Below are 144179 nucleotides of genomic sequence, written 5' to 3'. Positions count from 1 at the left end.
TAGCAAAATTATCTTTTTTACCATAGTCCTGGCTGTCAGTCTGACACAGCTGATTATGAAGTGTACCGATGAATTTATAATGAAAACGTTTCTGCACTGTGGAGTTTGTTGTGCCCGAGCTTTTATTTTGAAGGTAAACTAGCTAAACCAGAAGACGTCTACTCCAGCACAAAAAGTTATAAACTGCGCATGCGCCCCATATCGGAATGTGACGTGCAGCGAACTAAACGCACCTTTATCCAGCTTTGAGGAGAGAGAAGACATCATAGGAGGATCCCGTTTAATGGTCCCATGGACTGTAGACCTATAAAAGGAGGTCCATATGGACTGTAGACCTATAAAAGGAGGTCCATACGGCACAAGCTCGCTTGGTCGAACCTCATCCGACAGTGAAATTTGAGAATAATTAACCGTGACAGGTTTCTCACACCGCCCGCCGAGCCGGGCTGTCGGGACACGGAATCGAACGTACCTCTTTGCTCTCAGCGGTCCCACTCCCTGATTGGCTGAGGGGTTAATCCAACAGGAGCGCTCTGTGATGCCTTCAGGTGTTTGTGGTATTAACTGCATAAACTGGAAAAAGTGATTTTAGCACTCTCACAGTAGCTACAACAAAACATATTTAGGCAAGTTACAAGCAGCCGAGAGTCTGAAATGACGACGGCCTGTCTTTTAAACCTCACATTGAACTAGGATAGCCTACTAAATTAATATTTTTACTTTTTCTATTTTTATTCAAGTATTGAACATGATTTTAAATAGTTAGAAACTGTCGAGTGATTCACAGTGAGAATAAGAGTAGGCTACTTTACAACTGTTAGTTTAACTTTTGAGTGTCTATATGGGATCAAATAATCATGATCTCATAGGCATCCAGGATTTGCACGAATTGAGCAAGGAGGGCACCCTTTTCCAAGTTTTGTCAGAGGGGAGGCCCACAGTCTCAGACTTTGAAAACCCCCGGCTTTAAGACAAAAAATAAAGACCGGTCATCATTTTAAACTGATGTCCAAGTTGCATCCAGTGGTTTCTGGGTTAAGCTTTGGTTATGTTTTGTATTGTTGGAATATTGTTAGCATAGGCCAGTGATAGATTTCATTTCAAGTTGTAATACATGTGGTTTGTAAGCCTTTTTGTTTACCAATTGACACCTTATTGACTCCTATTATGATATGACTGCTAAAATGAAAGATTGGGACACTTTTCTTTTTAAACGCTGCTACATGTATTTTAAAGGGATAGTTCACATTTTTCAAAGTCCTATTTGCTACTTAGCAATGATGATGTTGATTGGTAGATCTTTCTCAGCACAATCCATGTTGTTCCTCATAGAAACTCTGGAAAGTTTGTAGAAAAACAAATGCAACATCAATGTGGTCACGCTCCTGTATGAAGCAGCTGACTGAGGCACTGAAATGTACTTTGTGTGACTGGATGACATTTTAGTGAACCTCAGTCAACTTGTACCTACAGGAGCGTGACGCCATTGACCTTGTAGTCTTTTCCCCCCAAACTTCCAGAGCTACTAAGAGGAACAGCATGGATGGTGCTGAGAAAGAACTCTACCAATCATCATCATTGGTAAGTATATACCTTTAACCATCAGTCTGTCACTGCTCATCCATGTTAAACCCTCTAGTGCAAATCTCCATACAAACATTTCACCCTAACCCCAAGCTCAATGATGACACCTGGTGACCAAACCAGGAAATGGCTCCTACACTACCAGTTAGCAGATTTCTATTCTCTGGACTAAAGAGCTCTTACCCACGGGGGGGAATAAAAACAAACAAATGTCCATCAAATTCCATACATTTCTCTTTATTAATATGATCATAGATATTATTCAAAATTATGGTTTTAATAAGATAAAATAAAGCAATTACAAACGCACAACACATGTAGACGTCATTCACCATCCGTTTATAAAAGACAACAGGTATTAACATGAATGATCAGAGGCACACTTTCGTCACTGAAATGAATAAAGTGCAGCAATCGGCAAATGTTCTGCGTCATGTACACCGTGGGGGCGGGGCATGATACACCGTGGGGGCGGGGCATGAGGGTTAAGGAGTGTCACAAGCTCTTGGATTCTTTTTTCTCATGAGGTTTGTCACTTTGGGTGAAAGTTGTTCCAACGCTTTCATATCAACTCCTCAATCCTCATACCCCCCCCCCCCCACCCCGCAACCCAACAACACGACTCCATTCAGATATCAGCATTGTTTAACTGCATAAGTGATTTCTCTGCTTTTTCTGTTTTAGCAATCGTAGTTGGCTAAAATAAACTAGCCATAGTGGAAATCGTATCAATATATTTAGATATATATTTATATTCATTTTTATACATCGCAAGAAGAGCAATACAAAAAAAGCGTTTCCAAAAAGACTTGCTTCTAAAGCAGAGTTCAGTAACAGCTCTGTACTACACCAGGCCTCTGCGCACAGCCGGTACAGAGTTCGGCCACTGGAGGCCAAGTTGGCACCGCCACAAAGTAACTGATGATTCTGTTTGCTGCCTTCAGGTGACATGGGAAAGTCAGGAGATACAAGCTTCCTACTAGAAAACACCGTTCACTTCAGCTCTCAAGACGGTAAAATACTCATACAATCTCACAAAGTTTTCATGACTTTGAAATGCAGATGACATGTTCCGAATACAGTCAGTAACACACAACATTTTGAACTGGACACGCTATTTTCATGTGTTCATTACACAAAAACGTTAGCCAGCGATGACGTTTAGGCAAGAAAACAGCTGAGGTTCAGTTCTGCTCATGTTTCAATAAGAAATAAATAAAAACATGTTGGTCTGGTGTCCTCTTAAGTGTGACATCATTTTCAGCCCAAATAAGGGATTATAAGCCCCGCCCACTTTCAGTCTAAAGTGGAAAAGAACAGGTGTGTACAACAATTAGCTTTAACTGCGTCCAATGACAACATTGCTAATTTGTTTGCATTGAAGGATTCCTCAAATATGGTTTTCTTCATTATCTAAGGTGGATTTTGAAGCTGCAATGAGCAAAAAGAAAATGACTAGCCGGACTTAGCATTCCAGAATTTTGTGGTTTTGTGAAACGAAGACAACAACACAATGTCCCCAGCATGACCACGCGATTAAAAAAATATTATTCAGTAACGTTAAAATAGGTAAACAACCTTGCCATGTGTCATTTCTACTGACCATTTCAGCCATTTTATAGAACCGAATGATTGACAAACTGGATCCAAATATCCCATTGGTTTTCACTGAGAGACAGTTATCTATGTTGCCATGTTGCTAAAGAAAGATGTCAAAAGTGTCGAGCGATGAAGCAAACATTGGGCTTCATACAGGTGGTTTCTTTAACTGGACCACACCAAGGAGCTGCTGACGACCACTCAACTGAACATGTGGAAGATGACCCAAAGCTGCTCTCTGCTGCGGCTGCGGCACGAGATCCGCAAGTCTCGCAACGAGCCGACGGTCACCAACCTCACCTACAAGAAGGTCACCTATATCGATCAGGTACTCGGCTTGATCGAGGTGGCCAATCAGAACCGTTCCACAGCTCAGACCAAACAAAACAACTGCTCCTCTCGCTCTCACTCGGTCTTCCAGCTTGAAATAGAGGGAGGCGCATCACCTGCAAGTCGACTCTGTGCCTGGTGGACCTGGCCGGGCAGTGAGCGGCGTGACAAGAGCCAAGACAGAGGAACGTCTGACGGAGATGAACGCCATCAACACCTCCCTCTCCCACCTGGGCAACGTCATCAGCGCCCTGGCCAACAAGAAGCGCTACATTCCCTATAGGAACACCAAGCTCACCTACCTCCTGCAGATGTGCTTGGGAGGAAACAGCAAGACGTTGATGTTTGTCAACATTGACAGCCTTGGGGAAACCCTGAATTCGCTGAGATTCACTGTGATTGGCCGGGCGCAGGCCAACCGCAAGTAGGGATGTCGAAAATGGCGCCACAATGGTGGAATGAACTCCCCCTCTCGGTCAGATTGGCCGCATCACTTCCTATTTTTCGTCGTAGACTAAAGACTCACCTGTTCGAGCTACACCTCGACCCTTCTGGAACTGTCTGTTTCTTAAAAACTAAAACAAAAACAAAAAACGACTAATGTACTTGCTACTTTTATACCTACTAACTAATGTTACATATTATTTGTTCTGCCCCCGATTACCTTTTACAATTGCTATTCTATGCTATTTTATTCTTGATGTCTGACCGTTATTAATTGTGTTTCATGCCGTTTCTGTGCTCTTGATGAGATGTGATATTGCTGTGATTTATGCCGATATGACACTGTAAGTCGCTTTGGAGAAAGGCATGACATAATGTAATGTCTGTAGCTCCGTTAGGCCTGGAGGAGAGCAGCCTACAGCCGTAAGACAAAAGCATGACGCGGCCGAGTCGACAGCTCACTGCATCGTCAACGTTCCAGATAGAACATTAATATCGGGAGTCTGGAAAGCTGGCGTTTCTGATGGCGCTTCTCGAGAGGCTCAAACAGAAAGTCTCGTCTTTACTCGATACAGGAAAGGTTGTTGACATCGAGCGCGTCCTCGTGCGGGCGTGTGTGTGTGTGGGCGTGTGTGTGTGTGTGCGTGTGTGTGTGTGTGCGTCCTGGGCAACAGAGGCTTCAAAATAATGAGACTGACGGGTAGGAGTTGGAATCACCTTAACGGCAGCAAACAGAGTTGTGATCTAATTGCTCCAGCTGGAACCCGGCCAGAGATGCTCAAACCGAGTGTGTATCTCATGGGCCAGACTGAAAACTAGCCTAGGTAAACCCAGCCACCACGTGACCTGCTCTCTCAGTTCCCAGTCACTAGCGCATAGTGACTGAGAACAGGTCTGAGAGCAGGTCACGTGGGGGATGGGTTTACCCAGGCTAACTGAAAACATGAGACATCTACAGCCTGATCACCTGTGGAATGGTGGAGGAGAAGATCTACAGACGGCAACTTTGTAAAGACTGGCTGATGTTTTTGGCTGAGCACCACGTGGTCAGTGGAGGATTCACTGTGTTGATGTTTTGTCTGTCTGAAAACCTGAGAATCATGACAGCATGAAATGTATTCATAGAAATCCTTGTTAAAGTTCACAGCTAGTTATTCATTTATTTAAAACAGATATTTACAATGACAGAAATATGGTATATATGGCATAAAACAAAACCCAGAAGAACCCAGAAGAGATTATAAAGACATGAGAAAACATATGAATACTTAATATTTACAAGATAAGATACAATTAAAGGGATTTCATCACCTCAATTTAAAATTCAACATTTTTAAAACTTATAGAAATATGGTATATATGGTATAAAACAAAACCCAGAACAACCCAGAGGAGATTATAAAGACATAAGAAAACATATATATGAATACTTTATACTTAATATTGACAAGATATGATACAATTAAAGGGATTTCATTACCTCGATTTAAAATTAAATTTGTTCAAAACTTATTTCATCAATTTAAAAATCAGTTCAGTCCACAGGGAACAACTTCCGATAGTTCCGTCTTATTTGGATGAATATCTCACTTTGTTAGAGTTCTAAGTGTTTTTCGGCAGGAGACTGTGTGCTGCAGGTGGCTGTACAGGTCTCTCTGGCTGCACTCGCCGGCACAAAACGTCCTCCGGTCCTCCTTGGAAGTCCTTGTGATGCGGTTCCCAGGAACTGCAGTAGAAGGGGACGCTCCAAGAAGGGCTTGCTGGGTGCTCGCTTCCTTTCCAGCTGCCCATTTACTCGGGTTAGAAACAGAACCGTGGCTGTGTGGGTTCTCCTTAATGTGGTGCTCTGATCCGGGAGCAGGTTTCGCGGAGGGATCGGGGGCCGTCCTGGACGTTCTCGGTCGCTCTGCTCGTCAGCGTCGTCAGCGTGGGGCCGATTTCCGTGGCTGCTCCTCACTCAGCAGCTCGTACTGCCACTGTAAAGCCACCTGGAGGTCACCGACGGCCACCTGGCCTCCCCGATGAGCTGAGAAGGTTCCTGAGGGTCGTGCACCGTTGGGAGAGCTGCTTGTCCGGCCTGCTGAGCCTGCGGACGTCTGGGATGTGACATTAGAGAGATGAGTCAGATGAACCAGCTCCTCCACAGCTGGGGAGGAGGGGTTCCTTTGCTGGAAAAGGCAGACAGTCTGTGCCTCCACATGGGGGAGTGTGGGCCGCTGCCTGGCGGCCACGTCTCCGCTGACACCTGACAGTAGCTGCTGGAGGATGTTCTCACACAGGAGCAGATTGTACCACAGCTGTTGGCCTTGTTGTAGTAGTGATAGTAGCTTGAAACAGCTCTGAGGGTTTGTTTTGAGTTAACTTGACAGCCGAGTGGAGCTTCTCCTTCAGCCTGTCCAGATCCAGGACCCAACTCTCTCTGGTCTGACAGAGCACCAAACGGCACAATCTCCACCAGCGTGTGGATCACGTCATCAGCACAGCGGACCCAGTGCCAGAGCTGGGGGGTAAATGGATGCATCAAATTCTGATGCCAGCGTTCCAGCCTTCGCAGCATCCTTGGCCAATCTCCATCCTGTAAGACTGGAACTTTTCTTTTAGAAGAGAGTTTCAATCTGTTCTGTGATCTGCAGCGCGTCCTCACGCAGCTGGAAGACCTGCAGCTGGACAAGGGCCTTAAGAGAAGGCCTGCTGCCACAGCAGCTCCACCTTCTCCACAGCTGCAGTTATCCTGCTGTAGTTGTGCGGCATGTCGAAGGCGGTGCGTGTGTGTGTGTGAAGAGGGCGGTGCCGGCCATGGTACTGGTAGCACGGCTCCAGCTCTGGTCGCCGGAGCTTCCCTAACCACACACTCACAGTGCCTCAGCAGCTCGTCCAGGCCTAAGCTCCAATCCTGAGCTGCTGGAACTTGGCTTGGTTGGTGGAGCAGAAGATGTGGAGCTCGGAGCGGGAGGCGGGGAGCGGATGACTCGGATTCAGATCCAGACTGCAGAGAAGAAGGAGACAGATTCAAAATGCTGAAACTACTGATGGGTTCAAACCACAATAAAAAAAGTAGTTAACACATTGAGTGCCAGCCATGTTTTCATTCCTGTAGGTAAGTTGTGCCAGGGGTGTTTTTGACGATTCTGGCTCATTTTAGAACAGCCGAGGATTCTTTTCTGTTAAGAATTCATGAACACCAATCATCTAAAAATAACTAATAGAATGTGTGCTTTCTCTGTCTAAAAGAGTTAGTTTGCAGAGTTAGTAGTTATGTAGATATTAGCCGTTGAGTACAGCATGGTTTCAGCGTCTGGAAATTTATTCAGAGATAAATGGCTTTTTGTGAAACAGTCACTTTAACCATTCATTTTTGGCATCAGTAAGACCGTCAGACATTCTAAACAATAGTTTTGAACAGTAATTTCCTCCATAACAACAGGAAACACCCCTCTCATTCAAACTCCTCCCTCCGTGTGTCTTCTCCTCCTTCCTCCTGGCTCTAACAGCGGGCGTGTCAGAAGCGCGTTGCTGCTGCCTGCCTGCCTGTCTGCGTGCCTGCCTGCCTGCTTGCCTGCGTGCGGGGACGAGTCTGAAATGGATTACTGTAAAATCGCCTCGCCATTTCCTTGAATGGCTTGCTCCCGCGGTGTGTGTGTGTGTGTGTGTGTGTGTGTGTGTGTGTGTGTGTGTGTGTGTGTTCGCGCGTTGCTCCGCGGCTCTGGGGGGAGGGGATCTCTGTCCGTTCTGTGTGTGTGTCTCCGGGCTTCTGACTGTAAAATCGCCAAGCCATTTCCGCGGGAGGCGGCTGCTTTTGGTCCACGGGTCCCGTGGCTGTGGCTTCTCTCTGTCTCTGTCGCCACTTAGTGGTCGGTAAAATAGATTACACACATGCTCTTGCTCCAATAGTTATCTCGAAGATGTAAAAGGGGTTGATTGATGTCCCACCGTCAAAAAAACATGTAAGACGAATTATTTCGGCTATGGCACTTAAGGTGTTAAAAGCAGACAACTGGTCCTTCAACTAAATGATCCAGCAAGCCAGCAATATCAGTATAAACTTGTCCCCTCCCCCAACCCTAGACCCTACCTCTACCCTGGCTCTCCCTCCCCTGCACCCTCCCACCTCTCCTTCTCTGTTCTCTCCTCCTCCACATTTCCCATTTTCTCCCCACCTCCTCCCTCTCCTCCGCCACATCCCCCCGCTCTCCTTCCCTCCTCCACTCTCCTGCTTTCTCCTCCTCCCGGTGTTTCTGTTTGCAAGATGTGTGTCTATATTTCTCTATCATATAATTGCTAGATATGTTATTATTACTATTGTAAATTGTTAATGTTGTGTCAGTTAGCCCTCCCTTCCCTGTTCTCTCCTTATAGTCTCCCTTACTCCTCTATACTTTCATACTCTTCCATACGCTCTCTCCTCCCCCACATTTCCCTTTCTCTCCCCACCTCCTCCCTCCCCCTGCTCTCTTCTCCCCCCCTCCCCCCCCCCCTTTCCCCTCTCCTGCTCTCTCCTCTTGCTCCTTCCCCACCTCCTATACCCTCCAACATCTCCCATTCCCTCCCCACCCCATCACTCTCTCACATTCCCCCTGCTCTTCTCCCTTCTCCTGCTCTCGCCTCTGCTCTCTCTTCATTTCTATATTTTCAATATTATCAATTGTTCAAATGTTATCTTTATTCTGTATATTCTTGCTACTGTTGTGTTAGCTAGAATCAGCTAGACATACTTTCTGTGAAGCCCTCTGAGACATGCTTGTGAATTAGGGCTATATAAATAAACTTGACTTGACTTGACTTGATCAACATCTTTACAGACTGGTTGCTCTATAATATAATAGCAACCAGTCTGTAAAGATTGTAGAAAATGCTGACTTTGTCTTGGCATCAAAACCTAAAGGTCCTGATACAACATGAGCGCTCTGACAGGGGAACAGAGCTCTCTTCCTGTTACACAGCTGTGGCTTGACCATCCCAGCGTTGTTGCTGTGTTCTACTCACACAGCTTGGGCTCCTTCAGCATGATGACCTTGCAGACGGAGACGTTGTGCAGAGGGCAGATGGACTGACAGGCCTCCTCAATGTGTTTGCCAACAGTGTCTGGAATCCTGGAGCACAAGAGACATTTCACAACACGTTAGTACACAGCAGCACGCCATTCACCATTTGCCTTTGTGAGACACAACGCTGTTTAGTCTTCTGAGACTGGAGTCTTATGCTGGGATCAGATGACACAAATCACACGCGAGCCTGATGAAAAGACTGGCATGCTGCCAAGTCTTTTTTCATCACGGCTGAATTATTTTCTCATGTAGTTTGATAAACTATTAGGACGAGTTCCTTTTGACTTCAGCTTGAAGTGTGTCCCCTCCCCGTAACCATAGCAACTCACACACTCTGTAACCATAGCAACTCACACACTCTGTAACCATAGCAACTCACACACTCTGCCTGCCTGATGAGAGAGGAGAGAGAGAGAGCCGCAGCAGCATGCTGTGAGCTACACAACCGATGATATTGTAGCTACAAATATAGCAGGCTAAAAACAAAACAAAAAAAACACTCTATTCCTTCAAAAGTTGTAGCTGTCATAGATTGTGTTGCATAGTTGATTTCTATATTGCTGACAAAAATGCATTATTGTAACTTGCTTTGGATAAGAGCGTCTGCCAAATGATGTAATGTAATGTAATGTAATGTAATGTAATGTAATGCTAGATTTAGTAACCGATAGGCTATTTCTGGCTTTCTGCTGTGGTGCTGTGCTGTCTGTCTTGCCTGCCCGTGTGCTGTCAGTCATGTTTTCACTCCGTGAGGTTATCAGTTTGATTTTGTTTTTCTCCACGTGAGAAAATGGACTTGTGACGTGCGGGTTGTTGTCGATGTTCTGCATCAGAGTTGGCGGTCCTGGTCAGGATCAGACTTGTAGTGTTGATCCACTCTCACGACTTCTGACATGGTGACATCATGCCTCGTCTGACATGGTGACATCATGCCTCGTCTGACATGGTGACATCATGCCTCTTCTGACATGGTGACATCATGCCTCTTCTGACATGGTGACATCATGCCTCTTCTGACATGGTGACATCATGCCTCTTCTGACATGGTGACATCATGCCTCTTCTGACATGGTGACATCATGCCTCTTCTGACATGGTGACATCATGCCTCTTCTGACATGGTGACATCATGCCTCGTCTGACATGGTGACATCATGCCTCGTCTGACATGGTGACATCATGCCTCGTCTGACATGGTGACATCATGCCTCTTCTGACATGGTGACATCATGCCTCGTCTGACATGGTGACATCATGCCTCTTCTGACATGGTGACATCATGCCTCTTCTGACATGGTGACATGGTGACATCATGCCTCTTCTGACATGGTGACATCATGCCTCTTCTGACATGGTGACATCATGCCTCTTCTGACATGGTGACATCATGTCTCGTCTGACATGGTGACATCATGCCTCTTCTGACATGGTGACATCATGCCTCTTCTGACATGGTGACATCATGCCTCGTCTGACATGGTGACATCATGCCTCTTCTGACATGGTGACATCATGCCTCCTCTGACATGGTGACATCATGCCTCTTCTGACATGGTGACATCATGCCTCTTCTGACATGGTGACATCATGCCTCGTCTGACATGGTGACATCATGCCTCGTCTGACATGGTGACATCATGCCTCTTCTGACATGGTGACATCATGCCTCCTCTGACATGGTGACATCATGCCTCGTCTGACATGGTGACATCATGCCTCGTCTGACATGGTGACATCATGCCTCTTCTGACATGGTGACATCATGCCTCGTCTGACATGGTGACATCATGCCTCGTCTGACATGGTGACATCATGCCTCTTCTGACATGGTGACATCATGCCTCCTCTGACATGGTGACATCATGCCTCCTCTGACATGGTGACATCATGCCTCCTCTGACATGGTGACATCATGCCTCTTCTGACATGGTGACATCATGCCTCGTCTGACATGGTGACATCATGCCTCCTCTGACATGGTGACATCATGCCTCTTCTGACATGGTGACATCATGCCTCCTCTGACATGGTGACATCATGCCTCTTCTGACATGGTGACATCATGCCTCGTCTGACATGGTGACATCATGCCTCTTCTGACATGGTGACATCATGCCTCCTCTGACATGGTGACATCATGCCTCTTCTGACATGGTGACATCATGCCTCGTCTGACATGGTGACATCATGCCTCGTCTGACATGGTGACATCGTGAAAGACAAAAAATATTGTGTGGTCTGATCCCGGCATTAAACAGAAAGCCAAATTCACAGCAGACAGATGATGTAAATACAGACATCACTTTAAAACGCTATGTTTTAATACATCAAGGATTTATAAAGGTCATTAAAAGAACAGAGGCTGGTTAGTGGTTATTGTTATAGGGCGATAATATGAATAAAAGCCTCCTTGTGTGGCTTTGTTATTGTGTTGTCAGGGCCAGCCTGCCCTATATGCGAACTAAGCGGCTGCCTAGAGCCCCGGGAGTTGCCAGAGGCCCCCTCAATTTTTTTTTTTTTTTTTTAATAAACATAGGCTATAATATTATAGGCTGTGTGTGGTAGTTAAAACATAGGTTGACGTTTATTTATGTTTGTAGTTTAAACAAAAACATAAATACTGTAGGCTACATACAGTACAACACAAAAGGCTGTTATTTACCTTTTGTCGCCACCTGGTGAGTAAATATATATGTAAATAAAACCATTAAAATTGACAACCGGTCCTGCATGTATCTACCGGTCCTTGGCACAAAAAAGGTTGGGAACCCCTGGTTTAACTGACCTGGCAACCCCTATGGCTGATGGGTTCTAACGCTTGCTTGACAGTAGTCGTGTTTCCATTACCCTCAGAAATGCGCAAAATCTAAATATCGCAATAGAAAGTGGGTAATGGAAACACGTAAATTTCGAAAAACCTCCCAAATATCGCAAAAAGTTTTTGCGCTCTCATGAGGTGGTTTTTCAGACGTGTCGATATAGCAGTTTATCGCAAAAGTGTAATGGAAACACATTTTTCGCATTTGCATGTCATGTGACCCATCTTCTCCTTTGGAAAAGGAGGGAGAAAGGGTTCGATAAACGTGGCAAAACCTCCGCAGCAAGTGGAAAACTTTTAAGCAACGCTACGTAGCAGAAAGACGAGTGTTGTGCAAAAGCGGAGCTGGGGAAAATAGATCATGTTTAATGACAGAAATCGGTCCATGGTGACAGGCTGCCTGTCTGTGTGCGCGCAGTTGTAGGCTACCTTTTTTCCTCTGCCTCTCGCGCTCACTGCATTCACCGCAGCCAGCAACATGTTGACACTCATTTTCTTTTGAATTGATAATCAGGCTCGTTTATATGCGTTGTAACTTCATGTTGTGATTTGCATTGACCATTGGTTGGATTTGAGCATGCAGGGGACGGGATATGGGGCAGATCCCCATGCGTAATCACTGTGGCAGCTGCTGCAACGGGGAATTGCGTTCAGGTGTGTGCGCCGTCACTCAAACTCAACTTCAATGGAAACGCCTACAAGTCGCAATTGTACATTGTCGAAGTTGTAGAAATATCGCAATTATTTTGCGAAAAACTGTAATGGAAACACAGCTACTGATAGGGCTACAAACGAGCGTCATCATCGTCACGTTTTTTTTTTTTTTTTTAATAAATATTCCTCTAAATATGGCTAAAAGTCCAAAAAATGTCAAATTTTCGTCGCCGCTGCTCTTGCGGGCAGCACCGAGAGTCCCCTCCTTACAGCACCCCCTACTTAAAACTACTTCCAGCGCGGATGCCCCCAAACCCCCGCCCCTGGGAGGGGGCCCCTAATCTATATCCTGCTTAGGGCCCCCAGATGGATAGGGCCGGCCCTGTGTGTTGTCATTGTGAAGTGCTTTGTAAAACATTTGAGAAAAGTGATGTATGAAAAAAGCATTTTTTTCACCCTTTTTTAATCTTGCACAGACCCTCAGGTCAGACTCAGCAGTGCACCCTGCAGGTCAGACTCAGCAGTGCACCCTGCAGGTCAGACTCAGCAGTGCACCCTGCAGGTCAGACTCAGCAGTGCACCCTGCAGGTCAGACTCAGCAGTGCACCCTGGTAAGAAAAGGTTTCTGTCTGATTTAGGAGATATTCCATCGGGGCAGCAGCTTAGTATCAATGCCTACGTAACTGTGTAGTCACAGCAAGAACATCTCACTACTTACAGCTTGTTGACAACATCCTTCAGGTCATTGGTCTGAACCTCACGAGACATGATCTCCTTCATCTTCTGTTGGACCTGCTGCTTCTGGGCACAGGAGGTCTTTCCCATCAGGTTCATGCGCTTCTTTGTGAAACCCACACAGATCAGTCGGAGCCGGTAGCCGTCGGAGGTCTTTACAAGGACACGCGCCTCCATCGGGGTCTGAACAGAGGGAATATCATCACATTAGGGATGCACCGATATGAACATTTTGGCCGATGCCGATAACCGATATTAACATTGCCGTTTTGGCCGATAACCGATATTTACCGATGTCGATATGATCTGTATAAAAACACATTTCTATGATAATAAAATTTTGTACATACTGAAAAACACATTGAACACACTGAATTTGAAAAAGTAATGCATTTCTTTATTTCAAAAACATTTGTAAAAGCCCATAAATCATAGATTTACTGCATTATTTCATCTTAATGTGAAGAATTTGGTTGATACCGATAACCGATATTAACATTGCAACATCGGACCGATACCGATATGTTAAAAATTGACTAACATCGGCCGATACCGATATGATTGCCGATATATCGTGCATCCCTACATCACATCTTGGTTAGCATCCGTATTTGACACGGGGAGGTGAGGACATTTAAAAAGGGAAATGCCACCCTTTCATAGTACTCAGTGTTTCCCCCATATGCAGCATGGCCACCACTGCTATAGCTTTTTTCTTTACAAACAAAGCTTATATTACAGATGCTTTATATCCAGTCAATTCACACACCTGTGAGCAGTAAAGCATATAACATAATATATATAATATAATATAATATAATATATATATATATATATAACATAACATATATAATATAACAGTCAACAAGAAGCTTTGTGCTTCATGGCTTACCTGATCATGTCAGCACAACACAAAGGTGTAGGAAACATGTGGGGGGGGGGGGTATATATATATATATCTGGTTTAAATGTACCCCTCTAATAAAAATTCAACACTAAAGTCTGTTAATTACCGCCACATTGAAAAACTAACCACTGGACTGTTATTTTGAAAAGCCGTTATTTTGAAAAGGCTGTTTTTTTGGATGGGCCTAGGTTTGTTTAATTAAAATGGGGGAATACTGTGAAATGCCCTGATGTTTTTGGTAGATACTGTTTGTAACATACTGTGACATTTTTATACCATTACATCCCGATGGCTTAATACAATTTGGCTGTTCTACTAGACAGGACAGGACTAGACAGGCTGTCCTACTAGACAGGACAGGACTAGACAGGCTGTCCTACTAGACAGGACAGGACTAGACAGGCTGTCCTACTAGACAGGACAGGACTAGACAGGCTGTCCTACTAGACAGGACAGGACTAGACAGGCTGTCCTACTAGACAGGACAGGACTAGACAGGCTGTCCTACTAGACAGGACAGGACTAGACAGGCTGTTCTACTAGACAGGACAGGACTAGACAGGCTGTCCTACTAGACAGGACAGGACTAGACAGGCTGTCCTACTAGACAGGACAGGACTAGACAGGCTGTCCTACTAGACAGGACAGGACTAGACAGGCTGTCCTACTAGACAGGACAGGACTAGACAGGCTGTTCTACTAGACAGGACAGGACTAGACAGGCTGTCCTACTAGACAGGACAGGACTAGACAGGCTGTCCTACTAGACAGGACAGGACTAGACAGGCTGTTCTACTAGACAGGACAGGACTAGGCAGGCTGTCCTACTAGACAGGACAGGACTAGACAGGGAAATAAAGAAAATTGTGCTTCACCACCACTGCTACAACTCCATTCTAGAGGAAACACTGGTACTCTTACACTTAGATTTGTTTTGTTCGATGCATTTGAGTTACATTCTGATGAAGTCACAATATAACTCTTTACAGTAAGTATAGTAAAGGGATTCCAGTTTGTTTCAGAGCCATGTTAAGAGAGTTTGTAAGCATATTTTGACGATTCTCGCAATAATATCGTTAATCGTGATGATTTGGGACAAGATAATGGTAACATGAAATTGTCATATCATCCCACCTCTATCTGGGAGCCCTTGGTGCTGTTCTCCTGGGAGGCCTTGATGGACTGCACGGCCATCTCTGACGGCAGCTCTGACGTTTGCTCAATGTTCTCAAGGTTCCCCTTGGTCCTCAGCTGGTTATGGGAGGGAGGAGAGAGAAATGGACAATGTGTTACAAACAGTCACTACCACCTGACATTTTCATCTGAAAAGAACAGACTAATAAGCCACAACTTGAATGAAAATTCACAACAACAAACTAGTGGGCCTGTGCAACATACAAGTAGCATCACTTCTCATGTCTCAAAATGATAAAGTCGCTCATTTCAAAAAGCAGGAATCAAGCAAAGAAGTTGCATTTAGAAATCCATTCTCAAATGAGATATGCACCTTTTGAAAAGCTCGATACCTATGATTATAAAATAGTTACACTAATGATGGCAGAAGCCACTTTAAGATCAGGAATATCTCAGGAAAATCATTGGGCATTGTTGCTTTCACACATGTGGAACACCTCTGGTGTAGAGTAGAGAGGGGGCGGGGCCTGAGTGTGTAGTTAGGACTGACCTTCAATGACTTTAGTGAGTGAGTGTGTAGTTAGGACTGAACCTTCAATGACTTTAGTGAGTGAGTGTGTAGTTAGGACTGAACCTTCAATGACTTTAGTGAGTGAGTGTGTAGTTAGGACGTAACCTTCAATGACTTTAGTGAGTGAGTGTGTAGTTAGGACTGAACCTTCAATGACTTTAGTGAGTGAGTGTGTAGTTAGGACGTAACCTTCAATGACTTTAGTGAGTGAGTGTGTAGTTAGGACTGACCTTCAATGACTTTAGTGAGTGAGTGTATAGTTAGGACTGACCTTCAATCACTTTAGTGAGTGAGTGTGTAGTTAGGACTGACCTTCCAGGGACTTTCTGGGCATTGCTCCAGGGAGATACGCCTTCTCTTATAATCACTCCCTGGAGTCTCGTCCGGCCTGGGCCTCTTCGCTGGGCGACGGGCTGTTGGTCTGGGCATGATGATATGGCAGGCTGATGACGAGGAAGAAGGGGGGGGGGGGGGAGTGCAATTCAAATTAATGACCTAATTTACATTTTAGGCCTTCAGCTGACACCCTTATGCAAAGTGACTAACAATTCAAATGAGATAAATATGTGACTAATGCAGGCAGCATGTAACATGAAGCCTAATGTTTCGAGGTCTGTTAAAGACTTGGGATGACAAGTGGGATTGACTCTAAATCAAGGAGCAACCTGTTCCTTCCCTGCTTTTGACCACTGACCAACTGTAGCCTATTATAACAACGAATGCTCGCTTAAGCTTAAGGTGAGCAGATTTCTGAAATGAAAATCGGGGACATTTCCAGTTCGGCAGAGTCAATACATCATTAAAATATCCAATGTTATTATCTATGAAATAAAAAGGGGGACAATTCCAGTTTCATGTATTTTGACCACAACTGATCTGCAACAGATCATAAAACTCACAGATTGGATCATTTTTCGGATCAGCATTTTTTTTTTATTATTATTTTAAAAGGTGCTATTTTGATTAAAGAAAAAAAACATTCAAATAGGCTATACAAACATTGCAGATGTTCTCATCATAGTGGTATACATATAAACAAGAATATGAATTTAAATAAAGAAATAAATGTAGTAATTATTTATTCTAAAAAATCGAGATAAATAAACTACTCATTAACATTAATAATACAATTATTTGCTAGGGTCATTTTAAATCCCCCCCCCCCCCTGCCTGATAGAATAATATAAAGGCATTTTAATTACACCAACTCTCACAGTGTGCCTTGGATTCTGTTTGAAGTCATACATTTGACCAAGATACCACTCATGCAAGGATTGTGTTGACAAAATGAAATAAGCACAGCAGCACAACACCCGACATATCCAAAGAGCACCTGTAAGTGATCACTCACTACAAGGACCCAGCAGCGCTTCCACTCTATTTTCTGCACAATTATTTGCTACTTTGACTCTGATGCAGAAGCCTCTCCTGTCTGTCTCTGTAGTCTTGCTCAGTGTCCCGCCCTCAACACCCTCAGACCCGCCGAGTATGAGAGGGAGCTGAGCCCCTGTGGGGTACCCGTAGTCCCGTACCATTAGGTTGAGAACCACTGACTTGACCAGTATTCAAACGGAAACAGCGGTGCTTTGAATCGTGGAGGTAATAACTTGGCAACCATAGCAAAAGGTGCACACCGTTTTGCAGTTTGAACACACCCTGGCAGCAGGTGCTCACAGCGAGTGGAGCTTTCTCTCTGTCGGTGTTTTTCGAGGGAAAGGCAGACAAGCTGCAGGCAGCATTTTGCCTCGTAAGTTTCCCAGTTACACCAGTGAAAATGCCCGAACTTCACAGCCTATTATCGTCTCGTTCTACTGCAACTAATTGTCACACTTTCAAAAAGCAATAGCGGCAGGCAGTTCAACTGTATTTCACTTCATTTCACTTAAATTAGCAAAATGCTGAACTGTGGGGGGTAATCCGTACTGTAAGTATCTTCACTACAACTTTAAAAAATGAGCCTATCGAGCCTCTGAAAGACGGTAATCGCGGCCGCGGATGAGAGGTAGATTTTCGGGAGGCCTCGGAGCCTGAGGTCACCAAACACGGGGACTGTCGCCGACATCATTGCACAGCCATCATGTCATTTTCATCAAGTAAGGAAAACCCAGATATTATCTTAGCAACGCCAACTTTTAACATGCAGTTTGAAACCAGTAACGTTAGCGCAGCATAGTGCTAATATGAGGCAGACGAGATCAGCTAGTTACCTTGACGCTCCTCATCACATTAACATTTAATGTTAGCTCAAATGTTAGCAACAAACAGGTGGGCTTAAAACCCGTTAAAATCGGCACTGCCAGCTGTCGTCCATTAACGTACTAACGTTACTTTGAATGTCAATTTAGCGTCGGGTAAACAGAACTACATTACTACCGTCATGTGTTGGAAGTTAGCAAGGCACTTTAGCTAACGTTAGCGCTGACATACTAGTTAGCTAAAGTGTCTTGCTGTCCTCTGTTAACCGGCTACTCTGAATGCCAATTTACCGTTAGCTAAACAAAACGACTTTACTGCAAGACAGCGTTAGCATAGACGTAATTACGCTAGCGTTAGCTCACAAGTTAATAATACTTACAGTGTAGATTTACTGATGGTGGAATGACAAAGTTGTTCAAAGTTGGTTCTTGATGCGATTCCTCCGTTCTTGATCTCTCCTCTCATCTGCAGCTGATTGTCACGTTAGCCACGCCCACACGCAGGTGACGCAGCTGCCGGAAGTTGCGGTGACTTGGCGGCAAATTTGAAACCATCATGTTTGTAAACAGAGATGATGTATTTGTGGGCGGAGCCGAAGTGCATTTATTCAATAAATGCATGTATTTAGCCTACATTATGTAGGATATAGACACACACTTATGTATACACACACACACACACACACACACACACACACACACACACACACACACACACTGTGTGTGTGTATATGTGTGTGTGAGTGTGTGTATATATCTATTTATAAAATGGCTCTCTCAAATCAAGCAATCTGATTGGTTCACAGCCATTGTATAAATCCAATAACCCACTCCAATAACCCATGGCATGGGTTATTGGTTGCCACGGCAACTCTCTTACTAAAAGCCTTTGGTTACCTCAAAAAAAACAAATGGCGGAGACAGCTGTCAGATCCTTGTGAATCGATCTTCGCTTATAACTTTACTAATACTTCGCAGAAAATGATGTTTTGTACAAGAATAAATGCGGGCTAATGTCTTCTTTGCAAAAAAAAGGCTGTTAACCCCGCATTTAACCCCGTAACGTTAGTTGGTGTCGGGCTTTGCAGAAAGCACTCAGCTTCTCAGCAAGCGCTGAGAATGCAGCGCTGCGCTCGAGCTGCCTGTCGGCTTTCCAGAAAGCTCTCAGCTTCTCAGCAAGCGCCAGGATTGGCCAATGTCAACTTAAGTCTCCAGAACGATCCAATCAAATCACCCGCACGTTCTTGCGGTCCCGCCTTACAGTAGTGTTTCAACTGACTCTATCAGAATAAAATGCCAGTCGGACTTATAGTATTATTATTATTATATTATTATACTTGGAAACCGTTTTATAAAAGCAATATAGCACTCGAGCTGCGTGGTGTTGTGGCATATATCCCGCTGATAAGCTGTTGCGGCCTCGTGGGATAACAGCTTATCAGCGGGATATATGCCACAACACCACGCAGCTCGAGTGCTATATTGCTCAAGTATACACACACACACACACACTATGCGTGTATATATATACACACACATACACATACACACACATGTATATATACCGTATGTATTATTATTATTCACACTTTCATACACAAAGGTATAAACATACACAATGAAACAAGATAAAAAGAGACAATAACCAACCAGCAAAACTTGTATTTTACATGTTACAATGTATATATCTCCCCAACATAAATGGAAGCTCGGGCTCTGTGTGTCTGTCCCACTGTGACATCATCCGTGATGTCATAAATCCCACTGTGACATCATTAGTGATGTCATAAATCCCATTGTGACATCATCCGTGATGTCATAAATCCCACTGATGTCATCAGTGATGTCCCACTGATGACTGATGTCATAAATTCCAGCCAGTGTCATCACTGAAGAGGATCATTAGCTCCTGAAGGGCTATGACTACTGCTGAGAAAAAGCGAGCTCCATGGGCCAGAGAAGGTCCTCCAGTTCCTCCAGCCAAGTGATTCCTGTTAGAAATATCAAAGTCTATCCAAACTCTAAGCCGTGGATATCAAAGTCCCTTAAATCACTTCTTCATAGGAAGAACAAAGCTTTTAGAGAGGGGAACATTTTAGAAATGCGTAGTTTACAAAAAGAAATTAAGAGGGAAATAAGGGCTGGTAAAATGAAGTATAAGGAAAAAATAGAGGCTCAACTCCGAGCTAACAACCTAGGCTCTGCCTGGGATGGCATGAAAACCATCACAGGGCTGAAAGAGAGCAGCAGGAAGAAGGTAACTCTAGCCAACTACAACTGCGACCATCAACTGGCTCAGAGCCTCAATGATTTCTATGTTAGATTTGACGCTCATGATTTCAGTGAGAATCACTCTGAGATCAGAAATAGACTTCTGTCTGCCCCCCCCTCAAGTCCTTTTTTCGATGAACAGGATGTCATCAAGTGTTTTAAAAGGTGTAAACCTAGAAAAAGTGCGGGTCCAGACCATATTGGCGGTCGCATAATAAAGACCTGTGCGGAGCAATTGGGTCCCATTTTTAATTACATATTTAATTCGTCTCTCACCCAGCAGAGGGTGCCGTCCATGTGGAAGCAGTCCACTGTTGTGCCTGTTGCCAAGAGCAACAACCCAAAATCACTTAACGATTTTAGACCCGTCGCTCTGACCTCTCTGATCATGAAACAGTTCGAGAAACTAGTCAAGTCAGAACTCGTGGCTAAAACTGAGAGCCTGCTAGACCCTCTTCAATTTGCGTACAGGGCTGGTAGGAGCGTTCAAGACGCAACTGCCACTCTACTCAACCTGCTTTATAAGCATCTAGAAGGAAGTAAAAATCATGCTAGGTTGCTTTTTGTCGATTTCTCGTCGGCGTTCAATACCATTCAGCCCCATGTCCTGGTAGAGAAATTAGTTGGCGCCTTCGGTCTAGATCCATGTCTGGCAGGCTGGATCCTCGACTTCTTAACGAACAGATCTCAACGTGTAAGGGTTAACGAGATACTGTCCAGCCTTCTGTCAACTTCCACTGGTTCACCTCAGGGCTGTGTTCTATCTGCTTTCCTGTACATTCTTTACACCAATGACTGTCGTAGCCGCCATGACAACAGATTCATCGTCAAGTATGCTGACGACTCTGTCATCGTCAGCCTGCTTGGCGATGATGAGGTTGGCCACGGTCAGGTTATGGATGACTTTCTGTCCTGGTGCAACGACGCCTTCCTAGAACTTAACATCTCGAAAACGAAAGAGATCTGTATCGATTTCAGACGTCCCCCCCGTACTACCCAGAATAGTGTCGTCTATGGTCAGTCAGTGGACATTGTAACCAACTACAAATACCTGGGCACGATTATTGATGACAAACTGAAATTTGACTTAAACACCGATATGCTGTGCAAGAAGGGCCAGCAACGCCTTTACTGCTTGAGGAAACTAGCCAAGTTCCAAGTAGACAAGAGCCTGATGACACTGTTTTATAGTGCTTATATTGAATCTGTGATCTGCTTTTCCTTTATCTGTTGGTACGGTAACCTCTGTATCAAGGATAAAAACTCCCTCTGGAGAATTGTGAGAACAGCTTCTAAAGTAGCCGGCATCCAACTGGAGAGCCTTGACCTTAGCTACAACAGACAGATGCTCAAAAAAGCTCTGTCCATCCGCTCAGACAGTGCTCACCCGCTCAGTTCAGATTATAGGCTACTGCCATCCGGCCTTCGCTTGTGTGTCCCACGGACCACCAAAAACAGGTACAAGTATTCCTTTGTCCCTTCCTCCATCCGCGCAGTGAATGCCGCTGGAGGAAGGAAAAGATGACTCAGGAATTAACGTTTCATCAATCTGCTATACCAGCAGTCGGCTCTTTTATGTTCTTAGCTCTTCTTATGTTTTTTAATTAGTTTTTTAATTTGTTTTTAACTTGTTTTTTAATTTGTTTTTATACTGTCTTATCGGCCGTATCAGCCGCTGGCTCATCCCCTTCTTAAGTTATTAGTGTTGTGTTATTTTATTTATCAGCCGCACCAGACGTATGCTCTTTTATATTGGCTCATCGTATGTCTAAATGTTGTTACATCCCGATTATTTATGACATCGTATGTATGGTTTGCACTTTATGTTTTTACGTTTCAAGCCTCTACGCCTTGCTGTAATCCAATTTGCCCTTTGGGACATTAATAAACTACTTGAACTTGAACTTGAACTTGAAACCCACGACTGATGAGGCTAAGCGAAAGCAGGCCCGTGAGTGAAAGCAGGCCTACAGGGCGAAACTCAAGACTGATGATGAGCGAAGGCAGCAGCGACTTGCCCAAGATCGTCAGCAACATGCTGAATGTCAGACAGTTGAGACTGACAAACAAAGGTAGCAGCGACTTGCCCAAGATCGTCAGCAACATGCTGAATGTCAGACAGTTGAGACTGACAAACAAAGGCAGCAGCGACTTGCCCAAGATTGTCAGCGACATGCTGAATGTCAGACAGTTGAGACTGACAAAAAAAAGGCAGCAGCGACTTGCCCAAGATTGTCAGCGACATGCAGGATATCTGGCTGTTGAGAGTGACGAACAAACCCAATAAAGGCTACAAGAACGTCGCATCAGACGGGTCACCACTGATCAAATTGCCACCAAGACTTCAGATATACTCAATGGTAATCTCCATGTGACCGACCTGTCAGAAACTGCTGATAGTATCCCACATATAAATGAGAGCTCAGGCTCTGTTTCTCTGTCCCACTGTGATTGTCCCTGTCCCACTGTGATGTCATAAATCCTACTGTGATATCATCCATCCATGATGTCATAAATCCCACTGTGACATCATCAGTGATGTCATACATCAGACTGGCAGAGCCATCTGAAACACAACAGCCTGGCAGAGCCATCTGAAACTGCACTGGGAGATCGGACGCTGCAAATCCTGCAAAATATGTTGGCTGATGTTTTTGGCTGAGCACCACGTGGTCAGTGGAGGATTCACTGTGTTGATGTTTTGTCTTTTTTTCACTGCTCAACAGGGGCTGAGTGACAGGATCAGACACATACACTCTCACAGACTCTCTCTATCTCTCTCTCTCTCTCTCTCTCTCTCTCACACACACACACACACACACACACACAGTACAGCACAACAGTATTGTGTAAAATATGACTGCCATGTTGGCTCCTGATGGACACACAATTTCCTACTGCTGATGTCACATCATGGAGGTGGGGTTAAAGGTCAAACCCCGGCCGCGTTGTTCTTTTCTCTCCTTCCAGGAAGAAAGATGGCGGCCGCATCCTGCAGACCGAGCCAGACCTTCAGAAACAGTCTGACTTCCTCGCAGATCGGGAGTCCGCTGGTTTGGGCGTTTACTGTGCAGCGGAGGACAACCAGAGGCAGAGCGGCAGGCGGGTTTCCACAACAGGTCCAACAAAGTCCTGACCAAGGTCCAACCAGGTCTAACCAAGTCCTGACCTGGTCTAACCAAGGTCTAACCAGGTCCCTGACCATGGCTAACCAAGGTCTAACCAGGTCCTGACCTGGTCTAACCAAGATTTTGGTCCAACCAAAATCTCAAAATGTTCACAGCCCACATCCGACGGAGGCCAAATAAGGCGCTCAGAGCACTTTTGAGTTTAACGATATAAAGGAGACAAAATGACCACACAGGGGGAGGTAGGCTACAGTGATATTTTATATTTTCAATCGTAATGACAGATCGGGAATGGTTGGACGTAATTAGTTATCAGAAGATTATTACTCTGCAAATATCACAAGCAAAAATATCTTTTTTTACCATAGTCCTGGCTGTCAGTCTGACACAGCTGATTATGAAGTGTACAGATGAATTTATATTGAAAACGTTTCTGCACTGTGGAGTTTGTTGTGCCCGAGCTTTTATTTTGAAAGTAAACTAGCTAAACCAGAAGACGTCTACTCCAGCACAAAAAGTTATAAACTGCGCATGCGCCCCATATCGGAATGTGACGTGCAGCGAACTAAACGCACCTTTATCCAGCTTTGAGGAGAGAGAAGACATCATAGGAGGATCCCGTTTAATGGTCCCATGGACTGTAGACCTATAAAAGGAGGTCCATATGGACTGTAGACCTATAAAAGGAGGTCCATATGGACTGTAGACCTATAAAAGGAGGTCCATATTTATTTATTATTTATTTATTTATTTATTTCAGGGACAGTGCAACATTAATGAAGATTTGCATGTAAATGTGCCGGATTATAGCCTTAGCTAATTTCCATCCGTAGTCCCTCGACAGGTGGGATACAAAAAAGTTTAAAAGGAGAAATAGAAAAATTAGTGCATACATAGCAGGGCATACATACACATACAGCAATGTAAGTGACACATACATACACATAGGGTAAAAAGGAGAGGAGACATACATATACACGAAGGAGGCATTCAACTTTGCAATTCAAGTGGGCACATACAGACCTTCAATTCCAGTATGCAACACAAATGAAACAAAAACAGGAAACATTAGGGACATTGACCAAGGTGGACATAGGACTTTCAAGGACATACAAAAACAACACATGAAACAAAAGGGTTTAGATGTGGTCACAGATTTGATTTGATCTGAGCCATGACTTTAACAGCCCCTTAAAGGTGTGAAAACTGCTACTCTCTCTGACTGACATTGGTAGGCTATTCCATAGTTTGCTACCCCTATAGGACAAAACATTTTGTCCGATAGAGGACCGTCTCAGAGAGGTAGTTCACAGTCGCCTCTCGACGAGCTTCGCGTGATGTTCTGGGTAGCTCTCCGTTTGATAAAGCATTCTAAAGGAGGTGGTGCTAGCCCATGAATGATTTTATAAATCATACAAGCAATTTTAATTTTTTTATAATTGGCACAAGCTCGCTTGGTCGAACCTCATCCGACAGTGAAATTGCAGAGTAATTAACCTTGACAGGTTTCTCACACCGCCCGCCGAGCCGGGCTGTCGGGACACGGAATCGAACGTACCTCTTTGCTCTCAGCGGTCCCACTCCCTGATTGGCTGAGGGGTTAATCCAACAGGAGCGCTCTGTGATGCCTTCAGGTGTTTGTGGTATTAACTGCATAAACTGGAAAAAGTGATTTTAGCACTCTCACAGTAGCTACAACAAAACATATTTAGGCAAGTTACAAGCAGCCGAGAGTCTGAAATGATGACGGCCTGTCTTTTAAACCTCACATTGAACTAGGATAGTGTTGGAGAAAAATATAAGTTAACATGACATCTGACACATTAATCAATAAGCTATAGGCCTAATTATGCTATAAGTTCCATGCCATTTGACACATAGACTCACACTGACATTTCACCCATATAGAATAGCAGGGACTGCTCCAGTTGCTGAAACCTTGGACAGTGCATCAAGTCCCATAACAAACTGATACAGACAGGCAGCCCTGTAGGCTCCAAGTCAAGTCATCACCCCCTCCTCTCTGCCTTTTCCTCCTCCTCTTCCTTTACAGTATAAAGCATATGTTGACTGTCGGCCATGGGCTGAATATTTGACTCTGTATGACATATCAGAATGTGTACATTGAGATTCATGCCCTCTGTCAATATACATGTATTGCAGAGAATGTATGGTATTAAATATACTTTTATGTTAAATCTTCCAAGACTCATGGCTTCAATTAATTTGGTAGATAAGCTGTTATAAATAATCACATTTAGCGGATGTATAGAATTTATTCTCTATCAGATAGCCTACTAAATTAATATTTTTACTTTTTCTATTTTTATTCAAGTATTGAACATGATTTTAAATTGTTAGAAACTGTTGAGTGATTCACAGTGAGAATAAGAGTAGGCTACTTTACAACTGTTAGTTTAACTTTTGAGTGTCTATATGGGATCAAATAATCATGATCTCATAGGCATCCAGGATTTGCGCGAATTGAGCAAGGAGGGCACCCTTTTCCAAGTTTTGCCAGAGGGGAGGCCCACAGTCTCAGACTTTGAAAAACCCGGCTTTAAGACAAAAAATAAAGACCGGTCATCATTTTAAACTGATGTCCAAGTTGCATCCAGTGGGTTCTGGGTTAAGCTTTGGTTATGTTTTGTATTGTTGGAATATTGTTAGCATAGGCCAGTGATAGATTTCATTTCAAGTTGTAATACATGTGGTTTGTAAGCCTTTTTGTTTACCAATTGACACCTTATTGACTCCTATTATGATATGACTGCTAAAATGAAAGATTGGGACACTTTTTTTTTAAACGCTGCTACATGTATTTTAAAGGGATAGTTCACATTTTTCAAAGTCCTATTTGCTACTTACCAATGATGATGTTGATTGGTAGATCTTTCTCAGCAGAATCCATGTTGTTCCTCATAGAAACTCTGGAAAGTTTGTAGAAAAACAAATGCAACATCAATGTGGTCATGCTCCTGTATGAACCAGCTGACTGAGGCACTGAAATGTACTTTGTGTGACTGGACGACATTTTAGTGAACCTCAGTCAACTTGTACCTACAGGAGCGTGACGCCATTGACCTTGTAGTCTTTTCCCCCCAAACTTCCAGAGCTACTAAGAGGAACAGCATGGATGGTGCTGAGAAATAACTCTACCAATCATCATCATTGGTAAGTATACAGCAAATAGGGCTAGACTTTAAAAAATGTGAACTATACCTTTAACCATCAGTCTGTCACTGCTCATCCATATTAAAACCTCTAGTGCAAATGTCCATACAAACATTTCACCCTAACCCCAAGCTCAATGAGGACACCTGGTGACCAAACCAGGAAATGGCTCCTACACTACCAGTTAGCAGATTTCTATTCTCTGGACTAAAGAGCTCTTACCCACGGGGGGGAATAAAAACAAACAAATGTCCATCAAATTCCATACATTTCTCTTTATTAATATGATCATAGATATTATTCAAAATTATGGTTTTAATAAGATAAAATAAAGCAATTACAAACGCACAACACATGTAGACGTCATTCACCATCCGTTTATAAAAGACAACAGGTATTAACATGAATGATCAGAGGCACACTTTCGTCACTGAAATGAATAAAGTGCAGCAATCGGCAAATGTTCTGCGTCATGTACACCGTGGGGGCGGGGCATGATACACCGTGGGGGCGGGGCATGAGGGTTAAGGAGTGTCACAAGCTCTTGGATTCTTTTTTCTCATGAGGTTTGTCACTTTGGGTGAAAGTTGTTCCAACGCTTTCATATCAACTCCTCAATCCTCATATCCCCCCCCCCCCCCCCCCAACCCAACAACACGACTCCATTCAGATATCAGCATTGTTTAACTGCATAAGTGATTTCTCTGCTTTTTCTGTTTTAGCAATCGTAGTTGGCTAAAATAAACTAGCCATAGTGGAAATTGTATCAATATATTTAGATATATATTTATATTCATTTTTATACATCGCAAGAAGAGCAATACAAAAAAAGCGTTTCCAAAAAGACTTGCTTCTAAAGCAGAGTTCAGTAACAGCTCTGTACTACACCAGGCCTCTGCGCACAGCCGGTACAGAGTTCGGCCACTGGAGGCCAAGTTGGCACCGCCACAAAGTAACTGATGATTCTGTTTGCTGCCTTCAGGTGACATGGGAAAGTCAGGAGATACAAGCTTCCTACTAGAAAACACCGTTCACTTCAGCTCTCAAGACGGTAAAATACTCATACAATCTCACAAAGTTTTCATGACTTTGAAATGCAGATGACATGTTCCGAATACAGTCAGTAACACATAACATTTTGAACTGGACAAGCTATTTTCATGTGTTCATTACACAAAAACGTTAGCCAGCGATGACGTTTAGGCAAGAAAACAGCTGAGGTTCAGTTCTGCTCATGTTTCAATAAGAAAAAAAGAAAAAAAACGTGAAAATAAAAACATGTTGGTCTGGTGTCCTCTTAAGTGTGACATCATTTTCAGCCCAAATAAGGGATTATAAGCCCCGCCCACTTTCAGTCTAAAGTGGAAAAGAACAGGTGTGTACAACAATTAGCTTTAACTGCCGTCCAATGACAACATTGCTAATTTGTTTGCATTGAAGGATTCCTCAAATATGGTTTTCTTCATTATCTAAGGTGGATTCTGGCGGTTTTGAAGCTGCAATGAGAAAAAAGAAAATTACTAGCCAGACTTAGCATTCCAGAATTTTGTGGTTTTGTGAAACGAAGACAACAACACAATGTCCCCAGCATGACCACGCGATTAAAAAAATATTATTCAGTAACGTTAAAATATGTAACAACCTTGCCATGTGTCATTTCTACTGACCATTTCAGCCATTTTATAGAACCGAATGATTGACAAACTGGATCCAAATATCCCATTGGTTTTCACTGAGAGACAGTTATCTATGTTGCCATGTTGCTAAAGAAAGATGTCAAAAGTGTCGAGCGACGAAGCATACATTGGGCTTCATACAGGTGCTTTCTTTAACTGGACCACACCAAGGAGCTGCTGACGACCACTCAACTGAACATGTGGAAGATGACCCAAGGCTGCTCTCTGCTGCGGCTGCGGCACGAGATCCGCAAGTCTCGCAACGAGCCGACGGTCACCAACCTCACCTACAAGAAGGTCACCTATATCGATCAGGTACTCGGCTTGATCGAGGTGGCCAATCAGAATGGTTCCACAGCTCAGACCAAACAAAACTGCTCCTCTCGCTCTCACTCGGTCTTCCAGCTTGAAATAGAGGGAGTGAACCCCGGCAGGCGCATCACCTGCAAGTCGACTCTGTGCCTGGTGGACCTGGCCGGGCAGTGAGCGGCGTGACAAGAGCCAAGACAGAGGAACGTCTGACGGAGATGAACGACATCAACACCTCCCTCTCCCACCTGGGCAATGTCATCAGCGCCCTGGCCAACAAGAAGCGCTACATTCCCTATAGGAACACCAAGCTCACCTACCTCCTGCAGATGTGCTTGGGAGGAAACAGCAAGACGTTGATGTTTGTCAACATTGACAGCCTTGGGGAAACCCTGAATTCGCTGAGATTCGCCTCCAATGTGAACGACACTGTGATTGGCCGGGCGCAGGCCAACCGCAAGTAGGGATGATTGCCTCCCTGGCGCCACAATGGTGGAATGAACTCCCCCTCTCGGTCAGATTGGCCACATCACTACCTATTTTTCGTCGTAGACTAAAGACTCACCTGTTCGAGCTGCACCTCGACCCTTCTGGAACCGTCTCAGTTTCTTAAAAACTAAAACTAAAACAAAAAACGACTAATGTACTTGCTAATTTTATACCTACTAACTAATGTTACGTATTATTTGTTCTGCCCCCGATTACCTTTTACAATTGCTATTCTATGCTATTTTATTCTTGATGTCTGACCGTTATTAATTGTGTGTCTCATGCCGTTTCTCTGTGCTCTTGATGAGATGTGATATTGCTGTGATTTATGCCGATATGACACTGTAAGTCGCTTTGGAGAAAGGCATGACATAATGTAATGTCTGTAGCTCCGTTAGGCCTGGAGGAGAGCAGCCTACAGCCGTAAGACAAAAGCATGACGCGGCCGAGTCGACGGCTCACTGCATCGTCAACGTTCCAGATAGAACATTAATATCGGGAGTCTGGAAAGCTGGCGTTTCTGATGGCGCTTCTCGAGAGGCTCAAACAGGAAGTCTGGTCTTTACTCAATACAGGGAAGGTTGTTGACATCTAGCGCGTCCTCGTGCGGGCGTGTGTGTGTGTGTGTGTGTGTGTGTGTGTGTGTGTGTGCGGGTGTGTGTGTGTGTGTGTGGGGGGGGGTGTGTGTGTGTGTGTGTGTGTGTGTGCGTCCCGGGCAACAGAGGCTTCAAAATAATGAGACTGACGGGTAGGAGTTGGAATCACCTTAACGGCAGCAAACAGAGTTGTGATCTAATTGCTCCAGCTGGAACCCGGCCAGAGATGCTCAAACCGAGTGTGTATCTCATGGGCCAGACTGAAAACATGAGACATCTACAGCCTGATCACCTGTGGAATGATGGAGGAGAAGATCTACAGACGGCAACTTTGTAAAGATTCCCTCATCACACAGACCCACCGGAGACGAGCAGAATCCATTCGGCTCTTCTTCACGCTGAAGGAGATGTGGTCTTCTTCCCAGGACAAGGAAGCACACCAGGGGAGGGGGTCCAGAAGACTCGGGAGCTGATGAAGGCTGAGTCAAGAGTTGCAGATGCAGCTGGCGGAGATCATGGTATCAAGCACAGAGCAGGCCTGGCTGGCTCCGACAACCGGTTCAACACAACAGGGAGCGGTCAGAAACCAAGAAATGCAAGACCCAGTCCCTCCTCCCCACAAACCCATGACTGCTCCAAAAGAAGAAGACCTGACCTGGAAGGTGAAGCTATAGGATAAAAGTACCCCATTATCTCCAGAGTAGAAATGATGCCTCAACCACAGCTTGCCAATCTTTGCGAATGTGTCTGTCTTGTGATAAAATGCTCCACTAAACTGGATGAAAATGTAATAAAACCTGTTAATGCAATAAATTAAATTATTAATCATGAGCAACTTTGACTAATAAAGTAGAACCAGTAAGAGTCAACATTACACAAGTTAAAACGCTAAAGTGCAATCATTGCATATTAATGTTAGGTTAATACATTACCCAATAATTTATCACATGAACAGGTTTTCTTACATGAAAGAAGATAATATAAGAGGGCTACGACGCTCTGGATCAAAGTTGAAAACTTAAAAAAGAAGGTGCTCTTTGGAACTCAAAAGGGGAAAGTCCATATAAAAATTGAAAAAAGTCCAAGGCAACTCTTCTTATGAATAAAAAGCCTTTATTCTATCTTGGCTAGTTCAAACACTGCACTTTTTGAACTAGCCAAGATAGAATAAAGGCTTTTTAATCATAAGAAGAGTTGCCTTGGACTTTTTTCAATTTTTATAAGGTTTTCTTACATGTTTGACTCATCTAGTCGGAAATTGTTGGGTGAAGATGTGCTACCAAGATTGTATCGCTGATTTCACTGTCGGCCATGTTGGCTACACAGTCCTGCTCTGTGGCTGTTGCTATAGTAACTGATGATGATGTCACAGAGGACGGCTGACATCTTCCACCCTGTCCCCTTCCAACCGCCCATATTTAAACTACCTCGATCCAAACCAGTATCCAACAAAAGTGAAACCTGCTAAACTCTCTGCACCAGCAGCTCTGGTTCAAATGGGGGGGATTTGGAATGTCTTGGTTTAACCCTTGACCTCTCTCTTCAGAGTCCAACATGCAGGTCCCGCTCACTCCCATTCAAAACATCAGTGAAACGAAAAAGGCAAAAAGACGACAAAGTGAAAGGAAGAAACCAAAAGGAAGAACGCACGTTGCTTCAACACACCTGCTCAAGGTTCAAACTGTCACTTCTATAGCTGTGGTCTTAAAATGCTACCTATACAGCTAAGAGGAGAAGAACAGAGGTTGCAATGATTGCACAGACCGTTGGGGCCTGAACTATTATGTGAAGAACCTACTTCAGCAAACTCTGAGCGCTTGATTTGTCCTACCTGCTGTGGCGGGCAGTGGGAGGAGCACTTTTAGGATACAGTTGGATCCATGTGTGCCAGGCAAGATCAAATCCTGCTCAAAGTCATCAAGTTACCATAAAGCTATGAACAGACCTGAGTCAGGCCAGCAAAATGTAGCTGAACACACTTTTCAAGTATTTGGAGAGAGAGCTTGATATATCTGATCCTGCAGACGATGTGGGGCTGTCTGATATAGCTTATCCTGCTGCAGACGATGTGGGGCTGTTTGAGAAAACTGGCTAGGTAAATCAAGCGCACCTAAAAGCACTTCAAACAGCTCAACCTACTTCCTAAGTATATTCCTGTCTGGGAGCGGGCTTCTCCACCTCGATATGAAACAAGCATTCCAGATGAGAAAAACAACCGCCCGGGAGGAGCGGGCGATGATGATGTCACCGCCGGGGAGAGAGCTGAGTGGGAGGAGTCAGAGAGGGAGGAGCAGGCGATGATGATGTCACCGCCGGGGAGAGGCTGATCTCCCAGGCAAAACAGAGTGGGAGGTGACTGTCTGTGAAAGGGTAGTCCCAATCATAGTGCGACCCCGCCCTCGCCACCGGTCACGTTACGGAGGGGGGGAGTGTTTGATATGTGCACCTCTGCAGACCTCAGGGGTGGAGTCAGGAGGTACCGGCCGAGAGGGAAGGGGGAGCGACTCCGCTGCGTTTAGGCTGAAATCAGACTGGAGAGAGGAATCGCTTCAGAGGCTAACTGTCGCTACGCTAAGATAGAAACTAAGAGTGGTGCGCTGTGCGTTACGGTTTGGCTGAACTCTACTCCAGACGGCGCATGTGTGACATCTTCTGCTCGTTTTTCTCAAACTCAGGACAACGGCAGGGAAACGAACCCAGTTGCCTCATGGGGGAAAATTCAAGTTTCATCCAATTCAATATCTTTAACACACCAAATAAAATGTTGCTATGGCTGGCACTCGGGATGCATGATGATATCGGCACGTCGCCAGTATCGGACGATAAAGGCTTTCGAAAATCCAACGTCGCCATCGGCCCGATATGACAGGCCGATAAAATGAGGCTAACCCTAACCAGCATCATCCTTCCAAGCCTGTTTCAGTAGGATGAATCTTAAGTTTTGTTTGAAAGAAAACGTTACGTAAATAAAAATGGCATGTTTTACATAACCTAAGTTGAAGTAGTCTTATTTTACCCAGTGAATGTGTACATTTTGAAAAGCGTTGTATTTCTGTCTGCATCTGCCAGCGGGCCGTCACCATAAGAGTCTGCATAATAATGTGTTAATTCCACTACAGGAGAGACTTGATGTTGTTTGAAATTAGGCGCGGGGTGGGGGGGGTGCACGCATACAGTACATCGGTATCGGCAATCAGCCAAAAGTTGGAAAATGGTGCATCCCTACTAGCCAGTACATTTATCTACTTTGGTTACCAAACTTCATTCAGACTCTCAAACATCTAATTGGCTGGTAGGAAAGATTTCCCTGCCACTGAGCCAGTACTGCAATACTTTAAAAAAAGGATCCAAAACGTCCTTCACATTAAAACAAAGTTAATTCCGCTTAGGCCAATGTGATCGCCGTCTAAAACCCCTTATCTGAACAGTCTGGATTCAAAGAAATCAAAAGCTGAATGTGTCGGTTGATCCTGAAGGGGCGGGACTAGCAAAGGGGGTGGGCACTGTGATTGACCCCGGCGGCTGTCAGTCACATGCTGCTGTCCTGCAGGAGTGGCTCGATGTCCTCCGTGTCGCTGGTGGGCATGGCCAGGGGGCTGGCGCTCTGAGCGTGTGCAGCGGAGGCGCTGCTGGACTTGCGGGCGGAGCAGGTCTTGATGTCCACCAGGCGGCGCTGGTCCGGGATGAAAAAGGCGACGAGTAGAGCAAACAGCACAGCGAACGCTCCAAACAGGAAGGGAGGGCCGGGAATCAGCAACTTCTACAGGGGAGAGAGAGAGCGAGAGAGAGAGAGAGAGACAGAGAGAGAGAGAGAGAGAGAGAGAGAGAGAGAGAGAGTATTAAAAAACTCATTTATAGATAGAACGAGATACAGAAAGAGAGAATAAAAATTATATAACATAATGAGAGACAGCGAGAACCCAAAACTAAACTCTTCACTGGAACGCTGGAGACACAGATGACAACTAACAATAAAACTAGAGCGACCGCACCGCGGATATATGCCTCCGCCAAACAAGTGAGCAGTTGACATGCATGTCTGTCCAGCCTTTGATGTTTGAGCCAAATGTGAAGACATTTGGTCAAGGTGTGACTGAGATATGGCGTTACGAGCTTGAAAATGGCGTTCATGAGGTCACAGTGACCTTGACCTTTGAGCAGCAAAATGTAATCAGTTCATCCTTGAGTCCAAGTCGACATTTGAGCCAAATTGGAAGAAATTCCGTCAAGGCGTTCCTGCGATATCGCGTTAAAGAGCTTGGAAATGGGGTTCGCGAGGTCACAGTTACCTGGAACTTTGACCTTTAACCAGCAAAATCTAATCAGTTCATCCTTGCAAGTGGATGTTTGAGGCAAATTCGAAGAAATTCCATCAAGACATTCCTGAGATAACGCGTTAACAAGCTTGAAAATGGCGTTCGTGAGGTCACAGTGACCTTGACTTTTGATCACCAAAATCTAGTCAGTTCATCCTTGCGTCCAAGTCGACGTTTGAGGCAAATTTGATGAAATTCCATCAAGGTGTTCCTCAGATATCGCGTTAATGAAACATCGGACGTACGTACAACCCGTATCCATAAGTGGCCAAACACACCATACGCCAAATCCATGCAGAAGTGAAGCTTGAGGCAGGCTCAAGCTGATCTGATGCTTAACCGGTCACACCAGGAGCAGTGTCTCTTCTCCTCAGCGCTGGGCTCAGAGGTGCTGCTCCGGCCCCTCCCACCCCTCACAAATTGCATTGACTGCCTGCCTGGCAGCTCGGGATCAGCGCGCGGCACGCTTGGAAAATAGAACAGAAGCTGAATCTTATCAGTTCGGCGTGGCGTTGGCGTGCGGCCGGTGTGAACTAGGGGTGCACCGATTGCAATTTTGTTGGCCGGTTCCGATTTCCGAATTTTTAATAGTCTGACTTGCCGATACAGATTTTCTTTCTAAGAACAATAATTGACAGCTTACACAATTTTTTTTTTCACTTTGTTTGAAAATTAAGTTTCATATAACAATTCCTATCATTTGCATGAAGTAGGACCATCTCACTCAAACACATCTCAAAATAAGTGTTCCAGGTTACTGGACAGAGCTTTTTTGTGCAAATACAATGAATAAAAAATGTAATAAAACCCAATAGCCTATATCCCACAGCTATCATGCATTTACTTTTCACAAAGAAAACAGGTGCAACAGAACATCAAAATGATCCATGGACAAGGAATTTATAGCCTGGCTCCAGACCAGTCCTCTTGAGTAGAGGGGAAATGAGTTTATGAGTTACAGTAACGAACTTCAGTCTGAATATCAGGCGGAGTTTACACACAGTCCGAAATTTCATATGCGTTTTATTTTAATCTGCCATCCGAAAAAAGATCGTCACGCACTGAAAACCTTGCACACTTGAGTCCGATGCATTTTTATTATTATGTCAGTCGTTCTATTTGCAATACGAAACAAATAGTCTCTCCTGTATCCACGTTACAACATGACTGACAGGCTGAGGCAGCAGCAGTGATGTGGAATGGAGAAGGCAGGTCGGGGAATGGTTATCACAGTGGACACAATGCTCACGTTCACCTCGCCAAGCCGACTGTGCGCGGTGGTGAAGCACCGCTTCCCGGGGAGAGAGAGCAGAGAGAGAGGGGCCAGTGAGGTGAAGCGAGCCGCTCAGACTGGACTCCAGCCGAGCGGGACTCGGCCGCACCTCTGTCTCCACGGCTTATTTTCGACTTGCATGTGTGACAAACTGCGAGCTTTGTCTACTTCACTGACGGTGAAAAAATTCCACAACGAGGAAGGTATGCTGGCCTGTGTGGTGTGGTGGCTGCCTGTCTCGGTGCTCTTTGGTTGTGCGCGCACATCATGTGAAAAAGGGGGGGAGCCAACCGGCACACAGAATCGGCTATGTAGACTGACCGGCGCAGGTCACCGGTCACGGCCGATCAGCTGAAAATCGGCCATTTCCGGTCACGGTCATGTTTTCCTTGTTTTCAAAGTTTAAAGCTATAGTGTGTAACTTTTACATATCTAAACAAATGAACGTCCGTTACATTCAAGCCAAACGAGTTTGCACAATGTTGATTAACCCCATCAACGCCACATAACACTGTATTCTGGACCAGAGTTTTCATTCTGTCCTCTGTGGAGACATTCCTGTGCTGTCCTGGAGCATGCTCACCAGAGACTAGCTAACTTCCCGTTAGCCCTCTGCTAACCATTACCACCACTGAGGTGCCCTTGAGCAAGCTCCTTAACCCCAACCGCTCCAGTGGAGCTGGTCAGTGGCCAGCAGATCAGACTGTGGTTGTACTGGTCAGCATCCAGGTATGAACGTGTGTGTGTGTGTGTGTGTGTGTGTGTGTGTGTGTGTGTGTGTGTGTATGAGTGTGAACAAGTCGCTCCTGAAAAAGAGAGCATTGCTCTCAGTGAGTCTCCACCCTGTATAAATAAAAGGTAAATAAATAAATAAATAATTTAATTGTGAGGCCCGTCTAGACTTGTATGTGTGCGTGTGTGTACATGCATATGTGTGTGTACCTGCGTGTGTGTGTGTGTGTACCTGTGTGATTTGTGGTGTCCTCCCTGGCGCTGGCTCTTCGTCCAGCTCCACGTTGAAGAGGAAGAAGATGAAGCCGTAGAGAGCCGGACCCAACCCGTTACACAGCCCTCTGATACCTGTGATGATGCCCTGCACCACGCCTACACACACACACACACACACACGACGGTACTGCATTTTGGTTTGATCAAGCCATCACCATGTGACACATGGCATTTAGGTTCAGGTTTATCTTGGACTTTTGTGAAGTGTAGCCAAGCTTTTGATCGCTTTACACTTTCAGCCATGCTGTCGACTCGTCTCCGTCACGCAACCAGATGAATGAACCAGATGAATGAGCAAATCAGATGAACGAGCAAATCAGAAATGAAGTGAACGGGGGGGGGGGGGGGAGGGGGGCGTGTGACACACACAATTCAATCCTGAAATCGAATTCAACGTTTTATTAGACAATCGATGTGTGCACTCACGCCTGCATGGGCTTGAGAGCGGACTCAGTGGGGACAGCAGATAAGCGTATCGATTAGCTCGGACCTTATTGATTTTCGGGTTTCGAGAAATTTGGAACCGGGTCCTTATGGAACCGGGTATCGAGCGCCATCCCTTGTGGGTACTAGGGGTGGGGGGGAAAATTGATACACCATAGCATCACGATATTTTTGCCTGACGATATTGTATCGATATTTGGACGCCAAGTATCGATATTATTTATTTATTTATTTTGCAGGCCATGCCATGCCAGGCCACCGGGCATCTGCCCGAGGCGCCCGATGGTGTAGTCCGCGCCTGCAGTGGCGTATTGAGTCCAGAGAAGCTTAATAATGTAGCCTACGCGTGGGGCCATAAAAACAAAAAAACAAAAACACTGCATGTTTTACTTCCGGTGAGGTCAAGGAAAAGGTAGGAAAAGGAGTTAAGACAATATATCGAAATATTCAATATATCGCAATACTAGCATATCGCCATATCGCAATACTATCTCAAGTATCGTATCGTCGTGGGCATCTGGTGATTCCCACCCCTAGTGGGTACAGGTCTTACATTAAGGGGTCTGGGTGGGTACGGGTGCACAGACTCACCTTGCTGGTCAGGTGACGCGAGGCCTGACACCAGAGCAGACACTGCTGGGAAGGTGATGGAGGACAAGGCTGCTACTGTCCCTGCTGCCCATATCATCCTACACACACACACACACACACACACACACACACAGTTACTATGCGCTCACACTCCAACCCGTCACCAGGGGGCGGGGCTTCAAGCAGTGCAGCAACAAGGAACTGTGACGAGCATAATCACATTTAAGTCTTCCCCCGTTTATTATCTACCAAGCAAAATGTACCGTCTATATTTACAAACACTGGTTTCTAAAAAAAAGGTTTTATTTTCAGCTCATTGTGACTGAACCAGAATCACATTCTTGTCCAGTTTGTGCCCCTGGTAATCCGGCGGAGAACCAGGGTGACAGGGGGTTGCGGTGTGCACTCTGGCCCGCGCCAAGTGCACACCGGCCCTGCCCTGTGTGCCCGCCACACAGGGCCAGTGGTGGGACTCCCCACCACCCAAGTGCCCAGTCCCCGGGACCAGCTCCCACACCGGAGTGTGTGTGAGCCGGCTGGGACTCGGGCACACCGGCCAGGAATCGGACCCGTTTGTGCCCCTGACTGTCCACACAGATTTTTTCCCCGCCTCCTGTGTTTTCAAAAGATTTCCCATCCACACAGTGTGCTAGCTAACCACACAGCGTGCTAGCTAACCACACAGCGTGCTAGCTAACCACACAGCACGCTAGCTAACCACACAGCGTGCTAGCTAACCACACAACGTGCTAGCTAACCACACAGCTTGCTAGCTAACCACACAGCGTGCTAGCTAACCACAGAGCTGCAAGGCTCTCCCCGGCAGACAGTCACAGGGCGGTGATATGACCGTAGTACATTTTTGGTCCACTTAAAAGCCTTAGATCAGGGGAAACTTTTTTTTGAATGGGGGGCCAGATTAGATCATGTGAAATTACCGGTGGGCCGGCCGGCTGCTTCTCGCATGATCATATGGGTTATAAAAATAAAAATCACATAAAATAAAATTGTACTCTTAAGGAGTTTGTTCACCATCTGAAAATATGATTACTGCCTGTGTTGTTCCTACTTGGTGCTCGTCTACAAACTGTATGATCGTGCCGTCATCGTCAGGTGAAACCATCCGGTCACGTGCACTCACTCACATTTGGGTTTGGTTCTGCCAGACGGTGCCAGACGGTGCGTGGTTTCACATTCTACAACGCGGACGGGCCAATCAGGTTATTTTACATCATAACCAGCCAATCAGGAGGGCTGCTGGCAAAACAGTAATGACTAATAGCTCTGCGGCTGGAGCAGTAACGTCAACGTTGGTCGAGTTTAAACAGCCATAAGTGCAGTTATTGCAGAAATAGATGGAAGAATAGATTCAACAGTTATTTTGTTATTACTTATTACAAGTTAAATTCATGAGAAGGCTTATTTCACCGCTGTGAATATGATGATTTATTAAACCTATAGGCCACCTATGTTGTAGAAATATGCAATTATTATTATTTTTTTATTGGAGCCCTTTGACCAGAAAAAACAGCTGTAGTTTTCCCCATGTCACTCTTAGGCCCATGGCACACCAAACAAACATTCTCAAACAAACACAAACAAACACGAACAAACACGAACAAAGACAAATGTTCGTTTGGTGTGCCATAGCTGTCTGTCCTTGTCTGTTCGTGTTCGGCGATGTTCGGTGATGTTCGCCCGGATTCAACATATTCAATCCGTGCTTGTTCGGTGTTCGCTGTTCGTGGTTGTCTGGTCAGTTTGGTCAGAGCCTCCTCTAAACTAATGTTACACGCGACGCAGCAAACACACGTTTCTCTGCCATGTGCCATCACACTGGGCATCAACACTAGCGGGAGGCTTGTCCCATGCACTCCCGCAAATAAGTAATGTTATGCGCAGCAAAGTTACATCTTACCGAGAGGGAGAGAGAGAACACCCATGATCGCTAACAGCGAGCTAGGCTAATAACTAGCTTGCCGTTCAGAAACGCATGTAAACAGCCGTGTGATCAGTGAGAATGTCAGTAAAATAAGGAGAGAGCTGCAGGTGCTTATGCAGAACTAGTGCACGATTAAGTGCACAGTGGGTAATGACCCGCTGTGATGAAGAATATAGCGAGATTAACAAGGTTGATAACAAAACACTGTCGCAGGCAGCTGCCATCAGCAGCACCTCCAGGCTTTAACTAGCATTGCCTGTCACATGATGCCTTCATGGTCCCTCGATAAAGTCTGCAGAAAGATGCACGTTTCCTCACCACTCTCTCAAGAAGCGTCACGTGAGTGTGGCGTTTAAGGCCATCTGTCACTACAAAATAAATAAACTGAAAAAAATCGCTAATCGCACCTTTCCCCCAAATCGTGCAGCACTATTGTCAGCATCAGCAGTGTAAGTCGAAGTAAACACGTAAGTTATATTTGGTCAGCTTCTTCTTCTTTGGTGTTTTACGGCAGTTGGCATAGTTATTGTTGCATTACCGCCACCATTTGGCTGAAATTAGAACAACTGTTGTGCTGAATATGTTTGGTCGGTGTGCCATGCTTTCAAACAATCTCCAACATCTGCCAACATTCACAGACTATAGACCCTTCTCATCGGGGCCATTTTGTGTCGAAAAGGCAGAATAAACACAGGTGCAAGCAAAACACTAATGAGGGTTTCCAAATTCCAATCATGGAAGTTTGAAACCCTCATTAGTGTTTTGCTTGCACCTGTGTTTCCCCTGCCTTTTCGACACAAAATGGCCCCCGTGAGAAGGGTCCATTGTCTGTTGGTGTTTGTTGGTGTTTGTTGGTGTTTGTTGGAGAATGTTTGATTGGTGTGCCATGGGCTTTAAAGTCGAGCTGAACCCAAAAATGACTTATTTTCTTTTAGTTCAAATACCTGGGTATGCAGTGCACCTATTTAATAATGTATACAAACAAAATCACAACAATCTAATTTCTTTAGTTTTTCACACTTTTTCACATCAAAAGTTCATTTTTCAAGATTTCATTGATAACAGTAATGTACAGTTTGCTGACGTCACCTAGTACTATCAAATTTCTACCCCATTTCAACCAATCATATCACGACATGCAGCTGTCAATCAAATCTTCATTTCAGGATAATTTTCTCTTCCAAATGAAGTAGAAAATGGCGCCTAGTGCCTGTCATCTGGCAGAATTCCTATCCCATAAACTAACTACTAACTTGGCCAATTGTTAGAAACATGAACAAAAAACAAAAACTATAATCTCTAAGAATGCAAAGAAATGTAACTGGCTCGTTAAAATGCGCATTCCAGGGATATCGTATCGTTACAGCAGCGATAATGGCGCGCGCATCCGAGAGCTTGGTTGTCAGGGGTCGCACTTCGGAGATTCCAGGCCGACGTGCTGCACTCTCCGCTCGGCAACACGAAGGCAGCTGGCTGCCTGCGGCTCGCTGAGCTCCACTCCTCCCGTCAAAAGGCTCTTCCCGAGGGGAGCGCCACAACACGACTGAATCCCACTCGATTTGGAGGCGGAACACGCCAGGATTGGCCAAAGCCCAATCCTGTCCCCAGAATTGTCAAATAAAATCATCGACATGATACTATGACCCGCCTCTCAACCTGTCATCTTAGACAAACTATGTTTTCAGTCTGAAACGGACTCATTATGCACGTGACGAACAGGTTCAGTTCGACTTTAAGGGGGAATCATACTGTAAGCTTCAGAAATGGCACTTCTCCTGGCTTCTACTACTAATACTACAACACCCAGAATGCATTGCGCACATCAATGAAACTCAACACTCAAAGTTCTCTTTACTTGAGCATATTTTCATTTACAAAATGTTTTCTTCATGGAGTCTGGATAAATCACCCCCATTTTCAAAGGATTATTAAACAAACCAGCGCGATGGAGTTACGTTACGTGGAATTACGTTACGTGGAGTTTGTGGACCAACTTTCTCTGCTGAATGGATGTTCAGGATGTAGCGTTAGCTACAAGCTAACATAACAGGTAAGGTGAACACAGTTGCTGTTCGTTGTTCTCTATTCTTCCAAATACTGATCTTTTCAATCTTTTAAACCTGCCGCAAGCGTAGTGACAGGACAGGAATGTAAACACGCAACATCAAATGCCTGGTGCCACTTCGTCATCGTTAGGGACAGTAAAAAAAAAAATAATAATAATAATAAAAATTAAAAAAACGATAGCAGCACCGAACGTCCAGAACATTATCAATACTCCTGGTACCGACAATCAGGAACGGGTACCAAATAATAGTGGATTTGACTATCTGGATCCAACGCTGATTGGCTGAAGAACTGGTTACTTCCGCGCACTGAAATGACAGTGCACAGCGCCGAGTCCCGGATCCGGATGTTTTAACCAGGCTGGTTATGTGCACAACACACACCATGGCACGCACGCACGCACGCACACACCTACCATGGCTCACACACACGCACACACACTCACCATGGCTCACACACACACACACACACACTCACCATGGCTCACACACACACGCACACACACACACACTCACCATGGCTCGGAGCCGAAGCCGTACCAGGTGAGCTGGAAGAGCTGGAAGCACAGACCCAGAAGCACTGTGTTCTTACTGCCGATGGTCCTCATCAAGACACTGAGAAACACAGTCTGAGACAGAGACAGAGAGAGAGACAGAGAGAGACAGAGACAGAGAGGGAGAGAGAGAGAGACAGAGACAGAGAGACAGAGACAGAGAGAGAGAGAGAGACAGAGAGGGAGAGAGAGAGAGGGACAGAGAGAGAGAGGGAGAGAGACAGAGACAGAGAGGGAGAGAGAGAGAGGGACAGAGAGAGAGACAGAGAGGGAGAGAGACAGAGACAGAGAGGGACAGAGACAGAGAGGGAGGGAGATAGCGAGATTGTGATTATTTTTGCTCAATGCTGCAACCGGGATATAAATTGCAATCCGGTAAATAGGCAATAGGCATTTTTCAATACGATAGATTTTTCAACAAAGAAACATTTTTCATAAAAGAAAAATTAGATGATGATGATGTGTAAGATTTGTTTTGTTTGAATACAACCAGTTGTTTTTTTACAGTGTGGAGTTGGATTTGTTGGCAGCAGTTTGGCTCAGCAGCAGAATCTCATGTGAGGAGTCACCAGCCTCCGGCCCAACACCAACACAAGACTGACTTCACAGCCCAACACAAGACTAGAGCTGCCGAAAATAATCGATTCAGAGATGCATCGCGATGCTTAATAGGACGATTCTGAATCGATTAACAAATATCAAAAATCGATTATTAAAAAAAAAAAAAAAAAAAAAAAAAATTATAATCAAATAAAATAGAATGTAAGTACATGCAGTTGTTTATTTTAATTATGGATCATAATACAATGCAATTCCAAATGCACTTTTATTTTAAAAGTAGCCACACAGTGAGAAAAAAGAAAGTGAGAAAAAATAAATCATGTATTGCGGAAAAAGTGATGCATCGATTTAAGATGCATCGTATAATCGAATCGAATCGAATCGTAGACTTGTATAATCGAATCGTGAGATCAGTGAAGATGCACAGCTCTACACAAGACTGACTTCACAGCACCAACACCAACACAAGACTGACTTCACAGCGTGACGTGAGGCTTTCTTTTCTGTGTGTTTAGCCTCTTCATCAGTTAGTGGAAATACACCTGTGTGTTTAGCCTAGGGATGCACGATATATCGGCAATCATATCGGTATCGGCCGATGTTAGTCATTTTTTAACATATCGGTCATATCGGTATCGGTCAGATGTTGCAATGTTAATATCGGTTATCATTATCAGCCAAATTCTTCACATTGATATGAAATAATGCAGTAAATCTATGATTTATGGGCTTTTCCAAAGGCTTTGCAAATAAAGAAATGCATAACTTTTTCAAATTCAGTGTTAACATGTGTTTTTGTAACATGTACAAAATGTGATGATCATAAAAATGTGGTTTTATACAGATCATATCGACATCGGTAAATATCGGTTATCGGCCATAACAGCAATGTTAATATCGGTTATCGGCATCGGCCAAAATTTTCATATCGGTGCATCCCTAGTTTAGCCTCTTCATCAGAGTTAACGGCGATAGGAAAAAAATAAATTTCTATTATAAATTACACAGATGGAGCCCTATTTCCCCATGTTGTTGTGCCTAAAGCCCCAGAACCACCAAGCCGTCAGTGGGCCGTTGGCTTCTACATGCTGAATCGGCGTTGGTGAGAGAGATCACCAGACAATTGGACTCGAGTCGCAAATTTGACGACTTCCGACTCGACTCGGACTTGGAAGGTAAATACTTGAAACTCGACTCGGACTTGGAAGAAAATGACTCGAAACTCGACTCGGACTTGTGACAAGATCAGCCGAGTGCACCAGCTGGGCGTACACCTAGGTGTAACGCTACTTCGATGTAGAACTCAAAGTTACGACTAACTTAATTTTATGACTAGTGCACCATGTAGTCTGTATGTGCTGCGCCTGGGTGTAACTTTTACGTACCCAAGGCGTACTGACTGACAGCTGTCTCATCTTGATCTGCGCTGTCGGGACTGACAGCTCTGTGCTGTCAGTGTCGTTCAGTCCTGTGATGCGGCCGGAATCTTCTCTCGTAAATGGACGTTTTGGGCGCAGGACCTCCGCTCGTCGGCGGGTTTTTAAAAGCTGATGCGTCGGAAGATCTTTCCATTTCTTCCTGACTTCGTCAACTGCCCGCAGTGCACAGTCTGCCATCGCATTCAGTACTGATTGCACTTGTGATCAAACTGCTTGTGTTGGCGCTGTTAAATTGAGCTGTGAGAACGTTTCTATGCTTTGAATACAACTCTATAAGTTTGAGCTGAGTTGGAGCTGTCTGTCAGCTGTCTCGAGCTCGTCTGAGAGAAGTGTGTTGCTTGGCAACAAGTACGTATTCACGTGGACGCGCACGTCCGCAGCCTAAAGACCGGGCGCAGCTACGACCATGGTAAGTCAGTCTTGGTGCACTCGGTGTAAATTCACACACGTGATTAATAACCTTATAGGCTTTTTATATTTTACTGGAGGACGTGCCTTGTCATTTTTTCTAACCTGTGACTCGACTTGACATAACCTGTGACTCGACTCGACTTGTGAGGGACTTGAATTGACAATCTTTGACTCGACTTGACTTGACATAACCTATGACTCGACTCGAGACTTGACTTGAAATAACATTGTGACTTGACTTGACTTGACTTGCCGACAAAAGGAAAGACTTGGGACTTGCTTGAGACTCGGGACCAATTGACTTGAGACTCGCTTGGGACTCGGATCAGAGGGACTTGGACAATTGTCTGGAGATCACTGATTGGCTGGTCAGTGCAGGAGAAAGAGAGACAGAACGCTCTGCTCATTTTCAAACTTCATCTCACCTGATCATTCAACTTCATCTCACCTGATCATTCCAAAACAGATACTTTGGGAAAGCCCCTTGAGCCTCTTGATGCATGATATCACCTGTTTAGTGCAGTTTCTAACCAACGCCTCTTCCTTTGTTCTTCCACAAGCTAAAGACCAGGCAGGGGCCATTTGCAACTTTTTATCAGACATATTCTCCATTAAAAGTCGCTGTATTACAAAACAGGACTGGAGCACTGTACCTGAGCCACTATAGACAGGAGAGGAGGCAAGACGAGAGGGGAGGAGGAGAGGACAGAGGAGAGGAGACAAGAGATGAAAGGAGGAGAGGAGAGGAGGAGACATCTCTATAGAGGACTGGAGCACTGTACCTGAGCCACTATAGACAGGAGAGGAGACAAGACGAGAGGGGAGGAGGAGAGGACAGAGGAGACAAGAGATGAAAGGAGGAGAGGAGGTGACATCTCTATAGAGGACTGGAGCACTGTACCTGAGCCACTATAGACAGGATCCCCACCATGGCGATGAAAGCGGCGATGGCTGCAGGGGTGAACAGGATGACCTGGAACAGAGGGAAGCACAGAGAAGCTGAATCAGCTGAGCACAGCTAACTGAGCACAGCTAACTGAGCACAGCTACTGAGCACAGCTAACTGAGCACAGCTAACTGAGCACAGCTAACTGAGCACAGCTAACTGAGCACAGCTACTGAGCACAGCTAACTGAGCACAGCTACTGAGCACAGCTACTGAGCACAGCTACTGAGCACAGCTACTGAGCACAGCTAACTGAGCACAGCTAACTGAGCACAGCTACTGAGCACAGCTAACTGAGCACAGCTACTGAGCACAGCTACTGAGCACAGCTAACTGAGCACAGCTACTGAACACAGCTAACTGAGCACAGCTACTGAGCACAGCTAACTGAGCACAGCTAACTGAGCACAGCTAACTGAGCACAGCTACTGAACACAGCTACTGAGCACAGCTACTGAGCACAGCTAACTGAGCACAGCTAACTGAGCACAGCTACTGAACACAGCTAACTGAGCACAGCTACTGAGCACAGCTACTGAACACAGCTAACTGAGCACAGCTAACTGAGCACAGCTAACTGAACACAGCTACGGAACACAGCTAACTGAGCACAGCTACTGAGCACAGCTACTGAACACAGCTAACTGAGCACAGCTACTGAACACAGCTAACTGAGCACAGCTACTGAACACAGCTACTGAACACAGCTAACTGAGCACAGCTAACTGAACACAGCTACTGAACACAGCTAACTGAACACAGCTACTGAACACAGCTAACTGAACACAGCTACTGAGCACAGCTAACTGAGCACAGCTAACTGAGCACAGCTAACTGAACACAGCTACTGAACACAGCTAACTGAGCACAGCTAACTGAGCACAGCTAACTGAACACAGCTACTGAACACAGCTAACTGAGCACAGCTACTGAGCACAGCTAACTGAACACAGCTACTGAACACAGCTAACTGAGCACAGCTACTGCTCACTACAGAGAAGCTGAATGAGCTACTGCTCACTTTTCTCTGTCAAGGTTATTATTTGAGGTGATTTGGCCGACGGTTTGATCACAGAAATAGAAACTTTAGTTCCTAAATGACCAAATGTTCCCGTGAGCCTACAGTGATGCTAGAAGACACGTGTTCAGTGAGTGAGCCTACAGTGATGTTAGAAGACATGTGTTCACTGAGTGAGCCTACAGTGATGCTAGAAGACACATGTGTTCAGTGAGTGAGCCTACAGTGATGTTAGAAGACATGTGTTCACTAAGTGAGCCTACAGTGATGCTAGAAGACACATGTGTTCACTGAGTGAGCCTACAGTGATGCTAGAAGACAGATGTGTTCACTGAGTGAGCCTACAGTGATGCTAGAAGACACATGTGTTCAGTGAGTGAGCCTACAGCGATGCTAGAAGACAGATGTGTTCACTGAGTGAGCCTACAGAGATGCTAGAAGACAGAGATGTGTTCACTGAGTGAGCCTACAGTGATGCTAGAAGACACATGTGTTCACTGAGTGAGCCTACAGTGATGCTACTGTAGAAGACACGTGTTCACTGAGTGAGTCTACAGTGATGCTAGAAGACAGATGTGTTCACTGAGTGAGCCTACAGTGATGCTAGAAGACAGATGTGTTCACTGAGTGAGTCTACAGTGATGCTAGAAGACATGTGTTCACTGAGTGAGTCTACAGTGATGCTAGAAGACAGATGTGTTCACTGAGTGAGCCTACAGTGATGCTAGAAGACAGATGTGTTCACTGAGTGAGTCTACAGTGATGCTAGAAGACATGTGTTCACTGAGTGAGCCTACAGAGATGCTAGAAGACAGATGTGTTCACTGAGTGAGTCTACAGTGATGCTAGAAGACATGTGTTCACTGAGTGAGCCTACAGTGATGCTAGAAGACATGTGTTCACTGAGTGAGCCTACAGTGATGCTAGAAGACATGTGTTCACTGAGTGAGCCTACAGTGATGCTAGAAGACATGTGTTCACTGAGTGAGTCTACAGTGATGCTAGAAGACACATGTGTTCACTGAGTGAGCCTACAGTGATGCTAGAAGACACACGTGTTCACTGAGTGAGCCTACAGTGATGCTAGAAGACACACGTGTTCACTGAGTGAGCCTACAGAGATGCTAGAAGACACACGTGTTCACTGAGTGAGCCTACAGTGATGCTAGAAGACACATGTGTTCACTGAGTGAGCCTACAGTGATGCTAGAAGACACACGTGTTCACTGAGTGAGCCTACAGTGATGCTAGAAGACACACGTGTTCACTGAGTGAGCCTACAGAGATGCTAGAAGACACACGTGTTCACTGAGTGAGTCTACAGTGATGCTAGAAGACAGATGTGTTCACTGAGTGAGCCTACAGTGATGCTAGAAGACACATGTGTTCACTGAGTGAGCCTACAGTGATGCTAGAAGACACATGTGTTCACTGAGTGAGCCTACAGTGATGCTAGAAGACACACGTGTTCACTGAGTGAGCCTACAGAGATGCTAGAAGACACACGTGTTCACTGAGTGAGCCTACAGAGATGCTAGAAGACAGATGTGTTCACTGAGTGAGCCTACAGTGATGCTAGAAGACAGAGATGTGTTCACTGAGGAGAAAAGAATAGCGACCCTACAGTGAGTGATGCTGGACGGAGGGGTTAAAGCAAAAAAAAATATTTTGACTGAATTTTTTTCCAGGCCTATTTTAGCTATTTCGGGCTTTTTAGAGTGTCCTCTTTTCCCCCACTGTTCACATGGGTTTTCATGTAAAACTAGAACGACCGCAACGCGGACTTATGCCTCCGCCATTAGTTCATTCTGGAGTCCAAATCGCCATTTGAGGCAAATTGGAAGAGATTCCGTCAAGGCGCTCCTGTGATGTTGCGTTACAGAGCTTGGAAATTGGGTGTGTGAGGTCACAGTGACCTTGAACTTTGACCACCAAAATGTAATCAGTTCATCCTTGAGTCCAAGTCGATGTTTGAGACAAGTTTGATTAAATTCCGTCAAGGCATTCCTGAGATATCGCGTTAACAAGCTTGAAAATGGCGTTGGAGAGCTCACCTTGACCTTTGACCTTAGACCACCAAAATCTAATCAGTTCATCCTTGACTCCAAGTCGATGTTTGAGACAAGTTAGATTAAATTCCGTCAAGGCATTCCTGAGATATCGCGTTAACAAGCTTGAAAATGGCGTTCGAGAGGTCACAGTGACCTTGACCTTTGATCTTTGACCACCAAAATCTAATCAGATCATCCTTGAGTCTAAGTCGATGTTTGAGGCAAATTTGATGAAATTCCGTCCAGGCGTTCCTCAGATATCGCGTTAACAAATATCGTACGGACGGACGGACAGCCGTACGGACAGCCGTACGGACGGACGTACGTATGGACGGACGGACAACCCGGATCCATAATGCCTCCGCCGGCGATAGCCAGGCCGGAGGCATAAAAAACGGCAGACAGTGTGTACACATCGCACTCATTTCACTCTCAAGTTCCCAAACATCCAGTAGGCCTAATGATGCATGAATTGTGTTCTGGGCTGAATCAGTAGGCTATGTTGTGTCAGTGACATATGAAAATTACTGGCTATAATAAATCACAATTAATATATAGATGCAGTTTTTGCAGTTTTTTTATCGAGTCAAACAAGTAGGTTAAGGGATCAGTATAACAATAATAACTAACAGCCACAGGAACTACAACAACATTGTCCCAACTAAGGAGGTTCTCTTCCACCAGTCACACAGCTCAGCTCCACCCAACCTCTCACCCCTCCTGTCCCACTGAGCTGATGGTCTGGTAGCCTACTGTTATGAAAACACACCAATTAATACTGTCAGACAACACCTAGCATGCCTAGGCTAACCACCTAATGCTAGTGTTACAGTTTAGCATCAAGTGAAGAGGAAACATCCCACTGCACACGGTTACATCTAAAACATCCTTCAGAATTACACAACTAGTATCATGGAGTCAGGTAACAGATGAAATCAACATCTTGTTATCAAGTAACTCCCGAGACTAGCAGCAGCTGACACATCTAATGCTAACCAGAAGGTTAGTAACCAACTAGTTACTGCGCTAGCAACAGTTTGTAAATGTTATCATGTTGCGTTACAGATAGGTGCCTATAGCTCATTCAGTAACGTTAGCGTGGCCGCTAGTCAGGGGGTAAAATACAGAGAAAATAATAACGTTAACGTTACTGCAGCAAACATTTGAGCGTGTGTGTGTTAGCAAGTTTTACCTGTCCAATGAAAGACAACTCTGCATCGTGCATGTTTTCAAAGTCCCTCCACCTTTGCAGTAATAAATTAACTCCAATTCTCACAATAACAACCTTCTTCAGTCCAATGCTGTCATTAGGGATAATTTAACGTTAGGAACTAACGCCGTCTGAGAGGCAGATCTGCAACAGTGTTTTGTTTAGCGTTACATATTAGGAGTGGCTTTGCAGGGTCGCGTTGACGCGTTCAGCGGGCCGAAAACGTAGCACAACGTAGCAAAACATTTATCAGCGGACATGGTGGTGCATTGAAACAGGCAAGGAAACATGACGTTCAACCTGGAAACCGTAGCAAAACATTTTCAGACTTATTGTGGCTTGAACACAGCGCAGGAGAATCATTTGGACGTCCGGTCAGAATTTTTCAAAATAAAAGCTTTCATTCAAAACTCAATACAATACACATTGAAAATATACAAAGGGGCTTTAATTTTGGTATTTTTCACATTTCATATCTGGCTCCAATAGACGGAAATCCGTCGTAGCGACGGAGAACTTTAAGCCCTGTGGAAGACAGAGACGTGTTAAGGACGTTAACGTGTTTGCTCAGTTATCACTGAGCAGAAAGGAATAGTGACGGACTCATCAAGTCTCATTAAAGCCATTTTGAGATGATCGGCAGACGCCTGTGCTCACGAGGCCGATCAAAAAACATCCAACACCAATCTGTGCAGAAATCATATTCAATGCAAGCTGTTGGTCATAAACCTGGTCTATGACCGAAAGCTTGGGTTAAATTCTTTTTTCACTCATTTTGATCAGTCTGATACCGGGTGAGTGGTGGTATTGCCCCAATTTACGAGAAAAAAAGAAAAAGATTAGTTCCGTGAACAGGAGGGACGATGTGATTGGTTGGGTTTTCATGAGTTTCATAAGTGGCAGCTCAACATGGTATCTAACAGACTGAAGACTCAGGTTCCATGTGGTGGCTATGGACCGCTCCATAGTATAGTCTGTGTGTGTGTGTGTGGGTGTGTGTGTGTACCTGTTTGAGGTAGAGGAAGAAGCTGGAGTACTGGCCGGCCTCGGGCAGGTAGGACAGGAAGACGGTGACACAGATCAGCAGCACAGTGCTGTCTTTCCCCACGCGACGCAGAGACTGCACACACACAGACACAGACACACACACACACACATCAATGGGAGAAAAAAGAAAAGACGTGTGGACAGCCTATCAACACGAGAGTTGCAGGTTCGAGGCCGTGTTACCTCCATGGAGTTGTACGGTGCAGATCTCTGCTAAAGACAGGGTGTAAATGACGTCTTTTCAAGTCAACTTTGAATCTCAGGGCTTGTGGAGACTTGGATTACATCAGGTGAGCAGTATGGAGGCTTTTTATGTTTTGGTGTTTTTTTACATTTGAAAGTGGGTCACCATCCACTTCAATTGTGTGGGAGAAGTTTGCAACAGTGTTGCAAAAAACCCCAAAACAAAACAAATCAACAAACAAACTAATCGGCATGGGGGTGAGTAGATAATACGGGTGTCACGATACACTCAGTTCACGATACGATACACGATATTGGGTTCACGATAACGATACGATATTTTAACAATATTTTTTTGCGATCGATTTGTAAGTTGAGGGGGCATCCTCCACGCTAAGTTGAGTAATTTCACCATTTTCCTCCTCCGTGTCTGTAGCGTCCCTCGTCTGTTCAAACAAAGCAATGAAAAGGAGGGCGAGCATGCAATCAGATGCAGATCAGTGCCACCATGTTCAGCTTATTTTTCTCGCGATATGAGATTTCATCTCAACGATACATATTGTCACGTTTTGATACCGCGATATATCGTGGGACGATATATTGTGACATCCCTAGTAGACAATGAATGAATCTTCATTTTTGAGTGAACTGTTCCTTCAAATACATTAAAAGACTTTAAAGACCTGCTGAACACCAGTTAGATTGAAACAAAAGACCCGTTTCACAACTGAAATAACTGAAGATCCAATTAACTATTTACAGACAAGAAGCACACAAGGGAGAATTTATAGAAGTTATCATTTGGTGTTAACAGACCTGCCGACCTTGAGAAAATATTCTGAGTAGCACACACCGGAGCCGCAGTGCGTTTTGGGCACACAGAAGGTCAAAGGTTGGAGTACACCTGCTTATGCTTATTTTAATTGTGTAGCACATTTCATAAACCCTAGAATTAATGTCACTGCTAAAAAGTAATCTAAGGGGGACTTAAGTTTAGGGCACTTAAAAAATGAGAGCGAGCGAGACTGACTTCAACCGCATGTTTGGTTCCTGCATCCTACCGATCATTACACGTCATTTAACCACATCATCTGTAATGTTACACAGCTAACGCCAGTCTCCAAACAGCTAGCGTTAGCATGTTTGTTAGCTGCTAAGCGTCGGGACCACGGCATAACCTTAGTCTATGGACTCGGGGTGTCAAAATGAATCGCTTAATCGATGCATCGCGATGCGGACGTGTGACTCGAATCATTCACAGATAATGGCTGAATCGTTTATGTTTAAATTTATGTTGATATATGTTGATTCAGATTTTAAGGCACTTTCTAAGTAGTTGATATTTATCTGACTGCTTGTATTAATTGATGAAAAAGTAGCCATGTGCAGTGATAATATAGAAAATTGAGGATGTGATACTTTGAGCTGTATCCAGATGCATCGTGAGGCATCGTGGAATCGAAGACCGATGAATCGTAATGGAATCGTGGGGCCAGTGAAGATTCACAGCCCTACTGTGGACCGCCATGTTTCCCTTCCCCAGTGCATCCTCAGCCAAAATGTTCTAATATATATATTTGTATAGTTGCAGGTCATCTGATTTATGCCAAAGAACTTACACTAATAATAATAATAATACATGGGACTTGTATAGTGCTTTTCAAGAACTCAACGGTGCATTACGCTATACACTAACACTAAGGATACGAAGGAGCTAAGGGGCCTGAAGGCCTGTGGAAAAAAGCTCGTCCTTTGCCTTCAATACTCTGCGTTACCACGGAAGCTACGCCGGAAACAGCATTTCCTCCGTAACGTTAGTTTAGGTGAGAATAAGCCGCATTATTGCTTTATTCTCAACAACCGGCCAACAGATATCAAAGCTGATGCACTTAATGGAAAGAGCCGGACGTGAACTGGTTAACCGTTAACTTGAATTGGTCATTCAGTGGCGTTTTGAGCCCGGCAAAGTGGTTACAGCAGCAGGCAGAAGGCTTAGCTAACGTAGCAAACGGCTAGTTTACATTAGAGCTGCAACTATCGATTCTTTTAGTAATCGAGTATTCTACCGAATAATCCATCGATTAATCGAGTAATCGGATAAGAACCCTTTTTTGTGTTTTCAAAGGCTTATCGTAAATATACACCAAAAAATAAGATAAATCTCTTCAAATAAACAACTACATTAGTTTCTTTCTTAGAAAAAACAACATTTTTATTTTTAAATTGCATAGAACTGGCAGTGGCACCATTCATCTTTTCAACCTGACGTTTGAGTTCTTCCAGTGTACAGCAACCGTTAAATAATATGAATGAATGGCTTACTAGCTAGTTTACATCCTTCATTTACCTTACAGCTGCATGACACACACACTCTTTCTCTCTCACACACACTCTCTCTCTTTCTCTCTCACACACCAACAGGCTAGTGTGATCACACACACACACACACACACACACACACACACACACACACACAAAACGCTGTTAAATTAGCCGCTAACGTTAATAGGTTGAGCTTTGTATTTCTCACAGAAAACGGTCCAAACTTCTCAGAGAGAGCGGTTGGTATTCACTAAAGCCTTCATATCTCAGGCTCTGTAGTACATAGAAACATAAAATAAAAAGCATTTGAGAGCTTAACCCTTTGGCTTTTCGTATTATATTTGCTCTAATGTTAATAAAAAAAAAAGATCTTTAACCCATAAAAATAAAAAGATTCTAATGCATTTTAAGAAATGTTAATAAAGATTACGGCAAATGTAACCCTTCCAAATAAAAAGCCACGGGTTTAAGCTGTCAAATGCTTTTTATTTCATGTTGATAGCTACTATACAGGCTGAGGAAATACGTTCTGTTAAACCCTTGACAATTACTGCAGCAACGTTAGCGTTAACGCGTTAACGATCTCTGTTTTGCAGTCGTTGTGAAGACAGTGAAAAGCCCCGTTATCTAACAACTACAACGGCAGTGAAACAACTTATCCAGCTGACGCTAGCTAATTAAATAACGTTACCTGATGTTGTAGTCGATGCCTCTCTCAACGTTACAGCTGTGGAGGTGCTGCTAACGTTACCTGCGGTGCGCTGCCTGCTTCATTCACCCTCAGCCTATCTACTAGATAATCTAGTAATACGTTACAGTCTTCAGCATTTAGCTACTGGAAATATATCTTGTGTTTGACCATGCTTCCTCAAGTTTGAGGTGTTTCCCTGGCCAGCTTTGCAATTCACATCACAAATGTTGCAACCAGTGTTGTCTGAGTCTATCTTGGGAAAGTGTAGCCACATTTTCGGGTGGACCCGTTTGTTGATGTTTTCAGGTAGTGACGTTCTGACGTAACGCGCTCTCGCGTGTTGCCTTAAGGTTCCGTCGGAATTTCTATTTTACCCACTCTCTTCTATTACTCAGATGCGTGTCGAGGCGAATCATTTTGGCCTCGATCAATTTAATTATTCGAGTTATTCGAGGTACTCGAGGAATCGTGACAGCTCTAGTTTACATGCTAGCTCGTCCTCAGTCAGAATCAAATTGACGTGACGTATCACTATAGCGTTCCATTGAGTCATACCTCGTGATTCCATTTTAGCATTAGAGATGAAACGATGTGAAAATTTCATATCGCGATTATAGTGACCAAAATTATCACGGTTGTCAGTATCATCACTGTATTGTTAAAAAATGTGCTGAAAATGTTCAGAAAGTACTAAGACACTTACAGAAATCATTTCACCAAGTTTTATATTGAAAACTCAGAGCCAAAAAGGACTGGATACGCTCACTGAAATCATTTCCCCAAGGCTGCGCGTCTGCACCTGGGAGACGGTTGCCAATCTTTGATTGATGATGGACAGTACTACTTACCATGTTTTTAAAGCATATGGTTATATAAGGAATTTTATCACGGTTATCATTAAACCCGGTTATCGTTTCATCCCTATTTAGCATATAGCTTATTTTTTTGAACTATGAACAAAAGTAGGTTATTTGTCAAAAAATGTGTGGCGAACAGTGTGGCTAATCAACATGGTCAGAAACATGAAATATCTGAACAATGACAAAATACACTGGAGGGGGACTTTAAGCCTGTGTGTGTGTGTGTGTGTGCGTGTGCATGTGTGTGTGCGTGCGTGCGTGTGCGTGCGTGTGCGTGTGTGTACTCACAGCGAAGGGGTCTGCCTGCTCCCAGGAGATGGGGAAGCCCCAGGAGGTCAGCCTCATCTTGTCGGGCAGCGACTCGGGGACGACGAAGAACACAAATGCGATGTCCGCCACCGCGATCACCGTGGCAACCAGCACCACCAGGCTGTCGCCGTACCTGGACGACAGGTACGCCCCGATGGCCGGGCTGGTCACCAGGCTGGCCGCGAAGGTCGCCGACACCTGGGAACACACACAAAGCAGGAGGGTGTAATGTATCGCACGGATGCCAGGTGTCGCAATATGTTATTATATAAATCACCAGGTGTACGCAACATTTATGAATGGAAGCTGAAAATGTATCTTATTTGATAAAACATATTAGTTTTTTTTTCCTGTGGGGACATAATTTGCACATTTTTTTTTAAAATTGCAATAATGTATTGTGAATGAAGTATGGTGATAATATGGTATCGTGGGGACACCTAGTGCAGTGATACTCAACTGGCGTGTGGCCCGCGGGCGCCCCCTGTGTGGACCGCGATGGAATTGCAAAAAAAAAAAAAAAAAAAAAAAATTTTTTTTTTTTTTTTTTTTACAGTGCACCTGAACGCAACATGCAAGATATCCGCTGAATAAGTGTACAAATGTTCATGTCATTCTGGCCAATACTCCACTTCTGTTATAGCATTTCAGTCTGGAATATGGAATATCTTTCAATAATTATGATTTAGCTGCTAAATTGTCAAATACCACCGTCTGCTTGCTACCCAGGCACGTATGTATGTACTTAACCTAACTAACTATCCGGTGTGCACAACATTGTCAGACTAAACTCCGGCTGACACCCCAAAAACCTACAATCCGCTACAGAAAAATGTATATTGATTGTTTATTAACTGGCCCCTGGCCTTCTATCATTTCACGAAAGTGGCCCCCGGGCAAAGCAAGTTGAGTATCCCTGACCTAGTGTTACTGTGGGCGTCTGGGTAGTACAGCGGCTGATTCCCCTGCCTACCAACACGGAACGAGGGTCGCTGGTTCGAGCCCCCGTGTCACTTCCGGCTTGGCCGGGCGTCCGTACAGGTACAACTGGCCATGTCTGTGGGTGGCAAGTCGGATTAAGGGTATGTGTCGCTGCACCTGTTCGAGGGGAGGAGAACTGGGGGGGAATAGCGTGATCCTCCCACGCACTACACATCCTGCCAGTGAAACTCCTCGCTGTCATGTATCGGAGGAAGCATGTGCTAGTCTACAACTCTCCCCAGATCGGCAGAGGTGTTGGAGCAACGGCCGGGACAGCAGGGGGGAATTTGACTAGTATAATTGGGGTAGAAAATGAAAAACAAAAACAAAAAAAAACAATTGTTGGTAAATGGAAAATGGACTAATTCAGTCTTTAAAATTAGAAAGGAGTAAACAGACCGCTCTGTGAAGCCTTCAGGCCTGGTGTCACATGCTGCGGTCACATGACGCGCTGCAGTCACATGACGCGCTGCGGTCACATGACGCGCTGCGTGTCACACATTACTGCTGCATGGAGAGCAGCCTGTGTGGAAACGGCACAATACACAAAACCCTATTATATCAAATATGTGGGCTGCATTTGCATAATACAGACGTAGTTATTATAAATGAGAGATAAGCAGCATCAATGCTCTCTTGTTCTGTCCCTTGTTGTTCTGTGAAGCGTGTGACCGTCCTGCTGGAGATTAGAAACACATGTGCTTGCTTTGAGTTTTGAAGTGAGGAAACGTTCATGTAGTGCGCAGGCAGTACGTCTCCTTTAACCTTATCTGATAGCCGATGTCTGCTGCTTGTGATCCAGCTTGATGTGACAGCGCTGCACGCTCGCACGATGCTCCTAAAAGGAAAATGCTTATTGTTTTGAATGATTTGGCATCTTCTATTACTGTCAACACCAGTATTGTTGTATTGTAATAATATGCCATAAAAGGAGCAACGTGGCCATATGCCTCCGCCATTAGTTCATTCTTGAGTCCAAATCGCCATTTGAGGCAAATTGGAAGAAATTCCATCAAGACATTCCTGAGATATCGCGTTGACAAGCTTGAAAATGGCATTCGAGAGGTCACAGTGACCTTGACCTTTGACCACCAAAATCGAATCAGTTCATCCTTGAGTCTAAGTTGATGTTTGAGGCAAATTTGATGAAATTCCGTCAAGGCGTTCCTCAGATATCGCGTGAACGAACATCGGACGGACGGACGGACAATCCGGATCCATAATGCCTCCGGCCTGGCTATCGCCGGCGGAGGCATTATAAAAAGAAAACGCGTGCGTGCGGCACACACACACCAAGCTGGATCAAAACACTAGAGAGACAGCATTAAACAAGACAAACTACCTGCCGTTAGATGAATGTTTCCTCAACTGTCAAGGTAAAAAAACATCTAATAAACCTATATGTCTGAACACAATGAAACAAAAACTGTCCAATTGACATGATGAACGTCATTGAACTAATGTTTCCTCACTTCAAAACGCAAAGCACATGTCTCTAATCTCGTTTACTTAGTTAAAGCCCTCCTCGTTTAAAGATTTTGTAGCGCCAACGTTGACCAGCTTGCTCAGCTGTTGAGCCCCAGTCATGGCTAACGTTAGTTACGTTACGTTTTCCTTTGTCCTCATTCCTGTGGTGCGTCCACTCTGTGCCATGCAAGCTAGATGATTTTACATATTTGCAGCTAACACACTTTTTCGTTTGACAAAATGTGAAGCGCTCCCATACTTTTTAAATAGTCCAGTTGAAAAGTTTTCGTCGCGTCCGCCATGTTGGCACCATGGAGACAACACGTGACATAGTCAGTCCGCGACACAGGAAATAGGCAGACGCGCGACAGTGAAACGCAACACACAACGTCGATAAACTTTTATAATATATAATTATATAGCTATGCGACCCAACAAATCGCAAACCAATGAATCGATAATGCAATTCGTTATCGATTCTTATCGATTAGTTGTTGCAGCCCTATAAATGGCCTGCATTTATATAGCGCTTTTATCCAAAGCACTTTACAATCAGTAGGTACATTCACCCATTCACACACCGATGGCGGCAGGCTGCCACGCAGGGTGCTGGCACACCATCGGGAGCAATTTGGGGTTCAGTATCTTGCCCAAGGACACTTTGACATGCAGACTGGAGGAGGCGGGCATCGAACCACCGACCTCTTTTATCCAAAGCGATTAGTGGATGACCCGCTCTACCTCCTGAGCTACAGCCACCCCAAGTAGTAGTAGGTAGGCAGGTAGGTAGTGATTTAGGTTGTTCCTTCATTTAGAATTTTCATTATTGTTTAGACATCTCTGGTCCAGCCAAGCAGCACTTCTGCGCACCAATATTGTCAATTTGGGACAACATTTTGTATTTGAATAAAATTGTTGAAAATAAAATCCATGCATTTGCTATTATCCGATTAATCGAAGAAATAAATCGACAGATTAATCGATTATCAAAATAATTGTTAGTTGCAGCCCTAGCCCCGAAACAATATGATGATATATGCCCATTTAACACCATCATAGCTACAAAAGATGTAATACCTCTCAAATGGTGATTAAGACTTTTTAAAACTTTTTAAGAGCCTTAATTTCCCTCAAATTGATTTATCAACTTTTAATACTTTTCAAGACCCTGCAGATACCGTGTAGTCTAGGGTTGGGCGATGTCAACCAAACAGAAACATCACCATGGTTTCACCGCGTTTCACCGTGAAACATCACGATGGACGTGATGGGCGTCATCGTTGACCGGCGGGATTTTAGGGATTCATTAATTATTTATGAAGTTGCAGTGCTGCAATGGCGTTTGGCAGCACCGCTGCAAATAGAGCTGTGCATCTTCACTGATCTCACGATTCGATACGATTCGATTATACAAGTCTACGATTCGATTCGATTATACGGTGCATCTTAAATCGATGCATCACTTTTTCCGCAATACATGATTTATTTTTTCTCACTTTCTTTTTTCTCACTGTGTGGCTACTTTTAAAATAAAAGTGCATTTGGAATTGCATTGTATTATGATCCATAATTAAAATAAACAACTGCATGTACTTACATTCTATTTTATTTGATTATAAAAAAAAAAAAAAAAAAAAAAATTAAATAATCGATTTTTGATATTTGTTAATCGATTCAGAATCGTCCTATTAAGCATCGCGATGCATCTCTGAATCGATTATTTTCGGCAGCTCTAGCTGCAAAGCACGTTGACGTTTACAACAGTACAGCACACGTCTTGGATAGGCTACTTCTACAGCACAGAGCCAGGTGACTGAAGCAGTAGGCTATCACTAGCAGCAATATTGAACGGGCACAAAACAAAAATAACGTTAACATTACAGATCCTGACCAACACACCAACGTGTGCGTGTTGAATTTGACTGGCTGGCAGAAAACGGACAGAATTACTGCCGGATAACGTTAGATTTGTGTGGGCTCCGTTTTGAACCTAACCTTAGGTTAAGGAGAGATAGAAACACAGCAGCAGCAGCCTATGTAACGGAGCGACTTCATGGAAACAGGCGAGTTGAATTCACAGCTGAAGACTTGGAACAATTGTGCAATTGCTCGCATTGGCTTGAAAACGGGAACGTGTAGTTTCTTCTTTGTCTTAACATTTTCACAACACAACCGACTTCCTCCCCTCCCCCTCATCTTGCGAATCAAGCTGACTTGCAAGGTCAGGTTGAGGTCAGCTCCTATATAAATGATGATCCAACATGTCGAGTGTTAATGCTGCCTTTACCAGTCCGTAGGCCGTGCTCCGCTCATGCTCCTCTGTGATGTCGGCAACGTAGGCGAAGATCACCGAGAAGGTCACAGCGAAGATCCCAGAGACCGAGATCAGTGCGAAATACCACCTGAGACAGAGGGAGAAACAGTATGAGTCAGAGACACCTAACACAAGCTGACGACGTTTAGATGACCGAGGTTGTGAGCAAGTTAAATTCACTCAAGCCCAAAGTCAGGCCCAAAGTCTAAATGTAGATTATCAAGTCCATGCCATTAATGCCAAGTCTCAAGTAGGGCTGTCACTTTTTTCCAAAAAATCAAGTTTGATCAAATTTGAAATGACATCCAATTCACGGATGATGATGATTTTCAGCTCCAGATTATTTTAGATGATGTCACGGGCATCTAAACAACAGAAAATGCACATTAGGAAATTAGAACAATATTTTCCTTCACATTTTTGTGTCATTTCCAAACTTTTCAAGACCTAGAAAACACCCCAGTCTTTTTCCATACACTTGCAGACTCTGTGTAACATGGCTGCTGGCTGCGCTGGGCGGCTAGGGGTCTGTGAGGTCTGTTTCTCAGCTCTCTGCCTCACATGAGCAGCATGTGACCAGTCACACTGTGTCGTGAACAGCACAGAACGTCTGGGATGAACTTAACCCAGGCTGAACAGCACAGAGACCATAGAACGTCCTGGACTTAACCCAGGCTGAACAGCACAGAGACCATAGAACGTCCTGGACTTAACCCAGGCTGAACAGCACAGAGACCATAGAACGTCCTGGACTTAACCCAGGCTGAACAGCACAGAGACCATAGAACGTCCTGGACTTAACCCAGGCTGAACAGCACAGAGACCATAGAACGTCCTGGACTTAACCCAGGCTGAACAGCACAGAGACCATAGAACGTCCTGGACTTAACCCAGGCTGAACAGCACAGAGACCATAGAACGTCCTGGACTTAACCCAGGCTGAACAGCACAGAGACCATAGAACGTCCTGGACTTAACCCAGGCTGAACAGCACAGAGACCATAGAACGTCCTGGACTTAACCCAGGCTGAACAGCACAGAGACCATAGAACGTCCTGGACTTAACCCAGGCTGAACAGCACAGAGACCATAGAACGTCCTGGACTTAACCCAGGCTGAACAGCACAGAGACCATAGAACGTCCTGGACTTAACCCAGGCTGAACAGCACAGAGACCATAGAACGTCCTGGACTTAACCCAGGCTGAACAGCACAGAGACCATAGAACGTCCTGGACTTAACCCAGGCTGAACAGCACAGAGACCATAGAACGTCCTGGACTTAACCCAGGCTGAACAGCACAGAGACCATAGAACGTCCTGGACTTAACCCAGGCTGAACAGCACAGAGACCATAGAACGTCCTGGACTTAACCCAGGCTGCGGCCTGCTTTCTGTGTGGCCTGAGAGACTCCAGAGGCTCAGAAATGCTCTGAATAAGGTCATAGCAGTAAGCAGCAGCCCTGAACCTGAATAAGGTCATAGCAGTAAGCAGCAGCCCTGAACCTGAATAAGGTCATAGCAGTAAGCAGCAGCCCTGAACCTGAATAAGGTCATAGCAGTAATCAGCAGCCCTGAACCTGAATAAGGTCATAGCAGTAAGCAGCAGCTCATTCAGACATGTGCAGTATTCAGTGTTGTGCATCAACGCGCTAATTGAGCACTGTTCATTGAACAAGCTCATATTTTGGTGAACGCGTGAGCTGAGCGAATATATATAATATATATATATATAAACACGTGAGCTGAGTGAATCCTTTTGCAAATACATGAACGCACAGTGAACGTCATCAACTCCTGCAAGAGTTAACGGCGTTCTTGCCGTTCTTTTCTGGTTCTCTTACCTGGAGATTTGCCCATAGTGTTTACATGTGTGTTGTGTGTTTACATGTGTGTTGTGTGTTTACATTGTGTTTACATGTGTGTTGTGCATTTACATAGTGTTTACATGTGTGTTGTGTGTTTACATGTGTGTTGTGTGTTTACATGTGTGTTGACATTGTGTTTACATGTGTGTTGTGTGTTTACATTGTGTTTACATGTGTGTTGTGCGTTTACATAGTGTTTACATGTGTGTTGTGTGTTTACATTGTGTTTACATGTGTTTACATTGTGTTTACATGTGTGTTGTGTGTTTACATTGTGTTTACATGTGTGTTGTGCGTTTACATAGTGTTTACATGTGTGTTGTGTGTTTACATTGTGTTTACATTGTGTTTACATGTGTTTACATTGTGTTTACATGTGTGTTGTGTGTTTACATTGTGTTTACATGTGTGTTGTGCGTTTACATAGTGTTTACATGTGTGTTGTGTGTTTACATTGTGTTTACATGTGTTTACATTGTGTTTACATGTGTGTTGTGTGTTTACATTGTGTTTACATGTGTGTTGTGCGTTTACATAGTGTTTACATGTGTGTTGTGTGTTTACATTGTGTTTACATGTGTTTACATTGTGTTTACATGTGTGTTGTGTGTTTACATTGTGTTTACATGTGTGTTGTGCGTTTACATTGTGTTTACATGTGTGTTGTGCGTTTACATAGTGTTTACATGTGTGTTGTGTGTTTACATTGTGTTTACATGTGTTTACATTGTGTTTACATGTGTGTTGTGTGTTTACATTGTGTTTACATGTGTGTTGTGCGTTTACATTGTGTTTACATGCGTGTTGTGTGTTTACATTGTGTTTACATGCGTGTGGGATTTTGCATAAGAATAAAAGCGGTTTTGCCGTCACTTCGATGCGCTGCTTCTGTCTCCGCTTCTCTCTATTATCTGCGGGTGAGCCTGTTTTTGGGCTGTGCCAGGCGTTATTATGGAACCCACCACGCCCAGTGCCCGCCTACGCAGCAGTTAAGCGCCAGGATTGGCCAGGCGCCCATGCTCCGTGAGCCAATGAGACGAGTATTTATTTTTGACAAGCTCTGGCTGTGCATCTGATACCCACACACACACACACACAAAGCCAGGTGTGTCCCAGGTGTGTCTTACCCCACACACACACATACCCAAAGCCAGGTGTGTCCCAGGTGTGTCTTACCAGGGGCTGATCCTCATGAGGGGGATCGGGGCGCAAGTGAAGAAGACGGTCAGGAGGAGGAAGGACTTCCTGCCCCAGACATCTGACAGTGCACCAATCAGAGGAGCCGACAGGAACGACAACAGGCCCTGAACACACACAGAAAAGCACAGAACATAATGTCAACAAAGACACAAAGTACATGCAAAACAAAAGTGCATTTATCTGTTATCGACAATCGGCCAAAAGAGTTTGAAAATAACGGCATATTGCAGCCTATTCAACTGGCGGGCCGGATCCCGGGAGCCAAATCCGGCCCGCCACTCAAGTCACACCGGCCCGTGGACCAGTTCTGAAGGGGGGGGGGACGACGACACAGAGGCTTCATCAGCAGATAACAATCAAGTCCTTTTTCCGTTTTTCATCTGTGGATTGATTTTGATGTGTAACTATTTTTCATTTCTGTTTCTGAAAGGAAAATAGAATCACAAAACAAAAATCTAAACTTGGGACAATGAGGCTCTGATAGGGGTGCACCGATCGATCGACACGCAATCTGTATCGGCCGATTTGGACCTCAAATATGTGATCTGCTGTTTCCGATATTCATTTAATGTTGCCGATCGCATAGCCGATCATGCTGCACGTGAGAAACATGAGGCAGCCCATTTTCATGTCTTCAATGTCTATCGTTTAACTTTCATATTGTGCTCTAACGTTTATATCATTGTGTTGCAAAGCACACGCTTTGCTTTCGTCAGTGTACTCACCTCCATGCACACCGCACCAGACTGTCAACACACCCCTTGCGTCTTTGAATCACACAAATCAGCTGGTGATTAGAGCAGCCTCAGCAGAGAGAAGTTACCTCCAGTCCTCCCGCCTACCGAGGCATTTGCATGCTGTTAAGTCCGTGTGTATTAAAGTCCCAGATTGACACGGTGGTACTGTGGTAGTCGGGGTAGTGCACGCGCACACACAGACAATTTCCACGCAAGCATTGATGTTCCCGCGGGCACTTTGAAGGAAGCGAAAGTGTGCGGCTGAGTATGTGGATGTGCGCTCCGTTCAGACGGACTTTCTTCCTTTCTTTGAACATCAGTTGAACATGTTCTAATCCCCTTCTTCCATGTGTGCGTATATGACCAACCAGTAAGTCATTATTATGTTAATATTCCTGTATTGCATTCCCTTTTGGTTTTAGATCGATCTACCTGCAATCATTGCAATAACGTTTGTTGCGTGCATTTGCCGTTTGATTGTCTGTTGCGCTAATTAATGCCACTACTCAGATGGAGTTTAGCTGGTGTGTAGCTTGTGATTCTGTTGTTTCTCCCGTCATGTAACCCTGTCACCATTATGTAGATCGCACTCATAGTGCTGCTAATTATAACACTGTAACTCGGCCTCGATGGGCGGGTCGTTTTGATGTTCGTTCGATGCGGATCCCAATGTATGACGGTTATTGTGCATAACCCCGGTTCTATGAGTGGGAGCTCTTTGGCTTTAGTCATGGTTCAAGACTGGTGTTTAAGAGTAACTGACTTACAGTTTACCTAATTATCATTTATATATTATTAGTTGTTAATTATCACTATAATTGGCCTATATAACAGCAAGCTTGGTTACTGACCTGTTTGTATATTTTATTGCCTCCTTTTTCCAGACCACACACAATCCTACTATTCCTGTCATAATGCTGTAAAGAGCCTATACTGCTGTACTGTACTGAAGAGAACTGACAACTAAACGGTTGAACTCCCATCTGTCTCCTGCCTCGTGTTTTTACGGACACCCCAGGGCGTATATATATATATATCGGTGATCGGTAATCGGTGATCGGTCGATGATCGGTTGGGCAGATATTTCTCATAGGTGATCGGCAATCGGTGATCGGTGGCAAAAAACGTGATCGGTGCACCCCTAGGCTCTGATAATCGTAAAATCGATTTACACTTTAACTAGGGTAATTAGGTTACAGCGGGCAGGCTCTCTCATGTACGACTGCTGCTTACTCGTCCCTTCTCCCCGCTGTAAAGTCTCTCTGGAGGCTGTGAGTACTGCTGGCTACTAAAGACAGCAGCACAATGGACTTATTTCAACACCTCCAAAAAGCACAGAGTGTGAGCACTGAGCACAGCGTGTTGCACCGCGGGGTGTGCAAGATACCGATTGCCACAACACACTCACGCGCGCACACGAAACACAGACGTTATCACCGGACGATGAAATGTTGCCTTTATAGTTCACATAACAACAAAACAACACGTGAGGCCACCGAGTACTGATAGATTCTGCTGCTTCATGGCTGTAAGTTAGCAGCCTCAGCTGACTCACCTGACCCTGTGTGTCCGAATTTCCCCCTAACTGCTATCGCAGTTCCCCGCATACCTGTTGTGACTTTGTGTTATTCTAGTACAGATATAACTCCGAGCACGGGTGGTCGCTTAGACACTGCTAATATAATTATGTCACGGAGGCACACGCTACAGGCAAGAGTCATCGAACCAAGAGTATCCCTCCAACAGAGCACTGAGTGCTCGATCAAATCCACCAGTGTCAAGTGACTGCAGGTTAGCAAGCAACAGCCAGGAAGTTAGGCATAGCAGCGGCAAGCTAAAACAGGAAGGTGGGTTGTTCTGCCTTCAGAGTAAAAGCGTAGATTGTCACTTATGAAACAAACGGGGGGAAAAGAGCTCTGCAGGGCAACAAATGTTTAGAGAAGTATAATAGTATAAAACAAAAAATCAAAATATCGAGTTTTGAGAGAAAGAATCGTCAATTTCAGTTTTAGGCAAAATCGAACGGCCCTAGCTGGAGCTGAGCTCTCTGACAGCAGAGAGGAGAATGTCGTCCAGGCTACGTTCCATCGTGGACATCGCCGCCCATCCACTCCCTGACGTGGAGCACGTTCAGTGCAAGACTGATGCCACCCAGACGCACCACAGAGCGTCACAGGAAGTAATTCCTGCCTGTGGCCGTCAACCTCTTTAACTCCTCCCTCAGAGCACCAGACACTCTTTAACTCCTCCCTCAGAGCACCACTCAGACACTCTTTAACTCCTCCCTCAGAGCACCAGACACTCTTTAACTCCTCCCTCAGAGCACCAGACACTCTTTAACTCCTCCCTCAGAGCACCAGACACTCTTTAACTCCTCCCTCAGAGCACCACTCACACTCTTTAACTCCTCCCTCAGAGCACCAGACACTCTTTAACTCCTCCCTCAGAGCACCAGACACTCTTTAACTCCTCCCTCAGAGCACCAGACACTCTTTAACTCCTCCCTCAGAGCACCACTCAGACACTCTTTAACTCCTCCCTCAGAGCACCACTCAGACACTCTTTAACTCCTCCCTCAGAGCACCAGACACTCTTTAACTCCTCCCTCAGAGCACCAGACACTCTTTAACTCCTCCCTCAGAGCACCAGACACTCTTTAACTCCTCCCTCAGAGCACCAGACACTCTTTAACTCCTCCCTCAGAGCACCACTCAGACACTCTTAAGTCAGCCAATTGGAAAGCCGTGGCTCACTCACTCCACCCGTCAAAAACCCAACCAACTTGGATAATGTAAAAATGTGCAATGAAACTCTGTGCAATAGCTGCAATTTGACGCGTACGGTACTCAGTGTTTCCCACAGGATTTTGAGTATTTGTGGTGGGGGTCCGCAGACCCCCTAGGGGGGTGCGGGGGCATGCCCCCCGGCGAGAATTTTTTTTTACATTTTAACATAAAATGCATGAATTTGGTGTACTTTGAGAAAGCTTAAGAGCAAAATGAAAAGGCTAGATCTATGAAGAACATGTCATCATTACTGTGCTGTGGGTTTACAATGACAAACTAAATTTCTCCCTATAGGTCAGGGATACTCAACTTGCTTTGCCACTTTCGTGAAATGATAGAAGGCGAGGGGCCAGTTAATAAACACACAATATACATTTTTCTGTAGCGGATTGTAGGTTTTTGGGGTGTCAGCCGGAGTCTAGGCTGACATGTTGTGCACACCGGATAGTTAGTTAGGTTAAGTTAGTTAGGTTAAGTACCGTAATTTCCGCACTATAAGCCGCACCGGAGTATAAGCCGCAGCAGCAAAATTGCCTGTTTGTTACATATATAAGCCGCACTGGACTATAAGCCGCAGGTGTTTTAATGTTTTTTTTTTTTTTTTTTTTTATTGTGTTTTAATGTTTAATTACCATATGTAAGCGTTCATGCACAGAGGGGATTGTCGGGAAAGAGATGGCTGTTTGAGGAAGCTCCCATTTATTAACATTTCAACAAAACAACATAACACCACCTGTGTTTTTTTTTACAGTGCACACAGTGTCCGCGGTGTGGTGAAAAGAGGGCAAGAGAGGAAATTAAAACAGAAGTGGATTTATAGTTAGAAAGAGTGCTAAAGAAGAGAGAATTTTTTTTTTCAAAAAAATCCATAGATAAGCCGCACCGTTATATAAGCCGCAGGGCCAAAAAACGGGGAAAAAGCCGCGGCTTATAGTCCGAAATTTACGGTACATACATAAGTGCCTGGGTAGTGAGCAGATGGCGGTATTTGACAATTTAGCAGCTAAATCATAGATTATTGAAAGATATTCCATATTCCAGACTGAAATGCTATAACAGAAGTATTGGCCAGAATGACATGAACATTTATTGGACACTTATTCAGCGGGTATCTTGCATGTTGCGTTCAGGTGCACTGTAAAAAACAAAAAACAAAAAAAAAACATCTACCGTATATATATTTTTTTTGTCAACATATTTTTGTGGCGGTCAAAATCCTTTTGTGGCAGCCCACCACAAATTCCTTTATGTATGGGAAACACTGGTACTTAACCTTTGTAACTTATATCGGATGCTATTTTATTGATTCTCACTGTATGGAACAGTCCTATGTCTCTGAGAATGTTTGAGGTTTGTTGTTTATGTAGATATTGTGGTTTATTTATGTTGATATTTTCATGCCCGAGTACGAGCAACTGTAGCATGTCCCAACTTCCCCCTCGGGGATCAATACAGTTTTTCTGATTCTGATTCTGGAGAGGAGGTTGGTGGAGAAGACGAACCCATGATAACTCCCGACTGACAGTGATCCCAGTGATGGCTGCAGTGACAGGTGGAAAAGAGGCAGGTGACAGGGAGACAGAGGCAGATGGCAGGGAGACAGGCACGGACTGCATAATCGGGCGCTGAAATTTCAAACTGAAATTAGAACCCTCCATTACACACTCATATTCTGGTTTATTTCAAGAAAAACATTTTGGCTAGTGGAAATTCTAATTGGCTGGTAACTTCTAGCAGCCATATTGGCAGGTGGTCAGAAAAGCTAATTTCAAGGAGTAGGAGAAAAGGATCAAATATTGGTGTTTAAGACTGAATAATGACATCACAACTGTTCATTTATAATGAGTTATTCCTCTAAACCTGGCTTCAAATGCCCCAATTTTTTCTGCGCCAGCGCCGTTCGGCCCCCAACCCTCAGCAAAATCTGGCTCTCTGGTGGAGAGGACATTTTTTTGTGGTCCTCTCTATCATCAAAGTTCCTGGGTTACGGCATGACAATATTTGTTCGGCCCCCGGCAACAGTCTGGGTTTCCTATGTGGCCCCCCATGAAAAATAATTGACCACCCCTGATCTAGTCTCTTAAATTGGTTCTCAAAGTGAACCAGATTCATGCATTTTAGTTTAAAATGTACACATTTTTCTTACAGGGGCCCCCCGAACCCCCCAAGAGGGTCCAAGCAAGGTCTACCCACCACAATCTCTCCAAATCCTGTGGGAAACATAGTTATTAGTATTTCCTTTGTTCTTAAAAATATACATTGCCCGTTTGTGTTTTGCAATATGGATATTGTTTTATTTATAATTAAATAGACTACTTGCACAACTCCACTACTTCCTGAAATGAGTAGGGCATCTTGGTTTCCTGTCCTACACTATTGGATGAACTGATTAATGTCAGGTGTGCCTGATCACTGTTGTTGTAGTCTCGCTAGCCAGCCTCTCTTCCTTTCCGTCAGAGAGTCTGGCGTCGCAGGTTTCCATTGTGGGATTGCGAAAAAAATGCTCTGTTTGGGTTAACCAATCATCCTCGTCTTGGGCGGTGCTTAGCGTTAGTGCCCTTGGAAAATAGTTTTGGGGTGGAACTTGTGCCGAGCAGGCCTTCCTTATTGCACAATCCAAATCTTCTTCAAAACTTGCCATTTTCAGCGTGTAGCAACGAGTTAGCCTGTAGGTTTCTGCCGTTAGCTTTCTACGCTAGCTAGTTAGCGTTCGGCGGGAGCATTACAGCGACACACATGGGAGCGGAAGCCGCTCTGATTGACATATGGTCGGAGCCAATGAACAGAGCTTGCAAGCGGGGGAGCGGATATCCTGCTGCCACCGAAACAGCCGCTCGAATGGGAGAGCAGCTTTAGAGCAGGGGCGGGCTGATCCCTGTTGCCTGTTTCCACAGCGCCAGACTCTCTGACAGAAAGGAAGAGAGGCTGGCTAGCGAGACTACTGTTGTTGTGACTGCAGCAGTCAGGCACACCTGACATTAATCAGTTCATCCAATAGTGTAGGACAGGAAACCAAGATGCCCTACTCATTTAGGTGGAACAAAGTAGTGGAACAAACGCCGCGAACATCAACATGATCAGGCTACTTTTTCAATCTGACTGGCTACTCAGAAATTTGGGGAACTCCCTGAATACCACACACACACACACACACACACACACACACACACACACAAAACGGTGCGACCAAATCATGTGCTGGTGCGACTAACTGAAAAAGTTGGTCGCGCCAGCCCTGCACAAATATAAAACCTGCTGTAAAGTCTCTCTGAAGGCCGTGGCTAGTGGCTCATCTCTTCTCCCTGCTGTAAAGTCTCTCTGAAGGCTGTGGCTAGTGGCTCATCTCTTCTCCCTGCTGTAAAGTCTCTCTGAAGGCTGTGGCTAGTGGCTCATCTCTTCTCCCTGCTGTAAAGTCTCTCTGAAGGCTGTGGCTAGTGGCTCATCTCTTCTCCCTGCTGTAAAGTCTCTCTGAAGGCTGTGGCTAGTGGCTCATCTCTTCTCCCTGCTGTAAAGTCTCTCTGAAGGCTGTGGCTAGTGGCTCATCTCTTCTCCCTGCTGTAAAGTCTCTCTGAAGGCTGTGGCTAGTGGCTCATCTCTTCTCCCTGCTGTAAAGTCTCTCTGAAGGCTGTGGCTAGTAGCTCATCCCTTCTCGCCGCTGTAAAGTCTCTCTGAAGGCTGTGGCTAGTGGCTCATCCCTTCTCCCCGCTGTAAAGTCTCTCTGAAGGCTGTGGCTAGTGGCTCATCCCTTCTCCCTGCTGTAAAGTCTCTCTGAAGGCTGTGGCTAGTGGCTCATCTCTTCTCCCTGCTGTAAAGTCTCTCTGAAGGCTGTGGCTAGTGGCTCATCTCTTCTCCCTGCTGTAAAGTCTCTCTGAAGGCTGTGGCTAGTGGCTCATCTCTTCTCCCTGCTGTAAAGTCTCTCTGAAGGCTGTGGCTAGTGGCTCATCTCTTCTCCCTGCTGTAAAGTCTCTCTGAAGGCTGTGGCTAGTGGCTCATCTCTTCTCCCTGCTGTAAAGTCTCTCTGAAGGCTGTGGCTAGTGGCTCATCTCTTCTCCCTGCTGTAAAGTCTCTCTGAAGGCTGTGGCTAGTGGCTCATCTCTTCTCCCTGCTGTAAAGTCTCTCTGAAGGCTGTGGCTAGTAGCTCATCCCTTCTCGCCGCTGTAAAGTCTCTCTGAAGGCTGTGGCTAGTGGCTCATCCCTTCTCCCCGCTGTAAAGTCTCTCTGAAGGCTGTGGCTAGTGGCTCATCCCTTCTCCCTGCTGTAAAGTCTCTCTGAAGGCTGTGGCTAGTGGCTCATCTCTTCTCCCTGCTGTAAAGTCTCTCTGAAGGCTGTGGCTAGTAGCTCATCCCTTCTCGCCGCTGTAAAGTCTCTCTGAAGGCTGTGGCTAGTGGCTCATCTCTTCTCCCTGCTGTAAAGTCTCTCTGAAGGCTGTGGCTAGTGGCTCATCTCTTCTCCCTGCTGTAAAGTCTCTCTGAAGGCTGTGGCTAGTGGCTCATCCCTTCTCCCCGCTGTAAAGTCTCTCTGAAGGCTGTGGCTAGTGGCTCATCTCTTCTCCCTGCTGTAAAGTCTCTCTGAAGGCCGTGGCTAGTGGCTCATCCCTTCTCCCTGCTGTAAAGTCTCTCTGAAGGCTGTGGCTAGTGGCTCATCTCTTCTCCCTGCTGTAAAGTCTCTCTGAAGGCTGTGGCTAGTGGCTCATCCCTTCTCCCCGCTGTAAAGTCTCTCTGAAGGCTGTGGCTAGTGGCTCATCTCTTCTCCCTGCTGTAAAGTCTCTCTGAAGGCTGTGGCTAGTGGCTCATCTCTTCTCCCTGCTGTAAAGTCTCTCTGAAGGCTGTGGCTAGTGGCTCATCTCTTCTCCCTGCTGTAAAGTCTCTCTGAAGGCTGTGGCTAGTGGCTACTAAAGACAGCAGTGCAACAAACTTATTTCAACACCTCTGAAAAAGCACAGGAATGCGAGCAGCGTGTTGCGGGCTGCACAAGATAACGAGAGCCACAACACACACACACACACTTTTCACGAACAGGTTATCACCGGACGGTGAAATGTTGCCTTTAGGACACATAACGAAACACGTGGGGCCACAGACTAGCTTACTCTGGCTGTTAACGTTACCAGACTCACCCTGCCTTCTGTCTGAATTTCCTCCTACTGCTATGCATTACCCACATACCCGTCTCAAGTGACTGCAGGTTATGAAGCAACAGCCAGGAAGTTAGGCATAGCAGCGCCATGCTAAAACAGGAAGGTGGGTTGTTCTGCCTTCAGAGTAAAAGCATAAATTGTGTCACTTATGAGAAAAAAATATATTTTTTGTAGAGAGGTATAATTGTATAAAAAAATCGAATCTTGAGAGAAAATATATATTTCTTCTGCCATCTCAGAAAAACAGGTTTCTGTAAAGGCATCATTGATTCAAGTCAATAATCTGCAACTTTTTCATACAAATAAATGTGTTCATTTTGCCTTGCATGCAATAGTGATGTGGGTGTGACGTCCTCACATGGGAGGGTGTGACTGACCTTGACGCCCTGCACCAGGCCGTTCATCAGGAAGGTGTGCTGAGGAAACGTCTCCCGCAGGACCTGAAAGAGGAGAACAGGCGCGTTTAGGAAGCGCTCCACTTCTCCGCCTGGGTTTCCAAACAACTACTATTCTGTCAATTTGCAGGTTTCCAATGAGAAAGTTACAGAAACAGCAAAAAAAAACTGAAGTAAGTTATCACTATACTGACATGTATGATTCCAGTGAGAAACATGCCGTCTTCACTCAGAGACCATGTTTGACAGAACTCAGAGAGCTTCATCACATTTTTGTCGAACTTCTGTCTGCAAACGTGACAGCACTTTGTGCCATGTCACAGTGCAGGTGACCTTTGAACTTTTGAATACAAAACGGCATCACTTCATTTCATCATATTTGACATTTGTGTGAAAGGTGGTCATAATTGCCGTATGAATTCTTGAGTTATGGCCAAAAATATGTGGAGGTCACAGTGGCCTTGACGTTTGACCGCTGAATTGCAAACAGTTCATCAGAGTCCAAGTGGACGTTTGTGCCAAATTTGAAGACATTCCTTCAAGGTGTTACTCAGAGATTGCGTAAACTAGAATGGGACGACAACCCGAAAACGGCATAAAAACCTTAAAAGAGGATTTCTGCACTTCAACCAACTGATGGAAACACCGTTAGCTTGGGGGGGGAGCCGATAAAAGTTTAGGTTTTGGTGGTGAGCCTCTCGATTCTCTCCATCATGAACTTTAAGATTTGTCAGCTGCTCTTTACAGCTGTGTTGATGTACTGTGTGTGTGTGTGTGTGTGTGTGTGTGTGTGTGTGTGTGTGTGTGTGTGTGTGTGTGTGTGTGTGTGCACTCACGGTAAGCATGGGCGTGGTCAGCAGGCCCCAGGCGAAGAACTCCAGGAAGATGACGACCACGGCATGAGTGACTTTGGCTCGGCCTCGGCCGTGCTGCGGATTGAGGAGCAACAGAACAGTAAGGTATACTATACAACTTTTTACGCCTCTTCAAACATAAAACATGTTTTTTTTCCTTTTGACATCTTAGTCATTTTCTTGAAGAGGACATCTAGATGAGACAATGTGCTCTTTCAATATTTATTCTTGTACCATAACTCAAAGCACAAGCCTGTTTTGCTCCAATGTTTACAAACAGTACAAATGTAAACAAAACGTTTATGGCTTTCAAGTGCATCTAAAAAAGCATGGTTAGCTCTTACAAACTGATATCCCTTGTATCAAGTGGTCTGTCAGAGCTAAACGATACGTTAAAATGTAAAAAAAAAAAAAAAAAAAAAAAGTTGGTGTACGTTTGAAGGGCCCTAAAAAAGTTGCAAAGTGTAAATTTAACTACTCATCTGAGACATCTACAGTAGTCCTGCTGTAGAGCTGCAACGATTAAGCGATTAATCGGTCGACAGAAAATTAATCGACAACTATTTTGATATTCGATTAATCGTTTTGAGTAAAATTTTAAGAGAAAAGGTCTAAATTCTCTGATTCCAGCTTCTTAAATGTGAATATTTTCTGGTTTCTTTACTCCTGTACGACAGAAGACTGATATTATCTTTGAGTTGTGGACAAAACAAGACATTTGAGGGCGTCATCTTGGGCTTTGGGAAACACTGATCGTCATTTGCCACCATTTTCTGACATTTTATAGACCAAACAACTAATTGATTAATCGAGAGAATAATCGACAGGTTAATCGATTATGAAAATAATCGTTAGTTGCAGCCCTAGTCTGCTGGACTTCACATATTCAGTCGGCTCTGCTGGAACGTTGCCAGTAGACAACCTAAAGAGCTGTAAATGCATCACATGGGCTCGGAGTTCACCCAAAACAAACATTTATGATTCAATACTAGGGATGGGCGGATCGATACCAAAGTATCAATACTTCGATACTCACACTGAACATTTGGTATTGATTCTCTTAGAAAAGTATCGATGCCCGTTTTTGTGTTTTTCTCCCTCCTCCTCACTCCTGACCTGTGTCTGCTCTGCATGGTGCAACTGATACCACTTTCAGACAGACACGGTTCTGGTTCCGTTCTGGAGTCTCAGAACCTTGGTGCTTTCTGGCAAACCAGCCCGTGTTCACACCAGTTTAAGCAGAACCAAAGTGGGAGGACATTATTCGGTAGTCCTTCAGTTTTTTAAGTTTATTAATTATTTGGTCTGGCGTTCGAATGAACCCAGCCTTGGCCATCTCTTCCGCAAGTTCGGCATACGACTTGCTCTTTCTTGTACTGCTTTCTATCTTTTCTTGAGATTCGGTAGATGCCCAAATCGCCACTAAACATTTGGTTTCCTCAGGAGGAGACCACTGCAAATTATTTTTCTCCATGTTGTCACTGCCTTCTTGTCCTTCCTGCTCGTTTTCACAGCCTAGAATGAGACACGCCCACTGATGATGTCACGGTTCCCAAGGAAAAAACAACTATTTTTTGGTTCCGCTGAGAACCAACTTTTCAGGTTCCGAACCAATTATTTTTTCGGTCTGAACGTGCCGGCCAGTTCGAACTTGGGTTCGGGAACCGGAACCGGCACGGAGCCCTGCCGGTGTGAAAGCCCTATTACTAGGCTCAGCCTGTTTAGATCGTTTTTAGATAGTGAAAATATCTTTAGCTGAGAGACCCACTGGCGCACGTCAGTGACGTCGATCAGCCAAACTGGCGTCCGCACCACGCACAGGAGACGCTGCAAGTCTGTTCTCAGAGAGGCAGATCATATCCAGGTAGCCCGGTTATTCAGACCAACGCTAATGTTTAACATCAAGACTTTTTTAGTCAAGTTAAACATTTCACCATTTATCACTGATATGAAACATCCAGCCCTTTGCACCATAGTGCCTGTTCTCATTTCACTCATCAGCTGTCAGGTTTTGTATTTTGAAAGCTTGCCAAGACAGGAACTAGGAAAAATCTGTTTTGTTATCATAATGTGAATATAGACACTGAAGTATATATATATATATATATATATATATATATATATATATATATATATATATGTGTGTATGTATATATATATACATCTACATCTATATCTATATATACATACATACATACATACACACATATATACACAATTTATTTCTTGGTATCGATATCGGTAAAACTGATAGACAAAATATCGGTATCAAATCAAAAATGTTGGTATCGCCCATCCCTATTAAATATTGTTCTATTAGTCAGTCAGAGCCATTTTGGATCCACAACAGGTTCTCAATCTGATACTGGAAGTGAAAGCAAGCACGCACAAATACACAGGAAGCAATCCTCTCTCTCTCTCTCTACCTGCCTTTTCGAGTAACTTGCCGACTTCGCCACAATGGGGAAATCTTTTACTTACAATTCCATCTTTCCCGTGGCACTGAAACACTTATTCTAAGAGTTCATACTTGCCTTTTAAAAGGGGGAAATACTCATTAAGTTTTGAAATGTGTTTAATAGGACATTTTAATCTGTATCTTCTGAAAGCGTCCTCAACTCACTCTCCAAGCTAGAAACCACGGCAACAAAAGCACAATCTGCAAAGCCATCAAGACGTGCAGCCTGCAGTTTGTCCAGAGACACTAACCGGGTGAGTGATTTGTGGGCTTACTGAAGCTTTGTTCTTTACGCCCACATGGGGCTCATATTACAGCCGTGCTGCTCACTTCCAAACCACAAAATTAACCCCGACAGCCGGGAACATCCCTGGTACCTTCACTCCCCCCCCCCCCCCCTCCTCATTCTCTATGGAGCTCTAAGTGCTGTGGTTAGGAGGTAACGATGTGACATTTTTGTACATGTACGTTTCTGGCAACAAGCGACACTGGCAAAGTCATGAAGTAACGTTAGTATAAATTAGACCCTATTTGATAGTATTCCGTTAGATCACCACATGGCCATCTTGGTAGGAAGATAACAGCTGATTGTAATCAATTAACAGGTGATTACAATCTGACAACAGCTGTGTGTATTGTAGTGATGTAGGAACAAGCTTGTGACATCATGGGAATGCTATGAATAGGCCTTTTTTCACAGCAACCGATGTGATGTGGTAAAGCTGGACGTAAAGCAGGTGTAGCCAATAACTGGTGAGGGCCCTGGCATGGAACCATCATTAATGGTATTGGTTAGACCTGCTTTACCGCCTCAAAACGGTTGCTGTGAAATGGGTCTATATATATGCATGCCGTCCTTGCCAGAAATAGATTCCTAAAAGATCTTACATCTCGTTCTTCCAGTCTGTAACGTTACGTTACCTATAAGCCACAAACTGGCAGATTTCTTGCTGGAGTTCGGCGTGGCGTCTGTTTATCTTAAACATCAACAGTCATCTGGAACACGGCTGACTACGTTAACAACTTCCCTGCCCAAGTTACTATCAAGCTGGCTTACTGCTCATAGGTGAATGTTTGGACTCGTCCAGTGTCTTCTTTATTCAGTAGCCAGTAATATTACCGTTAGCTAGCTGACGAAAGAACGAACAGTTACGTAACGTTTAATAAATGAAATCCAGCGGCACTGTCCGTGTGTTCCGTGTTGTTGGCTTCTGGTTCGCTTTGAACGTTACCTCACATCTGTAGCCCTTTGAAGTATAGCCGCTAACCGGTTTGCTAGTAACGTCAACGAACGAACGAATATTAATTAGTTATGTCTTATAACCCCCTATCCAGCAGAGCAGCACAGCTGTCAAGTATTGATAGTAAGGTCTCCGTTTGAAAATGACGTTAAGGCACGTTATTACAGAGTATTGTGGCATTAGCCGACAGTGCTAAGTCAGCTAAGCGGAGTGGCCTCCCTCACCGAGCCGCGGAGCAGCATGATGTCTGCGGCCGGCCTGCTCGCTGCCTTCTCGGGCTGGCTCATGTCACATGGCGCCGCCGTCACGATGTTCACATGGAGCTCATGGTGCTGCTGTGTCTGCGGCTCTGTCTGTCGCTCCGGAGCTTCCAGCGTGTCAACCGCAACTAGACTCTGAGCCGAGCTGTGCTACAGTACAGGCAGGCTAACGTTAGCTAACTAGGTGCTAACTCAACTGTGACTGTGAGGGGGGCTCGGCTTTCGCTTTATAAAAATTCCTCTGCTCTGATTTGTTGTGCTGGTGATTTACAGCAGGGAGTGACCCGGGTGAGCGGCGCTCTAGTCTCATCGTTCATAATGGGTGAGCAGCACCGCCCCTACAAGTCGTCAATGTACTTTAAACGAATTAACACAGCGTCCTGGTTTCCGGTGTTGTGCCGAATTCTGCACCCCGACGAGAATAAAAGTGAGAGTCGTGCTCTTGTTACAGTTTCGTTTCCCCCAACGGTTTATACACATTTCCAGAAACTGGAGAAACTGTGGCTCAATTTGACAAAATTCTAAACACAAAAGTGAAAGGAGTGAATCACTTTGTCGAAACTCCACAGATCTCTCTTGCTAAATGAAACACAGCACTCAAAACCATGCATCTTCTCTCTTCTCAAAACTGATGATCTCCACCAATACAAGTTAAACAACACGCGCACACACACACACACACACACACACACACACACACACACGCACGCACGCACGCGCACACACACACACACACACACACACACACACACACACACACACACACACACACACAGCTATTATTATTATTAATAATAATAATAGTAATAATACATTTATTTATTTATTTATTTTATATGGCGCCTTTCATGGCACTCAAGGTCGCCATACAACAATTAAAATACAATACAAGATACAAGAGCAGATAACAGTACAGAGTTTGCAGCAGAACAACAACGAGGAACATCATGTCAGTCATAAGCCTGCCTAAACAGGTGGGTTTTGAAAAGGGAAATGGAGTCAATGTTCCTGATGTCAGGCGGGAGGGAGTTCCAGAGGCTATTAGGCTATTAATAGCTATTATAATAGCTGTTATATGTCACACAGCTATTATAATAGGTGTGTGACATAACATATAACAGAGTAGGCTATAGCCTATAACAGTATCGTTTGCCTGGTGTGTGATCAATTTAAAACACTATCATCATATAGTAGCTTATGTTTTGGCTTCATGAGGCCATACATATTCAAATGCATACAATTGTGTGGAATAGCTAATTTTACTATAGTTGATGCAACACAAATGTTTAATAACCTACTTATTTTAGCAAAACGCAGTAATTTCACTGAATCACTAGAAAGAAAATGTGAGGACTGAAAAAAGGGTCTAAAAAACCCCTCCTTTTAAACAGAGCTTTCTCTTAACTTTGTGTTGTTCTTTATTTTTTGTCTTAAAGGCATTGTCTACAACATTTTAATTAATTATTAATCAGGCCTTTTCTTATCCAGGCCGTCCTCCTGTGTGACTTTTTAAAATGTTCTCTGCCTTGATATGGTTCTGTGTTTCTACTCTGTATCCCTTTGCGATTGATCTTAAATGAAAAGTGCACGACAAATAAGATGTATTATTATGATGACTGTCTTTCTGTGGATGTAATCATAAATCAGTGCACAGACACAAAAAGGTTCCCAAAGGAAACATTATTGTTGCTGCAATACAAATATGTTCTTGCTGCTCCATCTTTCTTCTTGCCCAACAGCCTCTTTTATAGTCAGTCTCTCTGACACATGTTATGTGTTTTTACCATATAGGTAGGCATTGATTGATACAGTTGATCTGAAAATAGGTGAGTAAAAGTGTTTGCTCAGTGTTTATCAGGTGAACATAGGCTATGCTATGTGCTAAAATGATGCAATTTGTGTTTAGAGTTATGCAAACATGTGATTTAGAATAGCGGTAGCCTATCTGAGTCAGAACAATGGAATTGTGCTTAGAGTTTAGCAGTTTGGACTCCAAACTGCTAAACTCTAAGCACAACTTTGGAGTCATGTTGATACATCATCATACATGAGCTTCAAGTTTTCAGAATTGTGGGCATAGTTCAATTTTGTGTGTGGGAAAACTGTAAGTTAAAATAGCCTAAGTAAAGTAAAGTAACGTTCTATTAAAGTACATTTTTAAAGTTACCTACTAATTCCCGGCGGGGATGCAGAATTCGGCATAACACCGGCCGATTTTTGGCCTCCACACACGTAACCGGAAACAGTTTTCAGGTCAGTTCTAACAGTGCCTCTGTAGAGACTCTAAATCTGAAGAAATAACAACATCTGACTCTGGATCAGTCAATAAACCCGCGGTCTAGAGCCTTCTTTGTCGGTTACAGTCTGAAAAGAGAGAGCGCGCGCGCCGCCTGCTGGGCCGCGTGTGCACTACAATGCAGTGAACGTTTCCGTGAACTTTGCGACGCACGAAGCACAAAATAAAACGTCGTCAGGTTTGGATGTGTGGACACGAGGCGAGAGCCCAATACTGCCCGCGCGTGTGTTTCTCTGCTCTCACGGCTTCGATCGGGGGGGAAACAGGTCAACAGAAAATCTCACTATTTCGCAGGAAGACCTAGCAGCAAACCTTACCGCCAAGATTCACCCCAATCACTATTTGGCAGCGCGAGAAAGGCGGGACTCGGCGGTGGAAGAATTTGGGTCGCATACAAACTGCAAAACCAGTGTCAAGCTAGCCAGCATAATACATAGCACTTCCGGTCACGTTTGTCCAAAATAAAACTTTGCTGACAGTTGAAGGGTTTGAGCGATACAGCTGTCAAGTCGGTATGATTAAATCAGAGCATATGAGTCAAAATTTGATCTTATGGTTTTAAATGAGCAAAGGGAGAGCAAAGCCACATATGTAAGACATTGTGAGAGCGTTCAAGAAAAAACGGTATTTAGACCAGTGCTGGTGCACGTGGTTAAAAAGAAAAGTCATGTTTTCAATGTCACTATGTTGTAGTGTTACTTACTGTTTCACTCTAATTCGTTATTATGGCAATATAATAAGGATCACTCTGGGTGACTCCCCATAGTCAACACTGGAGTGACTCAGTGGAGTCCTTTTGCTTCCTGGGCTCAACAATCAGCCAGGACCTGAAATGGGAGTTCAACATCAAAGCTCTCACCAAGAAGAAGAATTCTGTATTCTTAAAGTTTTTAGGTTCACAACCATCCTTTCCCCTCTTTTTGCCGGACCCAGGAGGGCTGGCCTAGAAGACTCAGGGCTGACTGACTTGACTGACTGACTGACTGACTGACTCACTCACAATGCTCTTACAAAGAGCAACAGATTCTTAGACTATTAAAGAAACATTTGAAGAAACCCCTTTGAAATCAAATGTATTGCTCTTTTCTAATGTCTGTCCCAATTTATGTAAGATTTCAATGCATTTTTGTTATTACTAGGCATCTCGCGCACTCGATTCCTAGGCTCAACCCGCTGCGCGGCCTTGCCCGCCCTGCAGCTCGCCGAGCTGGCCCTGCAGCTCGCATACGCTGCTGCGCGGCCTCGTCTGCTCTATTGGCACGCACACCTCAACTTGGCATCACCGATGATGTCGTAATGACATCAGTGATGTCACATTTGCCCGAGTGTAACCAAAAACCACAGTGCCTATGACATCACAGTGCCTATGACATCATCAGTTATGTCATAAGATGATTTTGCTCTTATGACATCATCAGTGATATCACTATGACATCTTCAGTGGGACAAAAAATGAAACAGAGATTGCCCACTTGCCACTTTTATATAGATAGTTATTTAATTCTCAACTTATTTAGAATATAGCTATAGGCTATTCATTTCCCATTGATTTATTTGGTTTTCATCTCTTTTTTTTAACATTTTGAGATTCCTTTTAGTTGTTGTTTAGCCTGGCGTAATATGCACCCTTTTCTTGTTGAATAAAGCAGCACATCCATGGAACGCATATCAGGCTTTTATTTCGAAGGCCCGATCACCTGACTTCCGCTGTGAGCGTATCTAACGTCCTGCAGCTTGACGCGTGCTGGCTGAAGCAGGCAGAGAGCGGATCGATCAGATCATCAGAGCCTGTGGAGGCTGATCGGAACATGCGGCGGAGCTGATCGCTGTGTCGGTAAGACCCGCGCGCCTTCAGCCCGGTGTACCGGCGGGGCTCGAGCCTCCCCGGGCTGGCTGGCGGCCTCTTTGATGTTTTAGCGCAAAGCCGTGAGTTTAGCGCCGTGTTTTCCTCCTCACCGCCTCTCCCTCTCCCTTTGTTCGCCTGCGCCTTTTCGCCCCGCTGCGGGTTTTGTAAATACTGGCGCAATATGGCCGCCATACCTCTAGCGAGCTAACGTTAGGCGCTGTTTCATGTTGTCAGGTAGGCTGAGTAGGCCAGGCCTACCAGAGCAGGTTAGAGGGGGGGGGGGGGGGGGGGCTGTGACCTCTGTCTGGAGATGATCACTACAAGGCAAAACACCAACAACAACCGACAATAACACTGTTATAGTATCACTGGACTGTTATAGTCCAGTGATATGATACTCAACCTTTTTCATACCGAGGACCCCTAATGATGTAGTCCACACAGACCCCCTCTGATCAGCTGGAGTCTCTGACCCAAATCTGTCTATATTCTGTATTACCAGATATCATTTTGTCCATAATGACATGGCTATCTGTATTGTAAGCAGAGATAACAGAGAAACTAGGACGAGAACAGGCGTTCTAAAATGACAAAAAATAATCACGTTTAAGCAGCAAGTCAATCATTTGCTGCTCAAGAACCCCCACCCCACGTTGAGAACCCCTGAATAAAACAAACCCAGGCAGAACAGCATGACGTTGTGCTCTGCTGCCTCCTGGCCCCTCTGTGCTGCCTGTCCAGGCTGCAGACTGACTCACACAGCAGCCTGGCTGGGAAGTGAGGGAACATATACTGTGTCTGCCCATTAAAACAAAGGCCAGAGAGAGAGAGAGACGTGTCTCCATGGGGAAAGTATGGAAAAATACCGGGGAGGCATGGCAGCCAGTCTGCAGCTGGGCTCGGGTGGAGGAGAGATGCGTGAAGTTTGGCCTGTCTGTCTTTGGCCTGTCTGTCTCTATCGCACCCATCAGGTAAACTGACACTAGATGCAAAAGGGGGTGGGGTTGTGTGTGTGTGTGTGTGTGTGTGTGTGTGGGGGGGGGGGGGGGTGCACTGCACTGCACATGTGCGTGTGCTGCAGTAAACAAATAGTTCCTCCCTGGATTGGTCTGGGTGGGTTTGTGTCTGAGGCTGGTGCTGACTGGCTGGAGTGTATACATGACTGCAGGTAGACACGTTGGATTATTAATGTGTGTGTGTGTGTGTGGGGGGGGTGATCTTCTCGCATAGCCAGACCTATAGCCACACTTGGGGCCATGTTTAAACGACAACGGTCTGCGCATAAAGTGGCAAACTGGTTGCGTTCTGGCCTTTTGGTTACGCGTTTATACGACCACGGGTCCTTGAAATCCTAGAACGTTAGTGAATTTGGAAAATACAAATCAAGGCGTTCAAAGTGTTTGAAAATAGACATGATGCCGGGTCATTGAAAGTTGAATTTAGGGGTTTTCCTGCACAGAGAATTACGAGGGGGGGGCGACCTCAGTCAAATGTTGTTCCGCCTTCAGCTGTTGACAAGCGAAAAAGTATTTTCTAACGAGCGTCGCAGTCGGTGGATTTCTGTCATTTGAATGGCAACAAACAGCACAGTTGAGAAGTGTTGATACACGTTTCTCTCTTTTTAATGGTTGTCTGTGATCTTCTGTAAAGCTGCTGGTTCTCATTATACAATGTGAAGTGTTGTAGCAGTAATTAACGCTTGATCCATCAATCTCTGTGATTTTTGTCCCGGAAGTGATGTCACTCAACTGGAAGTGATGTCATCAGTGATAAGAGCAATTGTGATGTCATCAGTGATTCAAAGTTGTGACATCATCAGTGATATCATAAGAGCAGGTGAGCACGCACAGCGGTCGAGCTGCAGGGTGGGCGAGCCTAGGAATTATTATAATATAAAACGGAGCAAGTGGGCACTGTTTGTTTCAATTTTTGTCCCACTGATGATGTCACAATGTCTATGACATCATCAGTGACATCATTATTGACCAAAACCATCTTATGACTAGGGATGTAACGATAACCGGTTTTAATGATAACCGTGATAAAATTACTTGCGATAACCGTACCCTTTCAAATTTTCATTATCATACCATTACATCTCTACTTATGACATGACTGATGATGTCATAGAGGCATTGTGACATGTCACTCGAGCAATTGCGCTTTTTGATTGCACTCGGTCAATTCTGACATCACCGATGATGACATATGATGATATGATATGACATAATTGTGATGTCATCAGTGAATGAGGCGAGGCCACACAGCAACCGAGCTGCGTATGCGAGCTGCAGGGTCCGAGCTGCAGGACGGGCGATAGCGAGCCCGCGTAGCGGGCGAGCCTAGGAATCGATGCCTACTAGTGTCTCAAACTATGCCATGTTGGGTAGGGGTGGGAATCACCAGATGCCCCACGATACGATATTATTCACAATACTTAAGTCACGATACGATAGTATTGCGATATGCTGCTAGTATTGCGGTATTCCGATATATTGCGATTTATTACTTTTTTCCCCACTGCAAATGATGTCCCCAAAGGAAAACTTTGTCAACATCTGTTTCATCTAAGATCAAGTTTGCAGTCTGTTCACCTCACTTCAATCATTTTTATTGCAGCAAAATTGTCAAGCAGAGCAGACAGACAGACCAAGACTGTCATAAAAATCTATCATAAATGTTGCATGATGCACCTGACACTTTAGATAATAAAATACTAACGATAATTGGCATCGGAGTATAGTTTTCCGTTGTCCTGTAATTGCAGGACAGTGTCCAGTAAAATTCATCAAAGTCCGGTAAATTAAAATCTGCAGGATACCGTGTCCTGTAAATTATCTCCCTACGCAATTAATTAATTGTATTAAAATGGGCTGCTGCACACACATTCACAGTCACAGTCACACACACACACACACACACACACACACACACACACACACACATCCTTATATTGAAGCAGCTACGAGCAAGATTTTCGATTGTTATTAAACGGTCTAAATTTAATATCGATGCATCACATCTTACCTCTAATAGTAGACGAGACCAACGCCGAGTAGTCTCACTTGAACCCCGAGTGAATCGGCCAGTGTTAGTGTGTCTGTAGCCAGGGCAGATCAGGAAGTGAAATGAAACGGTTTGCGGCAGCCACTTCGGCCATAACCACAAAATTACAAAATAACTTTCAAACAAACTGTTAGAATATAACGAGAGATGAACTTGAAAGTGTGGGAACCCTGGAAGACGCTGTAGTACGCGTGCCAGGCCAGCATGTGGCGGTGTGGCTTTGCAGCGCGGTGTAGAACAAACAAAACACTCGGCTGATCACAGTAGACTGTCTGTTGCAGATTGTGGGACTACTTGCTTGTGTTAAACAAGCCGACTACTTGCTTGTGGGGGGTTCCCTAACTTGAGAATGCCACGGTCCACTTTGAAATGTGAAAAGCTTCCCACCCAAACCTTTCATCACAACTCCGATCAACACACGAGAAGATGAAGTAGCCTGGATTCCCATATCGTCTCCCTCTACAAATAATGGCCTACGTCACTTTTTGAGGAAAATGATATTTTCGCCTAAATCATCTCTTCATGATGCTGGCCACCTCTGGTAAAATGGCCTAAGTCCTTAATTGAAAAGAGCATGCTGTTCAGTGTAGGAAATAAAAAAATATATTTTGGGGGCACTTTAAAAAATAGTACCGTAATTAGTGCATAAAGTTGCTAAAGTGTAGTGTGAACAACAGTGTGAGTGTGTTCTTCATCACCGTCTTCTGGCAGCCAGCTTGCAGGTGCTGAGTGTGTGTTAGAGGTGGAAATTAAATACATTGAATGAAAATAAAATTATCAAAATACTGGGGGCAATTTTTGCCCCTGGACAATGGTTTTTAGAGGCATTCTGAGATTTCTTGCCGCATTTTTGCCCTTTGCCCCTGGCTAAATTCCTACACTGATGCTGTTCCTACCTGGTAGTGCAATGGCCTCTATGTCAAGCGTGTGACTTAGGCTGTTTTATTTTTGCCTAAGTCACATTGTCTTGACTTAGGCAAAAATAAAACAGCCTAAGTCACACGCTTGACATACAATGCAACTGTAAGTCAGGCCTAAGTCAGTTTTTTTTGCCTAAAGTCACAATGGCATGTTCGTAAATTGGCCTAAGTCATCTAATCAGTCATCGAATCGTTTTATGTTACACATAATTGACGGTGTTATTTGTATGTCAATAGTCATCTATTGTCATGACATTTCTTTGTGGAATTATTAATAAATATATATTCTGTATTTGGTTCAGTTTTTTATGTTTTCTGAAAAAGTGACTTCTTGGGCCATTATTTTAAGAGGGTGATGATATATATATTTTATTTCATTAACAGAGCATGTGAACTTGGCCATACAGCAAATTAATAATCCATCCACATACCAAAAAATATGAAGAAAAATAAAACATAAGCTATACAATCTATCTCTTAAATTCAACTCATGCAGGCGACGTGCTGTGTAATTGTGTCTTCACATTTAATTGTGTCATGCTCTTCAATTAAGCCTCTGCACTGTGTGTTGAGCGTCAATTAAGGCCATGTCCACACGGAGACGGAAGCTATCTTTTTTTTTTTCGTTTCAGAAAAGTTTTCCATAAACATGGAAACGTTTCAAGAAATGTGTGTATCCACATGAAACCACTGAAACCGCTGTAGAATAACAGAGAAAGACAATCTCGTCAATAATGGCATACAACCTCTAGGGGCGCACAGTCTATAATGTGTATCTCACTGTAGCAGCAGCTTAAACCCTTGGCTTTGCGGGGAGGTTTGCCATGTCGATGAATAAAATGATGAAACCTACAGTATACAGGCAAATGCAGAGCTGTTCAGCAGGGCTGATGGTCTCCCTGTAGCCTACAATATAGAACGTTAACTATCGGTGACATTCCTGATATCATCCACTTCCATGATCTTTAGACATGTTGCAAACACATCCCAGCGTATTGGCCGCTCCTGCACATCACAGCACAGGCTAAATGATGCAACATAAATATACATTATATAAACTCATGGCATAAATGTGTTTTTATTGGAAAAAGTCGCGTCAAGTAAGCTAAAGTCTTGTTGGAGTGGACACGAGCGGATATCACAGACATCACAGTGCAACCGCGTGTTCCTCAAACCTCTCACTTCCCTATTCACGTTGTATTTACGAGGGCTATATATAGGGCAAGAGAGTATGTTGGTTACACTCAGGGTTTAGATTTCATTTCATTTCATTTTGTCCAATATTAAAATATTCCAGAATTGCATGTTGTATTAAAAATAAATATAATTTCTATCTAACACGTTAAGCCTGATTTTGTTTGTGTTATTGTAAAAATGTAGCCGCCGCTAAGCCTTCTGGGAAATATCCGATGAAGGGAGGGGAGGGGTGGATGGGAAGATTCAGCTGTGTGGAGCCCTGAGGATGTTGTAGGCTACACGCTGTTCTCCGTGTCCACTTGTTGCTGACGGTGGTAATAGAGGAGCATTATATTTTGCTGCAAGATCCCCACTGCTGTAGCACGAACGTTACTGCCATGATTGTTATTGTTGCTGGTGGAGAGAGGTGGGGCTATGGCGTCATCGTTTCAGGAAAGATGCGTATGGGTTGTAAACACGGAAATGCAAGGGTGGCGTCTTCAGATTTAATCACTCTGGGACCCGTTTTGAAAAATTAGCGTATACGGCCAGAACGTATAGTCCCAGAACGCGGTTCCATCTGGACGAAACGGCTATATGACAAAAAACTTTAGCGGATACACCTAAAGTCGTCTCCGTGTGGACATGGCCTAAGCCTCTGCACTGTGTGTTGAGCGTCAATTAAGCCTCTGCACTGTGTGTTGAGCGTCAATTAAGCCTCTGCACTGTGTGTTGAGTAGGGATGCACGATATATCGGCAATCATATCGGTATCGGCCGATGTTAGTCATTTTTTAACATATCGGTATCGGTCCGATGTTGCAATGTTAATATCGGTTATCGGTATCAGCCAAATTCTTCACATTGAGATGAAATAATGCAGTAAATCTATGATTTATGGGCTTTTACAAATGTTTTTGAAATAAAGAAATGTATAACTTTTTCAAATTCAGTGTTTACATGTGTTTTTCAGTATGTACAACATTTTATTATCATAGAAATGTGTTTTTATACAGATCATATCGACATCGGTAAATATCGGTTATCGGCCATAACAGCAATCTTAATATCGGTTATCGGCATCGGCCAAAATTTTCATATCGGTGCATCCCTAGTGTTGAGCGTCAATTAAGCCTCTGCACTGTGTGTTGAGTGTCAATTAAGCCTCTGCACTTTGTGTTGAGTGTCAATTAAGCCTCTGCACTGTGTGTTGAGTAGGGCTGGGACGGATCACGGATAATCCGTGACCCGTACGGATCAGCCCCCACGGTTCGGCACACGGTTCGGAACGTCTTGGTCCGGACCCCCCCCCCCCCCCCCCCCCCCCCCCCTTTCGTTTAATTTAACGTTTAACGTTAGTGTATGAGAACGCCTGCAGCGCAGCCAGACACAGACAGGCATCATCATGGCAAGCACAAGTGAGCTTCCTCATCCCTTCGCTGTAAAGTCTCTCTGAAGGCTGTGGCTAGTGGCTACTAAAGACAGCAAACTTATTTCAACACCTCTGAAAAAGCACAGGAATGCGAGCAGCATGTTGCGCGCTGCACAAGATAGCACGAGCCACAACACGCACACACACACACACACACACACACACACGCACACACACGCGCACACGTTTCACGAACACATTATCACCGGACGGTGAAATGTTGCCTTGGACGCATAACAACAAAACAACACGTGGGGCCACCGAGTAGCATAACGTAGCATCAACGTTATGTTTCCAGACTCACCCGGTCTGGTCTGTACCCGTGTCATGTGACTGACTACGTTAGCAAGCAACAGGCAGGAAGTTAGGCGCAGTGCCACCTAAAACAGGAAGTTGGGTTGTTTTGCCTTCAGAGTAAAAGCATAAATTGTGTCATGAGAAAAAAATATTTTTTGAGCTGTGCAGGGCAACAAATGGTTAGAGAAGTATAATAGTATTAAAAATTCAAATCGAAAATCTAATTTTGAGAGAAAAAATCTGATATAGCCTATTTATTTATTTTTGCTGATCCGAAAAATCCGTGATCCGTGGCTCAAAATCCGTCACGCGATCCGATCCGTGGGTTTTCTGATCCGTCCCAGCCCTAGTGTTGAGCATCAATTAAGCCTCTGCACTGTGTGTTGAGTGTCAATTAAGCCTCTGCACTGTGTGTTGAGCGTCAATTAAGCCTCTGCACTGTGTGTTGAGCGTCAATTAAGCCTCTGCACTGTGTGTTGAGCGTCAATTAAGCCTCTGCACTGTGTGTTGAGCGTCAATTAAGCCTCTGCACTGTGTGTTGAGCATCAATTAAGCCTCTGCACTGTGTGTTGAGCGTCAATTAAGCCTCTGCACTGTGTGTTGAGCGTCAATTAAGCCTCTGCACTGTGTGTTGAGCGTCAATTAAGCCTCTGCACTGTGTGTTGAGTGTCAATTAAGCCTCTGCACTGTGTGTTGAGTGTCAATTAAGCCTCTGCACTGTGTGTTGAGCGTCAATTAAGCCTCTGCACTGTGTGTTGAGCATCAATTAAGCCTCTGCACTGTGTGTTGAGTGTCAATTAAGCCTCTGCACTGTGTGTTGAGCGTCAATTAAGCCTCTGCACTGTGTGTTGAGCGTCAATTAAGCCTCTGCACTGTGTGTTGAGCACTGAGCAGCGTTAATTGATGATTGAAAAAGACAGATGACTCTTTACTGGTAGAACAGCACATTTAGCCATTTAGGAGAAATTGTGGAATTTTATATATTTTTTACGCACGTTTTCACAATGGCCACGTCTATCAGGGTGAGTACAGAGCTACTGCGTCTGCGTCCATCAATTTCATGTTTTCTATGATGACCTGCTTATGTTATGTTGTGCCCTGTGGGTATTGTGGTGCGGCGGTGCGCCCCAATGTATTGAAACAACGGTACAACGTGGTGCTTTCAGATGAGGGGCGACAGCCTCACTGCTCCTCATGTGGACACACACACACACACACACACACACACACACACACACACACACACACACACACAGCCTCACTGCTCCTCATGTGGACAGACAGACACACACACACACACACACACACACAGCCTCACTGCTCCTCATGTGGACACACACACAGCCTCACTGCTCCTCATGTGGACAGACAGACACACAGCCTCACTGCTCCTCATGTGGACAGACAGACACACACAGGTCGGTGCGTTTGCAGGCAGCCAGGTGACAGACAGGCAATCCATCCGCTCAAACACACGCTCAACACCGCACAGGAAAACGCACGCTCTCAGTTTTTAATAGGGGTCCGCACGTCCGACCAAACTTATTTTTTCATCACTTCTCTTTGATGAAGCCATAACTGTTGCTATACGCTCGGCCAGACTACGTTACGGCTGCGGTTTGTCAACAATATGGCGCCGTCCGGGGTTATCGAATAAGGTCTACCGTATATCGTTCAAAAAGAAGAAAGGTCCAAGGCACTCTTCTGGCAGGAAGTAAAAAGCCTTTATTTACTTAGATGGCTATATCATTTAGAAAAGTTTAAAAACATAGCAAGTGCATGTTAAAAGAGCTGGGACATGACCCACGCGTAGCGGCACAAACAGCCTTATTCAGGGTATGGCCACCAGCACAAGGTTTCCCCTATTTAGCAAGAGATGAACACCTGAGCAGAAAGCCAGTGAACTCACAGGTAAAGATACCAAAAACACCCACTAGATGGCTCTACAATATGTATATGAGAAAACCAAACATGATGCAGAGAAATATGGAAAACAAATTAAAAAAGGGGACTTCAGACAAGACAGAAAACATAATATCCATCTGCAGCAATACAAGGCCTAAAAAACAAAAAGTTTGGTTCCTGTTGGTTGTCAGTTGAGGTGATGGGTCGGTAGGGAATTAATTTTATTTGTGTGCTGTTAACACTGCGGTTAAATAACGTGTAATAATGATCGGGCCTAAAAAAAATAAAGTTCGGTTCCGGTTGCCGACCGACCCTGTCAATTTACGTGCGACCCAATTTATTTTATGAGCATGTTGATTTGACGGTGGCGCTATGGCTGGCTCACACTACAGGATTTTAGTGTGAGCTGTTTGCAGATCCAATCTTAAACCTCCCGATCTGCTCAAAGCCTCATCGGGGCCGCCCGATCATATCAAACATGTTTGATATTTAGGACTGAAAATCTGCGCGAATACATCATTCTGCTGCTGCGGGAGACTCCCGTCATTATCGTTAATTGACGCGGCTCATTTGATGCGCTGCACTGCACGCATCAGATAGGCTACCAAATACCAACAGCACAGAACCATGAGTATTTGGGGGAAAATGTCACTAATTTATATCACAATGAATGACCAATGAATAAAAAGTTGTTATATCGTAGTTTTGAGCCCCTGCCAGTCAGAGGCTGTAATCTCCTACCTGTCTATCGAGCAGTGTGGGGGGAAAAGGCATTGCTGCTGCGGTAAGCAATCCAGTCTATCCAAACTTTTGCCGATCTCATGAGATGCAGCAGGGGAATATATTTTGGTAGCCCATGTGTTTGTGTTTCACTTGTACAGACAATAGACTCGCGTTGTTTACACGCATGCTAACTACCGTGAGATTCATTTGTTTGGCGAGACGGGCATGAAAATGAGGAAAGAGAGAGAGAGGTGAGGTGGGGGCGGAGCGCTTTGGTCACTGCTGGAACCCCAAAAACGAGTATGGCCGGGCGTCAAGGTGATTATCCTGCCGATAATCTTAATAATATCCTGTAGTGCGTGGTGCGCCAACATTTACAAATCTTGTAGTGTGTGCATGTTTGAGATTCTAGGGGAGATAAACGATAATGACGGGAGGCTTGCACAGCAGCAGGATGATGTAGGCTATTCACGCAGATTTTCAGTCCTAAATATCAAACATGTTTGATATGAAAGCATTCATATTGACTTAAATATTTTGTTCATATAAAAACGTGTGTAGAGCACAGTGGTAGAGTACATGTAAACTATGTTATGAAAAAAAGTATCCATCGCTGCTGTAATTTTAAGGAAAATAAAAATATATATATATTTCCTATCTATCCCTTGCTGCCACTGGGAAAAAAAAAAAAAAAAAAAAATTCCCTCCCGACCCATCACCGAACTGACAACCAACAGGAACCAAACCTATTTTTTTTTTAGGCCTCGGTAGCATGCAGGAACCAAAATATGCGGCTGCAGATCACCAGAGTAAGTTAGTGATTATTGATATGTTGTGGTGTTTTGAAATTGTCAGCAGAAGTCTGAAAGAAACAACAAGGAAGGCAGTTTAAAACTTTTAGGCATCTCGCGCGCTAGGTGCGCTCGATTCCTAGGCTCGCCCTGCAGCTCGGCCACAGCTCAGCTGCTGCGTGGCATCGCCTGCCCTATTGGCGCGAGTGTGTGTGTGTGTGTGTGTGTGTGTGTTTTGCTTACAAAATGTTATTGCCCTTAAAGTCCCTGGAAACCAGAAATATTTCTTTATTATTTAGCATTTTGAGTTCATCACATCACAGGACCCTATGTTGATAAGCCACCAGCCAAATTTGAACGATGATGAACGTCGCAAAGTATATACATTTAGGTTTGACAGTCATGGCAAAAGTCATGAGAATCAATTATTTTTTAGAGTGTATTTTCTCCCGCGGACTGTGTGGGCGTGTCCCGTCTGCAGCAGGGAAATTTCTCTCTCTCTCTCTCGGAGGAGACCTCCGAAGGAGAGAGACGGAAGGAAAGAGAGATGGGGAGTGTGTGTGTGTGTGTGTGTGTGTGTGTGTGTGTGTGTGTGTGTGTTCGCGCGCGTTGCTCCGCGCATAGCATACTGAGAGGAAGAGATCTCTGCTCTGCTCTCTCTCTCTCTCTCTCTCACTAGTAGAGAGAGAGAGAGAGAGAGAGAGATAGCGCTCGACACACAGCACACAGAGTGGGAGGGAGAGACAGACACTGAGCGAGCGCTGTGGGGGCAAGAAGAACGGACAAAAGGAGGGCGCGTTGCGCGCGTGTACAAAGGTTATATAGAGCTTATGACGTCATAAGCTCCTGCATTTTAGCACCTCGCGCACTGCTCTCTTCAATGAGGAAGTACCTTGTAGAAGCTTGTAGAAAAGTGTCGATTTTAAGGCTTTGGGTTGAAAGTAATGTATAATAATTTCTGAGGCACACAATTACTAACATAAGACCCTAAATAACATAGTTAGAACGTTTTTGTGGATTTTGGTTTCCAGGGACTTTAAGTTGACATGCAGGTGTGTGTGTGGCGTGTGTATGCTGTGGCACAAAGCAGGGTGGTAGAGAGAGAGAGAGAGAGAGAGAGAGAGAGAGAAAGATGCTACAAATTCCAATGCGCACCAGTGCGTGTTATGAAAATATTTAGGCGCACTGGAAGATTTTAAGGTGGGAAAATGCATGTAAATACACGCACTCTGGAGCCCTGCGGACTAGTAACTGAAACACCATTATAACATAATGACCCCTGACTAGAGCTCGACCGATATATCGGTCCACCGATATTGTTGTTGTTGGCCGATATTTTTTTATTTTTTATTTTTTAAGTTATAGACAGCATGTTGTGTATATTTGATACTTTTTCTTAATTCAAGTTATATTTTACATTTGTTCTAGTTATTTATAATTATTAAATTCACAGTGAAGTTTACTGTTTCATTGCATTGATGTCATTTTGGACAATCAAGTTGATTGATAAGCTGTAAAATATCCTCCCTACATTACATATCTCAAGTCATCAGTAAAGAAGGAGCCAGCACTCAATGATGTCTTTTTGAGGGTTTTTATTCCTGTTGCAACGTACGCGTTTCAGCAATAGCCTTCGTCAGCGTTGTGCTGTGTCAGGCGGAAAAGGGCGTATAAATACAGCCAGACAGGAAGTACAAACAATTAGTGTAGAAAAAAAGGTATAATAATATATATATATATGTATATATATATATATATATATATATATATATATATATATATATATATATAATGTACATTTGAAAAGTGCGTTATGCATCAATGAGATATACTAGAATGTAACCCAGCATAGTACACAAGCATTGATACGAGTACAAAGATAGAAAAAAATTATATATATAATATAATTTGTATTAGAAACATACCACAGCCTCGAGAAAATGCCCTGCTGTCTTCAAAGTGACAGCAGGAGAGAAATAAAAAGGACTGGACTTTATATAAATTTAAAATAATAAAACAGTCAAAGAAACAATTCTGTTGTCTTCAAAGTGACAAGGCAGACTGGCGCCTATGTAGGCTATGAATTTAAGAAAGTGACAAATGACACTACAAATATACACAAATACACAAATACAAACCAGAATACCAAAACAGAAATGCTTTTACAGGAAGCAGCCCAACAGTAATTCTTCATTTAATCCTTTTGGGTGTTCTGACTGGAGTGTGTGGATCCAAAACGCCTCTCTTTGTAATAAGGCTCTGTCTCTATCACCACCTCTTTTTAAAGGGTTGACAACCTCTATTCCCTGAAACCTGAGTGTACACACATCATGGCCCATAGAATTAAAATGTCTAGCCACAGACGACTTCTCATCTCTGTTTCTAATGCTACACTTGTGTTTACAAATACGAGTTTTGAGTTCCCTTCGAGTCTTGCCCACATAAATATTGGAACATGGACACTTAAGCAAATAAACCACAAATTTAGTTTTACAAGAGATTCTATTATTAATGTGGTATTTTTTTTTACCAGAATGGGGGTGGGTGAAACATTCCCCTCTGATCATGGCATTACATTGGATACAATTTCCACAAGGAAAATTACCAGTTGGCAAGTTTGATAAAAAATGTGTGGGGCGTGTGTAGCAATCTGCTTTCACTAGAGCATCTCTCAGGTTCCTCGCACGTTTCTGTGCAAAAATGGGGGGCTTCTCGAACACGTGGCCCACCAGGGGGTCACTGTGTAGGATGTGCCAATGTGTGAGAATGGTTTTCTTAATGTCTAATGAAGCAGGAGAAATCAATGCTTGTGTACTATGCTGGGTTACATTCTAGTATATCTCATCGATGCATAACGCACTTTTCGAATGTACATATATATACGGTATATATATATATATATATATATATTATTATACCTTTTTTTCTACACTAATTGTTTGTACTTCCTGTCTGGCTGTATTTATACGCCCTTTTCCGCCTGACACAGCACAACGCTGACGAAGGCTACTGCTGAAACGCGTACGTTGCAACAGGAATAAAAACCCTCAAAAGGACATCATTGAGTGCTGGCTCCTTCTCTACTGATGACTTGAAACTCTTGTGCCGTGCACCTAAAACTTTATTTATCTCGTGAGTGTGCGGGCTGATAGCTCCCCAGCTATATCTGCTTTGATATCTCAAGTCATGTCAAGTCATATCTTTGTCAAGTGTTTGATATTTGAGGGATCATTGCAAAAACATTGTGTAATATAATGTGTATATAATGAATATCGACCGATCTATTGATGTCGGCATTTTTTTACTCCCTAATATTGGTATCGGCATCGGCCTAAAACATCCAGTATCGGTCTGGCTCTACCCCTGACACAACCAGTCGTTGCACCCTAGCTTCTTATATCAAAACTAAGGATGGGAATTTCATGCATTTCTTAGTCGCACACCTTAACCATCAATTAATCCATTAATCATTAATGAGTTTCTCCCCCCCTCCTGAAAAAAGCATGTCTTGTCTTTTTCTCAGTTCAAGTTGTATATAACCTCACAGTCACACATTAGCTGCATGTTATTGATGTGACATTCATGCCATGAATCACAAACAATCATAAAACAATGATTAGCCTAAAAACAATAAGGCTCTCCTCCTTTGAACAGACGCTCTTGTCCGCCTGTCCTTAATACAGTCCTTTCAACAGACGTTTGTGTTTTCTTGTGTTCAGACAGACATAGGTTTATAGATGTTATTTATTTACCTTGACAGTTTCGACGAGTCAACTCTCGTCTTCTTCAGAAGCAGTCGCACTGACAGCTGGGTATGACGTGTCATATGTATGTATACATACATACATATACGATATACATATATGTATGATACATATATATCGCGTGCCGTTCACAGGCGAGGCGTTAACTCATTCACCGCCAATGACGTCTTTGACGTGTTATCAGAAATAGCCCTCCCCGCCAATGACGTGTTTGACGTGTTTTTGTTTTTATGAGTGCAGCGCATAGTTGAAACACTTACCCAGCCTGTGACATAGTTTCGGGTCCCTAACCTCAAACTCAAGCCGACAGCACGTTATCAAACACATACCGCAGCTGTTGTTTGAAATTAGGAAGAAGGTGGAAAGGAAACGCGCTTCCTTGTTGCAGAGGAGAAACGCCATTGAAATGCCCCCTCGCCGCGCTGCAGAGCTGATCGACTTGCTGCACAGCAGCGGACATCGAAACCGCAGTAGTCAAACCCGTGACCAACATGATCGATCCTGGTCTGTCTGTCTGTCTGTCTGTCTGTCTGTCGGTGTGTCTGTCTGTCTGTCTGTCTGTCTGTCTGTGTGTCTGTCTGTACACTATGTGCCAGCCCGAAAGAGACGAGACGGAGTCACAACTGTGTGGAGGAGGAGAAGCTGTTCTCCTCCTCCACACAGCCTCGCCACATAAATGGGCTGCGTGCCCTCCAGTGTTGCTCCTGGCCAATCCCAGCGCCACAGGGCGTGGTTATTGCTTATCCTAAGTGGGGTTAGAAATCTAAAAGGGGGATCGTGTGTGTGTGTGTGTGTGTCTGTCTGTCTGTCTGTCTGTCGGTGTGTCTGTCTGTCTGTCTGTCTGTCTGTCTGTCTGTCTGTGTGTCTGTCTGTACACTCACTCACACTGAGCAAACTGTATTGTTGAATGTAAAAAAAGCACTTCATATATATATATATATATATTTTTTTTTTGTAATTTGTGTCATAATGAATAATATTTACATGTCTGATGTCAATACAGTTCAAAATAAAAGAATTGAGAGCGAGTTCTGCCTGATATTGTGTGCTGTGTACATAAATGCCATTTTCTGCAATTTCTTTTCTGACAGAGACTTTTTGGGTGAAAACAGGGTGTATATAAATGGCTATAAGTAGAGTACAGAACATGCTAAAAGCTCACTTTTTTTTTCCTGGTGAACCCAGAGACATACATCTTCATTTTGAGGTATTGCAAATCACTTTGGTGCTAATAGATAATTTACTGTGGGTCTTGAAAGATGACCAACAATTATGAAAATCTTTGGCCTGTGCTAAATATTGGCAGTCCTAAACTGGCGGTGAATGAGTTAATAACTCACTTCGAGGGTCGCTCTATCGGCTGAACAGGACGGCTTGGTCACTTTTAGATGGAATAAAAAGCCAGTAGTTTGTGGATATTAGTGGCTTTTTTGGCCACTCTTAAAGGGGCTTCACACAGAGCACATCTGCAGATCCACTCTGCCCACCACTCTGTGTTGTGCTGTCGGCGCTGTGCAGGAACAGCTGCCCCCTGTAGCCCCGCCCATTTCCTCTCTCCCAGCTTGACCCGGGTCCTATCTGAATCCTATCTGAATCCTATCTGAACCGTCACGAGCATGGACGATTAACCCCGTGCTGACTGACTTGGTGTGAATTCACAAAGGAAGGGGTGACCCTCGTCATTGGTCTGCAAGTGGTATATTTATCTCTCTCTCTGTCTCTCTCTCTCTCTCTCTCTCTCTCTCTCTTTGTCTCTCTCTCTCTCTCTCTCTCTCTCTCTCCAGGCTGAACAGACGTCCTCTGATCCAGCGGCTGACACTCGGTCTCCAGGTGATAGTCAGTACCGTGCTGTATGCAGCCTGCCTCGGGCCCAGTCTAGTTGCTGGCTCCTCCTCCCTCTGTCCCCTCCCCTCCCCGGGCTGGCAGCCTGGCTGCCTTCCCCCCCCAGGTGGATGAATGAAGACCCCATTCAAGAGCCCCGCGGCCCCACGGCCCCGAGCCGACGGCGGTGAGTCTGAGCCAGGGGGGGGGGGGGACACGTTTCACGCCCGTGGCACACCAATCAAACATTCTACAGCAAACACATGTGCCATGGCTGTCTGTCGTGTTTGGAGATGTTTGGTCAGATTTGACATTTTCAATGCTTTAGTCCAGGTGCTTTAGTCCAGGGGCCAGTTGCACCAACTGGTCTTACACTGGTCTTAAGCTAAGTTGGTCGTAACTTTACGACCTAACAGCTACGCCGGTTGCACCAAGACGGCTTAAGCCTTCTTTTCACTACGCCCAGGCGTAACTCCTACGCCTGGTCAGGAGGAGGCGTAGCGCCTGCCTGTAACAGAGATCTCCGTGTCTTATCAGCGGAGACCTTTTTGAGTCCTTACCGTCATCGTCGTAACACAGCCAGTTCTCCGTCTTTTGGAAGCATGATGTTAGATTACAACAAACTAGTTGTGTGGCTTAGCCTTCCCAAATGTTGCCTTTAATTTTTTTAGAATTTAATACATAGAATTGGGAACGTTACATTCAATTTCATTCAGACTGTCTGTCTGGCTCAATCGCCGCCATTTTTCCCCCGGAGCGAGGGAGGGTGGGAGGAGTGTAGTGTAGTGATGCACTTTTACAGTAGTGGCTAGAGCGTAGGGGCACAGTGTGCTCCAGGCAGGTCGCGAGGCACACATCATCCAATCAGGGTGCATTCCCTGGCAATTCACATGGACGCGCATTGCTACGACCAGCGTAGTTAAGACCAGACGTAAGCCGTGTTGGTGCAACAGGCGTAAATTCACTCTAAAGACTGGTCTTAACTCCTACTCCGACGTAGGAGTTACGACCAGGCATAGTTAAGACCACTTGGTGCAACCCGGCCCCTGGTGCTTTAGTCCAGGTGCTTTAGTCCAGGTGCTTTAGTCCAGGGGTTTTAGTCCAGGTGCTTTAGTCCGGGGGTTTTAGTCCAGGGGTTTTAGTCCAGGGGTTTTAGTCCAGGGGTTTTAGTCCAGGGCTTTTCAAAGTGTGAGACTGAGACAAAGCTTGGAAAAAGGTGCCCCCACGCCTCGCTCCATCCAGGAATTGACCCTGAATTCCTGGATGCCTCTTGTCATCAAGATGATGTTATTTTGTTCCATAAACACAATTGTGTCAACTGCCAAGACCGCCTGATGTTGCTGCTTACTGCCACCAAATATATAAAAGGTGGGATAGGGTTAAGCTGTGTTATGTGTTATATATAGGGATGCAGCAATATGGGTTTTTGACGGTATGATAACCTTGGACAAAAATACCACGGTATCGCGGTATTGCAGACCTTTATGTGCGGAGTCTGTGGGCCATCTGTGTTTTTACAATAGCCAAAATATTCCCATACAGCCGACGACGTCTTTTTAGATGGGGGGGAAAGTTCAGGGGGGTCCTTGCGTTCTCCTGCTTCAGCCATGAAGCAGGAGCTTCATGGCTGAAGCAGGAGCACAGCATGATCACACACACAGTTGTAAACACAGTCAGGGACAGCTCCTCTCTACTGTGCTCTAGTCTAGGTAGGCATGCAGCCAGGGGGAGGGGCCACATAAGCTGCACTCTGCAAAGCGACCTGGGCACGTTGTTTTGGGGAAACAGCTGATACCGTGGGGAAGGTATGACGGCAAATCTTAGTGGTTTTGATACCGTGACTCTTTCAAACCGCGGTATACCTTTAGACTGTATACCGCTGCATCCCTAGGGGGGAAAAACTTTAACATTCTACAGAAACGACTGTATGTCTGAAGTATCTCTTTAACCAAATCACACACATTTAGGCTATTCTAGAGCGCAGCGATTCAACGTCATATTTGAGTCTGGGGAGAGAGACTATCCACCTTATTTTTGAATGCCCCACTGTAAAAAATAATTGTGCGTACAAGGTCCGGTTTAACGTGACTATTGCTGCAGCTTGCCATTTCCTAATGTATTCTACTTGATTTGAAAAGATGGCCACCTACACTCAGTCTCTTGTACCCTGGCTGAATTGAACATAACTTGGTCAATAAGTATGTAACATACAAAATAAAACAACCCGTAATATCTTAATTTTATGTAGAATGCAGAGGACATGTAACTGTTTAGGTAAACTTGCATTCCAGGAATATTGTGCTCTTAAGATGACGTTAGTGGCTCGAGTCTGTTTCGTCCTGAAACCCACACGCTTTGCGGTGGTGGTTTTAGCGTAACCTATGTGCGATTCGAGGCGTAAAGTATGTGCGTTTTAGCGTAACTTATGTGGGATTCGAGGCGTAACCTATGTGGGGTTTGGCGTAACCTATGTGCGATTCGAAATAACGTATCCGAGATAGAAAACGTTATGAATATAGCCACGTTATAAACAACAAACTAACGCCGGTGATCCGTATGGAAACAGTGTTACTCGAAATGGTTAATATTGGCCACAGCAGGCGATTACCCATGAATGCACTGCGCTCTTAAAGGGATATTTATCGACGAGATTTTTGCCAAGCTGGACCTGATTAGTGATTTGCTCCGTTCGCCCAGACGGGTGTCAAGCTGTCAGCAACAAGGCTGGGAGGATCACACCGGAAGAAGCACCCATCAGGCAGATCAGGCAAAAATGGCCGCCAAAAATAAGGTGGATAGGTACAGTAGTCTCCTTCAGGCCAAAATGGCAGAGACATAGCTCTGCTGCTGCATGCTGATGTTCCAAGGGAATGACCTATTAGATTTCAGTTCTTATCAATACAAGTCCTTTGACTGACTTATTTTGAGTTAGGAAAGTTAGCCACCTCCCGGTGAAATGTCAGTTGCTGGTGTCAGCTATAGTTCAACTACAAAATCCTGCTCATTACATACAAAAATTGTAACGTTCAATATAATGAAGTATCTCATCTCCGCTAATATCTGTAAAAGTATATTTAGGATCGTTTGAGATACTTCTGGCTCGCCTGGAAAGAAGGCGAGAGCAGCCGAGTACAGTCAGCCAATCGGAGGCAGAGAGGGGCGGGTCATGCCTTTGCCTAGCCTTCGGCGTCATGGGAAAAAAAATATTGCGGCCTTTCTGTGTGGAGTTTGCATGTTCTCCCCGTGCCTCTGGTTTCCTTCATATAGGAACCCTACACCAAAAACATGCAATATCCTGGTTGCTAATGTGGTTCCTCCTCTGGTCGTTAGGGGCGCCTGTTCGGAGGGAGGGGAACTGGTTGGAATAGCGTGATCCTCCCACGTGCTATGTCCTACCGGTGAAGCTTCCCCTGTCAGGTGAAGAGAAGTGGCCGGCTACTGCCCATGTCTCGGAGGAAGCATGGAGCTAGTTTCGGCTCTCCCCAGATCGGCAGAGGGTGGAGCAGCAACCAGGATAAATAAATTAAAATTAGCACTAATGGGGGATAAAAAATATTATAAAAAAAAAAAAATCTGGAAAAAAAAAAAAAGCAGTAGAGTAGGGTTTGACAGATAAGCTAGTCCGACCGGTGTCAGCACAGCCAGCGCTCCCAGTCCTCGCTGCTCGTTAAATATTTCCAAATAGGCGTTATTCTGATAAACTGGTCACATATATGTTACGTTCTCACCCGACAAATATTAAAACTTTAAAACAGTTAGTTTTTTTAGCTTGAAAACAGTTTTTTGGCAAGTCTAAAAATGACTACGGTAGGCGTAATCTACTTCCGTGTCTAAAACCGGAAAGACGATTACAAAATGACATCATGCAGAAGCGTCCTTGTATGGGCAAAGAATAAGGTGAATAGTGTAAAGCGTCTCTGAGTTCTTGAAAAGCAGTAGCACTATATATTATGAACAAGTTCTGCATATATTATTAGTTGAAGATGTAAACATGTCCATCTCTCTGTCTTCATATATTATTAGTTGAAGATGTAAACATGTCCATCTCTCTGTCTTCATATATTATTAGTTGAAGATGTAAACATGTCCATCTCTCTGTCTTCATATATTATTAGTTGAAGATGTAAACATGTCCATCTCTCTGTCTTCATATATTATTAGTTGAAGATGTAAACATGTCCATCTCTCTGTCTTCATATATTATTAGTTGAAGATGTAAACATGTCCATCTCTCTGTCTTCATATATTATTAGTTGAAGATGTAAACATGTCCATCTCTCTGTCTTCATATATTATTAGTTGAAGATGTAAACATGTCCATCTCTCTGTCTTCATATATTATTAGTTGAAGATGTAAACATGTCCATCTCTCTGTCTTCATATATTATTAGTTGAAGATGTAAACATGTCCATCTCTCTGTCTTCATATATTATTAGTTGAAGATGTAAACATGTCCATCTCTCTGTCTTCATATATTATTAGTTGAAGATGTAAACATGTCCATCTCTCTGTCTTCATATATTATTAGTTGAAGATGTAAACATGTCCATCTCTCTGTCTTCAGGGCATTCAGGCGTCTCCGCAAACATGATGAAGAAGAAGAATCCACACAAGTAAGTTGAATGTGACGGACTGAAGCACTGAACTGAATGTTCCTGGATTATCGGCTCAAGAATAAATTGTTGTAAGAAACATCTGCCATCATAGCGAAATATTCACTCATTCTTCTCAAAACATGATTAGTTATGTCATTAATTTCATCTGAAAAACAAAACAATGATTGTGTTTTAGGAACGTAACACTTCATCAAATGATGTCTTGTGTTTCTGACTTTGAACATCGTCTTAACTTAGGAAGAGCAGCATGTAGGGTCTCATGGACAGAGCACATGAGGAAATCTGTGTCTGTCTGCTTCAAAATGATCGGTCTCTTTTGAGAAAGATTGTCTCCAGGAGGCGAAAGTTACACAGCAGAGAGGAGGGGCTGTCTGACTGGACCGTGAGGATAGCTTATTTTTTTTAACCTTTATTTATACGGTGTCACCGGTATGACTTGTGTAAAGTAAAAAAGATATATCTGTGAAATAAGCATGTGACCTGTTTTGGCCCCGCCCCTCAAAGGATCCTAATTGAAAGTGGTTAAGAAGCAGAATGGAGGGGTGTTTGGGACTGGGTAGTGTCGATGTAAAAGCACTCGCCTCCCACTGTGGAGACCGGGGTTCGATTCCCGGCAGCGGTACCTCCAGCTTGGTCAGACGTTCCTACGGACACAATTGGCCGTGTCTGTGGGTGGGAAGCCGGTGGCATTAGGCATGGGTCGATTTCCGGTTGTACCGGTTCGGTGTACGAGCTCAAACCGGTTTGATCACGTGCGAACCGGAAAAAAACGAATTTTACATTCTTATTTTTTTTATATATAGTATAGTATATAGTATATTAGAACACGGCTCTCTTGAATACTCGATTCTGATTGGTCAATCAACAAGATTCACCGGTCATTATTTCTCGACAACCGACCGCTGCTCTGCCACACCTGGATTAATCAGTTGATAAGAGCTTTTTGTCAGCAAACGCTACTAATTAGGCCAACCAGTTGCAGCTGTGGTGTCTTGTGTGCCAATTATGAATGAAACCACTTTGTCGTTGAAAACGCTATTAAAAAATCTATTTGAATAATTATTTTTGTCAGATTATTGAATGATTTAGTTGTAGGCCGTGTTCTAAGCGGGATAATGTATAGTGAGCCAGTGATTACTGGAAATAATGACCTTCAGGTGAATGATTGAGCCCTCCGCTGCGCGTCGGGCTCAATCAATCACCTGTCGGTCATTATTTCCACAGTAATCACCGGCTCACAATCCATTATCCCTTACGTATAGTGCCAATCCATTCTGATTAGGGGTGTCACGATACCCTCAGTTCACGATACGATACGATACACGATATTGGGTTCATGATAACGATATGATACGATATTTATAAATTTTTTACAAAACTTGAATAATGAAAATATATGACTGGAAAAATAGTCTTATTTGAAATACACAAAATGCAAAACGAATGCTGTTGCTGGAAATTGTTATAATAACTAGAAAACAACATGGAAGATAATTGGCTTATATTGCAATATAATGTGTCACACTGTCACAGACTAAACGTTTGTTGCATGGTAGGCCTAAAAGAAAAATAAACTATACAATCTATATCTTAAATAACTGATGCAGGCAACGAGCTGTGTATTGTGTAGGCTACTATCTTCATATGTAATTGTCATCCTCTTAAGGAGGATGATTCCTCTTCAATGAATTCTCTGACTGCACTGTATGTTGAGCGCTGCGGAGCGTTAATTGACGATTGAAACGTATCAAGTTAACGTTACTCGTACAATTAGACATGGTAATCGTAACGTACAATTAGAAATTGTTTCGGGGGCTTACAGAGCTGCATCCCCTAATGACAGATAGCCTATTATGCGCACATTAGACGCATTCAGAGCGATATTAATTTGTAGGCTATACTATTAACTGCTTAAGCTGTGTTCACACCGAGATATTTATTTTTTTCGCTCTGTCGCTTGATTCAACCGTTTGGAATCGCTCTGTCGCTCTGTTTAAATCGCTCATCAACGGGCACACGAATTGACGGACATGTGGGGGCTATAACGTTACGCAATGTCATGATGTTTGTCCACTACGAGCCACCGTAGATGTTTACAAGCTAAGCCTATCATCGTGCTCCTAATGCGAGCTCCATACCGGTAGCGATATTTTTTTTTGGATGATGGCGAAGGCTATGCGAAGGCATAACCCGCCCCTTGGCTACACATTCACTTGGCTATCCTGCATTACATCTCTTTCTACAGTCTGTGGTCAGACCGTCAGACTCAGTGGGTCAGACAGACAGACAGCAGTTACGCTTGCTAGCCTGCATGAAACACGCCAGTGTGTTTATGTTTTTAATATAGTCTATGGTTTATGACGCTGTCGCTACTCTTGGCAGTGCCCGTATGTAGCATCGTATGTAGCCTATAGACAGAATTGATCAAGGGTGATATAAAACAGGGTTATTTAAAAAAAAAAAACACGATTTCAGACGGACAAGCCCGTCTTTATTGTCACACGATTACAATCAACACATGCACGGAAGGCCACAACACACACATGCTGACGGTGGCCGGTGAAATTTGTCCTCTGCATTTAACCCATCCTGGCTTTGTCCTTTCCTCCGGGGGGCAGGCCAGGAGCAGTGGTCGCTTTCTCGTACAGCGCCCGGGGACCGACTTCGGATGTTGTCGTCACTGGTCGGATGACGATGACGATCTGATCTTCTGCATGTTTTTAATGGGGGGGGGGGGGGTTATATACGGAGGAACCCCCCTGGGGGAGCACGGGGAGAACATGCAAACTCCACACAGACAGAAAGGCCCTTACGACGAGATACCCCACCTGGGCAGTAGGCACTGAAGATATGGGGGGGAACACAACCACAGCGCCCACAGTGTCCCAGGCGAGAATCGAACTCAGGACCCTCTGACTGCGAGGCGACAGCTCTACCACTGAGCCACCGTGCCCCCCAGTTAGTTATTTACAGGGAACTAGCAAGCGTAACTGCTGTCTGTCTGAGTCTGATGGTCTGACCACAGTGTATAAAGAGATGTAATGCAGGATAGCCAAGTGAATGTGTTTGGATGGAAGTTTGACGCTAGGCCAATCAGAGGCAGAGAGGGGCGGGTTATGCCTTCGCCATCATCCCAAAAAATATATCGCATACCGGTAGTACAGACTTCACTTCATGTCAGCTGTCAGCCTGTCAATGTGGTTTGTTGCCACACAATAAACCAGCGGTTTGTTGCAAGCCAGTGTGATCCTTGACTCGCTCTCACACGGCAGCCAATCAGCGTTGAACAGCGAGCGACTGATGCCAGCGTAATTTCGCTCGAGTTGGGATATTTCATCTGGGGCGACGAGCGTATTTTCTCCCTTTCGCTCTGTCTCTGTCGCTCGGACGCCCAGCGATTTTTCTCCCGGGCGGATATACGCTCAATCGCTCGTTTGCATTGACTTTGTATGTAAACTCGATGCCAGTGAAAAACTTTAATAGGTCGGTGTGAACGCAGCTTTACCCGACATGTTGTGCCCGTGGAAACAATGGCACGAACTAGTTAATTCCAGACTACTGTAGGTCTAGTCTTTAGAGATGAGGGGAGACATCTCGCCTGCCACGGACCAGCGGGGTCTCCCTGTCAGAGTGTCCGTCCGTGCCTCTGCCAGTGCAGGCGGCAGACACACAGCCAGTGCGCTGCTGTCATCCACTGAAACATGCGGTCCGCATGGGGATAACCGCACGGCGAAACGTGAATAAGTGTTGCGCAAACTTCGCTAGCAATGCATTAGTCTATAAATAGCGCATTTAATCTTGTCGGTTATTTAATGAGCGTCGGTTTAGTCCCCATTTCAAGCAAAGTCATGAAAAAGATAGAGAGAGAATACAGATCAGTGCCGGCCCGTCAGTGCAGCATGTTCAGAGGTTATTTTTCTCCGGATATAGTTTTTCATCTCCACGATATCGTCACGTTTTGATATCGCGCAATTTCGTGGGACTTTGATATCGCGCAATTTCGTCGGAGGAAATATCGTGACATCTCTAATTCTGATTGCACAATTTTTCGTATTAGCCTCTTCTCAAGTTGCACTAGTAGGCAAAAGTCTTATTTTGTTTATTATGTTGATGTTTGAAGAAAAGTTAAGCTGAATAGTTATGAGAAATAAAAACAGTGTGTTGTTACAGTTAAATGGTTCTGCTTATTTTTATTCAGTGTTAGTGCTGGTTGGCAGCATACCAGCTTAGAGGTGCATTATCGCCACCAACTGCAGTCGCATTACAGTCATTTATGGGCTACACTAAAAAAATAATAATAATAATAATAATTTTGTGTGTCAAATTCGATATACCGGTTTGATACGTTTTTTTGGGGAATATCGAACCGGTTTCAAAATTTTCAAAACGACCTAGCGATTTCTCTGGTCGGTCTGTTCAGGGGGGGAATAGCGTGATCCTCCCACGTGCTACGTCCTGCCAGTGAAACTCCTTGATGTCAGGTGAAAAGAAGCGGGGGGATTGGCCAAGTACGATTGGGGGAAAAATGGGAGAACAGGCGCACACACAAAAAAGCAGAATCTGAATCAGAAGCGTTAAAATCCAAAAGATACTCAACCCTACCAGTCAGTAGAGGATAAACCTCCTCTGACCTGAATGTGATCTGAGTCTGGCTCTTCTCTTCTTCTCTGCTCCAGGAAGCAGAGGACCAGTGTTGGACCCAGTAAGACTCTGTCTCCGCCCAGGAGGAACATCGTGGGCTGCAGGATCCAGCACATTTGGAAGGACTCGGGGAGTAAGTGACCCTACTGAAGCTGTTGATAGACCATCATTTGAACCTTTGTTCGTTCATGTTCAAACTGACCAATCACAAGCAGGGTCCGAAATTAACTTTTTGACTCACATACGCTTATATCCATATCCTATTATAAAAGGGAGCATAATGGGCAATGTTTCTCTGTTCTCTCCATTAAAAACTTTCTCCCACTGATGACATCATCAGTAATGTCATAAATCACTGATGCCATAAGTGATGTCACTTGAACAATTGTGCATTGTGACATCACTGATGATGTCATCAGTGATGTCATAAGACACTGATGATGTCATCAGTGGTGTCATAAGACTGATGGATGTAAACTTAAGGGGCGCACACACACACCTGTGCGAATGTAAATTTAAGGGTAATAAAATTTTGTGAGCCACACACACCCGCACGCGCCAATAGAGCAGGCGAGGCCACGCAGCAGCCGAGTTCTGGGCGAGCTGCAGACGGTGGTATTTGACCATTTAGCAACTAAATCATAGATTATTGAAAGATATTCCATATTCCAGACTGAAATGATATAACAGAAGTGGAGTATTGGCCAGAAATGACATGAATATTTGGACACTTATTCAGCGGGTATCTTGCATGTTGCGTTCAGGTGCACTGTAAAACATTTTTTTTTGTGTCTGTGCAATTCCATCACGGGCCACACAGGGGGCGCCCGCGCGGGCCACATGCTCTGTATCACTGCAGTAAAGGGTCTTGCCTTCTTGCCAATGGCGGCATGCCCAGTCCTGAACAGTATCTTCATCCTCGTGCTGGTCTGCTCTGACATGGCTACTGGCGCAGCCACAGAGGCTCTTGAGAGGAGAGGCTCTGATTCCAAGCAGGTGCAAACAATGCTGAAAATGAGGCTTAAACTGCAGCGAAAGGAGAGCTTGGGGGCTGCCAGAAAGCGACTGTCTGCCGTAAAACCAAAACACAGTCGGTAGTTTTAATCTACATGACTGTTTTGGGACTCGCCACGTGCCGGACAGCCTTCCGAGCGTCACTCGCCAAAACGTAAAATCTAGTCACATTTGGTGCTTGTCGACTGTTAATTTTGGGCCCTGATCACAAGCCAACCAGGATTTGTAAACAAAAGTCACATGACGCACAAGAAGCTGGTTTATTGTATGGATCATTCCATCAGAAAGCAGAATTTAAATTCAGTCGTCTGCTGGAACAAATCTCATCACTTTCAATCTGAGTCATTCACACAAACACAAGATCTCAAGTCAACACTTTAGAAACCTTTTCAAGTCATCAAAGTACAAGTCAGAGTCAAGTCCCAGAACAGACACGTTGCTGGAGTTTAGCGGCACATTTGTAAACAGCCTCTCACTCAGAGCCAATCAGGAGTCTGCTATTTCACGTACCGCCAGGTTGGTCCCGCCTACATTAGTTAACCATTTACTGGCTGCTTTTGAGACCGGCTTTTTGACGAGAATTGATCAATTTTATTGGGTGAAGAAAATATGATGCATCTCGCGACCGTGACCACTGACCAGTCGACACCGTGACCACTGACCCGTTGACTACTTTTGGGAATAGTCGATAGGCTTGCTGTGGTAGTAGGTGTTACATGGTGGTGAGATAGGCTTGCTGTGGTAGTAGGTGTTACATGGTGGTGAGATAGGCTTGCTGTGGTAGTAGGTGTTACATGGTGGTGAGATAGGCTTGCTGTGGTAGTAGGTGTTACATGGTGGTGAGATAGGCTTGCTGTGGTAGTAGGTGTTACATGGTGGTGAGATAGGCTTGCTGTGGTAGTAGGTGTTACATGGTGGTGAGATAGGCTTGCTGTGGTAGTAGGTGTTACATGGTGGTGAGATAGGCTTGCTGTGGTAGTAGGTGTTACATGGTGGTGAGATAGGCTTGCTGTGGTAGTAGGTGTTACATGGTGGTGAGATAGGCTTGCTGTGGTAGTAGGTGTTACATGGTGGTGAGATAGGCTTGCTGTGGTAGTAGGTGTTACATGGTGGTGAGATAGGCTTGCTGTGGTAGTAGGTGTTACATGGTGGTGAGATAGGCTTGCTGTGGTAGTAGGTGTTACATGGTGGTGAGATAGGCTTGCTGTGGTAGTAGGTGTTACATGGTGGTGAGATAGGCTTGCTGTGGTAGTAGGTGTTACATGGTGGTGAGATAGGCTTGCTGTGGTAGTAGGTGTTACATGGTGGTGAGATAGGCTTGCTGTGGTAGTAGGTGTTACATGGTGGTGAGATAGGCTTGCTGTGGTAGTAGGTGTTACATGGTGGTGAGATAGGCTTGCTGTGGTAGTAGGTGTTACATGGTGGTGAGATAGGCTTGCTGTGGTAGTAGGTGTTACATGGTGGTGAGATAGGCTTGCTGTGGTAGTAGGTGTTACATGGTGGTGAGATAGGCTTGCTGTGGTAGTAGGTGTTACATGGTGGTGAGATAGGCTTGCTGTGGTAGTAGGTGTTACATGGTGGTGAGATAGGCTTGCTGTGGTAGTAGGTGTTACATGGTGGTGAGATAGGCTTGCTGTGGTAGTAGGTGTTACATGGTGGTGAGATAGGCTTGCTGTGGTAGTAGGTGTTACATGGTGGTGAGATAGGCTTGCTGTGGTAGTAGGTGTTACATGGTGGTGAGATAGGCTTGCTGTGGTAGTAGGTGTTACATGGTGGTGAGATAGGCTTGCTGTGGTAGTAGGTGTTACATGGTGGTGAGATAGGCTTGCTGTGGTAGTAGGTGTTACATGGTGGTGAGATAGGCTTGCTGTGGTAGTAGGTGTTACATGGTGGTGAGATAGGCTTGCTGTGGTAGTAGGTGTTACATGGTGGTGAGATAGGCTTGCTGTGGTAGTAGGTGTTACATGGTGGTGAGATAGGCTTGCTGTGGTAGTAGGTGTTACATGGTGGTGAGATAGGCTTGCTGTGGTAGTAGGTGTTACATGGTGGTGAGATAGGCTTGCTGTGGTAGTAGGTGTTACATGGTGGTGAGATAGGCTTGCTGTGGTAGTAGGTGTTACATGGTGGTGAGATAGGCTTGCTGTGGTAGTAGGTGTTACATGGTGGTGAGATAGGCTTGCTGTGGTAGTAGGTGTTACATGGTGGTGAGATAGGCTTGCTGTGGTAGTAGGTGTTACATGGTGGTGAGATAGGCTTGCTGTGGTAGTAGGTGTTACATGGTGGTGAGATAGGCTTGCTGTGGTAGTAGGTGTTACATGGTGGTGAGATAGGCTTGCTGTGGTAGTAGGTGTTACATGGTGGTGAGATAGGCTTGCTGTGGTAGTAGGTGTTACATGGTGGTGAGATAGGCTTGCTGTGGTAGTAGGTGTTACATGGTGGTGAGATAGGCTTGCTGTGGTAGTAGGTGTTACATGGTGGTGAGATAGGCTTGCTGTGGTAGTAGGTGTTACATGGTGGTGGTGAGATAGGCTTGCTGTGGTAGTAGGTGTTACATGGTGGTGAGATAGGCTTGCTGTGGTAGTAGGTGTTACATGGTGGTGAGATAGGCTTGCTGTGGTAGTAGGTGTTACATGGTGGTGAGATAGGCTTGCTGTGGTAGTAGGTGTTACATGGTGGTGAGATAGGCTTGCTGTGGTAGTAGGTGTTACATGGTGGTGAGATAGGCTTGCTGTGGTAGTAGGTGTTACATGGTGGTGAGATAGGCTTGCTGTGGTAGTAGGTGTTACATGGTGGTGAGATAGGCTTGCTGTGGTAGTAGGTGTTACATGGTGGTGAGATAGGCTTGCTGTGGTAGTAGGTGTTACATGGTGGTGAGATAGGCTTGCTGTGGTAGTAGGTGTTACATGGTGGTGAGATAGGCTTGCTGTGGTAGTAGGTGTTACATGGTGGTGAGATAGGCTTGCTGTGGTAGTAGGTGTTACATGGTGGTGAGATAGGCTTGCTGTGGTAGTAGGTGTTACATGGTGGTGAGATAGGCTTGCTGTGGTAGTAGGTGTTACATGGTGGTGAGATAGGCTTGCTGTGGTAGTAGGTGTTACATGGTGGTGAGATAGGCTTGCTGTGGTAGTAGGTGTTACATGGTGGTGAGATAGGCTTGCTGTGGTAGTAGGTGTTACATGGTGGTGAGATAGGCTTGCTGTGGTAGTAGGTGTTACATGGTGGTGAGATAGGCTTGCTGTGGTAGTAGGTGTTACATGGTGGTGGTGAGATAGGCTTGCTGTGGTAGTAGGTGTTACATGGTGGTGAGATAGGCTTGCTGTGGTAGTAGGTGTTACATGGTGGTGAGATAGGCTTGCTGTGGTAGTAGGTGTTACATGGTGGTGAGATAGGCTTGCTGTGGTAGTAGGTGTTACATGGTGGTGAGATAGGCTTGCTGTGGTAGTAGGTGTTACATGGTGGTGAGATAGGCTTGCTGTGGTAGTAGGTGTTACATGGTGGTGGTGAGATAGGCTTGCTGTGGTAGTAGGTGTTACATGGTGGTGAGATAGGCTTGCTGTGGTAGTAGGTGTTACATGGTGGTGAGATAGGCTTGCTGTGGTAGTAGGTGTTACATGGTGGTGAGATAGGCTTGCTGTGGTAGTAGGTGTTACATGGTGGTGAGATAGGCTTGCTGTGGTAGTAGGTGTTACATGGTGGTGAGATAGGCTTGCTGTGGTAGTAGGTGTTACATGGTGGTGAGATAGGCTTGCTGTGGTAGTAGGTGTTACATGGTGGTGAGATAGGCTTGCTGTGGTAGTAGGTGTTACATGGTGGTGAGATAGGCTTGCTGTGGTAGTAGGTGTTACATGGTGGTGAGATAGGCTTGCTGTGGTAGTAGGTGTTACATGGTGGTGAGATAGGCTTGCTGTGGTAGTAGGTGTTACATGGTGGTGAGATAGGCTTGCTGTGGTAGTAGGTGTTACATGGTGGTGAGATAGGCTTGCTGTGGTAGTAGGTGTTACATGGTGGTGAGATAGGCTTGCTGTGGTAGTAGGTGTTACATGGTGGTGAGATAGGCTTGCTGTGGTAGTAGGTGTTACATGGTGGTGAGATAGGCTTGCTGTGGTAGTAGGTGTTACATGGTGGTGAGATAGGCTTGCTGTGGTAGTAGGTGTTACATGGTGGTGAGATAGGCTTGCTGTGGTAGTAGGTGTTACATGGTGGTGAGATAGGCTTGCTGTGGTAGTAGGTGTTACATGGTGGTGAGATAGGCTTGCTGTGGTAGTAGGTGTTACATGGTGGTGAGATAGGCTTGCTGTGGTAGTAGGTGTTACATGGTGGTGAGATAGGCTTGCTGTGGTAGTAGGTGTTACATGGTGGTGAGATAGGCTTGCTGTGGTAGTAGGTGTTACATGGTGGTGAGATAGGCTTGCTGTGGTAGTAGAGCTGCAACTATCGATTCTTTTAGTAATCGAGTATTCTACCGAATAATCCATCGATTAATCGAGTAATCGGATAAGAACCCTTTTTTGTGTTTTCAAAGGCTTATCGTAAATATACACCAAAAAATAAGATAAATCTCTTCAAATAAACAACTACATTAGTTTCTTTCTTAGAAAAAACAACATTTTGATTTTTAAATTGCATAGAACTGGCAGTGGCACCATTCATCTTTTCAACCTGACGTTTGAGTTCTTCCAGTGTACAGCAACCGTTAAATAATATGAATGAATGGCTTACTAGCTAGTTTACATCCTTCATTTACCTTACAGCTGCATGACACACACACTCTTTCTCTCTCACACATACTCACTCTCTCTTTCTCTCTCACACACCAACAGGCTAGTGTGATCACACACACACACACACACAAAACGCTGTTAAATTAGCCGCTAACGTTAATGTTAGGTTGAGCTTTGTATTTCTCACAGAAAACGGTCCAAACTTCTCAGAGAGAGCGGTCGGTATTCACTAAAGCCTTCATATCTCAGGCTCTGTAGTACATAGAAACATAAAAATAAAAAGCATTTGAGAGCTTAACCCTTTGGCTTTTCGTATTATATTTGCTCTAATGTTCATTAAAAAAAATCTTAAAAATCTTTAACCCCAAAAAATAAAAAGATTCTAATGCATTTTAAGACATGTTAATAAAGATTACGGCAAATGTAACCCTTCCAAATAAAAAGCCACGGGTTTAAGCTGTCAAATGCTTTTTATTTCATGTTGATAGCTACTATACAGGCTGAGGAAATACGTTCTGAACCCTTGACAATTACTGCAGCAACGTTATAGCGTTAGCGTTAACGTTAACGATCTCTGTTTTGCAGTCGTTGTGAAGACAGTGAAAAGCCCCGTTATCTAACAACCACAACGGCAGTGAAACAACTTATCCAGCTAACGCTAGCTAATTAAATAACGTTACCTGATGTTGTAGAAGTTGATGCCTCTCTCAACGTTACAGCTGAGGAGGTGCTGCTAACGTTAGGTGCCTGCTTCATTCACCCTCAGCCTATCTAATACGTTACAGTCTTCAGCATTTAGCTACTGTAAATATATCTTGTGTTTGACCATGCTTCCTCAAGTTTGAGGTGTTTCCCTGGCCAGCTTTGCAATTCACATCACAAATGTTGCAACCAGTGTTGTCTGAGTCTATCTTGGGAAAGTGTAGCCACATTTTTGGCTGCTCCCGTTTGTTGACGTTTCAGGTAGAGTGACGGAATGACGTAACGCGCTCTCACGTGTTGCCTTAAGGTTCCGTCGGAATTTCTATTTTACCCACTCTCTTCTATTACTCAGATGCGTGTCGAGGCGAATCATTTTGGCCTCGATCAATTTAATTATTCGAGTTATTCGAGGTACTCGAGGAATCGTGACAGCTCTATGTGGTAGTAGGTGTTACATGGTGGTGAGATAGGCTTGCTGTGGTAGTAGGTGTTACATGGTGGTGAGATAGGCTTGCTGTGGTAGTAGGTGTTACATGGTGGTGAGATAGGCTTGCTGTGGTAGTAGGTGTTACATGGTGGTGGTGAGATAGGCTTGCTGTGGTAGTAGGTGTTACATGGTGGTGAGATAGGCTTGCTGTGGTAGTAGGTGTTACATGGTGGTGAGATAGGCTTGCTGTGGTAGTAGGTGTTACATGGTGGTGAGATAGGCTTGCTGTGGTAGTAGGTGTTACATGGTGGTGAGATAGGCTTGCTGTGGTAGTAGGTGTTACATGGTGGTGAGATAGGCTTGCTGTGGTAGTAGGTGTTACATGGTGGTGGTGAGATAGGCTTGCTGTGGTAGTAGGTGTTACATGGTGGTGAGATAGGCTTGCTGTGGTAGTAGGTGTTACATGGTGGTGAGATAGGCTTGCTGTGGTAGTAGGTGTTACATGGTGGTGAGATAGGCTTGCTGTGGTAGTAGGTGTTACATGGTGGTGAGATAGGCTTGCTGTGGTAGTAGGTGTTACATGGTGGTGAGATAGGCTTGCTGTGGTAGTAGGTGTTACATGGTGGTGAGATAGGCTTGCTGTGGTAGTAGGTGTTACATGGTGGTGAGATAGGCTTGCTGTGGTAGTAGGTGTTACATGGTGGTGAGATAGGCTTGCTGTGGTAGTAGGTGTTACATGGTGGTGAGATAGGCTTGCTGTGGTAGTAGGTGTTACATGGTGGTGAGATAGGCTTGCTGTGGTAGTAGGTGTTACATGGTGGTGAGATAGGCTTGCTGTGGTAGTAGGTGTTACATGGTGGTGAGATAGGCTTGCTGTGGTAGTAGGTGTTACATGGTGGTGAGATAGGCTTGCTGTGGTAGTAGGTGTTACATGGTGGTGAGATAGGCTTGCTGTGGTAGTAGGTGTTACATGGTGGTGAGATAGGCTTGCTGTGGTAGTAGGTGTTACATGGTGGTGAGATAGGCTTGCTGTGGTAGTAGGTGTTACATGGTGGTGAGATAGGCTTGCTGTGGTAGTAGGTGTTACATGGTGGTGAGATAGGCTTGCTGTGGTAGTAGGTGTTACATGGTGGTGAGATAGGCTTGCTGTGGTAGTAGGTGTTACATGGTGGTGAGATAGGCTTGCTGTGGTAGTAGGTGTTACATGGTGGTGAGATAGGCTTGCTGTGGTAGTAGGTGTTACATGGTGGTGAGATAGGCTTGCTGTGGTAGTAGGTGTTACATGGTGGTGAGATAGGCTTGCTGTGGTAGTAGGTGTTACATGGTGGTGAGATAGGCTTGCTGTGGTAGTAGGTGTTACATGGTGGTGAGATAGGCTTGCTGTGGTAGTAGGTGTTACATGGTGGTGAGATAGGCTTGCTGTGGTAGTAGGTGTTACATGGTGGTGAGATAGGCTTGCTGTGGTAGTAGGTGTTACATGGTGGTGAGATAGGCTTGCTGTGGTAGTAGGTGTTACATGGTGGTGAGATAGGCTTGCTGTGGTAGTAGGTGTTACCGGTGTTACACGGTGGTGAGGCATACACCGATTACATAACATGCCCACCGGTAACACCTCAACTCCACCCGCTCGTGACAGTTCCAGCATGCGCTCAGCTACGCTGGTGTTTATTACAAGCGCTCCCTCGTATCCTGGCTGTCTGAGTTCATCAGATCTCTGGTTAGACAGACCAGCAAGTAACGTTAGTTGTACATGTTGTGAACACAATCCCCCTCATACACACTTAGGTAAGACCCTTATCTAAGCCTGTGTGTATTCTCTTGCCACCGCCATCTCTGGAAATGTGGTTTTAACAGAGCTAATTCTCCGCTAGCATTGATTCTAATAGCATTAGCTAAACCTCCGCTAACATCGATGATAAATAGTTAGCATTGATGACTTAGCTGTGATAGAAGCACATGCTACTCAGCTATCGTCATTGCCTGGCTTACTGCTGCTTGCCTGGTAATGTTAATCCCATGGCCAGAAGAAATCCCCAGATTTGTCGCTAACGACGTGAGTTTCTTTTCTCCAGGCGCAGAGTCTCTCCCCAGCGTATAACGTTATGTGAGGCTGAGCTGACGGTGGTCTAAATCGACCATCCCGTGGCGGGACGGCATATTGGCGCAGTCAGCTTCGGTCAGTTGGCGCAGCAGGCAGTCTGCAATTCATATTGACTTTCAAATTATAGTCCCACGGTATATTAAAAAAATAAAGTGAATTTATTGCTGAATAAATAAGCGGAGTAATTTATTGCAAAACATTACAGGGATGCAAACTCACAGGCTCACAAAAGCAAATGCTGATTGATTTGAATGGATGTATATTTGGCGTTATTTAGTGCTCTTATATATATTACTGTCAACACCAATATAGGTTTTGTTGTATGGTAATATGCCATAAAGGGTTGTATTGAAATAATTTGTAAAAACATTCTTCCCCCCCCCATTTTCTCTGGCCCTGCAGGGGTCCTCGTTGTACTATTGTAGGGCAACCACTGGTAACCTTTTCTCTGAGAAGTTTTTAAATTAGCTACTGTAGTGACTTTGTACTTTTACTGAGTTTCTTTCCACCAGCTGTTTTACTTCTGCTCTGGTAGAAATGTCATCACCGTAACAGTGGATGAGTCACATATCATAATTGTCAGAAGTCATTTTGGACGTTTGGAGCTCAGCAAACTGAAGTGAAACCAGGCTGTCTCCCTGACATCCACACAGATGTTGAGGTTTCACTCTTTGATCTGACTGTTTCTGTGTCAACTGCTGAACTGAATTCACACACACACACACACACACACACACACACACACACACACACACACACACACACACACACACACACACACACACACACAGCAGTGTGGGCTTCAATTCACTCAATTCAAACTGCAAACAGAAACTTTGACAAAAAATAGAAGCTTTGGAGATGACTTCTTAAATTAGTTTCTGTTAAGGAATGAAGCTGAAAACGGTCTAGAACAGAGACGGCTTTTGTTTAGTCGGGGAGTCGATGCGAGAGAGGCTCTCATTCAGAGTGAGATGCAGCCGGCTCTTCAAAGAATCCAAAAACAGCTTTGTTTAGCAGCGCCTCATGTTTAGTACATGTGATGACATTGATGTGGTTTCTCCATCACTCCTCCCTGTAGGCAAGTCAAGCCAGTGTTTAGTACATGTGATGACATTGATGTGGTTTCTCCATCACTCCTCCCTGTAGGCAAGTCGAGCCAGTGTTTAGTACATGTGATGACATTGATGTGGTTTCTTTATCACTCCTCCCTGTAGGCAAGTCAAGCCAGTGTTTAGTACATGTGATGACATTGATGTGGTTTCTCCATCACTCCTCCCTGAAGGCAAGTCAAGCCAGTGTTTAGTACATGTGATGACATTGATGTGGTTTCTTTATCACTCCTCCCTGTAGGCAAGTTGAGCCAGTGTTTAGTACATGTGATGACATTGATGTGGTTTCTTTATCACTCCTCCCTGTAGGCAAGTCAAGCCAGTGTTTAGTACATGTGATGACATTGATGTGGTTTCTTTATCACTCCTCCCTGTAGGCAAGTCAAGCCAGTGTTTAGTACATGTGATGACATTGATGTGGTTTCTCCATCACTCCTCCCTGTAGGCAAGTCAAGCCAGTGTTTAGTACATGTGATGACATTGATGTGGTTTCTCCATCACTCCTCCCTGAAGGCAAGTCGAGCCAGTGTTTAGTACATGTGATGACATTGATGTGGTTTCTCCATCCCTCCTCCCTGTAAGCAAGTCGAGCCAGTGTTTAGTACATGTGATGACATTGATGTGGTTTCTCCATCCCTCCTCCCTGAAGGCAAGTCGAGCCAGTGTTTAGTACATGTGATGACATTGATGTGGTTTCTTTATCACTCCTCCCTGTAAGCAAGTCAAGCCAGTGTTTAGTACATGTGATGACATTGATGTGGTTTCTCCATCACTCCTCCCTGTAGGCAAGTCGAGCCAGTGTTTAGTACATGTGATGACATTGATGTGGTTTCTTTATCACTCCTCCCTGTAAGCAAGTCAAGCCAGTGTTTAGTACATGTGATGACATTGATGTGGTTTCTCCATCACTCCTCCCTGTAGGCAAGTCGAGCCAGTGGAAGGGCACGGTGTTGGACCAGGTGCCTGTGAACCCCTCTCTGTACCTGATCAAATACGACGGCTTCGACTGCATCTACGGCCTGGAGCTGTACAGCGACCAGCGCGTGGTGGGGCTGGAGGTCCTGCCCGACCGAGTGGGTGAGCCACACGCCACTTCTGCTGTTAGGCTCCGGACCCGGTGAAGCTCCGCCTCCGGCCCGGTGTGGCTCCACCTCCGGCCCAAACAACAGTCCTTATAGAGAGCCGCAGGAATTAGTCCAGAAAAGATAGATGCTAACACTTCCAGGTTCTTCACTGTTTCTGCCTATGGGATTTTTTAATGGGTTTTTGGCGCGATGCTTCAAATAAGGTCTCTGGGCAACGCAAGCTTATTCAAACGCGAACCAGTGTTCAGCAGGATAAGCTTCACACATGAGGACCACTTTTATGAGTTTTGAAGGTTTTACGTGCCGTTAAAAGGGCGGCTAGCTAGCAAACGGCTAAATGAGACTACACTGTTGAGTCGACAGGGATATTATACGTCAATAACGTCATCGCTTCAAAGGACGAACACGGAAATTCTCTTTCCCTCACCTGGTTCAGCCCGGGGTTATCAGTGAACAGCAGCGCACACAATGTTACTACAGGTTGAATTTGGCTCTGGTGACGTGACGGGGAAGCCTATGCGACACTGTGTGTAGTTCTGGAATAGCTTAACATGAGCTTTTTACTTCTAGGGCTCGCATTTACGCTTCAAAACTCATGAAAGTGGTCCTCATGTGTGAAGATTATCTCGCTGAACACAGGTTCGCATTTGAATTAGCTTGCGTTGCCCACAGACCTTATTTGAAGCATCGCGGCAAAAACCCATTCAAAAACCCATAGGCAGAAACAGTGAAGAACCCGGAAGTCCGGGACTTCCGCGTTCTGACTACAAAAATACGTCATCCCTGCGGTGCTCTATTAGAAATCATCAGATGAGGATACTGGCTGAGCCAAAGGCCGCTGTGTGATGTAGCATGATGTAGCATGTTATGTAGCATGTAATGTGATGTAGCATGTTATGTAGCATGTAATGTGATGTAGCATGTTATGTAGCATGTAATGTGATGTAGCATGTTATGTAGCATGTAATGTGATGTAGCATGGTTAAAAGCCATCCTGATAACATGACCTCACATCCCGTTTCGCTCTACGTATCAGTCTGGACTTCCTGCCGTCCACAGTGATTTCAGTGGGCGGAGGTACTTGCCTTGACAGACAACTCTTTCAGCCAATCGGCGTAGCCAAATACAATCCATTCCAAATCCACTCAGAAGAACGACAAAAACGTCTTTTCCACCGAGAAACTCAGCTTGCGCTTGCCCTTGTTCTTGTTATGCCTCCGCCGGCGATAGCCAGGCCGGAGGCATTATGGATTCGGGTCGTTCGTACGTACGTCGGTAGGTCCAATGTTCATTAACGTGATATCTGAGGAATGCCTTGACGGAATTTCATCAAATTTGCCTCAAACATCGACTTAGACTCAAGGATGATCTGATTAGATTTTGGTGGTCAAAGGTCAAGGTCACTGTGGGCTCTCGAACGCCATTTTCAAGCTTGTTAACGAAATATCTCAGGAATGCCTTGATGGAATTTCATCAAATTTGCCTCAAACATCGCCTTGGACTCAAGCATGAACTGATTAGATTTTGGTGGTCAAAGGTCAAGGTCACTGTGACCTCACTGCACTTATGGCTGTGTTTACTCTACTAATGCTAACGTTACCAGTCATTGTTTCGGGAGACGCCATTACATTTTGCCCTGATTGGCCCGTTACGTCGGTATTTCAGGAAATCACTGTGAGCGGCTGGAAGTCCAGACTGATCTTAGGAGTGAGAATGTGAGGTCACATGATTTTCCCATAATCCCCCAGAAACGGCATGTCTGGTCTGTTTTTCTGCCCCGGTAGAGCGGTTTTCCATGGTTAGTTTACCTACAGTGCTAAGCTAGAGTTTAACCCAGGCAGCAGTTTTTCTGTCACAAGCAGCACGGCTGTCTGCGCGGCCGTAGCTCACACCACTTCACATCCGTTTTGTTTTGCTAGCTAGCTAACTGTAGCAACTTGCTTGTTATTCCTCTGACAGTAAGCAAGCGAGAAGCAGTGCCAGGCTCTGCCCATAGCCAAATCCGTCTGGTTTGAATAGCTGTACTAGGGCTGTGAATCTTCACTGGCCTCACGATTCGATTCGATTACGATTCAGAGGGCTACGATTCGATTCGAGTATGATTATCGATGCATCTCGATGCATCTTAAATCGATGCATCACTTTTTTCCGCAATACATGATTTATTTTTTCTCACTTTCTTTTTTCTCACTGTGTGGCTACTTTTAAACTAAAAGTGCATTTAGAATTGCATTGTATTATGATCCATAATTAAAATAAACAACTGCATGTACTCCCATTATATTTTATTTGATTATATATATATATATATATATATATATATATATATATATATTTTTTTTTTGTGAATCGATGCAGAATCGTGCACGTCCGCATCGCGATGCATCTTATAATCAATTATTTTTGACACCCCTAAGCTGTACCAGATTAGTCTGTGATTATATGTCAGAAGTTTAAATACGCTAAGTTGACTGTGCCTTTAAATAGCTTGGAAAATTCCAGAAAATGACGTCACGGCTTCAGAGGCTTCTGATAGGCTAGACTCGGCTCTCAGTCTTAATCCGTGTCACTACTGTAAGACTGAGAATATTACTATTTAAATCTTTTAATAACGTTAGGTGGTGCTGTTGGAAGCCTTGCATCGGAGAACCAATCATGAGTGTTGTGGGCGGGCCTGCTTTCTGGGGGCAGTGACGCTCATGCAGAACCGGTGCTGTCGCGTTTGCGGAGAAACATATTAATCACTTAGAAACAAACATAACCTGTTAATAGGACGTGTTTCATCCGGCCCCCGGCGGCTAGAGGTCTTTCCCCCAGCGATAAGCCCGACTCCCGAGGCTAACGTTACAGAGCCTGCTGATGACTTCACAGTAGGAAGCGGACCACTTCCGGGTAGGAAAAATGATTGGAAAATACACAACAGGTATAAACTCTCTTTGCAGCACATCGGTGTCTTGCTCTATATTGGAACTATGAAACATTGCATTGCCGCTACCAAATAAAATTCTAATAATAAATGTAGGCATGTCTGCTGCCGGCCGTTCTCGCCGGGCTCAATGAACCAGATTTGGAACAGTAAATTCCCAGACGTTTGGTGGTTAGGTGGCGCTGTTGGCGCCGCTCATCAAACGTCTGGAAACCGAGACTACTCATAGGCTAATTGACATAATTTGAATCGATTAGAGGTTTACCTGTGGAAGGGCCAATCAGCAATCGGAAGCTTCTAAAGCCATGACATCATATTCTGGAATTTTCCAAGCTGTTTAAAGGCACAGTCACCTTAGTAGTGTATGTAAACGTCTGACCCACTGGAATGGTGATAATATAGTGAATTATTTACAGAGTGAATTACAGATGATAAATAATATTTTTTTTAATTACTTGTGGGCCATGCAGGACTTGCCAAATTAAAAAAATATTTTGGTGGCGTTTGCCCCCACTGTCTAAAAGATGGGGGGGGGGGGGGGGGGTCACAGTTTTTGGGGCATTTCTGCCCTTGCCCCTGGCTAATTTCCTACACTGACCTGCTTTGTCTGGGTTCTGGTGCAGCTCCGGCCCGTGTGAGCGACTCGCTGCTGGCAGAGACCATGATCGGCAAGGCGGTGGAGCACATGTTTGAGACGGAGGAGGGGCCCAAGGAGGAGTGGAGGGGCATGGTGCTGGCCCGGGCGCCCATCATGACCACCTGGTTCTACATCACCTACGAGAAGGACCCGGTGCTCTACATGTACCAGCTGCTCGACGACTACAAGGAGGGAGACCTGCGCATCATGCCCGACTCCAGTGAGTCCCTGTCACACAGTTTATTTAGGGTTTGCTGTAGACCTGCGCATCATGCCCGACTCCAGTGAGTCCCAGTCACACAGTTTATTTAGTGTTTGCTGTAGAATCCACATTGGAAATTGGGGTGCAAGAGCTCACAAACGCATAACCGATCACAGCGACCGACAACATAGAATAGAATGCATTATGAACAGAACAAGCGCAAATTCGCAATAGAGGCAGCCCACCCTACTCTGCCTCTGCCACCCTGCATTTTGAACCCCCCCCCCTATTTTTTTTAGCCAATTGGCATGAACACAACACACAATTGACCTCCATGTCAAATTTCAGCCCTCTGCCCCTCGTGTCCTGCATTTTGAAACCCCCTCTCCCCCTTTTTTTTGCCAATTTGCAAGAACACAAACACACCTTTACACACACACACGCACTTGACCTCCATGTCAAATTTCAGCCTCCTAGGGCAAAAACTGTGCCCACTAAAGGGAGGTGAACTTTTTGTGGACCAACAGAGTGACTTATAGAGCTGCTGGTCGCAACTGAAAAATACTACGGTAAATAAATACCCACCTGTTGATAGGTCCGACCCTCACCTAGCTCAATTTGAAAGTGCATCATTTGAAAGTGCATTATAGCGTATAAAGATCTAAGCAAATTAAGAACATGGATAAGTTATCTGGACAAGTGCATAGATCTAACATTTGCAGTTGTTCAAGCAGGGTTTGTACCGTCATGAAAAACCTGGAATAGTCATGGAAATTTAAAAGACTATTTCCAGGCTGTGGAACAATTATGGAAACAAATATTTTTTTGGAACGTTTTGGAAAAGTCATGGAAATGTAGCTAAAACCGAGCATTTAACGTTAGCCGTCGCTGTGTTTCTGTTGTGTTTCACAAGTGAATTCAGTGAGTCTGGCTCAGTCCATTTACACTACAGGCACGCCCACTAGCCTACATCTGCCTGCTGGCTGCAGCTGAGGTAATGTTAGCAGTTAGCAAAGCGTAATCCATATAAAGAACTCTCATGTTTTACCCGAAATGAAACGTCCAGGTTTTGTGTCGGTCGTGGCTCTAGAACAGCTGGCTAACCGGAGCTATCGTTAAATTGCGTGTGGAGTAAGTCCCTCTATAAACCATAATATCTGTGTCCTTTCACCTTTGATTGAAAAACGCTTCCACCTGATTAAAGAAAACATGTGATTTGATGTAAAACATAAAACAGTCAGTCAACATCACATAATGTCTTTTCTTTAATCAGGTGGAAACACACAGACAGATACAATTCAATTCAATTCAATTTATTTAAAGTGTAAAATCACCATCCAAGATGGTCTCGAAACACTTTACAGTTGAGGAAAACAACAACAATGGAAGAAAACATGATAGTACAGTGACCTATACATGATAATAAAAGTCACATCAAGAGAAGTAAATAGTACAATACAATACATTATCAAACAATATCATAAACTTGTGAGAACATATAAGTCTTGAGTTTGGCTTTGAAGATATTTATGGAGCCAGCCTCCCTAATTGATCGGGGGAGCTGGTTCCAGAGATATGGAGCACGATAGGAAAAAGCTCTACCTCCTGCCGATTTTGTATTAATTTTCGGGACAGTAAGATAGTTACCATCCTGTGAGCGGAGGGGGCGCGTGGGGGCATATGGGATGATTAGCTCAGCTAGGTATGGGGGTGCAAGCCCGTGAACAGCTTTATAGGCTAACAAAAGTACCTTAAAATCCGATCTGGTCTGAATGGGGAGCCAATGGAGACGGATTAGGACCGGAGTTATATGATCAAACTTCCGCGTTTTGGTTAGAATTCTGGCAGCTGCATTCTGTATAAGTTGCAGCCTTTTAGTACTGTAAAGTGGCAAGCCAGAAAATAGGACATTACAATAATCCAATCTCGATGAAACAAAGGCGTGTATCAGGGTTTCAGCATCTGAGAGACTTAGAAAGGAACGGATTTTTGATATATTACGAAGATGAAAAAAAGATGTTTTAGTAATAGCTGCAATATGAGGCTGAAATGATAAGTGAGAATCAAAGATCACTCCAAGGTTTTTCACAGTGGAGCTTTCGCGGACAATACATCCATTTATATTGACAACTACATTTAGGTCCTTGTGCTTAGTGGGTCTAATGACTAATAGCTCTGTTTTAGCATCATTTAACAGCAGAAAGTTTGAACACATCCAGTTTTTTATATCGGACACGCATGCCTCTAAATTTAGAAGGTGGGAGAGATCATTCGGTTTTACTGGTACATATAGCTGACTATCGTCGGCGTAGCAGTGGAAATTTACACCATATTTTTGAATAATCGCACCAAGGGGAAGCATATATATGAAAAAGAGAATAGGGCCAAGGACCGATCCCTGGGGTACACCAGACAAAACATGAGAAAAGTCAGACAGAGAGTTGTTGTACCTGACACGTTGAGTTCTATTTGATAGATACGAGTAAAACCATGAGAGCACTGTCCCCTTAATACCAATGTGCTTCTCGAGGCGGTCTAAAAGTATGCTATGGTCAACAGTGTCAAATGCTGCGCTTAAGTCAAGAAGCAGCAGCAGGGATGTCATGTTGGAGTCAACAGTGATTAGTAGATCATTTACTACTCTGGTCAGGGCCGTTTCGGTAGAATGACGAGATCGAAAACCAGATTGAAATTTCTCGAAAAGGTTGTTATTGGACAGGTAGGCTGTGAGCTGTTCAGCAACAGCTCTTTCGAGTAGTTTTGACATAAAAGGAAGGTTGGAAATAGGTCTGTAGTTGTCCAAAATTTGTGGGTCGCTGTTGGGTTTTTTAAGTAACGGTTTAACAATGGCAGTTTTGAAAGCTAGTGGGACAGAGCCGGAAGAAAGTGACCTATTCATAATATTAAGAATAGGACCCTTTAAAACAGGAAAAAGTTCCTTAAAAAGCGTAGATGGAATAGGGTCTAACATACAAGTTGTGGGTTTTGAAGCATTTACCAAGCTGGTAAAGGCCTCAGGGGAAACTATTTCAAACTGGGAAAGAGTGCAGGTGGTTCTGGACACGGTGTCTGAAGTGAAAAAAGAGTTTGAGTGTAAGCTGGAAATTTTACTTCTAATTGAACCAATCTTATTTGTAAAGAAAATGAGGAAATCGTCAGCCTTGAAAGAGGAGCTGTTGACAGGGGTATTCTGTGTAAGTTTGGCAACAGTGTCAAATAGAAAACGTGGATTGTTTTTATTTACAGTGATCAATTGGGAGAAATGTGATGTCCTAGCAGCTGAAAGTGCATGTTTATATTTCTTAAAACTTTCGGACCAGGCAGAGCGAGAGCTCGCCTGTTTCGTTATACGCCACCTGCGCTCGAGTTTCCTACACCTCTGTTTGAGTGCACGGATGTCATCGGAAAACCATGGCGTTGATTTTATCCGGGTTTGTTTCCTGGTTATAAGAGGGGCGACAGAGTCAAGTGAGTTCTGTAGAGCACTATTTACATTATCAATGAGCTTATCAAGGTCGGTGGGAAATACAATACAGGAATCAAGCATGCCAGGTAAACACTCAGTCATTGTGGTCTTAGCAATGCTGTCAATACGACGGTAAGTATATGTGTCAGACTCTGAACACTTCATTGGAAGAAAGGAGGAAACATTGAAAAAGACACAGGAGTGATCTGAAACTGGGACCTCTACAACAGATGACACATCAGCACCAATGCCCTTTGTAAAAATTAGGTCCAGTGTATTTCCACAATTGTGAGTAGCATTTTTAACATGTTGGGTAAAATCTAGGCTAGAAACAAGGTCCATAAATTCCATTGCTCGAGAATCTGAGCAGTCATTGACATGTAGGTTAAAATCACCAAGTAGAATCACTCTGTCGTATTTGAGAAGAGCCATTGCTAGTAATTCAGAAAGCTCTGGTAAAAAATTTGGAATGTGCTTTGGGGGTCTATAAATGGTTAATGCCAGGATGTGCTGTTGAGCTTTAATAACCATGGACAAATATTCAAAAGTTAAGAAATCGCCAAAAGAGCATTTGGTGCAGGTAAAATCGTTTGAGAAAATGGCCGCTATTCCACCACCTCTCTTTTCCTCCCTAGCAGAGAATAAAAAGCTATAGCCAGGGGGGCACGCCTCTATAAGCGTCGCTGAGGCTGTGGACGAGAGCCAGCATTCAGTAAGAAATAAAAACTGTAGACCAAAATCTGAGATGAGATCATTGATATAAAAACATTTGCTAGAAAGTGATCTAATGTTCAATAATGCAAACTTAAAAACGTCTGAGGAGGAGGTGAGATCAGGCTTACTTTTTCGAATTTGCACAAGATTTTCTAATGTAGAAAAACAAGTGGGTTTAGCACAAGATTGTTTGCAGGGTGGCCTGTTATTTATCATAACTGGAATGGTGGAGAAACCCTCTCCACCATTTATTGTTTCATTGTTACAGGAGTTTTCACTTGAGGAGAAGTCAGCAGGACCCTGGGAGGGATCCTCATAACAGTAGGTGGGAGCAGTTTCTATAGTGGGGTCATGCTGAGATATGTGTCAGTCAGAGTTGAAAGCAATGTGTTGGATGAGATTTTTTGTGAGTGTTTTTACACCCTTAATATTTGGGTGCAGGCCATCTGGTTTAAAAAGTTCTGGTCTGGACCAGAAGTGATCAAAGTGACTGATAAAGCCACACCCAGTCGCAGTGCAGAACGTTTTAACCCATTCATGGAGACCAAAGAGACGGCTAAAGCGTTCAGAATTTAGTGAGAGTGTAGGAATGGGGCCGGAAAAGACACAGGTTTTGCCAAGACTTTGGATTGTAATGGCAAGAGATTCAAGCTTTGTGCGGAAAATAACTGATTGTTTATTTCTGGTGTCATTTGTACCGACGTGGATAATAAGTGTGTGAACTGAGGGATGGAGATCACATAGGACTGGGGTGAGTTCAGTAATATCATCAATTTTACCACCAGGAAGGCAGTAAGTGATGGCACATGGAAGTTCAACAGATCTAATGATCGAGTCTCCAAGGATCAGGATTTCTGGCTGGCTGTTCTTACAGCCCCCTCTGAAAACGCTGAGTTTAGGATGGAGAAGCGGTTGCAACTGATTCATGTCATTGGTTTCAGCTGGGAGCGGAGATGCACTGCTAGTGACGTCACCGCTAGCCACAGCAGAGTCCAGGGGTGTGACGGACAGGTGGGTCACGGGCTGCGGGCTCACGGGGAAGCACACGGAGTTGGGATTTGGGGGAGATGGCGGGGACGTAAGTCGAGAGCGTTTTGTCTGTGCTATTGGAGGTGACTCTGGGTGGATACGCCGCTTCCTCTTCGCCTTGGAGTGGACCAGAGACGGGGCAGGCTGTTTCGGGGAAGACAGCAAGCTGGTAGCACTAGCCGCTACGACTGTAGCACTAGCCGCTACCATATTAGCACTAGCAGGTGTCACGGCTAGCTCTGCAAGTGGAGCAAAAGCGTTTGATAACGGGAAAAACTCCTCGTCACCGCTGGGAGAAAACAATGGGAGAGAGACCCGTCTCCCGCTCCTCACCACATCTGCCCAGGATGGACCAGGAGTAGGACTTCCAGGGTTATGGGTAGCGTCCCTTTGCAGACCAGCCAAGCGGGAGGAGAGTTGGTTTTGCCGCTGGAGGACATCATGGAGGAGGGATTCGATTGATTGGATTTCAGACCTCACACTGGACAACTCAACTGGGGTAAGTGGAGGCATGCTGTGGATAGAGAAGAAAAGCTGCCAGTACACAGAACTATGGGCAGTGGGAAATGTTGTTGCTGTTGATGGCAGGGCTAGCAGGGCGCTAACAGCTGTTAGCTGCTAGGCTCAGCGGCTGCGGGACTTACTCGCGAGGGCTCAGTTAAGAGCCCACTGCGATGATCAGGTATGGCAATGGTATTTGTATACAAATGGCGAACTTCACAGGATTAAAACATACCGGGACGGGCCCAGAAATGGGCCCGCTGCTGAGGTTTGGAGTCGTAGCAGTAGCCGAGGTGGTCCCCGGTCAGGTAGATGGGACCGGTAGTCCAGTCCCGGGCCAGCGAGTTGATGTGAGCTAGCTCTTGATGGCTTGGTCCGGTTAGCTTAGCTCAGACTCCGGTATGGGGATGAGTCCGTTGCACTACCTCGGGCAGTAGACCTGGGCTAAAGACAAGCCCCGCCACCGCCCAAGGCAGGCACTTTACAGTATGTTAGAGTGTTCAAGGCTCTGGGAGATCAGAGATTTCCTTGCTCTAGCTAGTAGACTACGGGATCCTACCCGGGAGCTTCCGTAGGATCAGTTAGCTTAGGCTGGCTAAAAACAAGCCAAAGTAGCTTTTGAGCTAACGTAGTCCAGAGTTGGCGGGAGTCAGAAAAGAATAAAATCCAAATATGCAATCGCTAAGACAACACGCCCGATCTGAGTATCAGGTATGATACAACAGGATAATTAGAAGCGAAACGTAAAATTGTTGCTTTAAACCAAATAAAAAGGCTGAAACAAAGCAGGGCGAGACGGAGCTTTTTCTTGCGGTTGCCACAAACACGCGCATGCGCAATGACTAACACTGCTTTGGCATCAATATAGATAGCCTAATGCTTTATAGTGGGACAGACTTCCCATGTCTGCCCATTCACTTCTCCCCAATGCCAAATGTGTTACAGCTTTGCCAGTAACATGACAGTAAGTAAGGCAGATGTAGTGAGCAAAGATGGATGATTTAACTGTAATATTCTAGAGCTCTGACCTAACCAAATCTAACTGACATCACTATTGTGAACACAAAACAAAGAACTTCTGATATAATATGATTAAAGTGTATCACTCAATACAAAAAATAAAGGCTTTGATAGAACCAAAAGCCTATGTCTCTTAGTCTGCAGATAAAACACATTGACAAAAAGCCATAGTAATTTAGACTCAGGTGTGCCTAAACTACAGGTTAAGAACTTCCTTTTTTAACTCATTGAGTGCCAGCCACTTTTGGAGAACGGACGCTCCCAGTGCCAGAGTTTCAGAGCGTTTTCAGTGATTTCTCGAGGCCCACAGAATATTGTGTGATATTACTATGTAAACACCGAACACGCAAAAAGAACAAGGAGACTCTATTGTATCATCAGCAAAAAAAAGTTTATTGATACCATTTTCCGTTCTTTAGTTATCAGCCGGAGAAGATAGGTCAAAAACAGCAAAAATATGCTTTTCTATCAGGAAGCTGAGATATTCAGCCTTTTGTGAAATGCATTATTTCAAGCACATTCACTCACTCTAGCTAATCTTTTCTGATGATGTGACCTGGTTTAGTTCTGTGGTGCATGCGTGCCCCACCCCCCTGTCCCCCCCTCTCCCCGCCTCTCCCCGAGTCAGCTGCAAACTCCTCCCCACACGCACAAAGTCTATTCGGACAATCGTCGTCTTTGGCACTCTACGTCAGTATTTGAATTGACGACAGCTGTCGTCATTGGCACTCAATGAGTTAAATACAAAAATGTGAAATTATCGCTTATCGGACATGAGAAGCAGATATTTGTCTGTTATATTATCGGCTGAAAAACGTCACCCCCCCCCCCCCCCCCCCAAATCTATAAAATCCCCCCTATCTGAAGAACATAAGGGGGGAATGCCCCCCCCCCCCCCCCCTAAAATCAAATCAGTATTCGAATGCTTCGTTTTTCTTCAGAAATGTATTTTGAAATAGTAATCCAACGTTATTCATTCTGCATCAACATTAATTATTATTACCGTAAATTCCGGACTATAAGGCGCACCGGTGTATAAGCCGCACCTGCAAAGTTGACTATTTTTTACATATATAAGCCGCACCGGACTATAAGCCGCGGGTGTTTTAATTGTTTTTTTTTTTTTTTTTTTTTTTTTTTTTTTTTGTGTTTTAATGTTTAATTACCATATGTAAGGGTTCATGCACAGAGGGGATTGTCGGGAAAGAGATGGCTGTTTGAGGAAGCTCCCATTTATTAACATTTCAACAAAACAACATAACACAACACCACCTGTGTTTCTTTTTTACAGTGCACACAGTGTCATACAGTGTGGTGAAAAGAGGGCAAGAGAGGAAATTAAAACAGAAGTGGATTTATAGTTAGAAAGAGTGCTAAAGAAGAGAGAATTCCGTTTTTTTTTGTTTTTTTTCTGAAAAAATCCATAGATAAGCCGCACCGTTATATAAGCCGCAGGGGCCAAAAAAGGCCAAAAAACGGGAAAAAAGGTGCGGCTTATAGTCCGGAATTTACGGTACTTATTCTCTCAGACAAGGACATTGTGCCTCACAGCTCTCATCTAACGTTACTTACCAGCACTGAAACTGCAACACTTTGACCATGCAGCCACCAGGGCCTACTGTATGTACTGTATGTACTGTATGTACTGTATATGAGCAAATTCCTTTTTATGGGCTATGGCTGTCATTTATCTGATGTGCTTATTGCACATTTTCTATCCATTTTTGTTTCAATAAAAAGGAAAATCCTTGAAGTGATTTTTCTCCTGGCCTCTCATTGTCACGACGTGCCCCACACCCCCTCCTGGCCTCTCATTGTCACTACGTGCCCCACACCCCCTCCTGGCCTCTCATTGTCACTACGTGCCCCACACCCCCTCCTGGCCTCTCATTGTCACGACGTGCCCCACACCCCCTCCTGGCCTCTCATTGTCACGACGTGCCCCACACCCCCTCCTGGCCTCTCATTGTCACTACGTGCCCCACACCCCCTCCTGGCCTCTCATTGTCACTACGTGCCCCACACCCCCTCCTGGCCGCTCATTGTTACTACGTGCCCCACACCCCCTCCTGGCCTCTCATTGTCACTACGTGCCCCACACCCCCTCCTGGCCTCTCATTGTCACTACGTGCCCCACACCCCCTCCTGGCCGCTCATTGTCACTACGTGCCCCACACCCCCTCCTGGCCGCTCATTGTCACGACGTGCCCCACACCCCCTCCTGGCCGCTCATTGTTACTACGTGCCCCACACCCCCGTCGTCGTCGAAGCTTCAAATCTATTCGAATACTTGTCACTGAAGCTTCGAAGCCCCAAAAATGGTATTGGGGGACAGCCCTATCCAGTGTGCCCTATCCAGTGTGCTCTATCCAGTGTGCCCTATCCAGTGTGCCCTATCCAGTGTGCCCTATCCAGTGTGCTCTATCCAGTGTGCCCTATCCAGTGTGCTCTATCCAGTGTGCCCTATCCAGTGTGCCCTATCCAGTGTGCCCTATCCAGTGTGCCCTATCCAGTGTGCTCTATCCAGTGTGCTCTATCCAGTGTGCCCTATCCAGTGTGCCCTATCCAGTGTGCCCTATCCAGTGTGCTCTATCCAGTGTGCTCTATCCAGTGTGCCCTATCCAGTGTGCTCTATCCAGTGTGCTCTATCCAGTGTGCCCTATCCAGTGTGCTCTATCCAGTGTGCTCTATCCAGTGTGCCCTATCCAGTGTGCCCTATCCAGTGTGCCCTATCCAGTGTGCTCTATCCAGTGTGCCCTATCCAGTGTGCCCTATCCAGTGTGCTCTATCCAGTGTGCAGACTCTTATTTCTTTATTCTGACTTGTAAATGATGCCACTAGTCAATTATGAAGACTTTATGACCACACAGTACCACCGGCTCATCCCCGTCACTACTCTCTGTTGGTGGTACCTGTTGGTTTTCCAGATAGTACCCCCTCAACGTGCGCACCCCCCCCCCCCACACACACACACACACAACTGGTCGCCATAGCAACGCCGCATGAAACCGCCATGCCGTGGAACTGCAAGGACGAGACTCGGACTCTAGTCTCGCTCGGCTGGGGCTAAATCCACTGGGTGCTCCAATTATAGCAACAATTAACCCATTGATACCTGATGCAGCATTTGCGTGTGCATCCCTTTAAGACGTCTTAAAGGGATACACACACAAATGCTGCATCAGGTATCAATGGGTTAAACAGCATGTCCCTCAAAGCCATGGTTGTTGTTACAATGTTACAACTTCACTTAGCAGGTTGTCCGTCACACCCACTGAGCTAAGGTCACACCGCACTGCTTGTTCTTAAGTATTCCCTAGTTTTCAATACAGAGGGGGTTTTAGTCATGTGACGTCCGAGCCTTTCATTTCTCTCAAAAACAACTGTTGACTGAGACTAAGCACGTTTTAAGCAAGAGTTTGGGCAATCCTACACACAAGAGAGTAAGCTAACCTGGTAGCTAAAGTTAGCATGTGTGACAATTAGGGCTGTCACTTTTTCCCAAAATAAAGTTCGAACGAAACTTTAATTGCCCGCAAAATGTTCGAATATACGGTATTCAAAGTTTTTTGGTTAATTATTATTATTATTATTATTATTTTTTTTTTTTTGTAGGCCAGGCCAGGCCACCGGGCATCGGCCCGACATGCCCGATTATGCAGTCCACGCCTGCCGGTTACATCGTATAAATATAATATAATATAAAATATTAAAATAATTTAAAAAAAAAATCCTCAGCTGTCCTCATGGTCCAGTCAGTGAGCTCCTCTCCGCTGCTGTGTTAGCTTGGACACTCACAGTCACAACACTGCCTCACAAACTTAGCTGCATCCAACTCGAGACAACTTTTCAGACCCTCCTGGAGACAATCTTTCTCAGGAGAGACTAACGCGACAAATCTGGAGACTTTTTCTGACATGGGATTAACATTACCTGCAAGCAGCAGTTGGTTAATTTAAAAAATAAAAAAAATAAAAAAATAAAAAGAATTCGAACAGGTCAATTACATTCGAACATGCCCCCCCTCCCCCACGTTCGAAGTTAAATTCGAATTTCGAATAAAAAGTGACAGCCCTAGTGACAATGACGATTGTCTCTGACCTATCGGTAGTCTGCAGTGTTTTCACGTCACCTCTCGGCATCGCCTCGGCTCCGTACTTGCCCAATGGAAAACCAGTAGAGTCGACTTGAGCCAGCACCATGTGATGGAAAAGCACCATCAGTAAGTCAGCTTTACCAGATAACCATATTAATACTCCCTCTCTGTCCTCCCCAGACGACAGCGTCCCGGCCGAGCGGGAGCCCGGTGAGGTGGTGGACAGCCTGGTTGGTAAACAGGTGGAGTACGCAAAAGAGGACGGGGGGAAGCGGTCAGGGATGGTGATCCACCAGGTGGAGGCCAAGCCCTCCGTCTACTTCATCAAGTTCGACGACGACTTCCACATCTACGTCTACGACCTGGTCAAGACCTCCTAAGACCCCGCCGCGCCCGGGAAACCACACCTCGGTCCAACTGCCCCACAAAGACTCGCCGAGACCCGTTAAGACCCACTCAGACGCCCCAACGCCAGAAAAATACAAACCTGGTTTTCGAGACCCGCCCCGAAACCCTCAGTAAGACGGACACAAGAACATCTAGGGTTTTTAAGACCTCCAGAGACTCACTAAGAACTTACGGAGACCCCCTGAGACAGAAGAAATCATTCAGGTTGAGGTTTCCTAAAGACCTGGTAGGACGCCTCTTCCTGAAACGCCTTAAGACAGAAAAAAAAATCCACGTTGGTTTGAGACATGAACCCCCACCACCACCACCTCTAAAAACTCACTATGGATTATCAAGACCCCCCCCCTAAGACAGAAGATGCTCTTCAGTCGTCATTTTGGTCAAGGTTTCCTCCTCCTGAAACCCCCTAAGACAGAAAACCTTCACACCGTGTTAGCTGCCTTTTCACTGTTTATTGTGAAATATGTATCGTAATAAGCAGTGAAAATGTAGCTAACGTCATGTGCGGGTTGAGACTTTCTTCCAAGACCTTCTCCTGAGACCCACCAAGACCGAGGACATCCAGCTGGGTTTGACGATACGACTCCCACGTCTCCATCGGGGACTTCCTGAGAGCTGCTAGGACTCGCTCCTGAGCCCCCTCAAGACAGGGGGGGGGGGGGGAGGTCTCTTGACCACAACGTCACCGTCCGGTTCTGTGAGCCCGTAAGACGACAAAACGTAAGACCTCCGTAAGACCCGCCTCTCCTGTAACCCACTAAGGCCGTTCGAGACCGCAGCTGGCCGGGAGGGGAGTGGGCGGGTCCCAATCTTGAGGGGTTAATGAAGGGGCGGGATTTGAGGGTGGGGGGAGTGGCTCCAAATATGAATCCAGCTTTGTGGAAGTCTGTGAGGGTCTTGACCGAAACATCATCTGCCCAACAGTCGGTCTCCAGCCTCGTCTTGAACGTCAGACTCCTTGGTGTGAACTTTTCTTCCTGGACAATCCCCCCCCCCCATTGTAAATGGACTATTCCACTTTAACAGGAAGTACATGAAGAACGCACACGTCCAATGGCAGAGCATTTTACCGACCGTGTGTCCAATGGCAGAGCATTTTACCGGCCGTGTGTCCAATGGCAGTGCGTTGTAACCGGCAGGTCGCCTATCGAGGAACTAAGACACTGTAAGAGGAATAGACACTCGTTCCCCAGCAGTGGAAAACCCAGAGTAGAGTCCAGGACTGACACTTTTTTCATTATTTTGGTTTATTTGGTCATGTGTGTCGGTGTTGAAGCCTAAACGGTCCGTGTAGCTACGCGGTTCTCACGTGTATGACCTTAAAGGGAAACCTTGACGCCGATGATGGTCTGTTGTTTTTGTTCAGCAGACAGTCGGCACAGTGTGGGGAAACACCTGCTGTAGCGTCGGTTAAAGGGCTTGTCAGCTTGTAGCTAGCAGTAGCTTGTAGCTAGCAGTAGCTTGTAGCTAGCAGTAACTGCTTTTACTTTACTGAGGAGAGCCAACCATGCTAAAGCGCCATTTTAGGGTTAGAGGAGGAACTGAACCCCGAACCAGACAACCTGTATCTCTGAAAAAATGAGCTCCGACTTTCAATGAACTTGGAATCGCAGGTCGCAAATTCTGTGCTGTGAGATAATATCTGACCTGTAATTTCAAGTTGGACAAAGATTCATTTTTAACAAGTCGGAGCTCGTTTTTTCCCTGAGTTCCGAGTTGTCTTCAACGCGCTATTGGTTCCTTTCTAATAGCTCGTTAGCATTGTTATCTCTAGCTACAAGCTAACAAGCTAGGTTGCAGCGGGGAGCATCCATGCCGTTCTATAAGGAATGCTAACAATGCTACTGCGCTACTCCTCCTCAGTCAAATGAGTTGTCATTGTGAAGGTGTATTTCTCTGCTGTGTAGCCTGTCTGCTGATGAAAGATCAGCACCTCGGGCTGCATGTCTTTGAATGAAGAAGCAGAACGGGATCCTTTTATTGAAATGTTTTGTCATTGGAGCTAAACCTCTGTGTAGCACTGCGAGCCCAAAGACCACCAAAAGGCGTTTCCTGGTGGACTTGCAGCCTAGGTTTCCAAATTTCAAGGTCCGGGTTCGGCCGATACTGTATATAATTCCCACACCAAAGTGTTTTTGGGCTGAAGCTGCTGATATTTTTTGATCTTTATATTTGGCCATTTTCTTGCCCCAAAACAATTCAATCAATTCCCGTGTTTCCTCCAGAACTTCCTTCTTGTCAGGTTGGAAACACAAAGAAGCTCTGCTCTCCACTGAAACCTGGCGTCGCAGGTAAGAGTTTTCTGACTGACACATCGGTCCGACCCGAGTCGAGGTTTCCCCTTCGTCCTGGCCGGCGCACTTGTTGCTCTCTAGTCGAGCATTGATCTCCGATAGGCCGCCGGGCGCCTGCGGTGCCTGAGGGTGCGTTTGTTTCTGCGGTGCCTGAGGGTGCGTTTGTTTCTGCGGTGCCTGAGGGCGCGTTTGTTTTTCGCCGCCAGGCCCGTGCCGTTGGACCACACACACGCGCTGTGGACCAAACGTACCCGCTGGGTGCGGGTTCATCAGATGCGTCTCCATGGAGCGTTGTTTTATAGTTTTTGTTTTTATATCCGCCCCCCTCGGTAGCTCTTCTTCTACTCGTTATTCTGCGGGGAAAGGTTTGTTCATATCGAGGCACTGTATTGTCTCTCTTGTCTATATGTTTATATCTGCCGGCACATACGGATCACCTTATTTTCCCTGTGTATTATCTTTTTCTTCAGCGTTTGATCCTGTCCTGTGTATATATTCCCCACATGTCCTCCTGTTAGCAGCTCCAGTTTTCCCGCCTAGTTGTGTCGTTATCCGTCGTTTTCTTTTTTTTATAACTGTATGCCGATCGACACGTCTCACGGTTCGACCCCCCAGCAACTCCACATTTCCGGCCTCACGTCCCGGTCCTCTGTTTTATGTTGATGTCACCACACTTTAAGGATATTGAGTAGCCATCTTAATCTGGTCCACATCCCAGAGTCCTCTGCTGTGTTAATGTCATATTCTGTTGACTCCATTTAGCATCCATCACTTTAATCACATTTTGGACACCGAACGACGTGAAGCGAAAGCAGCCATGTTGCCTGTTCCACATCTCGTGTGCCTGAAGGGACCGGAGCGTTTTTATTTTTGCCTGGCGAGGCTCCGCCTCCTTCTGAAAATGTCTTTTCTTTCCATTGTTTTTCAAACCAGTGCATTATCATTCTGTAAGTCTGGAGCAGGTTTGGGAGCTAGAACGCACGGGTTCCCATTCTAGAATGACTTCTTGTTATGGATGTGCGGATTCTCATTTTAGAACCCCTGCATTCAGATTCTGGAACGTGCGTACTCCTCTTTTTATTCAAATGTGCACTCGTTCCCATTCTAGAACATGTCCATGTCCATTTTTAGGATGTTCGTTCTTGGACTGGAATCCATTGATTTAGATTCAATGCACGCTCTTGCGTTCTCGTTTACGGAGCCCGTGCATTCTGACTCTAGAACACCTCGTGCTCGGATGTACACATTCGCATTCTGTGGAACCCCCATGCCTTCTGGTTCTTACGACATATTGTTTTCTTAGAACCTATGTTCTCATTCTAGACTCCATACGTTCATGCCGCTTGGCACATATGAAGTTTCCTTCCAAAATGAAAATGCTTTAACGTTTGAAATGTGCAACTCCTGATTTAACAAACTGAAAATAAAACTCATTCTTTACTGTTGTTGAATTTCTCAGCTGTCTGAAGCCTTTCACTGTGCTGCTTTTCCTAAATGTTGAGCAGATAATATCATCAGGTAACGTGTTGATAATGGACATATTGCATTTTGGAATGAAATGGGTCATATGTGCTGTGACTGTAGGAAGTGTGTGTTGTCTCGTCTGTCGCTGCCGCCTGGCTCAAACGCTCCAGGGAAGCCGTTCCACAGAGCCGGTGCAGATCCTGGAGTCACACCCAGAGCTCCACCCCGCTCTGACCAGCCTGAGGCAGTGTGAGTGAAACCATCCCACCTGAGGCCGAGTTCCACTGATAGGGGCTTTGAAGGATGATCGTTTTGGACTAACGCTATTGATGGCCAATATTTTGTGCCGATATTCAATATCTTTTTCAATTTGACCATTTTCGTAGCAAAACATCAAAAGAAATCACAAGTTTATTCAAGAATTTTCTTCTTGTTAGGGTGAAAAGGCTCTGAAAGATTAAGACCATCGTGGCACTCTAAAAAATCGTTGATAAAAGGACAATATTGGCCCCATATAATCAGTGTGTCTCTAGTGTCCAGTGATGATGGGAAGCCTCCAGGAGGAATCTGCATGTGAGGTTCTGTCTTATCTTCATTCTCCATGACTTCACGTCTCACTCATCAGTTCATCTCTGAGCCGGTGTCCCACAGTTTCTCTGGGTTTCTCCATGCAGGGATGCAAACTAGTCACCTTTAGGAGAAGTTAGTGGTTTCGTGTCTGCCCTAGTTTGTGTGCGTTTGTCACCTTTTCCCCTGTCCAGAGTTTGCATCCCTGATCTGTGGATCTGAGACATTTCACTCCCGAGGCATCGTGGAACCGTCCAGACGAGGACAGACAGACGGTTCGCTTTTCAGTTTTGTTGGAAGGACGTTTTGTTTCTCAGTGTTTCCCTTCGCTGTCGGTCATCGGTCCTTGAGGGAAACCTAATTTTACTTATTAGAAACTATTATCCATCCAGCAAATCTCATTTGGCTTTTTATATATATATATATATATATATATATATATATATATATATATATATATATGTGTGTGTGTGTTTTATTTTTCTGTCAAAACAAAAAGATGTTTTTGATTGAGGAACATCAAACTAAATGCAGTATCAAATGACCACTAAGAGGAAAAACGCAGACTGATCGACGCCATTGATCCTGTTTCAGACAAATGTAGTTTGTTTGATCTCAGTCTCACCTGGGAAGCCCTGGTCAGGACCTGGTTAGACCTTGGTTAGCCATGGTCAGGGACCTGGTTAGACCTTGGTTAGACCAGGTCAGGACTTGGTTAGACCTGGTTGGACCTTGGTCAGGACTTTGTTGGACCTGTTGTGGAAACCCGCCTGCCGCTCTGCCTCTGGTTGTCCTCTGCTGCACAGTAAACGCCCAAACCAGCGGACTCCCGATCTGCGAGGAAGTCAGACTGTTTCTGAAGGTCTGGCTCGGTCTGCAGGATGCGGCCGCCATCTTTCTTCCTGGAAGGAGAGAAAAGAACAACGCGGCCGGGGTTTGACCTTTAACCCCACCTCCATGATGTGACATCAGCAGTAGGAAATTGTGTGTCCATCAGGAGCCAACATGGCAGTCATATTTTACACAATACTGTGTGTGTGTGTGTGTGTGTGTGTGTGTGTGTGAGAGAGAGAGAGAGAGAGAGTGATAGAGAGAGTCTGTGAGTGTGTGCGAGTGTATGTGTCTGATCCTGTCACTCAGCCCCTGTTGAGCAGTGTTGTTTTTGCATGCCTATATAGCTCAGTGTAAATCGATGTGAGTTGCATGTCAGTGTAGTTTACTTTCCCTGGTTCCGTTGTTCGGCTGTTGGCTTTGGGTGCGTTTTGATTTTTGTTCTTTTCCCACGTTTTTGTACCGTGGGTCCCAGAGAATGGTATTTTTGGGTTATTTAACAAAAAAAACACCCCCCCCCCTCAAACAGAATTGACGTGTTACTCTGAACTCTGATGGTTTCGTCATATTTGGGACAGCTCCTCCCGAAAAGCTTGAGGGACTGATGTGAATTCTGTTTTGGGTGGATTGTCCCTTTACAAGAGTGCCAACTTCAGACGCCAGTGTTGTACAGCCGTGGAAAGCTCACACTATTTACTACAATAAACCATGTGTCTGTTTTTTTCACCCTGGAGTCTGCCTGACTTCTTCTACATGTACACAGCTCAACACAGCGGAGGTGGAGCAGGGATGACCAATTCCCTCCGGCCCTGGAATTCCTGGAATATCCTTGAATTTTCATCTATACAGTGATATGACCTAGTTAGCGGGGGGAATATGTCTGCGTAAATCATATTGAACACCAGACAAAATCTTCAAAACAAATTAAGGTCTGGAGAAAGTATGGCCTTTTTTCAATTGAAAATGTGAAGGAACCCTGGAAATTTAACTGATTTAGAATCGAGATCTACCATATGTTAGTTTCATATGGATCAAATCAAATGACAAATCAGTTGTTGCTGGTTCCAAGGCCAGTCTATCAAATTTACTTGAAATCTGTTTCAAAGTTGATGAGAAATCCTAACAGACAAACTCAACAGAAACAACCTCCCTGCTGGATATATATATATTTTTTAATCTAGCCATACTAGTTAAGTTCTAGGTCAGTGGTTCTCAATGTGGGGTCCAGGCTCCTTGGGCGGGTCCCCATGCTAACTGATGAGTTGTTATGGTATCCCTGCATTCCTATACTATTCCACTAGAGGTGAAATGTGTGTGCTGCTCAGCAGTGTTGGGAGTAACTAGTTACTTAACTACCTTTTTCAGTAACTAGTAATCTAACTAATTACTTTTTCAAATTCAGTAACTCAGTTACACTTACTAAAATAGTAACTGGGCTAGTTACTAGTTACTTTAGGACATGAAAATAACGGACAACTTCAGAGGATTACCCAGTTTCTCATCCTCAGACCTAGTCCGGGGAGAGAGCTGCAGCCAGAGCCCCAGAGGCTAAGGACCTTGATAGGCTATAAGCCTCCCCAATAAGCGAAGGTTCAATGCCACACTGTGGCACAGCAACACTAACATAATGTGTGCATTAAAACAATCGAAGCAGACTTTTAAAAGTAACGCAAAAGTTACTTTGCCTAGTAACTAATTACTTTGAAGTAACTGGTAACTTTAAAGTAATTAAATTACCTTTTGAGAGAAGTAACTAGTAACTGTAACTAATTACCAATTTTCAGTAACTTTCCCAACACTGCTGCTCAGTAGTTTACACTGACGTCACTGTGCTTGATTCTTTTTTTATTATAAAAAATAAATAAGATTAGACAAATAATTCCTGACTTATGCACTGTGTTCTACCTGTTTGGAGTGTAACATGTTCAAAGGTTTGAATGTGAACTGTCCATTTACTAAAACTCTGCTGTCAATCACCTGCTTGGTAAAGCGGAGTTAATCCAACAAAGTAATAATCATCCAACTCTGCCTGTGAAGGATTTTGTCCAGAACTCATCGTGAAAGCAGCCGGGAAGATCACAGGTGCCTCCCTCCCCTCCCTCCTGGAGATCTACAGTACAACACTCGCCTGGGTCGCAAAGCCACTAACTGTGTGTGCGACCCCACCCATCCCTCTCATGGACTTTTCTGCCTGCTTCCGTCAGGGAGAAGATATCGGAGCCTCCGGGCCCGCACCACCAGACTAGCTAACAGCTTTGTCCACCAGGCTGTCAGGCTGTTAAACTCTCTCCCCTCTCTTCCCTCTGCCCCCAGTCTGGACTGTTAACTTTTCACTGTACAACTCCCCTCTCTTCTCTTCCCTCTACCTACGGTAGTATTTTATTGTATGTTTTTTAATGTATTTTATCTCATGTGTTGTCTCCTATCTGTATATTGAGTGCACCATGGATTGTGAGATACGGAATTTCGATGCTCTGTATGTAGGTAGTGATTGACAATAAAATTGACTTTGACTTTGAACTCGACTGTATTGTAGGTAGAGAGATAACAGAGGAACTCTACTGTATTGTAGGTAGAGATAACAGAGGAACTCTACTGTATTGTAGGTAGAGAGATGTTTGTACCTTTGTGTATGAAAGTGAATAATAATATATGTATGTGTGTATGTAGTTCTATATATATATATATATATATACATAAATATATGTGTATGTAATCTATGTATATATATATGTATACACACACACACACACACACATGTATATATATATATATATATATATATTAAATTTTATATATATATTTTTTTATATATATATATTTTATATATATATATATTTATATATATATATAGTGTGTGTGTGTGTGTGTGTGCGTGTGTATCCTACATAATGTAAATAAATGCATTTATTGACTAAATAATTACCAAAAACTGCAGTTGTCTCCCTCGGCCTCTGTTGAGGTCCCCCCCCCCCCAATATTAATATTTTTCAATTTTCAGAACTGCCTCTGTTGACGTTTGACAAGAGACCAATTTGGAGTGGTTGCTGCAGTTGCACAGGCAATTGGAAACGTCACCTCATTGGAAGAGTTAGCTTATTTGTGTAAGATAACCTGTGGAGAAGAGTTAGCTTATTTGTGTAAGATAACCTGTGGAGAAGAGTTATCTTATTTGTGTAAGATAACCTGTGGAGAAGAGTTATCTTATTTGTGTAAGATAACCTGTGGAGAAGAGCCATTAGTTGTCACTTTCTGCAACCAGTTCGGCTCCGCCCACAAATACATCATCTCTGTTTACAAACATAATGGTTTCAAATTTGCCGCCAAGTCACCAGAACTTCCGGCAGCTGCGTCACCTGCGTGTGGGCGTGGCTAACGTGACAGTGAATCAGCTGCAGATGAGAGGAGAGATCAAGAACGGAGGAATCGCATCAAGAACCAACTTTGAACAAGCCAGTTGTCATTCCACCATCAGTAAATCTACACTGTAAGTATTATTAACTTGTGAGCTAACGCTAGCGTAATTACGTCTATGCTAACGCTGTCTTGCAGTAAAGTCGTTTTGTTTAGCTAACGGTAAATTGGCATTCAGAGTAGCCGCCGGTTAACAGACGACATCAAGACACTTTAGCTAACTTAGTATGTCACGCTAACGTTAGCTAAAGTGTCTTGCTAACTTCCAACACATGACGGTAGTAATGTAGTTATGTTTAACCGACGCTAAATTGACATTCAAAGTAACGTTAGTACGTTGATGGACGACAGCTGGCAGTGCCGATTTTAACGGGTTTTAAGCCCACCTGTTTGTTGCTAACATTTGAGCTAACATTAAATGTTAATGTGACGAGGAGCGTCAACGGTAACTAGCTGATCTCGTCTGCCTCATATTAGCACTATGCTGCGCTAACGTTACTGGTTTCAAACTGCATGTTAAAATAGTTGGCGTTGCTAAGATAATATCTGGGTTTTCCTTACTTGATGAAAATGACATGATGGCTGTGCAATGATGTCGGCGACAGTCTCCGTGTTTGGTGACCTCAGGCTCCGAGGCCCCCCGAAAATCTACCTCTCATCCGCGGCCGCGATTACCGTCTTTCAGAGGCTATAGGCTAATTTTTTAAAGTTGTAGTGAAGATACTTACAGTACGGATTACCCCCCACAGTTCGGCATGCAAGTGTGAACCCCGGATTAATTTGCTAATTTAAGTGAAATTAAGTGAAATACAGTTGAACTGCCTGCCGCTATTGCTTTTTGAAAGTGTGACAATTAGTTGCAGTAGAACGAGACGATAATAGGCTGTGAAGTTCGGGCATTTTCACTGGTGTAACTGGGAAACTTACGAGGCAAAATGCTGCCTGCAGCTTGTCTGCCTTTCCCTCGAAAAACACCGACAGAGAGAAAGCTCCACTCGCTGTGAGCACCTGCTGCCAGGGTGTGTTCAAACTGCAAAACGGTGTGCACCTTTTGCTATGGTTGCCAAGTTATTACCTCCACGATTCAAAGCACCGCTGTTTCCGTTTGAATACTGGTCAAGTCAGTGGTTCTCAACCTAATGGTACGGGACTACGGGTACCCCACAGGGCTCAGCTCCCTCTCATACTCGGCGGGTCTGAGGGTGTTGAGGGCGGGACACTGAGCAAGACTACAGAGACAGACAGGAGAGGCTTCTGCATCAGAGTCAAAGCAGCAAATAATTGTGCAGAAAATAGAGTGGAAGCCTGCTGGGTCCTTGTAGTGATCACTTACAGGTGCTCTTTGGATATGTCGGGTGTTGTGCTGCTGTGCTTATTTCATTTTGTCAACACAATCCTTGCATGAGTGGTATCTTGGTCAAATGTATGACTTCAAACAGAATCCAAGGCACACTGTGAGAGTTGGTGTAATTAAAATGCCTTTATTCTATCAGGGGGGGGGGGGAGATTTAAAATGACCCTAGCAAATAATTGTATTATTAATGTTAATGAGTTTATTTATCTCGATTTTTTAGAATAAATAATTACTACATTTATTTGTTTATTTAAATTCATATTCTTGTTTATATGTATACCACTATGATGAGAACATCTGCAATGTTTGTATAGCCTATTTGAATGTTTTTTTTCTTTAATCAAAATAGCACCTTTTAAAATAATAATAAAAAAAAAATGCTGATCCGAAAAATGATCCAATCTGTGAGTTTTATGATCTGTTGCAGATCAGTTGTGGTCAAAATACATGAAACTGGAATTGTCCCCCTTTTTATTTCATAGATAATAACATTGGATATTTTAATGATGTATTGACTCTGCCGAACTGGAAATGTCCCCGATTTTCATTTCAGAAATCTGGTCACCTTAAGCTTAAGCAGCATTCATTGTTATAATAGGCTACAGTTGGTCAGTGCTCAAAAGCAGGGAAGGAACAGGTTGCTCCTTGATTTAGAGTGAATCCCACTTGTCATCCCAAGTCTTTAACAGACCTCGAAACATTAGGCTTCATGTTACATGCTGCCTGCATTAGTCACATATTTATCTCATTTGAATTGTTAGTCACTTTGCATAAGGGTGTCAGCTGAAGGCCTAAAATGTAAATTAGGTCATTAATTTGAATTGCACTCCCCCCCCCCCCCCCCCCCCCTTCTTCCTCGTCATCAGCCTGCCATATCATCATGCCCAGACCAACAGCCCGTCGCCCAGCGAAGAGGCCCAGGCCGGACGAGACTCCAGGGAGTGATTATAAGAGAAGGCGTATCTCCCTGGAGCAATGCCCAGAAAGTCCCTGGAAGGTCAGTCCTAACTACACACTCACTCACTAAAGTGATTGAAGGTCAGTCCTAACTATACACTCACTCACTAAAGTCATTGAAGGTCAGTCCTAACTACACACTCACTCACTAAAGTCATTGAAGGTTACGTCCTAACTACACACTCACTCACTAAAGTCATTGAAGGTTCAGTCCTAACTACACACTCACTCACTAAAGTCATTGAAGGTTCAGTCCTAACTACACACTCACTCACTAAAGTCATTGAAGGTTCAGTCCTAACTACACACTCACTCACTAAAGTCATTGAAGGTTACGTCCTAACTACACACTCACTCACTAAAGTCATTGAAGGTCAGTCCTAACTACACACTCACTCACTAAAGTCATTGAAGGTCAGTCCTAACTACACACTCACTCACTAAAGTCATTGAAGGTTCAGTCCTAACTACACACTCACTCACTAAAGTCATTGAAGGTCAGTCCTAACTACACACTCACTCACTAAAGTCATTGAAGGTCAGTCCTAACTACACACTCACTCACTAAAGTCATTGAAGGTCAGTCCTAACTACACACTCAGGCCCCGCCCCCTCTCTACTCTACACCAGGCCCCGCCCCCTCTCTACTCTACACCAGGCCCCGCCCCCTCTCTACTCTACACCAGAGGTGTTCCACATGTGTGAAAGCAACAATGCCCAATGATTTTCCTGAGATATTCCTGATCTTAAAGTGGCTTCTGCCATCATTAGTGTAACTATTTTATAATCATAGGTATCGAGCTTTTCAAAAGGTGCATATCTCATTTGAGAATGGATTTCTAAATGCGACTTCTTTGCTTGATTCCTGCTTTTTGAAATGAGCGACTTTATCATTTTGAGACATGAGAAGTGATGCTACTTGTATGTTGCACAGGCCCACTAGTTTGTTGTTGTGAATTTTCATTCAAGTTGTGGCTTATTAGTCTGTTCTTTTCAGATGAAAATGTCAGGTGGTAGTGACTGTTTGTAACACATTGTCCATTCCTCTCTCCTCCCTCCCATAACCAGCTGAGGACCAAGGGGAACCTTGAGAACATTGAGCAAACGTCAGAGCTGCCGTCAGAGATGGCCGTGCAGTCCATCAAGGCCTTCCAGGAGAACAGCACCAAGGGCTCCCAGATAGAGGTGGGATGATATGACAATTTCATGTTACCATTATCTTGTCCCAAATCATCACGATTAACG

At 44.6% G+C, this 144179-nt stretch overlaps 2 protein-coding genes across 3 annotated transcripts; one reads left to right on the top strand and one right to left on the bottom strand.

Annotated features, from left to right (window-relative positions):
• Positions 1–33184: 33184 nt before the first annotated feature.
• mfsd14bb (major facilitator superfamily domain containing 14Bb) lies at positions 33185–76710 on the bottom strand. Its single transcript, XM_083644136.1, has 12 exons — positions 76563–76710; positions 72622–72714; positions 71768–71830; positions 62707–62834; positions 59637–59751; positions 54881–55099; positions 50496–50609; positions 45166–45237; positions 41816–41928; positions 37292–37389; positions 36213–36352; positions 33185–33419 (listed from the first exon to the last, which is right to left on the bottom strand). Exons 1-12 carry the CDS (start codon positions 76623–76625, stop codon positions 33189–33191), a joined length of 1449 nt encoding a protein of 482 aa, XP_083500262.1. The 5' UTR covers positions 76626–76710; the 3' UTR covers positions 33185–33188.
• Positions 76711–80648: 3938 nt separating this feature from the next.
• LOC310784133 (spindlin-1-like) lies at positions 80649–132829 on the top strand. Of its 2 annotated transcripts, none has more exons than XM_083645121.1 (7): positions 80649–80728; positions 96598–96821; positions 101200–101248; positions 105928–106025; positions 116891–117046; positions 120604–120837; positions 131826–132829. In XM_083645121.1, the coding sequence occupies exons 2-7, from the start codon at positions 96770–96772 to the stop codon at positions 132023–132025; spliced, it is 789 nt and encodes a 262-aa protein (XP_083501247.1). In that variant the 5' UTR covers positions 80649–80728; positions 96598–96769; the 3' UTR covers positions 132026–132829. The 2 variants fall into 2 exon arrangements, with proteins under 2 accessions (XP_083501247.1, XP_083501246.1); XM_083645120.1 differs by having other exon boundaries at positions 80696–80820.
• Positions 132830–144179: the final 11350 nt, after the last annotated feature.

The sequence above is a fragment of the Poromitra crassiceps genome, assembly GCF_964638095.1.
Source record: "Poromitra crassiceps genome assembly, chromosome: 10".
NCBI classification, from domain to species: Eukaryota; Metazoa; Chordata; class Actinopteri; order Beryciformes; family Melamphaidae; genus Poromitra; species Poromitra crassiceps.
Note: the sequence above shows the minus strand (reverse complement) of the source record. Positions and strands in the feature narration are given on the sequence as shown.

Excerpts from the sequence above, each read along its gene's own strand:
- LOC310784133 (XM_083645121.1), top strand. The coding sequence starts at position 96,770 with ATGAAGACCCCATTCAAGAGCCCCGCGGCCCCACGGCCCCGAGCCGAC. Across the intron at positions 117,047-120,603 it reads GGTCCTGCCCGACCGAGTGG|CTCCGGCCCGTGTGAGCGAC; the intron begins GTGAGCCACACG and ends GTTCTGGTGCAG. Across the intron at positions 120,838-131,825 it reads GCGCATCATGCCCGACTCCA|ACGACAGCGTCCCGGCCGAG; the intron begins GTGAGTCCCTGT and ends TGTCCTCCCCAG.
- mfsd14bb (XM_083644136.1), bottom strand. The coding sequence starts at position 76,625 with ATGAGCCAGCCCGAGAAGGCAGCGAGCAGGCCGGCCGCAGACATCATG. Across the intron at positions 72,715-76,562 it reads TCATGCTGCTCCGCGGCTCG|CACGGCCGAGGCCGAGCCAA; the intron begins GTGAGGGAGGCC and ends CTCAATCCGCAG. Across the intron at positions 55,100-59,636 it reads GGAGCACGGCCTACGGACTG|GTGTCGGCGACCTTCGCGGC; the intron begins GTAAAGGCAGCA and ends GTGTGTTCCCAG.